Source organism: Martes martes (assembly GCF_963455335.1).
Source record: "Martes martes genome assembly, chromosome: 3".
Taxonomy (NCBI): Eukaryota; Metazoa; Chordata; class Mammalia; order Carnivora; family Mustelidae; genus Martes; species Martes martes.
Window position 1 is genome coordinate 135,053,265 of NC_137890.1, and position 114,959 is coordinate 135,168,223.

General features: G+C 37.0%; 1 protein-coding gene across 2 annotated transcripts; it reads left to right on the forward strand.

Moving 5' to 3' along the window:
• Positions 1–59,104: 59,104 nt before the first annotated feature.
• SLC38A11 (solute carrier family 38 member 11) lies at positions 59,105–109,321 on the forward strand (the record flags this gene model as incomplete). 2 transcript variants are annotated; one of them, XM_080799486.1, is made up of 12 exons in its annotated part: positions 59,105–59,143; positions 59,628–59,745; positions 61,969–62,043; positions 66,976–67,110; positions 68,036–68,101; positions 71,622–71,728; positions 73,688–73,767; positions 93,646–93,716; positions 94,780–94,941; positions 98,035–98,147; positions 100,625–100,756; positions 109,028–109,321. In XM_080799486.1, the coding sequence occupies 12 exons, from the start codon at positions 59,105–59,107 to the stop codon at positions 109,319–109,321; spliced, it is 1,392 nt and encodes a 463-aa protein (XP_080655612.1). The 2 variants fall into 2 exon arrangements, with proteins under 2 accessions (XP_080655612.1, XP_080655613.1); XM_080799487.1 differs by lacking the exons at positions 59,105–59,143; positions 59,628–59,745; positions 68,036–68,101 and having other exon boundaries at positions 61,983–62,043.
• Between the last annotated feature and the right edge of the window lie 5,638 nt (positions 109,322–114,959).

A 114,959-nucleotide genomic window follows, 5' to 3' on the forward strand; every position in this document is an offset into this window, starting at 1 on the left:
GTCGGTGGTTATATCTAAGAGAAATTAGCAGAGTACCTTTCCCATTACACACACACACACACACACACACACTCTCACACATTACAGATATATGTAATATTTTGCAACAGACGTACAGAAAATAAAACAGGAAATGAGACAAAAGGTCTTCAAGAAATCACTTCTGTTACGGCATCATGCTTAAACTCATAGTCTCATTTGCACACAAATGTTCAAAGCATATTCTCAACGGAAATACAGTCAAAAAAAGCCACTTCAGAGAGTCAGAAAAATAAGTTGAGTCTTGTGCCTCAACTAATTGCTTAACTTTGAGCAAGTAATTTCCCCTTTGGGTCACAGGGTCCTCACATGTACAAAAAAGGAAACAGATCAAATAATCTCCCATTTTTCCTCTGGTATAACATTCTATAAATCCTTTTTTTGAGAATGAGGCTGATTATGGGTGAATAGGCATTTTAAGATTACAGAGATAGCTACCACAGAGTGATGATCTTACAATTCATAGTCCTTTCTTTGCATTTATTATGGAAGGAAAAAAGTGCTGAGTGGTGATTTCATTCTCTCTGAGCCACATCGTCCTTCCTAGGGAAAGCCAACTACCACATTTAGAATATGAAGTGATTTAACTATAATATTCTTCAACTGCTTGCAATTTGAGGCAATGTTTGATGACGAATGATTACATAGATAGCCTCATGGTACCACCTAATATGAAAAATCTGCTTTTAGATCAGACTCTAAGCGTCAAACTATTCCCATAAAGAAAAACAATTCAACACCCTTATTGTTAAACAGCAAATAATGACTCTAGTGACAATAACAATTATTTCACCCTTGCAACTTAGAGCAATTTCTTTGTTAAATAATCAGCTCACATTTTACTGAATTTCTTGAAAAGAAGCAACACTTTAAAATAAAACGTACACATAAGACTCAGTTTATTGATTACATGAGGAATGGACTCTTGAATAAATACACAAAACTAAACCCTATTCACCTATTCACTTATAAATATGTAAACAAAAACTAAGATTAGTAATTATGTGATTAGAAATTAAGGTCCTGGCTCAAAGAGCGATAGCACCTGAAGGAGGGAGGTCATTCTTCTAGTGTTGTAGGCATAATGATGGCCTTCTGAAGATGCCCACATCCTAATTCCTGATATCTGTGACTATGTTACCTTACGTGATAAAAGGGACTTTGCAGACTTGATTAAATTTCAAATTTTGAAATGAGGGGTGCTTGGGTGGCTCGATCGGTTAAGCATCTGCCTTAGGCTGAGGTCATGATCCCAGGGTCCTAAGTTTGAGCCTGCATCGGGCTCTTTGCTCAGCAGGGAGCCTGCTTCTCCTTTCCCTCTGGTGCTCCTCTTCCTTGTGCTGATCTCTCTCTGATAAATAAATAAAATCTTTAAAAATGTTTTTTTAAATGAAGAGATTATTCTGGTGGTTTCAACATATTCAAAAGGACCCTTATAAGAGCAAGGCAGAATCAGGGAAGGTGATGGGCTAGTAGAACCAGAGGTCAGAGAGATGTGGGCACATGAGACAATTATTTACCACAAACTGTTTTATCTCCCTTCTTCTGTATCAATTCTACACACAGCTTTTAAAAGAGGTCAAGGAACAAATGCAAAATTATGTGAATATATTTGTATTACTTTTTAAATAGCTCTGATAAGTCTTTTCATGGTCACTTCTAGGTAAACATATTAGTTCCCTCTTGTTGCTATCACAAATTGCCACACACTTAGTGGATTATAAATACTGCTTAAGATTTTTATAGAAGGAGTCATAGTGTTTTTTACCGTGTGCATGTGTGTGCCTAAGTTAACTGTGTAGAAAATACCTGAAGTTCTCACAAGTGTGGTTCAGTCCATCTCAACAAATTCTTTCATCATTCTTACAATGTCCTGAATTAAAGCCTCCTCTAGATGTTGTTAAATAGAGAAAAATGAGCCATTCACATCCACTTATCACCAATAAATAATATGCAATTTTCTTCTGAATAGAAATAATTCACAGCTGTCAATTTCTGATGGGATCCCACATTGTGGTTGGTGCCGTGCACAGCACTAGGAATTCAGAGACAAGGATGAAGGCACTGCTAGTCTCAAGGAACTCAGGTCACCCTACAGGAGGGGGCGATTTCAATTGTTTTGTAATTTTTTATCAAGCTAGTGTATCAGAGTAATATTTCAAGCTATTTCTATCCGACAACAGGTAACAATTTATCTGCCTCAAAATTTCCTATGTGCCATTATAGGTCCACATGGACTATTATATTTAGAGACACACTGTATCTTTGAATAAAAGATTATAGCTCCTAATAAAGATATAATCTTAATAGAGCATTAATTTTTAAAATGCTTTTTTTTAAGATTTTGTTTATTTGACAGAAAGAGACACAGCAAGAGAGGGAACACAAGCAGGGGTAGTGGGAGAGGGAGAAACGGGCTTCCCGCCCAGCAGGGAACCTGACGTGGGGCTCGATTGCAGGACCCTGGGATCATGACCTGAGTCGATGGCAAATGCTCAATGACTGAGCCACCCAGACATCCCTTGAAAATACTTCTTGACAGTGCATGACTTTCTTGCATGACTGGTTATGGAACTCATTGTTAAAGCCTCATTTAGTCTCCAAATGTACAGTGGAAAATATTTATTTCACTTTTTTCACTGAAACCACAAAATTAATGTTAGCTGCCAAGAGATACTATGTACCAGATCACCCAAAGATAGGAGGTCTCTCTCCTTTCCATGGAGCCAAGGGTCTTATGGAATCTAGGAATCTGTAAAAGAGCTTCAAAGAATTCATTAACCCCTGGAAACTGCAAGCAATGGGGGGGGGGGTGTCCCTATGCACACATGTGCACCTGTATTCTTTCAATTATAGGGTCAGTAAATGTCATCAGTGCTTAAAGGGGTCTATAAAGAGAAATACTGCCTCTCCATGGGCTAACTTCGACAGGCAAAAGGTTAGATACTTGCAGTTTCCATTCTTATCCCACTTAACACTACTCCTGTTATACCATGGTCAAATCATTGAATCTTTTATTGCTTCACATTTTTCCTTCCTAAAACAGCCTAAAGCTGATTCCCTTCAGCCCCATATTACTCAGGGCTCCACTGGGATACAGATGGAGGGAATAAATATCTGGGCCTCACTCTCTTCTCACCCTGACCTCATGCCAGACTTCTGAGCAGCTGAACCTAACCGTAAGCCAAAGTGTAAAGTTCCTTGGTGATCCCTCCTCACAGCCTATTCTTGCACAACAAAAAGGGTGGAGATGCATATAGAGAGTAGATCCTGAGGGAGGTGGAAAGAGGGGGAGGCCTGGTAAGTAAAAGCAAGCTATCTAGCACCTGTCCTGGGGTACAAAGTTCTTAAAGCGACATGTCCTAAAATGTGGTCTTTACATCCACTTTTTCACCTCCTTCAGCTTCTTATCATACGCCTTCTCTTTGGTGAGACCTTCTCTCATCGCCCTATTTGAAGTAGCAAATCTGACTGGTATACCCCTGCCTCTGAGCCCCCATTCCCCTGCTTGGAGTCCAATGGGAGCACTATCACCATTACACAGGCTTTGCACCTCGCCTGGCTATTTTTTTTTCTCTATTGTCAGCCTTTCCCCCACTAAACCATAAGCCCCAAGAGAGCAGGAAATACTTTGTCTCTTAGACCAATGGCCCTCTTCCATGCTGGCATCAGCAATGTCCTATACCCAGTAGATATTCAATATATACTTATTAAATAAGTGAAGGAGAATGTGAATCAACTTTGGAAAGCAAATCCTTGTGCTGTGTTTTAAAAATGGAAACAGGCCTATTAATACCAAAACTGTTTTTCTTGTTTCAACATCATTACAAATGCCTACTGCTAGTTGTCTCTATCTGAACTTGATCTCCTAAATCTCTCCCTTTCCACATTTCACTTTCCTTATTTAATCAGCTCAGATACCTTTTCTATGTAGTCTTTCCTGTTTTGTCAAAAGTGATTGCTGTGTCTGATGAGCTTCGGAGGAGAGTACCCGCATCCTTCATAACTCTCTCCACAGTTATTTGCATGCCTATCTTACCAGCAAAACTGCATTGCAAGTTCCTCTAAGGAAGGGCTTGTGATTACGCACCATTCATATTCTACAGCACTGAGCATAATCCACTGCCTGTAATGTGTAGAAGAACATTAGCCCTGGAGTTGGAGGACCTGCATTCGACCCCTGCCTCTGTGCTCCCTGCAACACACTCCCATTTAAGGGTTCGAAGCTATGTCATGGAGTAGCTATGGGGGTTAAATAAGATGATACATTCAAACCATTAGCCAATAAATGCTCAACAAAGCGTACCCATCACTAGCTTAGTATGTGTTCAGTGTCTGATAAACAAACGAATGGTTGCAGTAGGATATGGAAGAATGAAATCCATACAAGAAAAAATCTTCCCATGGCCTTTTTCAGTGATGTATGGTGGGTCCCTTATGTGAACTAGAAAAGAAATTAGTGCCAAGAGTGCAGGCTCTTGAGTCAGATGGCTCAGGATCAATACCATCTTTCCTACCTGTGTGACCTTGACCAGGTATTTAACTTTTCTACCCTTGAGTTTTCTTACCTATGTAACCCATTGAGAACAGAGCCTGGAAGTAGTAAATGATCACTATCATTAATTATAATTATTTTTTTAAGATTCTATTTATTTATGAGAGAGAGAGATAGCGAGAGAGGGAACACAAGAAGGGGGACTGGGAGAGGGAGAAGCAGGCTCCCTACTGAGCAACGAGCCCAATGTGGGGCTCGATCCCAGGACCCCAGGATCACGACCCAAGTGGAAAGCAGACACTTGATGTTTAAAGGCTGAGCCACCCAGGCACCCGATCAATATCATTAATTATTATAGACACTAAAACAGATACCACACTGAAAAAAAAAGTTTTCTTTCAAAATGACAGGCTGTTAGACATTCACAAATTTTATAAATTTAGTTTGCATGCTAATAAATAAAGAGCTATAATTAATCCTTTTGGAGCCTCTCATTGCCATGGTCTTTTCATTTTAAGATGGGATTATATCATAGACATTTAAAGAGAAAATTACTTCAAAACAAGTAATGTTCCAAGGAGGTAAAGTATAACTTCAAAAATCCTTTTATGTATTTGTTAAAAGTAATCCTCAAAGCAGCTGTTATTAAAACTTTCTACATTTTTTCATCCAACAGTGTTATTTCACAATCATTAATAATTAATCATAGGCCTCTGATTCACTCTTGTACACTCTAAAAATAGAATACCACGAATAGGCTTAGAACCTTAGCAACAGAATATTGAGTATGCTATCAGACTACCCTACGTACCTACTCACATTTTGCAAACAGATCTGTCCCAGAATTGCTAAACTATAAGGTATTTCGTGGCAAAATCAGACAACATGTTTTTTCCCATTTGCAGTTATTTCAAACTCGTCTTACTAAAAGCCTCAACCTTTATTCCGCTCTCTCTTTGCCTGGAAGTAGAGAACAGTGAGCTTGTGCTACCACCTTGAGACCCTGAACGTGGAACCCATCAGATATGAAACCTACTAAATCAGTACCAACCTGGCCAGTCACCTGATGGAGATTCTGGTATCTACCACGTGACACATATTTGAATGAGCTCCGATGAATGAGTAAATTAAATGAGAAAATGTCATTAATACTGGTAACATCTAATCTTTACTTAAATTTTAATTTAACTTGTCCAATAAGAAGTATAAAGCATTATTATATATATATTTTACAACTATGAGTTCATTTAACCTTCATAACAGCCCCATAGAAAAACCAATGCAAAAGTTAAATATATCTCCAAGAGTCACACATGTAATAAATGGGAGATCCAGAATTGAAACTCGGGCAGCCTGAGTCCTGAATCCAAGAAACCTAGGCCTTAAGCAGTCCAACAAACCAGTAAACTACAGGTCTGGTTAATAAATTTCTATTTAGCTCTTGGCTTAACAGTGGGACAAGTATGGGGGATGGGTTTGGAGTGTGTTTAATGTGAGTATATATGTGTTCCTTAAGTTCAAAACATTCAACTCACCAAGTGGTAGTCTATGTATGGATTTTATTAATATGAAAGAGTGCAAAGAGTTAAACATAAATGTGGATTTCATAATCTGATACAAAGCAGCAGAGGCAACAACTGAAAAGACTCAAAACTTTACAAGTAGTCTTGAGCTCACCTATGAGTAGAAAAGAGCATTTCCTCTTTTTTTCCTCATGAAGAAGTAGTCACTTGCTCTTTCTCAGAGAGATGGATGGATGGATAGATAAACACATAGATAAATAGATGATAGATAGATAAACAGATAGATAAATAGATAATAGACAGATAATCCTTACTTCCTCATGCCACCCAAATTTCTCTTCTGTTCTTTCTCTCTCCCTCAGATAAGATAACTTCAAGCTTGACCTCATGAATGTCTCTCTGGACACCTGCAGTGTCCAATATAGGAACCATGAAACATAAGTGGCTACATGAAGTGATTAAAATAGGCAAGTAAAAATGGAGTTCCTCAGTCCATTCATCACATGTGGCTGGTAGCCATCACTGGACAGCACAGTTACGTGCCATTCCATAAAGACTCTGCTCTAGAGAAAGATGGGAGCCACTCTCAGTCCCATCCCTGAAAGTGGTAGTGATTTCTCTTTTCTGATTTACCTTATTTTTATGTCCTTACAGAACTACACAACTAAGTTTAAGAAACCATCTACTATAAACACTGAAAATATTTGGCAACATTTACTTTATCAGCTACTTCGTTTAGTCTGCCAACATTCTCTGATCAAAATCATTGGCAAGATTCCATGGATTTTTTAAGTTTTTTTTTTTCCTTACATGACATCCTTCCAAGTAGCTAGAATTAGAAAGCTTAGTATATGTAATTTTTTAATCAAAGAAATACAATGCATGGCTTATTGTTTTCTTTACCTAAAAGTTTCATCTAGCCTCATGCATTATTAGGAAAAAAATTACCTCTACCATGTTGTCTATCTTGATATGTGCTCACCTCACTCTGTCTCTCAGAATTGTACCCAAATGCATGAAACAATTTCTGTATTTAATCTCCATAATATATCACTGGTAGACTGGCAACAATTAAGTCACTGAGTTAGCAAGTAATAAAATTTAAACATGATTATTTTACCATAAATATTATAGTAGTTCCCATCGAATGATGGTGACTGCCTAAATTCAAATCTCTGCTCATCTTCTCTAAAACCTCACAGATCCAAAAAGGAAGCAGATAAAACCATCCATAAACCATTCCTACTATATGACTGGGAGACAGAGATTGTGACAGATTTCAACTTACATGTAAGTAGGGTATAAGCATCCAATCTGCATAGGCCAGATCAAAAACAAGAAGATAGTGGGGTACAGCAACCACAGAACCCACAAAGATATAACATCACTCCCAGGAGAAGAAAGTTCCACGTGGTCTGGAGAAATGTCAGGCACAAAGATAAGACCTGCTAGATCAGAGCACTGGGCCCTGGAGAACTGAAAGGATGGGACAGAAAAGTGCACAGCAATCCTGGAGAAGGTATGACCTCTGGGGGAAAGGGAGGGCTCTGGGTGGGCGCATCCCTCAGGGACCAGGTGGTAAAGGGAGCAGGAAGTGTTGAAATTAAGGAAAACGAAGAAACCAAAGAGAATCAGAACCAAAAGATAACACCACCTTGCTTCTCCACAAAAAGGAAACTGTACTTCTCTATCCGATAGAATAACGCGTTCTCAAACAGAAATCTCAGTGAGCCTCTCAAATACCTCGCCTTTGCATGAGGAATCAAGATGATGGAAAATAACTTTAAACATGTAACAATCCAGAGAACACAGTCCTATTGAGCCTTCCCCGAGGAATCTACTAGAAGGAGAGCTTCAGCCAGCTGGATATGAACTGAAAAACTTCAGCAAAAGAACCTTTGGTGAGCACTGAAGGTACTTAACATTTAAGTACAGATTTAAGACTATAATAAAGGTGGGGCAAAAGAGGAAAGAACTGTTAAATATTCTGTTAAATATTCTGACAGAATTTAAAAATATAGCTAAGTAAAGGGGAGGAAAAACAGGAAAGGAAGGGAAAAAATGAAACATTTTCTGAATACTGTATAGTGATATCATCTTAAGCTGACAAATCAAATAGTAGAAACCTAAATAAGGAATAAAGGGACTGAGTTAATAAAGGTAATCATTAGAAAAAGTACAAACTTTTTTTTTTTTTTTTAAGATTTTATTTATTTATTTGACAGACAGATCACAAGTAGGCAGAGAGGCAGGCAGAGAGAGAAGGGAGGAAGCAGGCTCCCCGCTGAGCAGACAGCCCGATGCGAGGCTCAATCCCAGGACGCTGGGATCATGACCTGAGCCGAAGGCAGCGGCTTTAACCCACTGAGCCACCCAGGCGCCCAAAGTACAAACTTTCTTAAACTAAATTAAATACTCTGCCCATTCCAGACCCCTAAAAAAAAGAGCAAGGAAGCAGACCACATGGCGAAGCATAGTAACTATAATAATATATACAGTAAATATAAAAAAATAACAACAGAGTTGATTACTGATGTGACCAAACATATTAGCCATGAGTCATATCAATATATGTAAATGAGGGTGGGGCACCTGGGTGGTCATGATCAGCTCGGGTCATAAGTCCAGTGTCCTGGGATCAAGCCCCATGTAGGGCTCTCTACTCGGTGAGCCTGCTTCTCCCTCTCCCTCTGCCTGCTGCTCCCCCTGCTTGTGCTTTCTATCTCTGTCAAATAAATGAATAAAATCTTTAAATATATATATGTAAATGAGGTTAATTTACTTACTAAACAGATTTTCAGATTGATTCACAAAGTGAAACCCAACTCTGTGCTACATACTATCAATATCCTTAAGGGGTTTAAGGAACATTAAAAATAAAGAGACAGACAAAGTTTTATCGGGCAAATATAAATAATAAAAATGCAGGGTTCCCTGGAATCCTTGCAACCCTGCCAGCATGTCTCAGGCTGAGTCTGACAAAGCTGCCAACGATGCTGAGACCTCAAGACCGAGCCAGTAGATGATGAGATGCCATTCACCTACAACCACTAAGAGCAAGCAACTGTGGTCCACACAAACACAGAGCAGCCTGGGCTGCTGGATCTCAAAGTCAGACCAAGCAGGATGCTTGGAATCAGCTGGAAGGGGCTTCCAGGGAAGATGCATTGAAAGCTTACATCAACAAGGTAGAAGATCTGAAGAAAAAGTATGGGGGCACCGGGGTGGCTCAGGTCTGATCTCCAGGTCCTGGGACTGAGCCTCACATCAGGCTCCCTGCTCAACTGGGAGTCTGCTCCCTCTCCCCGCTCAACTGGGAGTCTGCTCCCTCTCCCCATGCTCATGCTCCACGCACCCCCCACCCCCACGCATGCGCGCATGCGCTCTCAAATGAATAAATAAAATTTTTAAAAGAATGAAAGAAAGAGGAAGAAAGGAAGGAAGGAAAGCAGGAAGAGGAAAAGAAGGAAAGAAAGGGAGAAAGGAAGGAAGGAAGGGGGGCGCCTGGGTGGCTTAAACCAAATTAAATACTCTGTGTATTTAATTTGGGGTTAAGCCTCTGCCTTCGGCTCAGGTCATGATCTCAGGGTCCTGGGATCGAGCTCCGCATCGGGCTCTCTGCTCAGCAGGGAGCCTGCTTCCTCCTCTCTCTCTGCCTGCCTCTCTGCCTACTTGTGATCTCTCTCTCTCTGTCAAACAACTAAAATAAGATCTTTTTTTAAAAAAGAAAGAAAGGAAGGAAGGAAGGGAGAGTATGGAATATAAGGGACTGGATTTGGCTGCTAGCAGTTCATTTCATATAAACTGCTATAATGCCTTGTTTTCTAATACTGTGGATGACATGAAATAATGAAAATAACCTGTTAACTGAGGTCCTGAAGACCGTAAAGGATAAATCTCTAACAGAGTAGGAACCGAAATGGTTGCTGGCCTTTGCTGAGTAGTTTTTATCTGTAGATCAAAAGTGCATTTGTTGTTTAGTGATCTGTAAGCTGTGATTATTATTGTTTATTTTGATGTGCAAATTGTCTAAGATTGCACCACTGGCCACCCCTTCAAGCTGGTTTCTCTGTCTTTTCCACATGTCTCCATTATTTGAGTATTGCTTTCTGGTATTAAAAAAAATTAAAAAAGAAAAAAATGTGCATTTTGTTACTTTAAATACACACACACATATATATAATACATAAATGCAGAGTTGACATCTTATAAATCATCACAAAAATGAAACAAGGAAAGACATATTGAAATAATAAAGGTCATAATTCATAACAAAGATAATATTCTTAAATAGCCATGAATATAACCACCACATTTATAAAACAGAAAGTCTAGGAAATACCAGGAGAAACAGTCAAAAACAAAATAGTGTTATAAAACTTTAATGTATCATTCCCAGATCAAGAAACTCAAGTGGACAAAAAACAAGGAAGGATTCAAGACACTTCTTACATCACAAATAAAGTTGCTCTTATGAATCTATATTGAATTTTACCACCAATAATAATTTACATACCTTCTTCTCACAGGCATATGGAATATTCACATAAATTGAGCATATATTATGTCATATAGAAATCCTCATTTTCATAATAGAGAAATAATTCAAATAGCATTTTCTGATCAGAACATGATATTAATAGAAATTAACAAGAAAATATCTAAAGTGTCTCCTCCAAGTTTAATGCAAAACTTTCTACTGAACAACTCTTTAGTAAAAGGAAAATGCTAAATTAAATTTCAGAATTTCTTTTAAAAATAATGATAATAAAAACAGATTGTATGGAATATAATTAAAACTGTGATTCAAGAAATTCATAACCTTAGACACTTAATATCAATTAAAATGAAACAGTAAAAATAAATGAATAAAAATCCCAACCTGAAATCCTAGGAAAAAACAAACACCCAACATTGTAAAGCACAAGAAAGAAAATAGTAAAAATAAAGCAGAAATTAATTATTAGAAAGATATTAGAATTAATAAGTTAAAATGCTTGTTCTTGGGGGTAGAAATCACTTGGTAACTTATTTAGGGATGAAAAAGATTAAGGAAAAGCATAAATATACATAATAAGAAATAATCACTAAAAGAAAAGGAATTAAAATACTGAAGAGACTATTTTATACAACTCCATGCAAATAATACAAAGATGAAATCATAATCTCCCGGTAAGCTTAATTGATCAAAACTGAGGCCATTAAATAGAGGTGGCTTGGGGCGCCTGGGTGGCTCAGTGGGTTGGGCCTCTGCCTTCGGCTCAGGTCATGATCCCAGGGTCCTGGGATTGAGCCCCGCATCGGGCTCTCTGCTCAGCAAGGAGCCTGCCTCCCCTCCTTCTCTCTCTGCCTGCCTCTCTGCCTACTTGTGATCTCTGTCTGCCAAATAAATAAATAAAAATATTTTAAAAATAATAAAAAAAATTAGACTTAAGTAGACTAATTTCCATAGGAAAAAGAAAAAAGAAAAATTATCCAAATCCTACCCCCTTAAAAAGGCAACAGGCCCAGATGGCTTCACAAGAGAATTCCACCAAACCTTCAAACACCAGATGATTCTAATTATGCTTAAATTATTCCAGAACACAGAAAAAGAAAGCATACTTCCCAACTTTTTTTTTTATAAAGCAAGTAGAACATTGCTAATTAAACCTAATGAAGATGATACCAGAAAAGCACAGTTAAATCCCTCACGGCCGCGAACACGAGATTGTACTTTCCCAGCCCCAAAGTTCGGGGAAGGAAAGTATGGAGAGCTCTGAGGTCAGCTCTCCACAAGTACCAGGTATCTACACTGCCCTTGCTTGTCCTGCTGGGGGGAGACCTGAGCCAGCTTTCAGTTGCTGCAGGCACAGGACCTGGCATTGCAAATCCCAAAGGAAAAGAAGGGAAATGTTTTTATTTTAGCCTTCTACAACCAGGCTGAGCTGCCTCCTGCCCCAGGCCAGATCTACCACCCAACGTGAGCTCCAAACAGCTCCCTTTCCCCATCCCTCGACTCAGGATTTGCTCACTGTTTCCTCCGTTTTTCTCTCCTTTGTTCTTGGGTAGAGGGTGGGGGGGGTGTGCAGATAGGGGAAACAGGAGGGGAAGAGCCAGTAGTCCTACTAGGTCCCCCTCTTGGGTGGAAACAGAACTTCAGCAGAGAAAGGAGATTTGACTAGTTCGACTAAAACTCAGAGCTCTTGAAAGGAGTGGTGGAATGTAAAGTTAGAAAGTTTTTTTCAAAATGAGAAAGGTGGTGAATGACTTGATTTGGGGTTTAAACTAGATTTGATAGATCCCTGAAGGTTTTCCAGCAAAGGAAGACTTTCATTAATATCGCGTGATAGGAAGATCAATCTAATGATAATCATTTAGATGGATGTCACAGTTCTAGAGTCCCTTCCTTAAGTACAGGCTTTAAGCCAATAGCATCTGCATCTCGGGGAACTTGCTACAATGCAAACTCCCAGACATATGGATCAGAATCTGCATTTTCATAAAATCTTCAGGAAATTTATGTGTACGTTAAAGTATGAGAAGCTGTGTCCTAGACATCATAAAACACCACCTGAGAAAAGTATGAGAAGCTGTGTCCTAGACATCATAAAACACCACCTGAGAAAAGAAAGCGTAGGTGCAAGAGAAATTGAACCTCAGAAAAATGGTTAAGATCAGAGAAGACAATCGGGTTTCAAGATTGGGTCAAGTTGAGTATGTGAATCCTGGCCCCAAGTGCAAATTCATAATGACTTTGACTGTAGCGAATGGCTCACAGCTGCATCCCTGCTTCTTTCCAAAATAACTGAAATTGTTAAATCATAGTAATATTTCAATTTGGAAAAAAATCAATAGAAATCCTGCTATTATTCCTTTAACTCTCGAAGATTTTACATGGCTTGTGTTTTTAATGAAGCCATCCATCTGATTTTCCATTTTCTCTCTTACATTCTGGTAGATTTAGAGTCTTCCCCCAAAGTTCCCTTTGTCACTAACCTGGGCATTTTTCCAAGCCCAAAGATAGTAGTGAAAATTATAGGCTCTTCCTACATACTTTTCTTTTTTAAGCAACTAGAACTGGGTTCCATATTAGCAAGCTTCAATCTTTCCCTATTTGTAGAGTTTTTTTTTAAAACATTGCCTTTTTTTAAGCACCTCCACAGTCCTGATCAAAACACAAAACCTTCAAAAGGAGCTAAGTTCAATAGTGTGCAATTAAGGGTGTTGGTTTGTATGGTTTCTATAATTTCTTACTGAATATGCATGCAGTTTTATAAATATCATAATAGAACTACAGAGATGTGAAAGCATCTTATACATTCAAGAGCTGAAAAAGCTACTCATTAATATAGAATGCTGTCGATTTGGTTTATATGATATAAACAATACAGAAGTAACAATATAGAAATAGAAATAATAATCACGATGAAAGCTGAGTCCCTCTGTGTAACACAAATGTACCCTCAGAATGTTTACCTCCATGCTAAAGTTAAAATGAAGAAAATTAGGTTGACCTCGCAATATCTTGGTTCACTCTCAGAAACAACAGAAAACTTACCTACAGACATGTTTGATAGTTAAATATAAGATTATAAAATGAATAGTAATAGAAAAAAACAGTTTTTAGAAGTATTTCATTATTTTTTTTTTTTTTTTTTGAAGATTTTTTTTTTTATTTATTTATTTGACAGAGAGAGATCACAAGTAGGCAGAGAGGCAGGCTGAGAGAGAGGAGGAAGCAGGCTCCCCGCTGAGCAGAGATCCCGATGTGGGGCTCGATCCCAGGACTCTGGGATCATGACCTGAGCCGAAGGCAGAGGCTTTAACCCACTGAGCCACCCAGGCGCCCCGTATTTCATTATTTTTAATGCCCTTCAGAAGACAGGAAAAATTCTTGCAACCTAATAATCTTTATGTTATAATAATTACATATTCTCTTCCTTTGGAATCTTAATCTTGATCTTAAAATGTCTATCCTTTTTTTAAATTCAGTGTAGAAAGCTATGAAAGGTGATTTCTTCCCTAAAACCAAAACCACAATTAAAAGCTTCTTATGTATTCTTCCAGAATTTTTTTCTATGAGTATACTAGTGTCTACATAAAATGTCTATTTTTTTCTCTGAAACTCACTATCACTTCCACATTCCCCTTAAGCCTCCCATATCTGCACCTCTTTTTTTTCTCATTTTGTGTTCATGACCTAAACAAATAAATTTTCATTTATCTCTCTGATTAAAAACTTAATTGCCAATATTTCCAGTTTCAAAAAAACTCAAAAATAGGTACATAGTGTTCAAAACTTTGTTGGTCTCTGTAATTCTTCTACCTAATTAATTTTGTCACTTGTCTATACAAAGTAGTATATATGAGGATACATGATCATTTCTCCCTGAGAAACTGATGGGCACAAACTCCTTCTTTATCCCTTATTAATGAATTTTTCTCAAAAGCGTACATGTGCACTTTCTGTTGGGATATACTGCTTTAGAGCAATTATGAAGACTCCACATGGACTAGCTCACTTTCCCTTACGCTGATTGCTCAGACTTTACATTGCTTTTGGACTATGTTAATGTCTTCCCTTTACAAAATTCTTTGCTGTAAGATATTAAAGAGATAGACACTATCCATTCAAACATCTGATATTAGAACTGCAATACTCTTACAGAATGATTGTGACTATATAGGAGAGGATTTTGAAATTACAGTTAAACAGTTGTTACCAGAATAGACTTTGCTCCTAAATTATGCAAAATAATTAACTTTGTCATTTAAAAATCTCAGTGGATTCCAGAAGTTTTAATTGGTCAAGGCAAAGAAAAAGATAAGTGAGGCAACATATTCTGGATGGGAGTCCTGGGAATTGCCTGTAGGGTAATTAATTTTCAATTAAACAGAAAGCAAAAGAAATGCTTTTGAAATCCAGTTGGATGAATAGGGGAAAATATTCAAAGTGTACATTTATGCTGATGTATGCTATGATTTTAGAGAATGAGCCAATTATGAGCGGGTCAATTTTTATGGTCAGTGATATAGATATTTCATAAATAAATAACTTCATCAATCTCAATGGAATTGATCTAAATAGGAGTCACTCTCACTCTCTCACTTATCCCAAATGAAGTATTAATCTCTACAACTCTGTGCTTATCATGAAATGTGTGTGGATGTACCCCCATATTCAAACAACCTAAAACTTTCCCTTTAAGTTTAATTTCCTTGGTTCATTTTAAAGATTTCTGTTTCTGTAAAGAAAATTATGGTGGTAATCATATTTATTTGGTTGATTCTTACTCATGATTCGTACAAAATTGCCTTGTGAAAATTACCTGAGGCTTAACGCTTTCTGAGGGAAAATAAACATGCCTCTTTTCAATTATGCCCTATTTGTTTTTTTAGGGCAGAATGAAATTTGAAAAAAAATTTAATTCTAGCAAATGTCATATCTCTTCACATTCTTTTTAGCACATTAACACAATTATATTAAAATAAATTGCATTTCAAAATCTTAAAATCAGATAATCTGCTAATTATTTAAACTATTCCATACAACAGAAAAAGATAGAAAGTTCCTCCAAATTATTTTACGAAGATATGGTAATCCAAATTTTAAAATTCTGATAAAGTAGTTTTCAAATGTGTGGATCAATGTCTCATAAATATGGATGCAAAATTATAAATGAAGCAATAATGAGTCAACTCAGCAGTATGTTAAAAGACTAATATGATGGTAAAGTAGAATTTCTATTAGAAATAAAAGTATTGTTCATAATTGGATTATGTAACAGCACATATACCAATATAAGCAAAAAAGCATATGACCTTCAGATTAGCAATAACTAAAAAATAAAAAATAAAAAATAAATAACCCCAGTGCTGGCAAGGATGAAGGGAAATAGATATTATTTACATCGAAGCTGAGAGTTTAAATTACCACAAACATTTTAGGAAGAAATAATAAATTATCTATTAAAATTAAAACTTCATATACTTTTGAACCAGAAATCCTATTTTTAAAGCAGATGACCCCAAAAAAGCATCACTGTAGTGGCATTTCTATAATGATGTTTATTGTGGTGGTATTTATAGTGATACAAATAAAAACTGAACATTCAACCCTCTAACACCACCCCAGTCAAAACAGACACCAGCCCCCAGCTGTAAACATCTGTTGGAAACTGAGAAATACCAGCACTTCCTAAAGCTTAAATATGTCGGCACATTATATCTTTAAAAGAATTCAAACATTTTTGGTGGCTCAGTCATTAGGCGTTTGCTTTTGGCTCAGATCATGATTCCAGGGTCCTGGGATCAGGTCCCACAGCAAGCTCCCTGCTCAGCGGGGTGCCTGCTTCTCCCTTCCCCACCATCGTGCTTTCTCACTCTCTTTCTCTCTCTCTCAAATAAATAAATAAAATCTAAAAAAAAAAAAAAATTCAAATATTTTACCTGAAAATCTTACACCCCACTAAATCCAATATCCTACTAATGAATCACTTTTTTTTTAATGAATCACTTTTGACACATGATTTGTTGTCACAAAAAGCCTAGCTGCTAACGGATATGGCATCATAATGTTTATTTGACAAAAATAATACTAATAGTGGAATTAAACTGATTTACAAAACAAAGTATTTTTACATACAGAACAAGAAATATATACAACTACTCCACAGATATTTACTAAGTGCCTCCTACTTTTCAGGTAGGTACTCTGCTACCTTCTGAGCATATTGCAAAACAGATGTGATGCTAGCTTTCAAGGAGTTCATGATCGTGAGCAAGACCAACATCAATCAAATAAACAAACAGATGAGTGTGTACACAATTAGAAATTGTGGACTGGATGCTATGAAATAGAATAATGAGGAGGGGTTTCATTCTATAGATTAGGTAGTCAGTAATGGCCTCTCTGGGAATATGGCATTTCATCTATTAGGGTTGAGAAGTCAGCCTCATAAAAGTAGGGAACAAGTCCTCCAGGCAAGTCCAGTAGTCTGTGATTTATTTATGAGGCTGGCTTATTTTTTTAAATGAATCACCATGTCTCATTGGTACTTCATTAGTGCTCAGTATTTACTTACCGAATCCAACCATGGATGCATGCTATTCTGTCTCTCTTGGCAAAGGGCTATGTGTTGAATTATGGTATAATGGGGCACATAAGAAACACTAAAATATTTTGAAAGTGAGTACCATGTATTTGTTTGCCATTTGATTATAAAAGACCTAAGGCATGTGCATAAAAATTGACATAATTACACAAATATACAATTAACCCTTTATATGGCCATGTCTTTGTGGCTCCCATCTCTTCTTTCCCCATGTCCATAATAGTCCACGGTTCAAAACCTCCCCCTCCATATCATCTCTAACTACATGGAATGAGTCCCATCTGGAAGAAGGAGTTGTGAGGGTTCGTAGAGCTCTGAATCGGAAAAAGTGAGGATCCTCTGATGTTTGAAAAGTATTCCCCAGTTTGAGGGAGCATGGCCTTCCTCCCCCTCTCTATTTAAGAATAAATAAGCTGTTTTATGATCACTATCAGGTAACTCAGTTCAATGAGTAGAGCATTCATTGTGTACATCCTACATGCTTAACCCTGTACCTAGCTCTGTGGGGGAATCCCAAAGCATGTTTATTCTCAGCTCACTACAAGCCATGTTCTGTGGCTCTTCGGAACCTGGCCTTCTAGTTGCATAATTCCGCGTCTTACCTTTCCTCTCAGACCTGCTGTTAACTGAGCTCTTTTGAACAGGCCTTCCTCTTAAATCTATTTTCTCCCTTAACCACAGTCCTGGACTCTTTGCTTTTCTGGCTTATCTTCCTCTCCTCACCCTATAAATAGCTTTCCCCGAAGTTTCAAAATTGGTCATTTAATGTGGGCCATCTCAAACCCACTTGGAATTTCTACCATCAAGCTCAGATGGGTCCCAATTCCGTATTTCTGCCCCAGATCTCTCTCCATAGTCCACATTCTGATCTCCTACACCCTCCCGACATGATATGGATGACTTACAGACAGTTCATGATAAAACCAGACTCTCAAATGGCCCCAGAATTGTTGTTCTTCTTCCATTTCCTGTATTCACAATGACTCCTTAAACCATTCAAGAGTCTGGAAGTGATCCTAGTCTCTTCTCTCCTTTTCACCTTCATATCTAATTGATCACTAGATCCTGACAGTTTTGCCCTCTTACTATCCCTCCATTCTTCTCTTTCTTTCCTTGGTGAGGCTCTTAGATCTGGCATGGAGAAATTCAATAGCAATTATTTAACTAGTCTCTGCCTTCCCTTTCACTCTCTCCACAAATCATTCAATGTACTCTCCATAGTTCCATCAAACAGCTGTATTAGAATATCAAAGTACAACATCAAGTTAAGTGTAAGTGTTTAACCTTTACAATAGTAAGAGGTTAAGAAATTCAGGAAATAGAAAAATATATCTATTTTCCTTCCCATGGACTCCCTCTGAAAGCCTTAGGCTTCTAAGAAACAATGTCACCTGAAATATCTCCCTTGAGAACTCTCCAGAAATTTTAGCCAAGGAATTCCCATCATTGGGATTGCCTATTTGTAAGGGCAAACAAAGTAGAGAAGAGGACAGCATATCTAGTGATTTACAGGAAATTATACAAGTATGTTTCAGGACTAGTTTCCCCACTAGTGCCCTAATTTGAGTCCTGATAAAAATGAGACACAAAACAGGAAAATTGGAATAGTGATAAAGAGTGGCAAGAAAAATTTCCATTCTCTAGGAATGGAAATCAGGGTTCTACACACCCAGATACAGGGTTTTCCCCAAAGACACCCTTCAGATAATTTACCAAAAACTCTGTGCTTGTCCTACTGTTATCACCTCCCACTTCATTTCATTCAGGAAATTTCTATTGAACATCTCTTCTATGTCCTATCGTGAGCACTAGAGGGTATGAAAGAGAAATGTAAAACACAGCCCCTGTCCTCAGGGGCTTACATTCTAATTGCAGAGATAACACATGCGAACATCCATGAAAATATAGTAAATGAGAAGCTGCAAAAATAAATGGTAACAGGAAGTAGGCAAGGGCAGTAAGATGGACAGAGAAGAGGCTGGAGTAGGCAGGGTCCACAAGCAAGTCCAGGTGAAGGTGAAATGGGGTCTATTGTGGTCAAAAGATTTTGTGATATACACACATTTGTGTGTGCAGCATGTTAGAAGTGGCCTCACTCCAGAAGGTGATAATATAGGCCAAAACAAAGTGCATAAAAAATGTACTTAAAAGCAAATCTGGGGCACCTGGGTGACTCAATCGGTTAAGTGTCAGTTCTTGATTTTGGCTTAGGTCATGATTTCAGGGTCATGAGATCGAGCCCCATATTGAGCAGAGAGCCTACTTAAGATTCTCTCTTTCCCTCTGCCCCTCTCCTGCTCGCTTGCTCTCTCTCTCTCTCAAAAAAATCAAATCATCGTGAGGGGCTTTGTAAGTAAGACACTTAAATTTTAAGTATTCTGAAAACTTCTCAACCATGAAGACAAACAGCTTGGTCAAATTCTCTGCCTAAGGACTGCTGAGTCACATGGAATCATTTCTTCTGCTCTTTGGAAATCAGTCAGGGAATGGTGGGTTTCACTGCAAATATCTGAAGATTTTCCACACCCACAAAGCCCTCCAGCCACAGCTCAGCATTTTGTATAGCTACACCTCAAATCTTAAAAAAGGTAAAACACTGCCCTCTAGTGTCCAATGTTCAAAACTGAAAATTAAGCACTCCTTCATGTTATTCCAGAGCAGCCACGGCCTAGGCCGAGCACAGTGTCCAGTATTCAGGTTTTAAGTGGGTTTGCAATTAAAAGTACTACAGCAGCTTGATATGATACAAGTAAATCCTTCAAGAAATGAAATTCAGAATCAGACCAGATTACAGTGTTTCAAAATGGGGCCTAATACTCTAATTACCACCATGACTCTGCATATATGCAAATTTTTCCCCTAAGGCATTCAACCTATGACTTAAAATCCAGAAGTCTTAGGGCACCTGGGTGGCTCAGATGGTTAAGTGTCTGTCTGCCTTTGACTTAGGTCATGATCCAGGTCCTGGGATTGAGCCCCATGTCGGGCTCCCAGCTCAGAATCTGCCTCTCCCCTCGCTTGTGCTGTCTCATTCTCCTTCTCTCAAGTGAAAAAATACAAAATTAAAAAAAAAAAATCCAGAAATCTTGATTTCTGGTGCGATCCTTCTCATCTTTAAAAAAGCACGTTTATTGGGGCACCTGGGTGGCTCAGTGGGTTGCAGTCTCTGCCTTCGGCTCGGGTCGTGATCCCAGGGTCCTGGAATCGAGCCCAACATGGGGCTCTCTGCTCTGCGGGGTGCCTGTTTCCTCCTCTCTCTCTCTCTCTCTTTCTGCCTGCCCGCTTCTCTGCCTACTTGTGATCTCTGTCAAATAAATAATAAAATCTTAAAAAAAAAAAAAAAAGGCATGTTCATTTAGACTAACTGTTCAGTAGGAAGTTTATCAGAATCTATCTCTCCTTGACCGCAGCCTTGTGTGTTCTTTTCCTGCTCCAAATTCCAAGAAGACTCGATTCTGCATTTGTTCAGGTCTTGTTTCCTCTTGGTAAGCATTATTTTTAGTCCCTTTGTGGCCTCCGGGATGGGCATGGTATTTAAAGTGTGTTTGATAAATGTTTGAATGCATGCACGAATGAATAAATGGTAAGTGAATAATGAATAGACAGATGGATATGTGATAGGTGGTGAAATAATCACCTGTACTTAAAGCAGAGGGGAAAAAAAATACTATTCACTGCGCAAATACAAATACACCCTCAATGCTCACCACACTGGCTCAGAGACTGCAGCACGCAACTAAAAAAAAAAAAATATATATATATATATATATATATATATATATATAGACACACACACACACACACACACACACACATTTATATATATCAGGAAGGCAAGAATGGGTCCAAGTCAAGCCTGGGAGCACTACTGGACTCTGTTGACATCAGAAATGGACACTTTGGCTCTACTGCTCTTGGTGTAGGCCCTATAAGGATTATACAGATGCTAGAGCATAAAAGCAGGAGAGACGAAAACTTGAGAAAGTTGGAGCAGGTTCGTCACCCGGCTACCCTCAGGAAATGGTCTTCGGTGGACCATGGAACTAAATACACAAGTCGCTGTTCCCTTGGAGCTGGGTAGAAACGTCCTATAGGTACCACAGAGTTAATCAATCCTTGAGTCTGATTCAGTCACTCTTTCTGGTTTAGGTGCTCTGTGAGTGGTGGCTGGGAATGGTCAGTGATGTGGTGGTGGAGATGTAAATATGCAGCGATATTAGATGCCTACCTGGTTCAGACTCTTTGCTCCCCACTTGGAAGTGTGAATGTATGCAGTAGGTATTTATAGTCTCCGAGAGACTTCTCCAGACAAGCTCCCACTTCTCCCCTTCAAGGTGAGCTGCTCGAAGCTCTCTGCTCCTCATTCCCATTCCTCTAAGCGGTACACCTCGACTCTTTTGTTTTCAAGAGCTCTTTTACAGGTGCCTTGACTCAGTCATAACAGGATAGACTTTGGACAAATATTTGTATCTACTTCTGCCTTCCAGGACCACCAGTGTGAATAAGAAACTTACCATGGTGCTCTGTTTGGGCACCCTGACAATTAGATGATAGGCCCATCTTCTGGCCAGGATTCCATTTCCCTAGAGAATAGAAGTGGAAGGGGTAGGAAATAAGAGGCAAAAATAGAAAAAATAGAAAAAAATAGAAATATAAGAGAAAGTGACCTACACAAACAACACCTACACAACCAGCAACACACAAACATGTGTGGGGTTCTAACTGCCCAACTCTCCTCTAAAGATGTTAGAGACTGGCGCCATTTTCTATCCATGTACTAATTCCCTGACCTTTTTATACCATAGTACTCAGGCCTCTTCCTTAAAGTCCTCCAGTGGTCTCCTCAGTGACTACCAGGACCTTTTTTCTCAGTGCTTATTCTCTTTGGCCTTTTTCAACTTAGGACATTTCTGGTATTTTTGATTACCCATTCCTTCTGATTTTCCTCCTAAGATTATCATTATTTAGTGGGAATCCAAGCCACTTCCTTTTTTTTTTTTTTTTTTAAGAATCCAAACATTTTGGTATGTTTTAAGTGTGTACTGTTACTAAATTAAAATTTCAATACCTACTCACAAAACATAGTGATGTGATTTCACTTAGAGAGTATGTCAAAAATCTGAACTTGAAGTTATGTGTGACTGTAGGGGCCCACGGTGGTAGGACAGTGACAGGCTTTTCCTGCCTCTACACCTGGCTTCTACGTCTCTTTCATTAACTGCGCTTCCTCTTCTTGCTGCAAGATTCAGTCTTCAGTGCCGATACCTCTCCACTTACTTACTTTTTTTTTTTTTTAAGATTTTATTTATTTATTTGACAGACAGAGATCACAAGTAGGCAGAGAGGCAGGCAGAGAGAGAGGAAGGGAAGCACGCTCCCTGCTGAGCAGAGAGTCCGATGCGGGAATCGATCCCAGGACCCTGGGATCATGACCTGAGCCGAGCGCAGAGGCTTTAACCCACTGAGCCACCCAGGCGCCCCTCCACTTACTTTCTTTTGGCCTCCTGAACCTGGCATCCTAAGGCCAATTGTCATTTTATACTAATGACTCCCCACCTGATTTCCCAAACCTACTCCAAGTCCACTACCAACACCTCCAGTGTCCTGCAAAACATCTAAATCTTCCCATCTGCAAACTGAACACATCACCCTCTCTCTGGGTAGCAAACTAGCTTTCCTCTTTCTCCTGTCTCAAATCTCCCTTCAGCAGAAGCTGAGGGTTCCACAGAGACTAGCTGTAGAGTAGGTGCTCATCCTAGCTGAGCTTTCCAAGCTGGGCATGATGCTCTGATACTGAGGTTAATCCAAAGGCGTTTGGCAGGTAAACACAGCTAGTTATAATGTGATGGATAATAAGCTGTTGTGCCATTCTAGCACAAGAAAGTAAAGGGCAGACCCTGAGCTTTACAGAGAAACTGGGGTATACATTATGGGTGGAAAGGAAATTTTTAAGGTTGTTCAAAGAGTTTAGACATTTCTTCATGCCATAGATCTAAGTCTTATTCATTAGTTACATGCATATCATGGTAATAAGATGAAAAATATGATTTTTAAGTTACATTTAACTTTTGTTTATTCTTCCATAAATTATTCACTTTGTGGATTTTTATAGGCAATTTTTAGTCCTGGTATTATAATGATCTGTCAGGGATCTCCTTATGTTCTAAGATCATCCACAGCACCATATGCAATCTGTCCTTCTATACATGGAATCAACCAGTATCGATCCATGGTATTGATGGCATTGATCCAACCAGTGGACAGCTTTTCTTAAGCAAGTTATTACAGCCACCTGAATGTTCTCATGAAAGACATGCCATGCATATTACAAGGAAGCAAATTATGTTTATTTGGCAACTCCCCTGTGAAAAGCCCTCCTTAGTTTAGACATTATGATTGCTTGCATTCTGAGGTTTGTATTTAATAGAAAAATGTGCTCCTTAAAGTCTTAGTGAGTACCCCAAAGGAAGTAAGATAATCATGATTAGACAGCACCATTGTACCACAATTTATATCCTAAGAAAAGTAATGAGACCGGTCAGAACTTCCCCATTTTAGAAGAGTCACCCGGTCTTAGAAACCCAGCTGTAGGAAGTAGACGCTCTTTGTAATCTGCCCCAAAAGATAGAGTGTGCTAAACCACCGATGAGATGAGAATCCGGACTGTTTAGATAACTGGTGACTTCTATCTTCACACAGGAGACGGAAGCAGTTCGTAAAATGTCTGAGTAGGACACAGTGTTGCATTTTGGAGGTAAAGGACAACTGAAACCCTTTGTAAAGTCTCTATCAGTGGATAGGAATTTCTTTTCCATTGTAATAAAACAGACCTGAGCCAGAGAAAAGTCATCCCAAATTTGGGCAATTCCTAGGGCACCTGGATGGATGTTCCGTAGCCATGGAGGGCTACGTCATCATCATCAGTTGCTCTATAATTAAAAGCACAACAAACTTTAAGTATGAGCAAGATGCAATTATGAAGGAGAACTTCCTCTAATATATGACAAATTAGTATGTTCTATTTCAACGCTGAAGATAATTTATTTTTAAACTCTCCATGTTTTCATGCTCTGCATAAATCTTCCTATAGTACAGAATTTTAAAAAATAAAGCATTGATTCTATTTACAAAGCAAATATATTACTATATTAAACATATTTAATCTGCAGGAATATGAACTGAATGGAAATAAAATTTCACTCTAATTTTTTAAAAGATTTTATTTATTTATATGAGAGAGATATATCACAAACAGGGGGAAGGGTAGAGGAAGAAGCAGACTCCCCGGTGAGTAGGGAGCCCGATATGGGGATCGAGGATTGATCCCGGGATCCGGAATCATGACCTGAGCCTGATCATGACACTTAACCACTTAACCATCTGAGCTACCCAGGTGCCCCTCAAATTTCACTTTTAGACCACAGATATTTTTCCAAGAGAATTATCAGGATTACAGTGAGGGTTAAGAGTCTGGATTTTTCCAGAAGACAGTGTTCTCTTCTAACAAAATTTCTATCAAGGAATTTTTGTTTTGTTTTTATTCTAACCTTAGCAAATTTGTAACTCAGTTTCCATCACAAATCAGAAGGAAGCTTTGGTGGATTTACCCTGTGAGAAGAAAACTGGTAAAGAGAAAATAGTATTATATAATACATAATTTAACATTTGCCAGGAAAATTCTGTAAATTTATTCTCATCTGTATTATATATTATCAGCTCTAATAAGTTTTTCTTTACTCTTCTATTTTTTCTATTCTTAACAGAACCTATTCCTATAAACATGCCCAAATCTCCACCAGCCAGCTTAAGATATCTTGACACTATTTTAAGTTGCCTTGTTATCCTCATTGATCTTATCACATGCAAACTTTTGCAAGGATTCTGATACTTCACATGTCCTTCCTCAATTTCTACAGTTTCCTTAATCCCTGGACTCCACTCTTACAGCTCATTTGAAATTGGTGCAGAGCTCGACAACTTTTTCTCTTCCTTCATTTCTCGATATTTGACCCTGCTAATGTCCTCCTTTTCCTTGGGCCCACCCCCTCCCTCCCCCCTTTTTTTGGCACTTTTATTCTGGCCTATCTCCTACATCTTTCTGACAGCAACCCAAATGTCCATCAATGGAAGAATGGATAAACAAAATATGGTATATATCTGCAGTGGAAATTACTAAGCCTTAAAAAGTAAGGAAATTCTGGCACATGCTACAACATGGATAAATTCTGAGGACATTACACTAAGTGAAATAAGCCAGTCACAAAAAGACAAGTATTGTATGATTCCACTTATATGAGTTACCTTAGGTAGTTAAACTCATAAAGCCAGAAAACAGTGATGGTTGCTAGAGGCTAGAGGAAAGGAGAACTGGGGAGTTATTTTTTAAAGGATATAGAATCTCAGTTTTGCAAAAGGAAAAGAGTTCTGGCGATGGATGGTGGTGATAGCTGTACAACAATGTGAATGTACTTAACACCACTGACCTGTACACTTAAAAATAGGTAAGATGCTAAATTTTATGTTACGCGTATTTTACCACAATAAAACAAATTGGGGGGAAATTATTCTGGTGCCATACTACTCATCCTAGCACAAGTGTGTACCTTTCCTTCCCAATGCGATGTTTTCTTATAATACTACAAAGTACTCATCTTCTCAAACACCCATTCACGCTGCATAATCCTGGTTATTTCAAATATAATCATTCCAGTGGTGGACATAGATGCAGTTAATTCCATCTGGTACAGACTGAAGGATGGCGTACCAAACCTTCAGATAACAAAAGAAAAGCAGCAGAATCCTAAATAACCTAGCTGGTGATCACTTGCCCACCTGGTGTTTATATTTACTCACCTCACTGACCAGCCATCTGTCTTTTGTCTAATGAACCTCAGCCTTGTTAATCCACCTAGCAGTAAATATGTTCACAGCCGGCTATCACCAAAAGGTGCCCCAGCTTTAACAAGGCAGTTTGCATTTGTATGGAGCAGTAGGAGTCCAGACCTACGCTTTTAAGCCACTCTACTATGTGAATCTTAAAGAGACTTTAAAAAATATAATTTATATTCTCAGCAATATATTAATATTAATTACAATTTTATTACATAGATTTGAGAATCACTAAACCTTTTTATTTTTTTTAATTCTTTTTTTTTAGATTTTTTTTAAAATTTATTATTTGACAGAGAGAGACCCAGTGAGAGAGGGAACACAAGCAGGGGGAGTGGGAGAGGGAGAAGCAGGCTTTCCGCTGAGCAGGGAGACAGATGCCAGGCTTGATCTGAGTACCCTGGGATCATGACCTGAGCTGAAGGCAGACACTTAACCAGTGAGCCACCCAGGCGCCCCTTACTTAAACCCTTTTAAAGAAAAATCTGAATCATTAAGATTGAACTTCATAAGGCTGAAAATATGTATGTCAAATTTAGAAAGCAAACAGCAACAATGAACAGCAAATTTGACTCTTTTAATAGAAAAAGTGTATGGGTGGGCAATTTGCAAAGTCAACTTGAGAGATTCTTTGAGAACTACAAGAATAGAGAATGTGGTTGAAGATAATAAAGAAGTCAAGAGCCCTGCTAGACTGTGGTACATTCATACTTGGGAATACTACTTAGTAATTAAAGGGGATAAGCTGTTAATACCTGCAACAATTCAGATGGATTTCAAGGGCATTATGATAAGTGAGATAAACCAATCTCCAAAAGTCCCATAATATGTGATTCCACTTATATAACAACCTCAAATTACAAAATTATATCAGTTGAGAACTGCTTAGTGTTTTCCAAGGGCTAGGGATTGTAAGGGGTCAGGGGCATGACTATAAAGAGAAGGAGATCTTCGTGTAGGTAGAATTGTTCTGTATCTTGATAGTGGTGGTCTATGCATGTGCCAGAATGGCTCAGAACTATGCATATATCCTGCACCAAATTCCTGGTTTGATACTGTAATACAATTATGTAAGGAATAACATCAGGGACATATGGATGAAGTACACAGGACATTTCTGTACTACTTTAAGATTTTATCTATTTATTTGACAGAGAGAGAGAGAGAGAGAGCAAGCAGGGGAGGTGGCAGGCAGAGAGAGAGGGAGAAGCAGGCTCCCTGCTGCTCAGAGAGCTTGACATAGGGCTGGATCCCAGAACCCTTGGATCATGACCTGAGCCGAAAGCAGAAGCTCAACCAACTGAGACACCCAGGCACCCCATCTCTGTACTATTTTTGCAATACACTGTGTATCTATAATGATTTCAGATAAAAAGTATTAAAAAAAAAAAAAAGACATGTTCACCAAATGGAAAAGATCCAATATGCACACAAGGAAGGAAGAAGAGGAAGAACGTAATAATCAAGAAGGAATAGAAAAAAATATGCTAAGCCAAAGCAATATTTGTTTCTATACTGAAAGGGCCAGTCAGGCAAAAATCAATGTAGTGTATAGTCCACAGCTACAAATATCCTTGAAATTTATGGTCTTCAAGGATAATTAAAAAGTCCTATAGGCAGAAACTACAACCAATATGCAAAAGGAAAAGTAGTTGGGAGTTAAAATTACACTTTCTTTTTATAATACTAAATTTTGGTGGTGACAAGAGTGATTTCTATGCAAATAGTTCTGAAAATGTGAAATTACTTCAAAAGCTTGTTTAAAATGCATATTCCTGGACCTTATCTCCATAGATTCTGAGGCAGATGGCCCAAGAATCACATTATTTGAGTAAGACTGGTCTACTGAATTTTGAAAAGAAAAGATTTATGGTGAAAAAATCTTAACTTAGCCAAACTTTTATTAAAGTGAGAAGGAATCAGAAATTGTAAATCTCCAATGACCTTTTTTGGAGAAGAAGTTACTTATATCTGAAAAAATACTACAACTGATGAAAAGAACACATAAAAATTATAAACCCTCAAGAGGGGATATGGTATTAAAAAATTGGTAATGTGTGATGCACCCCTTAAAATAAGCATTAGATTTTAATCAGTAGTTTTTAACATAGCTACATTATACAGTTAACCTATCAAATATTTTTTGGGGAGTAAAATGTACAATATAAAAAAGGAAATCTTAATATCTAAGAATTTAAATAAGTCTTAATTAATGCATGTTGGGAAGGAGGAGAAAAGGAAAAGTAAGTATTATGAGTCTCATCTGATACAGGAAAATCAGTGGTAATCATATTTTTGTCATTAGTTTAAAACTATATATATGTATATATACATGTAGGAAACTAATTCAACACTGTGTATCAATTGTACTTCAATAAAAATAACATACTTTGTATATCACCCTGTGTATGTATTAAGTTATGCATGTATATAATATATACAGAATGTGTATACAATATATGTATTTACAACTAAGAATATATTAAAGCTAAACACTGTAGAACACAAATGAGACAAATGTACTATACATTCTGCAAATAGAAAAAAATAACTAAAAGGAAAAAATCTTTAATTATATATAATGTATAGCAGAGAACAAAACAATAAGTATAAGCTATAAATTAAAAATTAAATGGCAAAATAAGATCAAACACCACTTTTTATGGTAAATATAAATGACTTAAAAGGAAGATACCATCATATTGGATCATAAAGGAAATTAAAGTCACTGCTTCTTAAGAGAGCATACACATAAACAAATCAACAAAGAAATGTTGGAAATAAAGGGGTTCAGAAAGTTTCTCCAGTCAAAATGGATATAAAAAAGGCAGAGGAGCAGAAAGGCAGAAATTAGAATCAAAGAATCAAGTATGTGGCAAAAAAAAAAAAAAAAAGAAAAAAAGAAAAGAAATGGGATAAAATGATTATTATACATCTATAAAAGTTACAATGTGCAAGGCAAATATAAAATTATGCCATATAGCAAAGAAATATATAGAATATAAACTATTGAGAAAGAAAGGAAAAATTCACTTAAAATTTAACATAACTCTTGGTGCACTTGGGTGGCTCAGTTAAGCATAAGACTCTTGATTTCAGCTCAGGTAATGATCTCAGGGTCCTGGGATCAAATGTTATGTAGGGCTCTGGGCTCAGTGGGGAGTCCGCTTGAGGATTCTCTCCATCTCCCTCTGTCCCTCCCCACTGCTCATGTACTCTCTAAAATAAATAAATAAATCTTTTTTAAAAAATTTAACATACCTCTGTAATAGGTATATGAAGGAGATGAAACAGAATTTCAAAAGAATTATAAAAATTGAAAGAATTATAAAATATCATTCACAGTCAGGATTAAATGTTACATTATATAGAGAATTTCCTACCACATCCACAAAACAAATATTAATATTGACTCTATCAGTTTTAATAAAGTAGCATTTTTACTCAACCACCCCAAAGGGTATATTCTTTCCATATCTAGTATGCAACCCAGGATGTTAAGAAGTAATTAATATTCTCTAATTCTTAAAAATTCTTTGTCCTATAGATAGGCATTATACCTGATTTAGTCACTGTCTGATAAGAGTGTTAGAGACTTAAAAATAAAGCCTACATCAGCCTCTCTACACACTTCACCTCACTACAACTAGGCTGAGTAAAGGCCTCCAAATATGTCCCAATCCTAATTCTCGAACTTATAAAACACCCTATATGGTGAAAGGACTGTGCAATTAGGAAAAAGGATCTTGACAAGAGGAGATTATGCTGGATTTTCCAGGTAGGCCAGAAATGCAATCACAAGTGTTCTTGTAAGAGGAATGCAGAAGGAAATTTCACCATAGAGGAGGAGAAAGCAATGTGACCACAGAGGCAGAGATTGAAGTGGTGCGGCCAGGAGCCAAAGAATGACACATCCCCAGAAGCCAGAACAGACAAAGAGTAAACTCCATGCTAGACCCTCCAGAAGGAGCATGGCCTGGCTGACACCTTGATTTCAGTCCAGTGAATGATTTCAGTCTTTTGGCCTCCAGAATTGTGAGTGAATAAATTTGTGTCACTTTAAGCCATGAGGTGTGTGTTTTAAACTAGGAGACTGACTGTACTCAGTATGCCCACCTAGTTCTCTCTCTGGGACTCTCAGGGTATCAGCAACATTAACATTATTTTCCGCATCAGCCAATCACCATGAATTTCTTCCCTTCTTACAACTATATCTAAAATCCGGGAGAGGAAGGAAACAGAGTCAATTTTTATCTAATCTCCCTTTTGGGGAAATAAATGAAAAAATATCTCTGTAAGAGAAACATAACCATATACCATCTTAAAGTAAAATTACCTCAGTTTATATTCTTGTCCTTTCCTGATCCAACTGCTAGAAATGAAGAAAGTATCTCAGCAACCTGCAGACAATGGAGATAAAAGAAGTGTCAGAAGAACACAATGCCTAAGCCAAGTCTTTGAAAAAGATTTCTGGGGGTGCCTGGATGGTTCAGTTGACTCTTGATCTCAGCTAAGGTCTTGGTCTCAGGGTCTTGAATTCAAGTCCTGAAAAAGACTTCAGTACATCTCTTTGACCAAACTTTAAGTTGCTAATTTATTTTTCACCATAAATTTTATTTTTAATGAATACTCTTGGTGAAAAAGTAATGCATTTGATAAATGTAAAGGCTATTATAAAGTCATTTAACCTAAGAACCATGTAGTTCTTCCTTAAAGAGTTCCCCCACTTTGATTTACACAGACCTTAACTTTCAAGAGATTCAACATGGCTGCTTCAGTAAAAAAGGAGATCCTGTAAGTCCCTCAATGTTTGACCTGAAGGGACGTTAAACGTTTCTTTTGAGGCCAATGTCGACTGTAAGAATTAGATTGGGCCAGTTCAGTTAATGTTTCCATGCTTATGTTTTTCTTCCTCAATTTTTAAAGTCCATTCACTGGTCTTGAACAAATAGGAAGGAAACACTGTGGACTGTCATAGTCTAGCTAGGGAAACAGAAACCATCTCCAGTATTAACAGAAGAATGGAAAGCACAGGTGGTCCACAGAGAACAGAGAGGCTAACAGTTGCACAGGGAACTGTAAACTAACCTTGGACGTTGGCAACAGCAGGAAGTCCTCATCATCCTGTAGCCAGAGGGACCATGGGAAAACATGCAATTCCTGGAACCGAGAGGCCAGAACAGCCCTATAGAAACTAGAAACTACTGTGCATCTGGATATAGTGGAGGCTGGAGCCACAGAGGAGATAAAGCTGCTAGAGAAGCCATCCTAGGCTGAGGGGGGAAGAGAGTGTCTTGATTTCCCCCTTTCCCTCTCCGTGCCTTCCAGAATCCCCAAACTGACTTAATCCTGCTGATATTAAGCCTGGAAAAGTCAATGTGCGGAGGATTATCTGCACCCTCACAGTACAGAGCAGAGCAGGAGAGAAGCCAAGGACAGATCTGAGGTCAATTGGGCCCAGAAGGAGCACACCCTCTGAGAAAACGATTTTGTAGCGTTAGATAATGTGTAATAGCTTTTAATTCAACCTTTCCCTTTTCACAGAGGAGATGAGGTCCAGAGAGATGAAACCATTTACCTTAAATGCACACACAGCAAGCTTTTAGGTCCCAGCACACAGCATGCTCTTATTAGGATCTACTGTTTATTGCAAAACCATTCTCTGTTTAATTTAAGCCACCTTATGAAGTGCATGGTAGCTGGGCCCATTTCATATTCACTTCCAGTACGATTGATTCAGTATTTGGTGCCTAGAAAACACTCAAGAAAATATATATCAAACTGATATGAATTGAAAGAGAAAACAAAGCCCATAACTGAATTTAAAATAGCTTTAAATAATTTCCAGTCAAATATGGGTCACTGGACATGTTAAACAAAGGAGACTGCTAAAATTATGTCTCCTAAGTGTTTCAAAAAAAAGCACACATTCTCATTGGCCTGTGATGGGTTACACTCTCTACCATTCAAACTGAAGCAATGATATGACCCTCTTTCAAATATCAGACTGTTCTTTCATTTGAAATAATTGATAAACAAGGCTTTCGACAATGCAAAGCTGTACGGGTTGTATAGAACGGAGATATACAATATTACACAATATAACAAATATTTTATGTGGTCATGTGTGGGAAGCGTTGCCTAGAGCGTTTCCTCCACAGTCATGACTATGAAGCAGAAAAGGAAACACGGGAAAAAATATACCCAAAGAGGGATATTTAAATAGCATGGTGGGCAGCTGGGGGAGCGATGACTAATCCTGCTGCTAGTAGTGGTTAGGAAACAAAAGACACAACTTGGCTAGAGATCTTCTGTTTTCTTCTGTTACCACTCCTCTGTAAAGCTGATGCTGGAAGGGAGGGAGTCGGGGAAGGAGAAATGAGGGAAAGAAATCAGGGAAGGGTAGGCATTAGAGAGAATGCAAGCCGAAAACCCATGCCTTGCCTTTGCTAAACAGAATATACATGTGTAAAAGCTCATTTAGAAGGCAACCCAATGGGGCTGTCTGGGTGGCTCAGTCGATTAAGCGTCTGGTTTTGGCTCAGGTCATGATCCAGGAATCCCGGGATCGGGCCCCTCATCTGACTCCCTACTTGATGGAGAGCCTGCTTCCCCTTCCGCCCTTCACCCCGCTCCGCTCTCTCTCAAATATATAAATAAAATCTTAAAAAAAAAAAAAAAGAAGGCAATCCAATGTAAGTGGAAATAATGAGACTTCTACATTATTTAAAATTTGAACACTAGCTCACTTCCCCATCTGTAAAAACTTAACATGCGATGAGCTAATATAATAACATCTGATGGAAGTCAAAGAAACTACAATTCAAAATTTAGGGCAAAAGTAACTATCAAGTAATTTGAAGTGAAGAGAACCTGAAAGGTGAAGAGAGAATGGCTAAATAAATAGGGAGAGTTTCCTTAGAAATTTCCAATTATTGGGGAATATTTTTCAGGAAGCTTTCTAGGGATGAGAGAAGCTTTGACACCCAGTCATTGGCCACCCAACAGTGGCTGCTAATTTAGCAGTGAGTGGAAAAGAAAGAAAGAAATGTGTAAGAAAAACACTAAATTTTTAACTGAAGATTATTTTTCTAGGTGTCTAAAATAAAATGAAATTTGCAGTAGTTTACATGTTAATAAGTAAGTCTGTTTTTAATAATTTATGTCAGTGGATTTGTGTCAGAAGAATATATACAATGGGATTAAACAGAAGGAAATTAATATTAGACCTAAAGGTACAGTACAGGAAATGAGCAACTTAGGACAATTTCAGCTACAGAGACTTTACCTTTCTTTTCTTACAAATAAGAATATAACTTTATTACCCTGTACACAGGTACATAAACTTAAAAAAATCAGGAAAGACCATTCAAATTTGCATAAAATAGAATAAATTCAAGTTAAAAAAAAGCATGTTCATATTTTATTTGCGTGCTAAGCAGAAGATAATGGCATTTTTTAGAAGAAATACAATATTAAAATTCAAAATTGTAGAATTTTATATTAGAATGCTACATCATCCTTGTACTTTTCTTGCCCAAGATATTTTGTCTAAATGTAATATTTAAGAAATAATCCAACAAATTCAAACTAAGAATTATCTGTAAAAGGAATAACCCAGACTTTGTTAATATAAAAAAAGTAGAGAAACTAACTCCTGGCCTGCTCCCTTGAATCCATACGTAGGACTGAATTGCCTTGGCTCTCGTGTGGGTGGGGCTAATCCTAGCCAATCCAGTGATGAGAAGTGACAAGCCATTTCTCCAATAGAATATTTCATTGTGGAGAAATCCACCAGTCTTCTGTCTTCCCCACAGTTGATCTGTAATTCTCTAGGTAGTAACTGCCCTATCAAATTATTTCCTAATTAGTTCCAATATATCAGTTCTGAGCAACTAGAAGATACACCATTTATGAATATAGTATCTCAAAAGGAAAAGTAAAGGTTCTGTTTTGTAGAAGGTATTGTCCTTTTGGCAATCAAATGAAGATAAATTATTCATTAGAATTTAATCTTACGGAATCCAAGAACTGGAAGCTAATGGACAACATGTGACTAACAAATAAATTAGTTGAGCTTTATTCCAAGAGTTGCCACCAAGAACTGTATAATTTCAGCCAGGTCATCCAAATGCTTTGAATTTTTTTCATGTGTGGAAAAGATTACTTTGGGACAATGAGGCCTAAAAGAAGGATCAAACCCTGTAGTCTTTTTACCTAAAGTGCAAAATTAACATGTTATTTGGATTATTTATTTATACTCCCACCTTGTTTCAAAAAGGATTTAAAGTAGATTCCATATTATTATTTTATTAACACTTTAAGAATCCCTGAGTAAACCCATGAGAATTATAGAGGTTTCCCCTATTATAATTCTTCAAGTGTTTTAAGCATATTGCAGAATTTTTTCTCTCAAGAATTTTATACAAACTGAAGTGAAAATCTCTTCTTTGGAATCCAATAATACTTAGAAAACATAGCGACAAAGAAAGAGGAAGAGATCATAATTAGAGGAAGTAAGTGTGTGTTTGACTTCCAACATGACAAGTTTTCTGATGCCCTGTTCTAAATATCAAAATAATTGTATTTACTCAAATATAAAATAATCAATCTCTATAAAATAAGGATTATGATTTGATTGTATGTATCTTAGATTATTATAGAGTATATGTGAATTAATGATATCTTTTTTACCTACTAGTAGAAAACATTTAATATCTGTTAATATCTGTTATAGTTTTAGCCTTCCAATATATATGTATATGGTCTAAAATATAAAAATATCACTAACCTAACAGTATAACTAAATATAAAAGGTGATTAACTTTAGTCAAATACATTTTTACACCCTAATTTTAACTCCTCAAAAACTAGATAAATATTTTAAAATTATTCTTTTTGTAAAATATAATTCTATAGGGTATACAATTATACTTAAAGATTTTCAGAGGTCTTCATAAGAAATCATAAATTATTGTGGACTTCCCAATTATTGTTTCATTTCATGAGGTATTTTATAAATTTTGATCAAAAAATTGTATTGGATAGAGCATGGGGTTCAGAATTAGCCAAGCCTGGGCTTACCGGTGATGGGGTTTAGGACATACTACCCCCAAAATGGCATCTTGGCATATTGAATATCTTAAACTGAAGGAGTCTGAGAAAATGGCAGATCCAAGAAGGTACTTGGATCTCCCACCACTTCACCTTTCATAAAACTCCCATGTTGAACGTACCCTCCCTGTACCAGGAAGAAGGAAGACATTCTTATCTCTGGAAATGGATAAAATTGGGGGCTGAGAAATCTGTACAAATGAACCTTGTTAAGCTAATCCTTATCTTCCTAATTACTTCTTTACCATTTGTGAAGACTCCCATGTACATGTAAAAAATCAATAAACCATGTATGGTTTTCTCCAGTTAACCTGTCCTTGGCATTTTAATTTTCAGAGCCAGCCTGGGACCCCAGAGTCCAGGAAAACTTTTCTGTCTCCTACACCAGTTTAACTAAGCACATATTGGATAACCCTGGATAATTTATCTACTTAAATTGAAGAGCAAGTAAAAAGCCTACCAGAAATCAAGTACCTGTTAATTAAGCCTTACTTCCCCTTTCTTGAACCCAAATTTCTAGTAAATGTAAAGAGAAACAGTCACATTGAAGAAAATTTTCTTCAACTAATATAAAACAGAATATTTGAGGATTTACTCATTTATCTTAGTCTGTAGTTTGCCCCACAACTATTTTCTTGCCTAAGGATACCAAAACTAGACATTGTTTTTATCTCTGAATTTCAAGTCAGTTGTTAAGAGTTGTGATTAAACTACTGAAGTCTAGAATCTTGGAGGAGGGGTGCCTGGGTGGCTCCATCATTAAGCATCTGCCTTCAGCTCAGGTTATGATCCCTGGGGGCTCCCTGCTCAGCGGGAGGCCTGTTTCTCCCTCTCCCACTCTCCCTGCTTGTGCTCCCTCTATCGCTGTGTGTCTCTCTCTCAAATAAATAAATACAATCTTAAAAAAAAAAAAAAAAAAAGAATCCTGGAGAAATAATGAACACTGACTACAAATTAAACTGATTATCACATATTCTATCTGGTGATTTGAGAGTCCACTTCTCCTTGTACACTGTAATTCAATGAAAAGATAGAATACAAAGCAAAACAAGCACTTAGGAATAAGAAAAGTACAGACTTCAAACAGGCTGTTAGTGTAATGCGCCATATTAGAGATGAATAATAATTAAAATGTGCCTCAAAGGCTATTTCCTTCCCTCTTTTTTTCTGTTTAAAATACTACAGAGGAGGGTTTTGGGTTTTTGTTTTTGTTTTGGGGTTTGTTTTTGTTTTTTTTTTTTGATGAACAATTCAATCAAAATGGCCAAATCAATGATGTCTAAGGGAGTTTCCTGTTCTTGACATCTAAGCCTTATTATAATGCTCTATTTCCTATATTTCCTTGCTTAAATAGATTCTTGCTCCAGGCAACTTATTTATCTGAACTTCTGTGTGTAGAAACCAGAGACTCTTATTGAATTGTTTATCACTGGCTACTTGATGTTAACAAAGCACTAAAATGGGACTGACGCCCTGGGTTATGCAATGGGGTGTTCCAGCCCATCAGTTTAGCTGCACACCAAACACACACAGCTCATCTGCGTCAGGGCTAAATGCAATTAGGGAACCCAGAGCTAATAAACAGACTACTTCTCTTTTAAGCAATTCACCTCCGAATCAGTTAACCCTTCACTCTTTATAAAATAATAACAAAGTAGGAAACAAAGATACTACCTAATAGGTAGGTCTCCCAAAATAGATACTCGTTTAAAGGTTCATTGTTTTTAGTTAAGTTACCTGCAAATTTCTCATGAAGGGAAATAAATGTTGAAGAATGGTTACTTTTATCACAGAACTACAGTTTGCAATAATAAACAGAAAGAAATAACTGTAACAAAACAATAACTTATTAAAACATAAATTCTACAAAATGATATAGAAAAATCAGTGTTTGAAATTTATCCAGATATAAATGTAAAGAGAATTAAACTGAGCATGAGAACATGGGGTTTCTAATCTTTGTTCTGCCACTAACTACTAATGTCACCTTGAGCAAGTTGCCTGGAGTCATATTTGGTAAACATGAGAATGAACAAGTTCTCTTTCAAATTCTTGAGAATTAGTTTTTAGCTCTCTCCTTTGACAGCTTGCTGAGTAACGTATAAATAAGAAGGAATTATTTAAACTTAAATCCTTGGGGTGGCTGGGTGGCTCAGTGGTTTAAGCCTCTGTCTTTGGCTCAGGTCATGATCTCAGAGTCTTGGGATCGAGCCCCACATTGGGCTCTCTGCTCAACGGAAGCCTGCTTCCTCCTTTCTCTTTGCCTGCCTCCCTGCCTACTTCTTATTTCTCTCTGTCAAATAAATAAATAAAGTCTTAAAAAAAATACTTTAAACTTAAATCCTTTATGAATTATATTCTGTATCTAATTTGTATAAGATTAGCAAATATTTACTGACATTTATTGACAAATCATAAATTCCTATGGATTTCCCAATTGCTCCCTTCATGAGATATTTTATAAATTTTTGCAAAGGTGTATGGACAGTGAATGAACTTCTGAATGAGCCAAATCTGGTTCTACCAGCTTAACTAATACATTTGTATAATCTTGGATAGTTTATGTACTTAAACTGAAATAGTCCTTTTAATTCCTTTTTTAAAAATTCTGCATCTTGGGTGCCTGGGTGGCTCAGTTGGTTAGGCGACTGCCTTCAGCTCAGGTCATGATCCTGGAGTCTAGGGATGGAATCCCACATTAGGCTCCCTGCCCAGCAGGGAGTCTGCTTCTCCCGCTGACCTCTCTCCTCTCATGCGCACTTTCTCTCTCTAATAAGTAAATAAGAAAAACATTTTAAAAAAATAAAATTCTCCATCTTCTGGGGCACTTGGGTGGCTCAGTCATTAAGCATCTGCCTTTAGCTCAGATCATGATCCCAGGGTCTTGGGATAGAGCCCTGTGTCTGGTTCTCTCATCAGCGGGAACCCTGCTTCTCTATCTCCCACTCCCCCTGCTTGTGTTCCCTCTCTTGCTGTCAAAAAAATAAAATCTTAAAATTAATTAATCAATTGATTGATTAATTTTATTCTGGATCTTTTGTGTCATGAGTACTGTAGTTGGGCAAAATATTTTAAAAGGTTCTTCATAGAAGAAGATATATGATGATCAGTATCATAGTCATTAACAAAATATAAATTAAAATCAAAATGAGGTATCACTTTATACCCACTAGATTTTCTAATATTTGGAAAGCTGTCAATATCAAATATTGGAAAGGATGTAGAGACCTGATCACTCATGCATTATTGATGGGAGAGTAAAATGTTACAGCATTTTATAAGGCTAAACATACCTTTACCATATTACCCCAACTTACCAAGTGTTCACTAACAATAAACAACTATCCATACAAAGATTTGTCTATGAATGTTCACAGATATTTATAATAGCTGAAAATGGGAAACAGCCCCAGTAATACAAGCAAATCGATAAACAAATTGTGCCCTATCGATTGAATGGAATACTCTTCAACAATAAAAATGAATGAATGAATGAATAATACACTTATTGATATGGATGTATCTCAAAATCATTATCCTAAGTTCATGAAGCCAGATACAACTAATCACATACTATATGGCTTCATTTGCATGAAATTTTATAACAGGAAAATTTCATCTACAGTGACAGAAAGCAGACTAATGCCTGCTTGGACTTAGGGCTGAAGGGAGACTGACTATAAAGGTGTACAAGGGAATTCATTGGGGTGATAAGAATATTCTATATCCTAATTGGCAAGATGGTTATAGGATATATATCTTTTTCAAAAACTCATAGAGCATACACTTCAAAAGTGGACCACCAGATTGCCTGGAGCTTAGGAGGTAGTAAACAACTTTGAGGTAAAATGACCAGAAGTTGAACTGATGAACTCTTTAAGTCCAGAGAGCAGAAGCTTGCTTGCAATGACACCAGTCATGTATGAGCTTGAAAGAGGCTTTTCCCAGACTCTTAAGTGCAGAGTTGCCAACATCTGGGAGCAGCAAAATAAAGAGGGCAGAGAGGTCAAGGAAAGAGAGGAAAAGCCCACCAGTGCTCCCACTGCCTCCCAGTCCAAAGATGCCCACCACTTTCATGGCAAGCTTTAATGACTAAACCAAGACTCTTAAAGGTCTATTACCTAATTGTTACGGGAGCTGTTGGAAATGTCATTTGGGAACAGGGGAACATTTTCCACTGAATAAATGTTAAGGGGAGAAATAAGAAACAAAAATAAAGTTGTGTCCTTGCTATGCCAATGCAACTTCAAGACAAACAAGGTACCAGCACCAACCATCCCCAGCAACTCAACTTCTTTTTTTTTTTATAAAGATTTTTATTTATTTATTTGACAGACAGAGATCACAAGTAGGCAGAGAGGCAGGCAGAGAGAGAGGAAGGGAAGCAGGATCCCCGCTGAGCAGAGAGCCCGATGCGGGGCTGGATCCCAGGCCCTGGGATCATGACCTGAGCTGAAGGCAGGGGCTTTAACCCACTGAGCCACCCAGGCACCCCTAGAAATGATAGTCTTAAAATGAGGTATCCTTTTTCTTGTTTCACTGTGTTCGGTGAGAGGGACCTAAGTTCTCCTACTGAGAAAGAGTAGACTCAACACAGAATGGAATTCCACTCTCCAGAATGGAATCTCGTCTCTGGCAAAAGAAGAGGAAGGAAAAGATGGATGAAATTCATTGAGAAGATGCTAGAAGAAGAAGAAGAAGAAGGAGGAGGAGGAGGAGGAGGAGGAGGAGGAGGAGGAGAGGAGGAGGAGGAGGAGGAGGAGAGGAGGAGGACGGGGGGAGGAGGAGGAGAAGGAGAAGGGGGAACTAACAGATTTTTATCTGACATAGACCTTATTTGGGCTGGCTGGTGACATGATGAGAAAAGTTTTTAAATATTTGCACCACCCTCTGGTGTAGCCAAAGTGACCGCCTAGAAAGTCTGAGCTCCCCACAGTATTGATCCCAGGACCTGATCTTCCTACTTCTTAAAGGACCAGATCATTGGATCTTGCAAAATGAATTATGAATCATTTAACTACAAAGGACTGCATTTCTCTGACTGTGAATTTTTTTAAAAGATTTTATTTATTTATCTGAGGGAGCGAAAGAGAATGAGGGAGAGAGAACATGCTAGGGGAGAGGTCAGAAGCAGAAGCAGACTCCCGGTGGAGCAGGGAGCCCGATATGGGACTTGCCCTGGGACTCCAGGATCATGACCTGAGCTGAAGGCGGTCGCCTAACCAACTGAGCCACCCAGGTCCTCCTGACTATGAATATTTTTATAATCACTGAAAGGAGTTAAGTTGCAGGCTTCGTATCTTATCAGCTGACATATCACACACAAAATGATTTCAGTAGCACACCAGAAAAGTGACCAAAGAAAACCTGAACCAACAGAGAATCTATCAGGATTGTGGAATAATAATGACTTCAGAGTCCGTTATGGTTTCCATTTCATTTTTTACATGATTTTATAATTTACCTGTCCCCAGTAATATTTGGGGAGTAAATAACAAAATAGACTTATAAAACAAGTATGTATAGTCACATGGTACTTAAAACAGAAAAATTTTCCAAAAATGTACAAATAAAAAAATCGTTGTGCTTTTTTTTTTTCCTTTTGCTAACGGTGGAGTTATAGTGTCCTACTATCCACTGGGTATTTAAGTTAAAAGAAAAAAGTGTACATGAGCTAGTTTCACCCACTCCAACATGGAACATTGAGTTTGGAGTGTGTGTGGGTGGGGGTGGAGGACTTGGGAGGTATGTATTAAGCTTATTAGTTTACTCTTATTTTTTTCCCAGTTACCCAAGGGGAAATTCTACAGGCTTTTACATAGGATATACTTCACACCAGAAAGTTATCAGATTTTTATCATTAAATTTTAAAACACGTGCACATACATACAAACACACACAATGTGTCTTCTTGCGGCTTATTGACTCTAGTTGTTGCTACTATTCTTAAATCCGTGGTTTCCTCCTTTTAGATAATTTACATTTTTAAAGGAAATATGTTTTATATTATTTAATTGCCACTTTTTTTCTGCCTTTTGTAGCAAGGACATTTGAGGTCAGGCCAACGTCATGCAGGCAAACACTCAATAAGGGCTTCACTGCCCTGTGCTTCCCACCACATCTGGGTCAGGTCCCAGCAAAGCTAGGGCGTGAGAATGTGGCTGCTCTCTGCTTTGCTCATTAGTCCTTAGGGAAATGCAGGTCATTTTGGACATGAGGTTGAAGAAGGTAGTAGTATTTAGAACAAATACACATGGATTCTTATCATTCTTGCCCATACTATTTTAAAACTACTTTTTATAATAAAGCTGAGGTCCTCACTGGCTGTGTGGCAAGAGACCACTTTGTTCACACTGACATTTTTCTAGAAAACATTCTACACGTAGAATCTTGAACGAGATAAGTTCAAAAAGCTGTGAGAAGAGAACACAGCTGGGGAAGGGAAAATGAAAGTGAAATGAACTGAAATTAAAAACAAATGTCTTTTTTAAAAGGGGGGGATGAATCAAGTCAAAATCCTTGTTTCACTCTTGTTTTCACTTCATTTTCCCACATAGCTTTCAATATAGAGAACTCAGCCACCAAGAAGGAAACTGCTTATTATAACATATTATTTTTAATCTCATGAAACACTCTCAGTGCTTTATATTTAAAAAATATTTTGCATCTTTGCAAAGTGAGCACCTTTTCTACTCTCTGTCTAGTAATACACTACAGTACCTCCACAGTTAACAGGAGGAAAGTATGTAGTCAAAGACAATATTACAAACCAAAAAGTAATGAGAAATAATAATAAAACTAAGTGGAATCAATCTCATCTATTTCTAAACAACCTTTTCTCTTTCTTATTTTATTTAACTCTATAATACATATTTCTGCTTTATTGCCCCTATTAAAAATTGCCATAACCTCCCCTCATCTTACTTTCAATGATCAAGGACCAACTCAAGTCCTACATAGGGTGATGGAATTAGGGAGTTAGAAATTCCAAAAGAAACTTAAAATTACTCAGTGTTTCTATATACGCTGGTCATGTTTCAGGCCACTGCCCCAGGCCCACCTTTAGCTCAAACCGCTTTCCTCACCCTTATTCCCCAGTGCTTGAGAGGGAAGTCACAGTAGCTGGTCCAATGATCTGGCTATTGACTGGATGAGAGATTGGAACCTAACCCAAGGAGATCACATCCCTCTACTGGCAGCATCCCAAGAGGAGTTATGGATCAAAGAGCTGTGCTCAAGAGCTGAAAGCATTTAGCTGAGCTTGTCAGATTCACTTCCTCTAGAATTTGCCTTGGAGAACTGAGTGCCATGCTGGTAAGTTGCCAGAGAAAAATGGATAAATCCACAGAGAGAAGCCAGAATTCTGTGAGATAAAGATTAAAAAGTGGCCATGACAGAGAGAGCAAATATCCAGGGTTATCTGGAACCCTGCCAAGTTTTCTGGTCCTAGATCCAGTATATAAATTTTTCTAACACTACCCCTCCCCATTTCTAAGGAAGCACAAGTTCAGTTTCTGTTACTTATAAGCAAAGGACACCCAGCCCCTTTCCTATCCCTCATCATCCCTACAACACTCAAAGTATGTTCCTGCCCCTTGGTCATGCCTACATTTAAGTATTTCCAGTAGAAATTACCACACAAGTTATCCCAATATACTTCCAGGTAATGGGATTCTAAAACTATTTCTTTTTTCTTTTCTTTTCTTTTTCTTTTTTAAGATTGTATTTATTTCAGAGGAAGAGAGGGAACACAAGCCAGGAGGAAGGGCAAAGGAAGAGGGAGAAGCAGACTCTCCACTGAGCAGGGAGCCCGAAGCTGGGCTCTATCCCAGGACCCTGGGATCATGACCTGAGCCAAAGGCAGATACTTAACTAACTGGGCCACGCAGGGGCCCCTAAAGCTATTTCTTATATTGAGTAAACCCTTAATCCTCTGAAACATAGATTCTCCAAGTATTTAAGCTTCATGAAACCTTCCATCATTCTGATTTCTCCCTCCTGATAATGTTATCGTTTATCTGGAAATTTTCCAAATTGTGGCTTCTGTAGCTGAAAATAATAGTCAGGTGATATAACCATCATAGATGGTCTGAACTACTACTTTCCTTGTTGCGTGTAGATATTTCAAGTACTGCTGCCCAAGACTGCAATAGACTTTTTTCAAGACACTGTCAAATCATTTTCAATTTGTTGTTAATCACAAGCTAACTTCTTTTGAAATTAGTTTCAGACAACCCACATGTCCCCACCTTACACATATGTAGTTCATTTTTTAGATCTAACATTAGGATTTAGGTTGATATTTTAAGATTTTATTTATTTATTTGACAGAGAGAGATACAGCGAGAGAGGGAACAAAAGCAGGGGGGAGTGGGAGAGGGAGGAGCAGGCTTCCCGCCGAGCAGGGAGCCTGATTCGGGGCTTGATCCCAGAACCCTGGGATCATGACCCGAGCCGAAGGCAGCCGCTTAACGACTGAGTCACCCAGGTGCCCCTAGGTTGATATTTTAAATTTAAATCTTTGCTAGGCTAAACTTTCTCAGTTTCTGGTCTTCCATCAAATGTCCCTTACCAGCAACCCCTTTGTGAACACTCAATCCTCTGAATTGCTTTAGCAAATATATCTGTTTCACTCATTTGGTATATCACTTATACTACCTAATCAAGTTTTTCTTCTTTAAATGAAGGTTGGCTCCAAAGTACAGCGTTAACATACTTTGTTCTCACAACCTATAGTAGGCTGTACACAAAAAATATACTTATAACTAATAATAATCAAATAATGAGAAAAAAAGAGTATATCCAGTGGATCATACACTCTTTGGCTAGTCAGTACTTGTGAGCTTCCGGCTATGTGACCAAAGTGGAACTATGCCGTGCATTCTGGTACGTTCTTTCCCATCCTTATATAGGATGAGTGGACAAGCCTCTTGAAACATGAGTAGATAATATGTACCTTCAACTTTCAGTATTTAGGATATTCTCGGCATCTTTTTAAAATATTTCTAATAAACATTTGTATTTTAAGACTGCATTTATCTGAGAGAGAGAGAAAGAGAGAGAGCATGAGCAGGGGAAGGGTTGAGGGAGAAGGACAATCAGATTCCGCAAAGAGCATGAGGTCCAATACCGGGCTTCATCCCAAGATCCTGAGATCATGACCTGAGCAGAAATCAAGAGTCAGATGCTCAGCTGGCTGAGTCACCCAGGCACCCCTCTAATAAACATTTGTAAGACAGAAAGTACCTGTCCCAAGTTGACAGGGTCATTTGGCTTGAGTCTTCAATGCTTGAAGAATCTCAGATTTAAACCTTAACTCAAATTAAAGTTACACATACAGTTATAGAGATACACTAAAGAGATTAAATCATGTCACTCAAACAATTTCAAACTCATGTCCCATTAAAACACCACCCCAATGTTACATGTTATGGATAAATATATTTTAATATATCCTATAATTACCATATGAACAGCAGAATGGTACTATACTGTATTGGAGGATTAAAATCAAAGCATTAATTTGTTAAATGAAAACATTTAAAACTGTGTGACAACTGTATGTCACTATTTTCTGTAATTTCAACATCGATTCAATATTCACACTGAATATCAATATCAGTATTATTTTTAAATATTCTGATTGCAATCATAAATGGAGATGAGCCAGGCCTTTCTCAGTGTCTCAGAAGCCCTAGCAGCAAATGAGCATCATAATCGCATACTGAAATGTTCTCCTGATGGCCCTTATTTCTAGCCACATTAAACTTATTCTCACTTAACAAGGCTTTTTACTAGCTGATACCTCTTGAGGTGGTTTCTGTTTAGCACATGTTTAATGAGCAGCTGTAATTAATAACATCATCAACAGAAGATATAAATGTGATCCTTCCCCTCAAGTATCTTCCCATTCCTAAGAAAGTCCACAGTTATATATGGCACAAAGTAAAGGAATAGGAATCACACTTTAGGAATAAACAAAATTACCAAAGACTAGAAAGAAAAAGACGGTCAGGTTAGGAGACATGGAAAAATTTGCCAGCCCCTCATGTCTATACTGTGAGCAATCCCGGCTCTAGTCACAAAGGTTTCTTTGGTCCCTATACTCCCATTTCTTGATTTCAGCCCCACTTGCCATTCTTATTTCTGGCATACATCACACACAAGAAGGCAACGTTCCAGCGAGGAGAGGATACACAGTCACAGTTGTCCCTAACGCTTCCCCTGCCAAGGTTCCACCCCACTTGGCTCCAGTTCTTGAGCTGATATGGTTCAGTGCAGTATCTTGCCGAGGCTTGGTTCTTCCTAGCCAGCCTGCCCAAGGAGTCCACAATATCCTTTCTCCCAGTTTATTTCAACTGGGCTTCAACAGGGCAAATGGAACTTTATTATAATCAAAGAAAAAGGAAGATCAAAATAGGTAAATGAGCTCTTACTTATTCTAGGGTAACTACCGCTGATGACCTTGACCAAAAGCACTAGAGTACACATCACTCAATTTCATTTCTTCAACCCCATCACCTTAGGTGAGCTTGAGAATATTTGTTAATGAGTGATAAAAACCAGTGCTACTGGGGCACCTGGGTGGCTCAGTGGGTTAAGCCTCTGCCTTCGGCTCAGGTCATGATCTCAGGGTCCTGGCATGGAGCCCCACATCGGGCTCTCTGCTCAGCAGGGAGCCTGCTTCTCCCCGCTCTCACTACCTGCCTCTCTGCCTACTTGTGATCTCTCTCTCTGTCAAATAAATAAATAAATAATCCTAAAAACAAACAAACAAACAAAAACAGCGCTACTGAGGATATATCATCATAGCTCACTCACCTACTATTTTGGATCACGTTCACAGGACCGTGGGCATGAAGTGACTAAGCTGTACTAGGCACTAACCTCCAGCTTTTGGAGCCTGAGAAATGGTTCTGATCTTACAAAGTAAATATTATAAGCTGCAAACACCAAGGATCAAATTTGAATTTGTATTCCCAGTAGAAATATGTCTTCCATAGAGACATAAAAGTGTGTTCTGTCTCACATATGCGGAGAACACAGACGGTAGGGCAGAAGATACTCAAAGTCACCTCAAGTCAGAGTCAGAGCTGCAGTTTTTCTGGGTCAGTCCTCAGGTTAATAATCAAAGACCAGTAACTCTCTGTGATAAGTGATGTAGATCCCAAAACAAGACATGGGCGGCCAGTGCTGCCCAGACAACTAAGTATATCTAAAATTAAGCCCAACATGGGACACACAGAGAGAACCCACATCATACACATCTGAATTGGATGAATCCCATTTGACCATTAGAGTCACAGTTTTGGTACCCATAGGAGGTGTCTTACTTAATGAGGATTAGATTTCTCCATAAATGACAGAAAACCCCAAATAATAGAAGTTTAAATAAAACTAAAGTTTTTCTTTCTCATACTACCTGAACAATCCAGATCTGACATATCTGCCATGGACCCAGGCCCCTCTGTCTGGTTACTCAACCCTCTTCACTATGTCCAACAGAATGGTTGTTCTAGAATAAAGCTCCAGCTTCAACCATTGCATCTCTGCACTCCATCCAATAGGAAGGCGCAAAAGAGAGGTAAATTAGTACCCTTCTTTTTAAGGACATGCATTCTACCTTTATCCTCCTGGTCAGAACTTAGCCACAACCAACTGCAAATGAAGATGTGAATTTTATTCCTCTTTCTAGGTGGCCCTGATCCAGACAAAAATCAGAAGCTCTATCATGGTAGAAGAAGGGAGAACAGCTATTTAGAGCCAAATGATGGTTTCTACTATAGTAACCCAAACTCCCTTCACATTATACAATTTGACTTAAAAAAACTTTTTGTTTTTAAAAAATATTTATCTATTTATTTTTATTGATAGAGAGAGAGCAAAAGGGAGGGGCAGAGGGAGAAGGAGAGAGAATCTCAAGCTAACTCTGCAATCAGCGTGGAGCCCCATGGGGGCTCAATCTCAAAACCCTGAGATCAAAATCTGAGGTGAAACCAAGAATGAGACGCTTGGCTGATTGTGCCACCAGTCACCCTCTAACAAAGTATTTTAAAATATCATTGTGGATTGAATTGTGTCCCCCTATAAGATATGTTGAATCCTAATTTCACTATGGACTCAGAATGCGACTGGACTCAGTACCTCAGAATATGACTTTATTTGAAAGTAGGATCTCTGCAGGTGTAGTTAAAATGAAATCATTAGTGTGGGCCCTAATCCAATATGACTGATGGCCTTAAAAAATGGGAACTTGGACAAAGACACAGACATGCACAGACGGAAGAGTATGCAAAGGGACACAGAGAGAATGCACGTGAAGATGAAAAATTGGAGTGATGCATTTACAAGCCAAGGCATATTAAAGATTGTTGGCAAACTACCTGGAATTAGGAAGAGGCAAGAAAGGATTCTTCCTATAGTTTTCAAAGGAATCATGGCCGTGTTGATACCTTGATTTCAGACCGCTAGCTTACAGAACTTCAAGAATAAATTTATGTTGTTTTAAGTCACCCAGTTTACCATGCTTTGTTACAGCAGCAGTAGGGAACCAATAAAAATGGCTTATCTCACTTGATCCCCACAACTACTGCTATGAAAGAAGTACTGGTTTTCTTCTTCACTTTGTACTAATAAAGAAATTAAGGCTAAAAAAGTTAAGCAACTCACCAAGATCCTTTGAGTTTTGGTTCAAACCCAGGTTCTTCTGCTTGCAGAGCCTGAACTCCTCATCTGCTAATCTAGCCGAAGAATAAACAAAAATTTGTGGTTTGGGGGGCACCTGGGTGGCTCAGTGGGTTAAGCCTCTGCCTTCGGCTCAGGTCATGATCCCAGGGTCTTGGGATGGAGCCCTGCATTGGGCTCTCTGCTCAGCAGGGAGCTTGCTTCTTTCTCTCTCTGCCTGCCTCTCTGCCTACTTGTGCTCTCTCTCTCTCTCTGTTAAATAAATAAATAAAATCTTTAAAAAAAAAATTGTGTTTTTGGGTTTCCGTCCAACAAACTGAGAAGTGCTATGTAGATATTAGGTGGTTTTATTATTCCCCAGGTGCATTTTAGTATGATGTTGTACCCTGTCTTCCAAACTGGGACATTATTGAGAATGAAAAAGATGCTATTCATAATTACACTGGAAAAAGAAGCCTAAACCAGCACTGTCTTGGGGAAACCAAGGCTTATACTCACACTATTTTTTTTTAAAGATTTTATTTTTATTTATTTGACAGGCAGAGATCACAAGTAGGCAGTGAGGCAGGCAGAGAGAAAGAGGGAAGCAGGCTCCCTGCTGAGCAGAGAGCCCGATGTGGGGCTCGATCCCAGGACCCTGAGATCATGACCTGAGCTGAAGGCAGCGGCTCATCCCACTGAGCCACCCAAGCGCCCCTACTCACACTATTTTTAACTCATTCCTCAGCACCCTCTCCCCCAGACTCCCACCCAGAAATGACAATATGGTGACTTTACCTCATCCTAATAATTACAGTGAGAAAACATCAAAAATACCTAACAGTGAAATAATAATAACATGGCACCACAAGAATATTTCTTGATGATGAGCAACATACAGATCATAAAAGATAGTTATAGGAATGATTTTGTAAGATGATTAACCCATAAAAAGAGAGAATACATCTTAATTACTTAGCTGAAAGTATCTGAGCAGTCCTTCCAGACCTCTAAAGACTGAAGAACCCCATTCCTGGAAGGTTAAGAGAGAAAGAAAGGTCTCTCTTGTTTGAGACTCTGCATATTAAGGCTCTAATTATTACAGTAACCAAGCCAATAATCTAATATTGTGGAGAATGTCAAGCATACATTTTTACAAAAAACAAATTTGCTCCTCTTCCAAACTCCTTTCCAAGGTTAATGAAAAAGGAATTTTCCCAGAGATGTGGACTGAAAGTTGTTATTTTTAGTCTCATCCAAACTTGAGCCTTAACAATGAGAGAAAAGAGGTTAGCCATCAGAACAAACTCATAAATTCAGGCTTCTGCCAAGATAGAGCCCTCTCTGATCATTTCTAGGAGAGCTAGGTGCTCTAGTCTGGACTGTAACCAAAAAATAAAGTAATAATCTTACATGAGCATAGTATACTATTATATAATTATACAATCTGATAAAAAGCTCTAAGTACAGCTCTCTACATTCCTGAAAGTCTGGATCCCATGGCCTTATATCTGAGGCCAAGATGGACTCCGTAAAGTTGTTTATGTGCATGTAAGCATGCATACAACAAATATTGTATAATCTGAGTAAACTGTAGGGTTCTAAAAATATTAACTGTGTTTACCTTTACATGGAGGATTTCCAGTAATTCTGTGTTCTACTCTCTTCCTGTTTTCTCACTGAGAATATAGTACTTTTGAAATTATATTTAAAGAAATAATACTTTTGAAATCAGAAAAAAAGTTCTTTAAGAAAGATCATTAAAATATGTATAAAGAACTTCCAGTTTCTGGCCCAGCATATAAAAAGCTGGAATATGCCACTCCATCTTAAAAACAAGGAAAAGACTGACAAAACTGAAAAATCAACAGCTCTTCTTAGGTCCTTAAGAGAAGTAAGTTCACAGGGCAAAACATAGCCTCCAAAATCAGACCAACAGACAAATACAGAGAATCTCTAACCCCCACAGGAACCCAGTGCCAAGGGAGGGCAACCTGAGCTATAATGGACAAATTGCCGGAGGCTTAGCATTACATGCTTGAGAGGCTAGTCCAGGAGGACACAGTCTTCAGGGTTCCCTACGCTTTTGTGAGCTTTCCCTCCAGAAAACCTCCAGGTTTTTACAATAAATACTAGAGAAAAATCTCCTCTTATTTACTGTAAGAGGAGAAGAAAGGAATCATTTTTAAATACTCCAAAGCATTCTGTTCCTCTTAACAAGGTCTGCCCTCAGGAAAAGCTATCTGACCAGAGGATAGACTGCTATGGTTTTATCCGAGCCTAACTGACCGAGGGAAAGAAAACAAATAACGCCAACCTCCTCTAGCCATCTTATCCCATCTAAGGGGGAAGGGAATACTGAGAAGCACAGGTGGAGTTCACCATCCAGAGGGACAGGCTCACTAAAAGGCAGAAACTTACTCATTGAATCATAGAATGCTTCTGCTCCACCCTCTTCATGATTGCATTACTGAAGACCTATGTATAGCAGTACTTTTTATTCACTAAATCTAGCTATCAAGATAAAATTACAAGACAAGCCAAAAGGCAAAAAAAAAAAAAAAAAAAAACCACAGTCTGAAGAGACAGAGCGAGCTAGCATCACAATCAGACTCTGCTACAGGAGGGAGGTTGGAATTCTCAGACAAGGAATTTAAAACAACTATAATTAAGATGCTAACAGTTCCAGTGGACAAAGTAGAAAGCATGCACAAACCAAAGGGCAATGTAAGCAGAGAAATGAAATCCTAAGAAAGAACCAAAATGAAATGCTAGAGATAAAAGACACTATGACAGAAATGAAGAATTTCTTTTTTTTTTTTTAAGAATTTATTTATTTATTTGAGAGACAGAGATCATGAGTAAGCAGAGAGGCAGACAGAGAGAGAGGAGGAAGCAGGCTCCCGGCGGAGCAGAGAGCCCCATGCGGGGCTCGATTCCAGGACCCTGGGATCCATGACCCGAGCCGAAGGCAGAGGCTCAACCCGCCGAGCCACCCAGGCGCCCCGAAGAATTTCTTTAATGGAGTTATTAGTGGACCAGATGTGGCTCAGAACATAATCTCTGAGCTTAAGGATATCAAAATAGAAATATCCAAAATTGAAAAGCAGACAGGAAAAAAAAAAACAGAAAACAGAAAAAAAAAAAAAAACACAATAAAAACCAGGACGGAATATCCAAGAACTATAGGACAACTATGAAAGGACATATGCATAACATATGCATATTAGCAATAACAGGAGGAGAAGAAAAAGAGGAACAGAGGAAATACTGAAACAAGAATGACTGAGAATTTCCACCCCCAAATTAATATCAGACATCAAACCACAGATCCAGCAAGCTCAGAGAACAGCAAGCAGGATAAAAGAAAAAAAAATTTTTAGGACTATTATTTTCAAACTATAGAAAATCAAAGATAGAGAAAAAGTTCTTAAAAAAAAAAAAAAAGAAAAAGCCAGGGAGAAAAATACCTGGCCTATAGAGGAACAAAGATAAGAACTATATCCAACCTCTCCTCAGAAATTACACAAGCAAGAAGAAAATAGAATGAAATCTTTAAAGTATAGACAGAAAACAACTTACCAACCTAGAATTCTGTACCCTGAATTGAGGGAATTTCTTACCAGTAGACCTGCCTTGCAAGAAATATTAAAATGGGTTATTTAGAGGGAATAAAATGAGATGTCAGAAACTTAGATCTATATAAACAAGAGAAGAACATTGGAGAAGTAAGTGAACGCAAAATAAAAACTTATTTTTCTTATTCTTAACTGATCTAACACATAACAGTTTGTTCAAATAAGAGCAACAATGTATTCAATCAAATATGCTTATATATGTAATATACAAATGTATGCTTATATACAAATGAATGACAAATGATATAAATGATGGGAGAGAGGAACTGGGATTTTTATATTATTATAAGGTATTTGCACTACTTCTAAAGCAGTATAATGTTTTTGAAAGTGGACTTGGATTAGGTATAAAAGTACTTTGTAAACTCTATGGCAAGCACTTAAAAAAGTAAAAAAAAAAATAAGTACAACTGATATGTTAAGAAAGGAGAGAAAATGGAATCATGCAGAACGCGCACATAAAACCATAAAACACAGAAAAAGTGTGGGAAACAAAAATAGGAACAAAGAACAGCGGCAACAAACAGAAAACAGTAAAGAAATGTGATATTCAAAAGCACAATACATTAGCACCCAAGAAATTAAATACTTAGGTATAAATGCTTAGAACTGACACTACCTGACTTCAAGATTCACTATAAAGTTACAGTCATAAATACAGTGGGGAAATGGTGAAAGACTAGATAAACAGATCAGTGGAAGACACAAGAGAACCCAGAAACAAGCCAACATAATAGAATCAACTTATCTTTGACACCAAAGACAATACAATGGAGTCTTTTCAACAAATGGTGCTAGAACAATAGGACATGTACTTGTAAAAAAAAAGAAACCTAACACAAAACTTAACATCCTTAAAAAATTAATTTAAAATGGATCATAAAGCAAATGTAAAATGCAAAACCATAAAAATCTTAGAAGATGGCATCTAAAATCTAGATGATCCTGGGTTTGGCAACAACTTTTAAATACAACACCAAAGGCACAATCCATAAAGGAACACCTGATAAATGGGACTTTATTAAAATTACAAACATCTGCTCGGGGGGGGGGGGGGGAACTGTCGGGAGAATGAAAAGAAAACCCACTGGTTGGGAGAATATATTTGCAAAAGCTATACCTGATAAAGAACTGCTATCCAAAATATACAAAAACTCTTAAAACTCAACAATGAAAATCAACCCAATTACAAAGACCTTAATAGACACCTCACCAAAGAATATACACAGTTGGCCAATAAGTGTATGAAAAGACGCCCCACATTATATGTCATCAGGGAAATGCAAATTAAAACAACAATAAAATGCCAGTACACATCTATTAGAATGGCCAAAATACAGAACTTTAACAACATCAAATTCAGGCAAGGGATATGAAACAACAGGAAATCTCATTCATTCATTTTACCACGCAATGCAAATGGTACAGCCACTTTGGGAGACAGTCTGATGGTTTCTTACAAAAGTAAACATACTCTTACATAGGACCCAGCAATCCCACTCTTTGGTATTTACCCAAAGGAGTTAGAAACCTTTGTCTAAACAAAAACCTACACACAGACGTTTATAGCAGCATTATTCATAACTTCCAGAACTTGGAAGCAACGAAGATGTCCTTCAGCAGGCAAATGGATGAACTGTGGTACATACAGACCGTGAAATATTATTTAACACTAAAAAGAAATGAGCCATTAAGCCATAAAAAGACATGAAGGAAACTTAAAAGCATATTACTAAGTACAAGCAGCTGATCTAAAAAGGCTACATATTGTATGATTCTGCCTATATGACATTTGGAAGGTGACTCTGGTCAACACTATACCACCAAAGCATACACACACACACACACACACACATATATGAAATATATACATCTGAAAATATATGAATAAATGAAAAATGAATAAACAAATAATGAAAAATGAAAAATATATATCTGAAAATAATGGTTTTACTTCTACCTTTCTAATCCATATATATATATGTCCATATATATATATATATCCATATATATCCATATAAATATATATGTGGACATATATATAATATATATAATATATTATATAATATATATAATAAACAAATAATGAAAAATGAATGATGTCCATATATATATGGATTAGAAAGGTAGAAGTAAAACCATTATTTTCAGATATATATTTTTCATTTTTCATTATTTGTTTATTCATTTTTCGTTTATATGGACATATATATATTCTGGAAAAGACATAACTATAAGATATTTATTCATTTATTATCATATATTGTTATATATGATATATATGATAATATATTATCATATATTATTCATATAATATATTTATTCATTTTTCATTTATATGGACATATATATATATATATTCTGGAAAAGACATAACTATAAGATAGTAAAAATATCAGCTGTTCCAGGGATTAGGGTGCAGGGGGACAGGGATAAAACAGCAGAGCACTGAGAATTTTTAGAGCAGCTGAAACAGCTCTGTATGATACGGTAATGGTGGACACATGTCATTATACATTTGTTCAAATCCACAGAATGTGTAACATCAACAGCAACACTAATGTAAACTGTGGAGTACAGGTGATAACGATGTGCCAGTGTAGGTTCATCAATTCTAACAAATGTACTTCTCTGGTGAGGGATGTTAATAATGGGAGAGGCTATGCCTATGTGGGGTCAAGTAGTATAAGGGAAATCTCTGTACCTTCCACTCAATTTTGCTGTAAACCCAAAGCTGTTCAAAATAAAAATAAAACATTCAATTTTTAAAGTATAAAGACAAACAGCAAAAAAAAAAAAAAATGAATAGAAAATCCTCTCAGTTATCTATCACTGTATAACAAATAGCCCCAAAACTAATGGTTTCAAGCAAAAATAAACATTATCTCACATTTTTGTGGGTCAGGAAGGAGCAGTTTGGTTAACTGGCATTGGTTCAGGTTGCAGTGGGAATGCTGGTTGGAGCTGCAGTCATCCGAAGGCTTGACTGGGGCCAAAGGATTCCCTTTCACTATATCTCACTCACACGGCACTGGCAGGAGGCTTCAGTTTCTTGCTATGAGGACCTTGAATGCACTCAGGACATTGCAGCTGGCTTCTACCAGAGTGAATGATCTGAGAAAGAACAAGACAGAAACCACAATGACTTAGAATCAGAGGTTATACATATAACTTCCATCATACAAGAAAGTCACTGAGTCCAGCCCTCATTCAGGGAAGGGGAAAGAAGCTCCACTTCCTAAAGGAAGGGGTGTGAGAGAATCTGTAGATATATTTTAAGCTACCATAGAGACCATATTCACAAAAAGAAAAAAAAATGAACACACATACACAAACACATATAATATATTGAAAAAAGTCTTAAAGATAATTGAAAGTAAAAATACAGTCATTTAAAATTCTTTCTCCTTTTTACTTTATTTTACACTTTTTAAAAACAAACTTTTTTCATAGTCACAAAAGGAGGGCACCTAGGTAGCTCAGTCAGTTAAGCATTTGCCTTCAGCCTGGGTCATGATTCCAGGGTCCTGGGATCAAGTCCTGCACTGGGCTTCCTGATGGGCAGGGAGTCTGCTTCTACCTCTGCCCCTCCCCCTACTCATGCTCTCTCTCTGGATCTTGATCTCAAAAACAAATATAATCTTTAAAAAAAGTAATTAAAAAAGGAAAAGTTTACAAATTTTACAAATTTATAGTCAGGGATATTTGTGGTCAATATAGTGAAACACTCTACTTAATCAGTAAGTCAACATGGACAGAATCGATATCTTTATTTATCCTACTTATCCATGAATTTGCTATTTCTTTCCATTTATTTAGACCTTATTTAATTTCTCTTGATTATTGTAATTTTTTCTAAACAGACTGTGCATATCTTTGGTTGAATTTCTTCCTGAATATTTCATATTCTCTGACAATATTAAAAATTAGTTTATTTTTTGGGACACCTGGGTGGCTCAGTTGGTTAAGCGGCTGCCTTCGGCTCGGGTCATGATCCTGGCGTCCTGGGATCGAGTCCCACATCGGGCTCCTTGCTCGGCAGGGAGCCTGCTTCTCCCTCTGCCTCTGCCTGCCACTCTGTCTGCTTGTGCTCACTCGCTCTCTCTCCCTTTCTCTCTCTCTCAAGTAAATAAATAAAATCTTTAAAAAAAATAAAAGAGATGATAAGAGATTAAAAAAAATTAGTTTATTTTTGTTATAATATCTAGTTGTTTGTTGTTGCTGTAGAAAAATTAATATATTTGCAGGTAACTCTTGTATCTAGGCAACTTCCTAAAGTCTCTTATTACTTCTAATATTTTCCCTTCTAATATTTTATTCTGATCTTTTTACAAAAATAATCTTATTATCTGAAAATGATACCTTTCCAATCCTCATATCTCTAATTTCTTTTTTCTTTTCTTATTACTTAAGGCTACAGACTCCAACATCAAGTTACATAAAAGTCATGATAATGGATATTTTTGTTTCATTTCTTTTTTTTTTAATTTTTTTTTTTTTTTTATTTGACAGACAGAGATCACAAGTAGGCAAAGAGGCAGGTGCGGGGGTGGGGGGAAGCAGACTCCCTGCCGAGCAGAGAGCCCTATGTGGGGCTCGATCCCAGGACCCCGAGATCATGACCCGAGCCAAAGGCAGAGGCCCACCCCACTGAGCCACCCAGGTGCTCCTTGTTTCATTTCTTAATTAAATGAATGTGCTCCTAAAATTTCCTCATTAATGAAAATATCTGCTATAATTTATTAATTTAAGAAGCTGTCTTCTATTTCTAATTTACAAAGAGGAATTTTTCAATTGTGAATTCAACATTATCAAACTTTTTTCTGTTTCTAGTAAAATAATTACATGGTTTTTCTCATAATCTGTTAATGTGGGAAGTTACTCTTATAGATATTTTTTAGTTAAGCCACCCTTTCATACTTGAGTTATACCCAACTTTTCATGATATTATTAACTTTTCACACATTATTGGAATTAATTTGCTAACATTTTATTTGGAATTTTTGAATCTATATTTTTTAGTAAAATAATGCTGGAATTTTCTTTCTCTTAATGCATTTGTATTAGGATTAAGATTACTAATTTTGATTATCAAAAGTATATATTTTGCATAATAAAAAATGCCACAAATAGTTTTAAAAGAAAGAAGCTGGGAGAATATATGTGCAAAATATATAAGACATAAATTGGCACCCCCAATATATAAGTATCTCTCATAAATCAATAAGAAAAAGACTAACAACCAAAATCAAAAGCGCAAAGGACATAAAATGAAATCCACAAAGAAGACAACCTAAATATTTAATTATATTCATGAAATAGTATAAAAAGATTCTCAACTACACTATAGATTGGGACAATACAATTTATACAATAAGTATATACCAATTAAAAACCCACTAGAATAACAAAACTTAAAATAAAAAAAGAAAGTTCTGGTGTTGTAGACAATGTAAAAAAACAGGAATTTCATCACTGCTGGTGAAAGTGTTATTGGTACTACCAATTTGAAGAGCAATTTGGGAATATTTTGTGAAGTTTAAATATGCATGACTTATTTCCTAACAATTCTACTGCTAGAGAATCTGTCACTTAATATGCTCCAGAAGGGTGTAAAATTAGAACCTTAACAACCTTCCTTCAGTAGGAGGATGGCTAACTGAACTGTGAGAGATAAAATGAATAAACCTGCTTATATCTATATAATACATCTTGAAAACTACGTATTGGGTAAACAAACACTAATGCTAGTGGGAAAAATAACATGTACAATATGTACAAAAATAACATGTACATATATTATTTATGGCTACAATTGAATGAGTTAAAATATAAAGCATGGATAGAAAAGATATACACCAACTTCATAAATTAGATGACTTCAGGGATGAAGAGAAAGGAATGGGAATGGACAAAGGGGTTTCCATTGGGACATTAAATGTTTATTTTTTCAGCAGAAGAAAATATGACAAAATGTTAACATTTGTTGGGGTGTCTGGGTGGCTCAGTCTGTTGAGCTATGACTCTTGATTTCAGATCAGGTCATGATATTGGGGTCCTGGGATCCAACCCCGGGGAAGGGTTCTCTGCTCAACATGGAGTCTCTTGGGGATTCTCTCCCTCTCTCTCCCCTTGCTCAGGCTCTCTCTCTCTCTCATAAATAAGTAAGTAAATAAATAAATAAATAAATAAATCTGTTTTAAAATGTTAACATCTGTGGGGCACTTGTGTGACTCAGGTGGGTAATCGACTGCCTTGGGCTCAGGTCATGACCCCATGGTCAAGATGGAGCCTGGAGGGGGCTCTGTGCTCATTGAGAAGTCTGCTTCCACCTGTACCCCCCATGTTCTCTCTCTCTGAAATAAATAAAATCTTTCTTTTAATGTTAACATTTGTTAATTTGATATAAAGCTTATTTTATAATTCTCTTTAGCTTTCTTCTTGTTTTTTAAATGTTTCATAATTTAAAATAAAAGAACTTCTTTAATAAGTATTTGGTAAGTAGGGTATTATATTACCACTCTTTCTGTCTTTGAAACCTTTCTCTATGTATTCTCTTTGTGATTGAATATTCCCTGGGCCAGTTTCCTCATCTGTCATATAAGGGTGTATAGGTGATCACTGAAGAGTCTTTCCACCTCAGATACTCTAAGTGGTTTCCTTTTCCCATCCCCCTTACACTTCCCTCCTACCTGCTTTTAAGATTCACTACCTGGGGGTGCCTGGGTGGCTCAGTGGGCTGAAGCCTCTGCCTTTGGCTCATGATCCCAGAGTCCTGGGATTGAGCCCCGCATGAGGCTCTCTGCTCAGCAGGGAGCCTGCTTCCTCCTCTCTCTGTCTCTCTGCCTACTTGTGATCTCTATCTGTCAAATAAATAAATGAAAATCTTAAAAAAAAAAAAAAAAAGATTCACTACCTGAATCCGTCAGAGATCTATCTCCTTTTCCACTCTTGTCTCCTTTTCCGAAAAGTCATCAGGAAACATTTAACTGAAGCATGCTTAGTAATCAACTTTGCTAAAACTCTAGAAAAGTTTTTGTTTGGTTGGTTGTTTTACATTTAAAATAAAAGTCCTACATGTTCATCTAGCATCTCTGATGCAGAAGAGGTGTAGGGAGTAGGAGGAGGTGGTATTAAGTAAGAAAGGATGCTCCATAGGAGCAGAGGTACTACTGCGTTCTTACCTGGACGTCAGTCTCCAGCCAAAAAGCTGCTAACTGTGGAATGGACTCAAATAAGGCACCTTAACTCTTTTTACAATCTGGGCAAGGCAGCGTGGGGCGGAACACACTGTACTTTTCAACTGGAGGTGGGGTGATAAAGGAGGGTGCAGGGAAAGAGGGCTGCCCACATCAGAAACATCCTGTAGCATCCCCTCGTAGAAGGAAGGTGCATTGGCTGGGCAAGCTCCAGGAAGAAAGAGCCCCGGGCTGCTGCAGCCCAGTGAGCTGTGGGCTGCCGCCCGCGCGCCGCGGGAGCCGAGGAGGTGGGGCCAGGGGCGACGGCGGGACCGCTCGCTCCCCTCTCCCGTCGCGTGCGCGCGTGCGCGCGAACTCCAGCTAAGGGAGGTCGCCGAGGCGCTGGGCAGGCTTGACTAGGCTACCGAGGCCCTCAAGCCTTCCACGTGCTGAGGACTCTGTAGCGGCCATGGGCTACCAGGCACAGGGGCCCGTCATCCCGCCGCAGGTAAAGCCGGGACGTGGGGCAGCTTCTGAAGCCAGGTCCTTTCCAGTTTCATTCAGCCTGCAATAGAGAGCCGCTGACTTCACCTGGGGTCTTGGGTTAGCACCGCGGAAAGTTCTCCAGGAGAAAAAGTTTTGCCTCCATCTGACTTTTTTTTTTTTTTTCCCTTGACAGGCACTTTTCAGTATAACCCCTTTTAATCTCACAAAATCGCATCATTGACTCCCTAACAGATCCTGTATTCTGGGATTCCGTGCGGCAGTCCTTGAACTTGGCGCAGCTGTAATTGGGACATTTTAGAATGGAGTTTGTCTACATTGCTCTGTTGAATTACCTGTTACTCTTAGTCATTATGTTCTTATAGTTACTGACATTACTAATTATTACTACTAATGTCGTGTGGGTGACCTGCATTGCATATTTGTCTGACACTTTTCTAATTTTTGACCTAGTGAATATTTAATTGCCATCTTATATATTAAAATAGAGCAATCTAGATGACAGAGAAACCCTCGTTTCTGAACAGAAGCACAAAGGGAAAACTTATCATCAGTTCACAGCTGTTTTTAATGTTGTCAACTCGATTATAGGATCTGGTATAATAGGTAAGTGTTGTTTTGTTTTGTTTTGAATTTTAAGTGAAAAGACGAAATTTAAAATGCTTGCCATGTTACTAGCATTGATTATTTTTAAGGGAAAAAATCTTAAATAATAAAATTGGTAATTTTTCCCATTAAAAACCTTCCTTTTTTTCCAATGTAACTATGTGAATCATACCAACGTCTTTAATGCTGAGATGGGACTGTGATTCAGAATTTTTCCTCATTTGAGAGCATCCTTCGTATGTGGTAGATTAAGGTGGAACTGCATATGGGATACGCCAAATTTATTTTTATGGGCTATATGGTCAATTGATAATACACCTAATATACTTTTTCCCTTTTTCTGTAATATCTACCATTACTTAAACCACCTTTCTGTGACCTTCTAGAGTGTAAATCTCCAGATTTTTGGAAGTATTGAAGGTACATAACTTTAATGTGAAAACAACAATCTTGTGAAAAATTAAATACATAACAGTATTTCCTTACCTATCGATACAGTTTTAATTTTAAAGTACAAACTTATAATGATATATTAATTTTAAGTATCATTTAATCAATAAGTAGATATTGGTTAAATGAAAATGCATAGATTATTTTTTTTAACAAAGGAGCCAAATACAACGAGCATGAAAGAAATGAGCAGCTCATATTTTCCCAGTTTGAACCAAGAGGAAAATTCTGACTAAATAAAGTGTGTTGCATTATAGTAATTAAGGCAATTATTTTTTCAGTGCTGATTTTTCTTTTTTTTAAGATTTTATTTATTTGAGAGAGAGAGTGTGCACAAGTGGGGGGGGGGGCAGCGGGAATGGGAGAAGCAGGCTCCCCTCTGAGCAGGGAGCCTGATGCAGGGCTCTATCCCAGGACCCCTGGATCATAACCTGAGCTGAAGGCAGACACTTAACCAACTGAGCCACCCAGGCACCCCTTATTATTCTTTCTTTTATTTTATTATTTTATTTCTTTCTTTTTAAGAAAAAGCAAGGACAAAACAAAATCCTGCAATATGCATTAAGAACACTACTTTTTCCTGTAAAGTTTTAACATTTTAATTACAGTCATCACTGAACATTTACCTGAATTGAGTTACTTTTTTCACCTTTTGCAAGCTGATGTGTTTCTTGATGTTACCTGCTTCCATAAACAGACATTTTTTTTAATGGCACATAAAATAGAGGTACGTGAGGCAAAGTAATCAAGTAGGGGCAAAGATTTGTTTGAAATTCTACCCCTATGGACTAGGGAGTTGTAGACAGCTCTACCTGGCAGAATTCCAGAGTTAATTCCTGAAGTTTAAGCTGATTCATGTCAGCAACATTAAAAAGTATCTCTTAATTATGTTCAGCAGATTTTTAAGGGAAAATTTTCCAGAGAATAAAAGTTCTGGGTGGATATATTTTAAATATGTTTTATGTTAAATATTTTATTGCCTATAATCTAAAATTGACCATTTCCAAAAGAAATTCATAAGAAATACTTTCATATACCCCTTCAGATTTATTAAAAACACTTTTGCTGTGCCCAGGTGGCTCAGTCCGTTAAACATCTGCCTTTGGCTCAGGTCCTGATCCCAGGGTCCTGGGATGGAGCTCAGGGTAGGGCACCCTGCTCAGCGGGGAGTCTGCTTCTCCCTCTCCCTCTGATCTTACTCCTGCTCCTGTTCTTGCTCTCTCTCTCTCTCTCAAATGAATAAATAAATCTTTTTTAAAAAATACATAAATAGTAAAAAAAAAAATTAATAAATAATAAAAATTACTTTTGCCTTCTCGTTTTTCTCTCCTGGTTACCCACTTTGATTCTGGAGTCAGTCTTTCCTTACATCCCATAATCCTTTCATGCTCTTATTACCGTCTCTGCTTTCCCAACTAGTGTGTAAGGAAAGCTTTAGTTCATTACTTTCTGTATATTCAAGGTCATATTCCCTCCTGACCCTGAAGTGAACATTATTTGTGTGAACTGGCATCTGTTTGTCATTTGCTCCTTTCTTATTCTTATTCCATCACCTTAAGAACTTGCTCTCTTGACCTGTCCTTAGCTTGCATTTTATTCTGAAATAACATTAATATGCTAACATTTAATTTGAGTAGCTATATGCACTGTTTACAACCATGTCCTATAAAATATCAATTTACTTAGCCTGTTATATACAGGAATTGGGGGGAAGCTTCTATATTCCTATATGTTTTATTAATGTGATGGGTGGGGCATTTTATATTTTTCCAGGATTGCCTTATTCAATGAAGCAAGCTGGCTTTCCTCTGGGAATACTACTTTTATTCGGGGTTTCATATGTTACAGGTAAAATACTACATAATTGCTTTTTCCTGCAACTTAAATTATGCAATGATGATTACACAGACACAGACACAGGCACACACACACACACAATAATTGAATTTCCTGATTAAGAAGTGCATCAAGTAACTCTAAAGAATTCAGACATTTACGTCTGAGAAGATTTACTTTTCCTGCTAATCCTCTGAACAGATTAGAAAAGCATTATATATTACCAAGCCTAAATCCTTTTCATGTGCCTTTTTTACTTTATGCATAGAGTGGTAGAGGGGGGAGCCATTTTAAAGGCTGATTAATGCTGAAAGAGACTGCTTTGAAATTGTAGACAACCAGGCCTTCCTTTCCCACAAAAACCTTAAGCAAGTGTACACGAATGAGCAACATTTTCTAGCTATTTTGGTGCAGGTACAACTGAAAGGCCTGGTGCTTAGCCAGCAGGGTTCACCACCCACTCCCCACCTCTCCTGTGCCTGCCCAGGCTCCCTGCCTGCCACTATCTTTAAGCAATAAGGTGCTTCTGTATCACTTCTGCTTCCCTCTTTTCATGTAACCTGTTCGTTCACACTCATGTTTTGCCATTCCTCCATCTGAGTGCAGGCTTTACAACTCATAGTTACCTCCTCTTTCTGCTGTCCTCATCCCTGCCCTGTCATGCCACCAGTGCACCTCATGACAACCACAGGGTCCTTCCTCTACCTTAGAATAACTGTAGAAAAGGCAGTGATCACAAACAGATACCACCTGCAGTGGTTCTTTTTACGGTAGCCACTATGTGTGGTCACTTAGATGCCCTTTTACCAGGGAACGCAAAACACCCCAGCCTTGTTTTTTCAGTGTTGACCTGGCTCTCAATGGCACCACCTTCCTGTGAAGTTACGATCCCCAACCACCATTTCCCCACAGCCTTCAGCCAATGACTGACTGTTAGGAACACAAAAGCTGTGCACGCGTGCGCACACACATGCACACCTGTGCCCTGAGAGACCAATGCGTGTTGCAGGTGCAGCTACTCTCCACCAGAGACAACCTCCATGCTGAACTGTTTCTCCAGCCCTAACCTGTCACTCCCATTTTCTTGAAGAGCTCTCCTCAAAGTCCCATGTCCCAAGAATCTCTGACTCAGCTCTGCTTCCAGAGACCCTGATGGAGATGCCATGTCCTCATAAAATCTCAGGATTTGAAGGCTAGCCTGTAACTCTGCCATTTTTCCCCCCCTCAGGCTGAGGAAGAGAGAATAAAGCATGCTATAGATACCAAAGTCTGAGTTGCTGAAGCACTGGACTGCCTTCCTCCCTCCTTTCTTCCCACCTCCTGTTCTCCCCAAGCCTAAACTACTTTGAGCTTCTACAGCTCTTACTTTGTCACTTAACATCCATAATGTAGTAACTCGGGACCCCTAACACTGCTTATTCAGGGTTGTTGGTGTTTAAAAACTGCACTCCATTCACGAGAGCATTCACCACACTAAAAAATCCCACTCAAGGATTACCCTTGTCATTTTTAATTTCCTGTTTCTCAGTCAGTCAGCACTGACAAATAATTAATTTCCACCCAGGCATAATAACCATGGCTTAAATACATAGTAAACATTTGCACACACTGTAAACTGTAGGAAAAAAATTTTAAAAATGTGTATCACCTAAGAATTAAATACTTGAGGTGAATTAAGTCACATTATACACAAATAAATCATAATGTGAATAACTTTCTCAACTAATGCTATGCATATACTTGCCGCAATGACTGTGAGCAGCCTTTTGAAAAGTTATATATTGCAAATTTATTAATCAGTAGAAATTACTCTTGTTAGTTCAGTTGTATGATCAAAATCTTTAAATAATTTTGATGAATAAAGGATGACCACACAGAAGCAATAAAATGCACAGAGTATGGTTCCTTTTATTTCTTAATTAGGGTTTTAAGAGGAAAATCTACAAGTAAGGTATAATACTGAATCTTTCTTTAAATTGACACTTTAATTACACAATGGTTTTTCTCTATAATTATTCTTTTGTCTTTTTAAGTCTCTAATGAGATATGTCCAGCTCAGCAGTTAATTTTTCTAAGGCCTATTTTCATGTTTGTGAAATGTTGTAGAATAAGAACAAATTATTTACAACAAATGTTTCTTTTAATTTGTTTTAAGATTTTCATATTTGTTGGTTAGAGTGTAATAATTTTTATTGTCCAAACATACATACTGATATGTGCAAAATGATAGAGCTATTGGCATTTAACCTAGTCTCAGAGAAGCAAGTATGTTTTGGGGACAAGGAGGCACCTCCACTGACTGTTTATTACTGAGCAAAGAAAATGGAAGGGCACTCTGAGGAGATGGAAATGTGGAGATGCGTAAGAACCATGTGAGTGATTCCTTCTGCTTAAGCATAGGGTTGATGTTTGTGAGTGGAGAGGGAGGAAGTTAGAGGTTTGCAGAGGCATTTATGAAGGCTCCCATGTAATGATAATCATTACCACTTCCTGAGGACTAGCTTGATGCTGAGCATAATGCAGCCGCTGTATTTAATCCTTCTGACTTCATGAACTAGGTGTTCATGTTCTACTTTAGTGGAGAAGGAAACTGAGACTTTAGCAGGTTAAAATGACTTGCCCAGGGTCACCAGTTACTAGCAACAGAGTTGAAACTTTGATTAACTGCATGGATTTTGGAGCCAGACTACCAGGATCTGAGTCCCAACTCTTCCTTTCTAGCCCTGTGAAGTTCAACAATTTGCTTAGCCTTCTGTGCCTCACTTTTGCCATCTATTAAAGGGGGGAGTGGGAGGTAATAATTGCACCTACTTAGAGTTGTTGTGAAGCTTAAACAAGTTAATATGTATAAAGCATTTAGAAAAAAGCTTGGCATGCAAAAAGTGTTTGCTAGTATTTTTGTGGTTCTTCTCATCATTATTATTATCAGACTCCAGATACAGTGCTTTCTCCACCACCAGACGCAGCCTATAGAAAATAGCCAAAAGTGGGGTGCCTGGGTGGCTCAGTGGGTTAAGCCACTGCCTTCGGCTCCGGTCATGATCTCAGGGTCCTGGGATCGAGCCCCACATCGGGCTCTCTGCTCAGCAGGGAGCCTGCTTCCCTTCCTCTCTCTCTCTCTGCCTACTTGTGATCTCTGTCAAATAAATAAATAAAATCTTAAAAAAAAAAAAAAAAGAAAAAAGAAAAGAGCCAAAAGTAACACCAGTTCTCATTCATTTAGCCTCCATAACATGCCAGGCATTGTGGTAGACAGATACATCATAATCTACACAGACTTTTCAAGGTTCGGTGTATGGTTTTACTTTACAGAAGAGACTCAAGAAAGTGAAGTTTTTCACCCAAGATCACATAAATTATAATTAATTTTCTCTGCCCCATGAAAATGATTATCTTATCCAAAAGTATTAGATGGTTCTCCTGGAGGATTTTAAGCAGAAGACAAGATCAGATCTATGGTGTGGTCAGATGCAACTGGTAGAAGAGGAATGTCAAGAAAATCTTGGTAGGGTGGGAATGTTAGAAGTGTTTTGAAGGGAGGCCACGTTGGTGGATGAGAGAATAGACGTTTTCACAGTAATCTAGGCTAGAAATGATAAAAACCCTAAAATAGAGTAGAGATTAGAAATGAGGGGATATCATTGAATAATCTATGATGCAATTGTTAATGGATTTGGTGACCAAAAGAAGGTAGCAGGTGATGGGTAATGAGAAGTCTAGGGTGATACTCAAATTTCTTTTGGTACTGTTCACAGTTTGGAGAAATAAGATGGAGAAGCAGGTTCCAGAACAAATATATAAATTAGAATTCGGACATTTGAATTTGAGATATCTATGAGATCTCCAAGATAAATGTTTGTTAGATAGCTAGATATAGAAATTTGAAGTTTGGGAGGAGTCTGGGTTGAAGACGAATTTTAAGAATTAATAACATCTGTGTGAAAATTAAAGCTGCAGGCATGAATAAGATCATAGTAGGACATTTTGAAGGGTGAGAAAAAAGTCCAAGAATCCAGGTTTTAAACAGAGTAAAAGAAACTGATGAAAAACTATATGATTGTTAGAAAATGTAGAAGGAAATCCAAAAGAAAGTGATGTCACAAAGGCCAAGGGAAGGTGATCGAGGAAAAGGAGGATAGTAAACAGAAAAAAAAAGTGCTACTGAGATAGCAAATTAGATTAAGATTTAGGAGGTGTCAATTGGATTTATCAACTTGGAGCTCATTGGTCAATTTGTTGAAAGACAATTCAATGATTTGGGAGGGAATCAAGGTGGAAAACACACTGCAATGATTTCTATTTTCTTCTTTGTATTTTAATGGGTTTCCAAATTATTTAAAGGATAAAAAAAAACAACTGTGATGGAAGCATGAGTAAGAGAAAAGAAAAAGCAAGAATCACACCCTGTGCATAGCTGTGTACCCAGTACAACTTAAGTGTCATTCTCTTAACCATAGCTATAAAAGGGAGCTACTAGTAGTACTTCATTATAAAACAAATGATCTGATTCTCCTCAATCTATTTTTTTCCTGAATGCTTACATCATTTTCATTCTCGGTTTTCACACATTGAACGTTTATGATATATTTGATTACCTACATTCTGCTGCTTGGACAGTTGAGCTGCAGCCTGTTAATAGTCATTACACTAGCTGGGTTGGGAAAGTAAAACCTGATGCTTTGACTCTAGTCTGCATACCCTCTTCTGTCCAGGTCATTGCACAGATATGTTAAGTGTATTTGCAACTCAACTGAAAAATATGTAACTGGAAACACTACTATTTCATGAAAGGTAATGTTTTATGAAAGGAAAGTAAGCCTTGCCAAGCCAACTGACTGTAGCATTAAACTGAACTCTTCAAAGTTTCTTTCTTTAAGTCAAAACACAAAAAACTTTTGTATTAAATGTAGTCTGACGTTTGTTTAATGGCTGTTTTTGCCACAGACTTTTCCCTTGTTTTACTGATAAAAGGAGGGGCCCTCTCTGGAACAGACACTTACCAGTCTTTGGTCAATAAAACCTTCGGCTTTCCAGGATATCTCCTCCTCTCTGTTCTTCAGTTTTTTTATCCTTTTATTGGTAAGTTGAATGTGAAAGTGGAAAGTGTAACTCTTTCACAGACATATAACTATTTCTGAAGAAGGTAGTTTTAATAGGAGATTAAAAGTGAATGGGTAAAATTATAGATTTCTTCTAAAACTGAAATATGTTTTTTTGAAAACCTAAGCGTTTGTGGAAGGCATGTACAAGGCCAACTTGTAATTTAAATATGTGCTGTTATGGTGAACATGTCCCCTAGCACTTCTTACATAAATTGTTAACATTCACCAACGACCAAATCCACATCATTTTTTAAAATCAGTAATACAGAAGCTATTGGTCAAACCATTAGCTCCTTATGTCTCCACGGAAGGCTAAGAATGTATTTCCCCAAAATCTGACTTTTTCAAATGAGTGAATATTTGGGAGCCTTCACAATTTTCTATTATTGTTCCTCACTTAGAGCAATGCATGTATTCCTGAAAACATATGTGAAAAATGAACTTTAATAAGAAAAATCACATTTTAAATGACTACGGAAACTCACTGTTACTTAAAGTTGTTCTGGAAAGAATTCGTGAAGTGAAGATGTTTTTGTAACATAAATTGATATTCTCCCATATATTTGTTGACTAGTTATTTTTGAAATTATACATATTTATAGTCACAATATATATTTGAAAGAGGTAGGATTATGCCAATATTTGGGAATAACTGATTACCTTCAAAATAGTTTAAGGGTATTAAGGAGGGCACTTGTGATGGGCACCAGGTGTTGTATGTAAGTGATGAATCACTAAATTCTACACCTGAAACTAATATTACACTGTATGTTAACTAACTGGAATTTAAATAAAAACTTGGGGAAAAAAATAAAGTGTTAAATGCAAAAAAAAATCAAAATATTCATGATGAAGTATATGCTGGCATCTTGGTGACTGTATTGTTTTAATTACGTTTTTAGCTATGATAAGTTACAACATAATAACTGGAGATACTTTGAGCAAAGTCTTCCAAAGAATTCCAGGAGGTGAGTCCATGTACTTGTTTTATGTGTTATTCATAGTTAATGTGGTTCATAATAATTTACAACCAAAATACTTACAAGTGGAAGAGTTGGATGACTTCAAGTATCTGGCAATATCCATGATCCATTCTGATCCTAAAGCATTAATCTATTTTTTTTTAAGATTTTATTTACTTATGTATTTGTCAGAGAGAAAGAGGGAGAACACAAGCAGGCAGAGCAGGAGGCAGAGGCAGAGAGAGAAGCAGGCTCCCCGCTGAGCAAGGAGCCTGACGTGGGACTTGATCCCAGGACCCTGGGATCATGACCTGAGCCGAAGGCAGCGGCTTAACCAACTGAGCCACCCAGGCGTCCCTCAGCCTTAATCTATTTTTATAGATAGTTTAGTTCTTATTTAGCTGTTTAAAGGATATCATTACAATTCATCTTATGCTACATATCACCAACTCTATGTAGTAACATTTTTCATGTACTGTTTTTACTATGCCACTTCTAAAATAAGCAAGCTTTTTTCTCCATTATTTGTATTAAGATACAATTTAATATAGTAAAATTAGCCCTTTTTAATGTTTAGTTCTGTAACATATAGTTTAATAAATGCTTATAGTCACATATCCACAACTACAAACAAAATACAGAACAACTCCTTTACCCACCCTCCAAAATTTTCCTTATTTCCCTGTGTACAAACCCTCTCTCATATACAGCTCCTGGCAACCACTGATCTGATTCCTCTCCCTAGTTTTGCTTTTCCCAGAATCACAAATAAATGGCATCATATAGCACATAGCCTTTCATGTCTGGCGTCCTTCACTTAGTATATTGCATTTGAGATTAATCCAAGTTCTGCGTTGTATCAGAAATTTGTTCTTTTTTTTTTTTAATTGCTGAGGAGTATTCCATCATATGAATGTACAACAGTTTATCTGTCCCCCAGTGGAGGTACATTTGGTTTGTTTCGTTTGGTATGATTCTGAAAAACCATTTTGAACATTACAAGCAGACCCTTTCAACATGTGGCACAACCCCATTCCTTCTTCAGCCTTTCACCGTATCATGGCAATTTGAATAATTCCGAGATCATGAGTCTTTCTTTTTGTCTTGAAGAGCTTCTCACCACACTACACAATCCTCATTTCATAGTGACCTACTCTGTAGCTGTTATCATAGTTGAAAATGATGTAAAAACACCTTTCCTCTTAGTGCTGAATCACTCCTTCTAGAGACAAACCAAAATAAAACAAAACCTAAAACTAGAAATTGTACTTATTCCTTTCATAGAGTTTAGTGGAAACAGAAATCAGGGAGACTTGAGCATCCAGTCACAGAGCCACTGCTTGCTCGCTGTGTGACCTTAAGAAGGTTAATGCCCTCTCTGAGTTTTAGTTTCTTCATCTCTGAATAATGGAGTGTCACCTGCTTCATAGAATTATTGTGTGAAACAACAGAGGTAATACACGCAGCGCTTGGCATGTAGTAGGCTGTCCCAGTGCTGTTAGCTCTTAGCAGCATCTTCCATTCTAACCACCAACTACAAATCATGCTTTCATAAACTGAGATCATGAGAGTGGATAGAATGCTAAGAAAAAATGCAAAGAATATACTGCCTTATATAAAATTTGACCTAATTATGTAAATTTTCTATTTTCATAAACAACTAAGGAAAAAACAAGAAAAAATATATTCACATGTAAACTGTGATTATCTTTTAATTACAGGATTCATGAGATTTTTGTTTCCTTTGTCGTCTTGGTCTTTCAAAGGAGCATATATTAATTTAGAAAAATCTTGTTATCACTTTATCTTCATTTAAAATGCTTATTATTTTTGTTAGAAGATCAGGATAAATAATAGATCTCACCATTAGATCCTTATTTAAAAATGTCCTTTATGGTAATAGAAATCCTTTGTTACTAGGCTCCTCTCTGCTATTCATAGCATTCTATTTCAGTGTTTTTCTAGGACTTAGAATTTTCCCAGTGAAGGAAATCTATATTTTCTACCAAACATACTGGTAAAGCAAATGATTTGAAAAGGTAAACAGAAACAAATAGGCAAGTAATTTAATTCAAATTATGCTCACCAGAAATATGTAAATAGTTGAGTTCAAGGTTTCTGGAACTTGAACTTCCTGTTTTAGTGTTTTGATTCACAACTTTATGATTGTTTAGTTATATCTGAGTTAAGCATATATTCATGATTATTTTATTACAGCATATATATAAGCATGTCACATTTACACCACTTTGAAATTGTATCTGGAAACGTCCCTGTAAGTGAGGTTATTAATCATATAAGAAAATTAGTCTCACTTACTTTTCCCAGTAATAAGTTTCTTTCTTTTTTATCTTTTATTTTGTAAGATTTATGTATTTATTTATTTATTTATTTGACAAACAGAGATCACAAGTAGGCATAGGCAGGTAGAGAGAGAGGAAGGGAAGCAGGCTCCCCGCTGAGCAGAGAGCCGGATGCTCCATCCCAGGACCCTGGGATCATGACCTGAGCCGAAGGCTTTAACACACTGAGCCACCCTGGCGCCCCTCTTTTTCTTTTTTTTTTTTTTAACCACACACTTGCTTATTCTGTAGACTTTAGACTTTTGCAGAAATAAATGAACCACTGGGGACATTTCCAAAACATAATGATATTCCTTCTTTGAAGGAATTCAATAGGAGCTAAAAAATGTAAGCAGTGGTATCTTCCTTGGAATAGCTATATAGCCATATATACTTAACACTGTGATTAGCACAGCCTTAAAAATATATAAATCCTTGGAAGTTTGTCTTATTTTATGTTTACAACTTTTGCTTGTATTTTATGATAGGTGCATGTGCACATACAAACCGCCTCCCCAACACATACACAATTATGTACTCATTGTGACAGCCAAGACTCTGCAGTGTATACTGGTTTCAGCAGAGCTTCCTGAAGGCTTCCCTATTTTGCTTCCGTCTACTTTTCTTCAGGGAAACCACTTCTTTCTCAATAAAAGTATAGAAATAGAATATTTTTATCTAAGGCTCCAGTCTTGAAGTTTCAAGCTCTACCATTTCAATCTCTCTAGGATACAGAATTTAAATTTAAAAAAAAAAAAAAGAAGAGCCTCAGAACATGCCCTCTTCTCACGTAGCTTACTTCCTAGAAAAGGAATTTGCCATTAGAGGGTTTTAGACAAAGGGTGACATCGTGTTTTTAGATCTCTGTACCTTCTAGGTTAAAAGGGGGCAACGGAGGGGTAGAAGCAGGAAGACTGATTAGGAGGCTCAAAATAATTTGAATGAAAAATATAAGATTATTTGAACTATAGGTTCACCCTTAAGTTATATCGTATTTACATTTGTGTGAGTTATTTCAATTTTTACATGGTTTTGTGGGATTTATTTACTCAAAATCTTTGTCATTTAGATAACATTTAAAGTTATTTAAGTCCTTTTTGCCCTAAAATATTTGACTGTTTCCTTGTATGGCTGGTGTGTTAACTCATACCTATAAAGACTTTATAATATTTATTTTGTTTTAGTTGACCCTGAAAACTTGCTTATTGGTCGCCACTTCATTATTGTGCTTTCCACGGCTGCCTTTGCTCTGCCTTTGTCCTTGTATCGAGATATAGCGAAGCTTGGAAAGGTAACTTATATCTTAAAAAGGCTCAGAAATGCACTTTGTTATCTGCACTGATTTTGTCAAACTACTGTCTATGTGGCCGAGTTCTTAATTATAGTATTTATCTTAGTTTCTTTCTTACCTTTCTTTCTAAGGTAGATACTCTGATGTCAGACACCATACTTGCAATTTAGTAAAAAGAATGATACTTACACTAAGTCTAATTTACTGAAAAAATGTTCTATCATTTTTTATAGATAGTGGTTTAAACAATTTAAAGTTAGACTAAATATAAGAAGTAAGGATGAATCACTTCACTGGCTCAAAATTTTTTTGTAAACTACAGTGTATTTTAAATATCAATATGTCATGGCTCAATTCACGAGAATTTGGTCAGAGTATACGAATCTTATTGCTAAAGAAAAATGATGATGCATTTCTAATGAAACCAACAAAATAATTCTTTAACGACCATAAGGCATCATTAGCCTTTATCTATCCATATTTTTATTTCCTTACTCTAAAGGAGTGTTTGTATTTTATGCAGAATATTATTGGCATTATATCTACATTATGCCAAGCATCCTGATGAGAAGTTTTTTAAAAAGGGCTCTTTATATATTTTTATGTTATATTTGAAAAGTTAAGTGAATTTTACTTTTCACTGTGATGTTTCATGTGTATCCACATGAACAAGATCCTTAGGATCTTGTTATTGATCCTGTTACCCATGGTCCTTCCAGGTAAAGCTGAGAGTGAGAAGATACTCCAAAGTATTCTGACCACTCTACCTTTGTTCCCTAACAGACTTCCAGAAATAAACAAGAGTTCATCAAAAGCAGCTTTTTTGTGAATTATCTGAAATGCTCAACAATTTTCCATTTCCCATGTTGTAGGCATAAATGTTATCTTCTGAGAGCAGAAGGCCAGGCATTCATGAAGAGAAAGCTAATATTCTATCATATTACTAATACCTGAACATCTTTCCCTAAGTGTCCCTTAAAAGTGTCATTTTGAAATACTGAAGTGAATCTCCCAGTGAGTAAACCCAGAGCAGCTAGGAGCCCTGATCTGGAGTCAGGGTGCTTGCATTTGAATTCTTCTGCCACATTCTGTGTGACCTCGGAAATGTTACTTAAAATCCCTTCCTCAGTAGATCAGAGGACTCATTACAGAACATTCTTTCTAGTTAAAAACCAACAACCCAGGAAACAAGGTTAATGATAACCAAATGAAATAAAAGCAAATTTACATTATGTTTTTCTTAATAGAGAAAGAAGTAAAAAATGTGCTCATTTATTTAAAAAAATTAAGGGCAGAAACACAGATATAATAACGAGTGCACAGAACACATATACACAGATCAGTTGATATTTTAACCAGTTGAAATAGTGACAGAATAGAAAGGAAAAAGCAAAGACTTTAGAAACACAGACCAAAGGGCAAAATCAAATAGGAAAACTAGACTAAAAGAACTAGAGAACAGAAGGGAAAAAAGAGAGGCACCCTGAAAGTGTGTGTGAGTGGGTGTGTGTTGGGGGAGGGTGTGTGTCTTGATAGGGGGAGGGTAAGGTAAAGACAAAAGCAGAAGCAGCAAGTATAGATAGGAAAAAGCACAAGTCAACACCAAAATAGGACCGAGGAAGGAAGAAGCAACTTTAATTTGACTTTTATAAACTAAAACCACCAGTTTTGTATTCTATTCAGTAGAATACATTTAAAGTAGAAAACATTTAAAGCCATGTTGCAAGATTAGTCATATATGATACTTGCCTCCCTACTTGGGGAAAAAAAATAATACCATTTCCGATAAAAAGTTACATGCCTGAAATTATCAACAACGGTCTATAAGAAAAAACTACTACAGGATTGTCTAAACAAAAGCTCTATGTGTGTTTACTCAATTAAAAAGAGAAACATCTAATATTTTCAATACAATAATCTCTCTTCGAACTGATAATACCTTTACATTTTCTTTTGCAGATCTCTTTTCTTTCTACAGTTTTAACAACGCTGATTCTTGGAATTGTAATGGCAAGGGTAGTCTCGTTGGGTCCATATATGTAAGTTTTGTTGCTATATTGGTTAGTCTTTAATTTATAGCCTTCACATAGATATTTATAAGACATATGGTAAATGCTGAAGTATAAAGTAATTATGGTACCAGAAGCACCATTTATCTTTAGTATTTGACAAAATGAGGGAAGATCTACATAGACAGGCATTTTTCGTTTGGCCCCTCTATGGCTGATGAAGTTAAACTGAGTTTACTTTGTATGTTAATGACTGGTCCTAAGAATTCGAATAAGGAAGAGATTTCGAATAATGAGACATAGGAATGAAGTAGAGCACTTGGGAGGGAAAATGGTAAATGGCAGAAATTTTTATATCTATCCCAGAGATGGATTTGTTCTTAAGAAAGTTTCACCAATATAGGCTGAAATGAGAAGAATAAAGAATATAGTGGAAGTTTTCTCCATTAGAGGAAACATAATCACTTGGCAAACCACCCTTTGTTCTCTACTAAGGTTATATTCTTTGATTATTTTGTGTTAAAATGCTTTTGTCATTTGTGAACTGATGGCAATAGCTTGTGAATGTTGCCTGTGAGGGGGGAAAGAAAAGGAAACCTGTTGAATAACTACCTGTGATAACGTGGTTCCCAAGGTAATTTCTTTTTCCTATTGATTAACTGTCCTGCAAGATCACCTCATTTTCAACTTCATGTGCTTATGTCTGGTTTCTTAGTCTACCAGGAAAGTTCAAAAAATTGTGCCTCAAATTTATTTGGAAGGAATTATGAAACATATAGTCTAATTGGATTTGCTATAATCTTTACTTTGAAAAAAACACCTGTTTTTTAAAGGATTGAAATAAAAGAGAAAAGCATAAATATCTATCATGTTTATATTAATGTTTTCAAATAACTGAATCCTAGTTCATGGTTGTATTAGCTCAGGCTGCCAGAACAAAATACTATAGGGACCTTAAACAACAGAAATTTATTTTCTCATAGTCCTGGAAGCTGCCAGCACGGTCAGGTTTTGGTGAGAGGTTATCTTCCTAGTTGCAGAAAGCTGCCTTCCTGCTGTATCTTCTTAGAGCAGATGCCTAGAGAGACAGCAAGCTCTCTGGTATCTCTACTTAGAAGGACACTAATCCCATCAAGAATGCCCTGTCCTCAAGACTTCTTCTAAACCTAATTATCTCCCAAAGTCCGCATCTCCAGATACCAGCACAAAGGGGCTGGGGCTTCAATATATGAATTTTTGGAGGGGACACAATTCAGTCCTCTGCAATAGCAGTTTTGAAATGCTCCCAGTTCCCCTCGCTGTGACCATTTATTCTCTCATTTAGCGAATGCATACTGAATGCCCGTTGTGTCTAGCTATTTTCCTGCACGGTGAGAGAAAAAGAGCAGAGACAAAAGTCAGCACCTGTTACAAGTTGTTCATAATCAAGTAGAGGACATTTTAAAAACAAAAAAGAAGAAAAAAGAAACAGCAGTGCAATAGAAGTGCAAAATAGAAGCATTAGAAGCAGGAGCAGTGCCAAAGAAGAGAGTGCTTAATAGTTTGTCTAGATCAGGAAGGGCTTCCTGGAGGAAAAAAAAAATAGGATCTGGGTGTTTTGAAAGATGAATCTGAATTGTTTCAGATAGATAAAAGTGTAAAAGGCATTCCAGGCCCAGGAAAGATAAGCATAAAAGCCTAAAAGCCTATGTTAAATTCTATTGACATTTATTTAGTATCTCCTGTAATGGTACTGTATTCATCTCTGATTTTCAGAAGCTGAATTTATGCAACAAAAAGCCAATAGGTATATTGAACAGAATACAATACAATAATTGTTGGTTAATGTTTTTAATTGTGTAAGACAGAACTTTTTTTTTTAGATTTTATTTATTCATTTGACAGAGAGCAAGAAAGCACAAGCAGGGGAAGCTGCAGAGGGAGAGGGAGAAGCAGGGTCCCCACAGAGCAGAGAGTCCAGTGCAAAGCTGGATCCCAGAACCCCGGGATCATGATGAACTGAAGGCAGACACTTGACTGACTAAGCCACCCAAGCACCCCAAAACAGAACTTTTTTAATTGGAACTTTTATTATGAAAAGTGATTCTAGAGAATGAATTATTAGGTTATAATAAAAGGTTTTACAAATTTGGCAAATATAGTACTGTGAGGCAATATTGAGGAAAAAACCCCAAGTAGATAAAAGTTGGAGATAAATAAATTAACCATTAACTGAGCCCCAAGGGGACAGTTTAAAACAATGATTTTCAGCTCTAACGTCACATTAGAATTACCTAAGTAGCTTTAAAAAATACTGATACCAGGTCCCACCTGCAGAGTTTCTGAGGGACTTGGTCTAGGAACCAATTCATTATTGAGCAGCTGTGAGTTAGTGAGCACGCATCTAGAACCTCTTGGTTTCAAGAGATTAAAATCATGAGTACACATTTAAACTGACATATCATTTCTAAAAGTAGACCATAGATTTGTGTTATTTTAGGTACTGTTGTGTCATTATTTTTCAAGATTCATTCTCCACTTACTGTTTTTATACAACATGTGCTTGAGATACTATTGTGAATACAAAGAAAAAATATCTCTGCTTTTGGGGGCTCACCGTTTAGTGGGGAAGATAAGGCAGCACAAATGACTGTCGTTTAGATCAGCGTATCTTGATACAAAGGAAAGAGGAAGGAGAGGCTACTTCCTGGTGGTACTAAATGAATTGATTTTATGGCCAAAGAGCTATTTATTTCTATTGTAAACAAAATGTGGTCTATATATTCTAACCTTCCTTGAGAAGTAATATCAGACTTCATCTGAGCCTTTGAAATTTTTCTAATAACAGGGATTATTTACTTAACTCTTTCAATATTTAGATGTTAAGGATGTGTGTGTGTGTGTGTGTGTGTGTGTGTGTGTGTGTGTTTAATGTGTGCTGCCTTTTATTTCTGTTTGAATACTACTGCAAACAACTTCTGTTTGTCCAGATTTACAATCAGGCTAATCAAATCCCATGTTCAAGGGTTGGCATAATAGCTAGTCAGGCAGGCTTCTTTCTGAAATATGACAGCCATGAATGCTTATAATCCATAAAACATGAGAAATTCAATACTCCATGTGTGTTTTTCCTCATTTTTGGTTCAGAAGAATGATCAGAAAAGCTGTACTTTTTCATAGGGCTTTTTAAATGGTATTTGGAAAAGATCTTTAAACCCACTATCAGAAAAGAGGAAGGTCTGTAATGGCTACTGGTGTTGACCTTGTTACTATGGAAACATCTTTTTAGTAGTTGTGTTTTAAAAATAAAACACAATTCAATTTCCTTTTCTCTAACTCATAAGGCTATAAATTCTGCTTTTTGATATGATTTCAAATATCTTATAGTCCAATGACTTTCAGTTCTCTTTGGAAATAATGTTCATTTTTATTGTATTTTCTAACCTTTTGCTTTCTTAAAAACTGAGGTGGCAAGGCAATTTAATTGCTTTCTAGAAAGTGTGCTAGTATCAAAATGCAATGACAGTTCTTTCTTTTTTTCAAACTACAATTGGGGGCATTATTACTGTGAAAACCTTCATTCTGTGCCTCATTAGTATTCCATTCTTTACATTCAGAATGGAAATGATAGCATGCAGTCCAAATTTACAATTATTTTCTCTTCATCTAACATCTCTTTTACAGCATTTTAATCCTTAATGTGGTATTCCAAATATAATTCCAAAAAGTGTGTCCGTACTTTCAGCAGGCATAAACTGTGTCATCTCTAAGGATCTCAAGGCATATTAGTTTCTTTACCCCTTATCCATTCTAGCCATGAAATTCTACAGTTTGATGCTCTCATAAAGAGGATCTAGAGGGGATTAAAAAAGGATCAGAAAAAAAATGGGTAAAGATGGGGGAATAGTGCATATTTGAAAAAGGAAATGATTAGTTCTGTCATACACTAGCCATTGATTTTTTATGATTAAATTATTGCCCTTTTTGTTATAAAGGACAGCAACCATAGAACCCTAACTGCTTAAAAAAGAAAATCTATTATCTCTCATAACTTTAAAGTTTATGAATATTCCTGTTACTAGATTTGGTTGCGTTTAAGAGTTTAATCAATGAAATCAGACATGTGGTGTTTTTTTTTTCACTTCTTGGCTTTGATTCCTCTTTTGTCGCCAGTTTCTGAAAGGTTCTCCCCTCATTGTGATGAGATGACAGTGGCACAACCAGCCTTCATCCATCTATTCAAGTCCAAGTCCATAAAAAGACAATGAGCTTTCTCTTTTATATTACCTCCAGCCTTACTTCCAGTATTAGTTCTGATTACCTCCAATGAGAACCCATTATGATCCCAAACCCTAACATCATGGCCTATGCTGACTTGCTTGGGTTTATGTTATATGCCTACCCTTGATGCTAAGGATATGGTCAGCCCCCCACCCCCTAAAGCACATGGACTGAGAGTAGAAGAAAAGGTGGTCCCAAAGTCAAGGCAATGATGCCAGGAGAAGAGGGAGTAGCCACCAGCATAGTACAAGCTATAGATGTCCACTTCAGCTGACAGGAGGTTATTGGTAACCTTTAGGAATAGCAATCAAATGATATGGATGGACATCAGGTTAGAGAGAATTAAGATGCAAGTGAATGATAGGGAAGTGAATTGGGCAAATACCCATTTCCTTTTGTTTTTTAAGAGCATCAAGGAATGAAAATAACATGACAAAATAGTGGCTTGAGACAATGAGGTCTCCAACAAATACTTTTTTTTAACCATGGTAGATATTGAACTTGTTACTTGTTGTAAATCAAGCCAAAAGATGGAGCCCATGTCCACCAGGAGATCTTGAAAAGTTGGAATTTATAATAAGGAGCAATCCTTAAAGAGGAATTGGGATGCTTCTTTTTCCTCTTGAAACGATAAGATCAAGTATAGAGAGTAAAATATGGTTACATTCTGAAGACCAGTGAAGGGCATTTGAATGTACATGGCCAGTAGGCTCTGTTTTATAGAGATGAGGTTTTTATCTCAGAGGATGGTGGACAGAGGTATGTTCCGAACCTGAATATTTTAGTTGGTTATATTTGAAGGTTTCACCACAGGAAGTGAGAAGGGATCTACACAATGGAATAAAATAATCATACTATATGTTAAATTATCTTTATTCATATTTTATGTGTACTTTTGTATATTTTATGTCTTTCAGACAATTGTAAGCTCCATGAGAACAAGGTCACATTTGCTTTTTCTGCATCATATATCCATTATTCAACACAGTGCCTAACACAGAAGTAGAATTGCAGCAAAAAAATTGTCAAATGATCCGTTGAATAAACCAATGGGCCCTTGAGCCTTCTGGTTTTGGTTGATTGAACTTGGAAATTAACTAACCATACTTTTGAAGTAATGAGACAATAAAGATTATCCTAGGATGATAAAAATTTCATGCAAAAGCATTCCCTGTCAAAAAAAAATTTTCCTAACCCTACTTCCACACTAGCAAAATCAGCTAACTCATTTGCTAAAATACCATTTGACTCCAAGCTTCAGCAACACTGCTAGAATTAGTGGTACATTTAACCAGACAGATTGCCTACATGAAGCAACAAATAGAACCATCATTTGGCTTAAGTCTACGGGCAAATAGGAAAAAACAACTGCAAGACGATATATTCTCAGAGAAGATTAGTCCAGTCACTATGCTAGTGGAACTGGAGGAATAGTCTAGGCTACTCCATGTTAAGAACTTATTCCACTCATCATCAATTATTTTTATTAATGGCTGCCATAGTGAGTTTTGCCACCTGTCTGTTATTTCCAGCAAGAAGTCAGACTGGTCTGTGATATATAGATTCATAACCAAAGAGCAAAAATAGAATAGTCTGTTGTTTCAGTCAACAAGCATTTATGAAATATCTAGCTGATGCCAGTCACTTATCTAGGTATTCAGGCTATGAAGATGAAGAAAGCACAGTTCCTGACCTTAGATACCTATAGTTTATGGATGGGGAAAATAGATATTTGGAAGATAATTTCAATATAATAATTCATGGACTTATGGGAAAGTGCCTTGGAAACAGAGAAAGGGCCCTTAGTCCAACCTGGGCAGGCAGGTAATAATATTTCAACATAAGCGAATATGTAATCTGCTGCTTGAAAAAATGTACGAGTGTTAGTTGGATCAAAAAGGAAAGTGGAGAGAGGTTGAAATCTATTGCTGGCAGAAGTGTGAGACCCAGACATGTGATGTGTATATTGGCAGAAGCAGTTCAAGGTTCTAACACTGGGAGGGACTTGGAGAGGAGGGATACTGCCATTGGTTGGGGAACTATCAAATGAAAATAAAGTGCTGCCCTTGAGAATTTTCTCAAAAACTCTATTTTGCTTACATTACTCCTCAAATATATATTTTATCACAGTTTTAACAACAGTCATATCTCCAGGTTGCCTCATTTGAAAAACTACTGAAGATGGTACTTTCCTGATCCACTGACCCCCATTCTCCCATCACCACCACCTCTGTAGCTTCTGTGTTTAAGAACTAACTAGACTTTGGTGATTCTGAGCTGAAAGTTTGGCAAAACTGTGCAAAGAAATGATCATAGACAGGTTGGCAGAGACCAACAGGAAGGAAAACTTCATGTGTAGTGCTAGGAAATTTGAATTTGTTCTTTAGCAGATGGGGCATTGTTTCTTCAGCAGGAGAGCAACTGGAGCAAGTCTCCGTATCAATGGACTCATCTTACAGCAGAGGTGAGGATAGATTGGAAGTGCAAAGACTTGGAAGGAAGCTATCTATAGCAAGCATCCAGCAAAAGAAAACTGAACAGTATAAGCACAAGGCTGGTAGAAATGAAGAAGAAGAAGAAGAGAAAGGTGATGCCCAGGTGTCCAGCTTGAACAACCAGACTGTTAGATGGTCCAAAACTCACCATCAAAGGGAGAAAATGGGAGAGTCTGTTTAGGCAATTAGCATTTGCTTATTGGACAGTCACCTTTTTTAGGATCTGGGGCTATGAAGACCAATATAACACAGTCCCTTTCTGCGGATCTCTTATAACTCACTGGGGGTGAGGTAGGGCAGATAAACACATAAAAGGTAACCTCAGTAAACTGTTTAATAGAAATAAGAGCATGGTGCTATAGAAACATAGAGGAAGGACCTTAGCTTCTTTTAACAACTCCTAATTGCTAACTAGGAGAGGAAGCAGGTCTGGGATGGTAAATATTTAATGTTTTAATATCTTAATTTTGAATAAGTCTTGGAATGGGGAAGAAAACGAAGGAGAAGTCATTCAGTGTTTTGGAAATGCAAGTTGAGTTTAGGGAGAGTCTGGAAGATTGTATAGGAACAATGTGTAAGGTGAAGAATGGTGTAACCCAAGGAGAACCCACTGCAAAATAATTATCTGGAACTCACATCTGAAATTCACATTGTATTTTAATTTAATAACATTTTGTGATAAACATACTAGAGAACCAAAAACAACTCATAATTCTAACAAATTTTCATTCCATTAAAAAGTGAAGTGTGCCCCCTCACATCCATTCTCTGCCTTTTAACCCCAACTCGCAGAAACAGTTAACACCAACTTTTAAATAGTTCACAGTGGAATTAGAGCCAATAGTGGAAAAAAAGGAAAAAGTAGATAAAAGAATAAGAATTAAAAGTGATTAGTATCCCAAATGGAAAACAGGAAGTATTTGTCATGTTTATGGTGCCAAGTTGTGCAAACTTTTTGTAGGATTCAGATAAAAAAACAAAATTACATTTTGCCCAAAAAAATCAGCATAATGTTTTATGTAAATTTTAATTCAAGATTAGCTTTACATAAAATTTGTTTTTTAAAAAAAGAATCAGTTTTAACATTTTGAGTGATTCCCAAGAAGAACTTTCTTGAACAGCTTTATATGTTCACATAAACCACGATTGTTTATAGAAGAGAATCAGTAGAAACCGAGCTGGGAACAAAGAGGTGGCAGAGAGCTGTCAGCTGATGCCCCAGCTGGGGAAATGGACAGACCTACATATGTCATTAATAGCTTGTGTGTGATTCCTGGTGTGACAGGAAATGGGGAGCCTTTGTGTACCAGCCAGACCACTTAACTCCTGGATGTGTCTGGTTGAAGAGGTTAATATGTAAGTCTCTCTTAGCAAAAATGTAGGCTCTGCTGAGATTATATGATCCAGGAGGTGCCTATGTGTAGCCCAAAAGAGTTTGGGCAGGTACTACAGAGAAGTGGATGTTTGATCCTCCTCATCAGAGGTCTGACGTTCTAGGGATCAGAAGCAATCCCCTTGAAGCTTGTTTTCATAAGTATGTGAAGACTGGAGATATATTTGATGGGACATGCTTTCTGCTGTTTTGCCTTATTACTACTCAGCTGTTGTGGAGATAAGGTGGAGTTTGCCTTTCAATATAGGATGAAATGTGAATCCAAGAATCCAAACTAAAATAATTTTGCAAAGTAAATTTATCTCCCCTAAATCTCCCCACTCCCACCCACCTCCACACCCACAAAAGGTTTCTGAGAAGAATATAACTAAGCATCTGACTGGATTTTTTAGAGTAAGGGAAACAGTCATTCTTTTGAAAGTAATTTACCATACGAGGATGCAAAGCACTATAAGCCAATCTCTATTTTTGTTAATAGTAAAATACATTAAAACACTTGAAGCATTGCGCCTTAAATGATTTAAACCTTATAGTAAACCTCCGTTATGTGGCTGTGATCTATTTGAAATTTTGTAAGACATTTTATAGGATCCTACTTCTTCCCAGTATTGCTTTATTTGAATTTATTTTTTCCCAAAAGAATACATTCACATATTTTTATAAAATCAAATATTATAAATGACTTTTAATGAAATAGAGACTCCTCATACCAAATCCTTTTCTATTTCAAGTGTGTCTTTTGACATTTACATCTTCACTTCTATATAATCTGCTTGTTAACTGTTACTTCTGGATTCTCATGCTTTTCTTATATAGTAAATGAAGATTTCTCTCTCCTCAATTATCTTGCTTTTTAAAAATGAAACAAGACGAAACCAGAGAGGGAGACAAACCATAAGAGACTCTTAATCTTAGGAAACAAACTGATTGCTAGAGGGGAGGTGGGTGAGGGGATGGGGTAACTGAGTGATGGACATTGGGGATGGTGTATGTTGTAGTGAGCAGTGGGTATTATATAAGAATGATGAATCACAGACATACCCAGGACGCAAGTAATACATTATATGTTAATTAACTGAATTTAAATTAAAAAAAACTAAAATAACCAACTAACTAAATAAATAATATGGAACATTTGAAAAAAGAAATATATCCAAAGAAAAGATGAGTACAGAATGACAGAATGTCCACAGCTGTGATCAACTAATCTTAATTCCTTTTTGTGTACAAAAAAAAAAAAGATAAAAAAATTTATCTTTCCTTTTGACCATACCCTAATATGTGGAGATAAACACCATGTTCAAAAGTAGTTGTATTTCTCTTTTGGAACTTTTTTTTTCCTCCTAGAATGAATAATTGCTTTTGATTGTAGTGTTTTGGTTTTTTTTTTTTTAAAGATTTTTATTTATTTATTTGACAGACAGAGATCACAAGTAGGCAGAGAAGCAGGCAAAGAGAGAGAAGGAAGCAAGTTCCCTGCTGAGCAGAGAGCCAGATGTGGGGCTGGATCCCAGGACCCTGGGATCATGACCTGAGCCAAAGGCAGAGGCTTTAACCCACTGAGCCACCCAGACGCCCCTGTTTTGTTTTGTTTTTTAAGATTTTATCTTTTTATTTGAGAGAGAAGGAGAGAGGAGAGAGCACAAGCAGGGGGAGCAGCAGAGGGAGAAGGAGAAGCAAGACCTTGGGATCATGACCTGAGCCGAAGGCAGATACTTAACCAACTGAGCCACCCAGGTGCCCCTTTGATTCTGTTTTTAACTATGTTTACCTGGATGTCCAGTTTAGCTTTTTCTTTTCTTTTCTTTTTTTCAAAGACTTTGAGTTTTTTTGAAGCAGTTTTAGGTTCACAGCAAATTTAAGAGGAAGGCACAGAGATTTTCTATATACTCACTATCCATACACATGCATAGCCTCCCCCTTATCCAGATCCCCCCCACCAGAGTGGTACATTGGTTGCAATTGATGGACCCAGATTAGTATATCATAATCATCAAGGTCTATAGTTTATAACAGAGTTCACTTTTGTGTTGTACGTTCTGTGGGTTTGTACTAATGTATAATGTCATGTATCCATCATTATATTATCAAGCAGAGTATTTTCTTCACTGCCCTAAAAATCCTCTGTGCTCTATCCACACCCTTCTCCCAGCCTCCAACCCTAAGCAACTACTGATCTATTTTCTGTCCCCATGGTTTTGCATTTCCAGAATGAAATATAGTTGGAATCATACAGTGTGCGTGTAGCCTTTTCAGATTTCAGAGTGGCTTCTTTCAATTAGCAATATGCATTTAAGATTTATTCATGTCTTTTCATGGCTTAAAAGTATTTTTTTTTAGCACCAAATAATATTCCTTTGATTGGATGTACCACAGTCTCTCTACTCACCTACTGAAGGACATCTTGGTTACTTCCAAGATGGGGCCACTGTGAATAAAGCTGCTATAAACATCGTTTGCAGGTTTTTGCCTGAACAGAAGTTTTCAAATCCTTTGGTAAATAACAAGTAATGCAAGTGCTGGATTGTGTGGTTAGAGGGTGTTAGTTTTTTAAGAAGCCACCAAACTGTCTTCCAAAGTGCTGTATGATTTTGCATTCACTCCAGTAATGAATGAGTCTCTTTCACTCCCCATTGTGATCAGCATTTGGTGTTGTTAGTATTTTGGATTTTGGCCATTCTGATAAGTACGTAGTGGTATTTCATTATTGTCTTAATTTGCATTTCCTTGATGACGATTGATATGGTACATCTTTTCATACACTTATTTACCTCCTGTATATATTCTTTGGTGAGGTGTCTCTTAAGGTCTGTGGCCCATTTTTATGTGGATTGTTTATGTTCTTATTGTTGAGTTTTAAGTGAGCCTTGTACATTTTAGATAAGAGTATTTCATGAGATGTGTCTTTTGCAAATATTTTCTCCTAGTTTAGCTTTTGATTTTGATCATTTTTGTTACTCCTTCCCCAAATGCTCAAACATGTAAGGTAATCTACAGATTTTATTATTTCTCCTGGAGACCTCCCTCCCAGAGCCTTCCACCTCCTTGTTCCTTTCTGAATGGATTAATTTCTGTGTCTTGCCCCAGTGTCATTCTTTTACCTCTTTTTCGTGTTAGATGCCTTATCCCTGGATCTCATGTCTTTAATTTTTCTTTATTTTCTCCATTTTCCCCAGCATCTGACATAGCTTTTTGTTGTCTGTGAGTCTTGCACACACGAGAGTTTCAGCTCTTTTTCATCATGAGCTCCCTCTATGTGCGTGTTACTTCTTCCATTCTCTGCAGTTACCATGTAAGCATCTGCTTTCCTGTTCCCAAAGGTCTTTTCCACTGATGTCTCTTTTCCATTATCCCCTCCCCCATGGATATATCTCCATTTTAAATTCCTTTAATATCATTTTAATAAGGTCTGAGGAGGGAAAGATGGTAAATGTATGTGGCCCATGCACCATGTTCTTTAGATGTCCAAGTTTAACTTTTGACAGATTAATTTGCCTGAGGATTTAAGTACAAATTCAGACATTTTTTTGAAAATATGTTCTTCTCCTTAGAGAAGTTTATTATTATTATTTATTATTATTATTATTATTTATTTGTGTGTGTGTTTGGAGCTTGCAGCTATGACATGATGGAAGTAGACCTACTATACATGTACCCAGGTGGAGGACGATTAGAAAATTCTGTCTCAAAATTTATCCAATTACTGGATTATGCAATCCCCTTCTCTAGTTCTTAGTTTACAGCTGCTATTATGCTATTACTGGATTGAGAGATTAGGAAAGAAAAGAAAAAAACAACTACCATCTGTATTGGCACTTGATTTAAAACTTCGTGAAGAGATAGCTATGAAAAACAATGACTAACCTAAGACTTTATCTTTTTTTGCTGGGTATTTCTTTATTCAGCACCCAAAATGGGGAATTGATTATTTCTGCCTGTCCTTTATGCATTCAGCAAAAGTTACTGTGTCTTCTATATGGCAAAAATCATGAGAAAATATTTCCTATTGCTTCCAAAGACTATTAAATACACACACGCACACACACATGCATGCCTCAAGGTTTTATATGTGTTTGGCTATTTCACCTTATTAAAACAAAATGCAGAACTTCCAAGTAATTGACGAAAGTGAAACTCTTGAGTTTTCTGATGAGGTTGGTAGCCTCTGGCTATCTCTAAGAAGGTAGTGCTAAGTGTTTAAGAAATGAAATTAAATGTCACTGTACTTATATTTTATCAATGCCAATGATAAAATATATTCTTTCATAATTTTCTCTGTGGTAAAATACAAAAAGAACTTTTATCTTAGCAATATTGACAGAATAAAACCTTTTCTATAATTAAAAATTGATATAAAAAATAATAAGAACCATTGATTTGTGTATGTGATCCTGCTTGCGTGTATATATAGATAGAAGCTTTAAAATGTAAAATTTTACGTAAAATTTTATGTAAAAATGTAATTTTAAACTTTTTTTCTTTTAAGTGATTAGTTTAAGATATTATCTGGTGATTAAATAATCTGGCAAGATGTCAAATATCTTCAGGTTTAATGAGTGCCCTCTTTTACTGAAACATTTAATTATCTTCCCTTGGCGGTAGTCTCCACACCACCTAGCAGAACTTACCAACACAGAGCTACAGTTCTGGGGAGACTGAGGGCTGAGCTAAGGTATAAGCCCTGGAATGAGGTGAGAAGCTCCCCATACCCTGAGGTTGTTGAAAAGGGCTTTATGAGGCTGGAGTTTGCACCAATTCGACAGACCCATTTGTGCAGAAAATTGGTCTGTTGGACAGAATACTGAATATTTATTGTGAATATCCAAAGAATAAATGAATCATTTCATCTTTTTCATTATTATCAACCAAATGATTGCCCATTTGGTAGCGTATCTATTTTCAAGATTAATCATTCATTTATTTTAAGTAAAACAGCTCATCTTCCTCAAGGTCCCTTCATTCTCCAAGGGAATATAAATAGCATGAGGACGTTTGCATTTTGTGTACTTGCAGGTACTTACAGCTAGACTAAGACATGTATTGTTACTTTAATGATAACATAAGGAAAGGGATAAAGAGTAGAAGGAAGTCTCCTCCAACATTGATTGTACACTATATAATACACTCTTTCATTCATTTTCTCATTTAACCTTATGTCAGATATGTAAATAGAATTAATAATATTGTCTCTATTTAACAGAGAAAACTGAGACCAGTGTCATTAAGTAAGCTGCCCCAAGGTACTCTGCTAGTATAGCATAATGCTAAGATTTAAATCCAAGTCTGTCTGACCTCAAAGCCTGTTTTTTTCGTATGTTTGTTTTTGTTTTTGTTTTTTCCATTACAGCTTTCTGTTTCCCATTCGGTTTTTCTTAGTTGTGAGAAAGGTTGTCCTTCACAGAGGAAATTAAGTTCATTATTGTTTTCGTTGTCCTTTACCGATATTAACCACAGTTTGTCTGTGGTCAGCAAATAATCACAGTAAATAAAAGAAGCAGGTAGAAACCACGTAGAGGTAAAAAGCTAGTCCATTCATCAGCAGGTAACATTAACACTTGCTGAAGAGAGGCTATTGACCTCAGTGGACTAATTTCAGAACTATTGGCTTCCATTGCAAACTCTGGACACACACCAGTGAATGCAGTTGGTTTCAGTTCCTCAGGGAAATAAACTTCAACAGTAGCAACAGAAGAATCTAAAACAAAGATGAGTTGGAGAGTAGTTCTTATTTGGGGATTTTTTCAGAAGAAAACTTGTCTCACTTTGTACAAAATAAGTACTCCAGAAGAGTTGTATGTTAATTAGTATGTTTGAATTTGAATGATCATTTGAAAGCCATTCCCTGTTTATGGATAATTTAATGTGAATTATACTTTAAATTTTAAAAAAGCACTCATCCTATAACCTGATTATTTAATACAAATTAAATTTCATTTATTTGATTCATATTTTATAGTATTTTGGTTGACTATTATGAACTATGTCTTTTCTGCCAGGTCTCTATTCATAATAACAATTTCAGTTTGTTTCTCCCAGTTTGTTGGGGTTTTTGTTGTTGTTATTGTTGTTTTGCTTTTATTTTTAATTTTGAAGATGCTCTGATAGCCATGGTTCTTTATAAGTTAACAAAGTATTTTTTCTGTTTATTGTTATACTCAACTCCTCCATTCTTCTACTTGCCTTCAGAAAATTCAAGTGGTAAACAATACTGAAATATATAGCATAAGCTACACTATAGGAAAAAAGGTTTTTTAAGCTTTTATTAATTTATTTGTCAGAGAGAGAGAGCACAGCAGTGGCGGGGGAGGGACAGAGGGAGAGGGAAAAACAGGCCCCCCACTGAACAGGAAACCCACCAAATGGGGCTTGATCCCAGGACCCCAGGATCATTACCTGAGCCAACTGAACCACCCATGTACCTCTACACAATAGGAAAAAATTAAACCTCTTTAGGTGATTTCTTTAATTCTTTCAGACCATTAGAAAATAATTATGTTTCCCAGGGTGACTGGGAGGCTCAGTCAGTTAAGCATCTGCCTTCGGCTCAGGTCATGATCTCAGAGTCCTGGAATCCAGCCCCACATCCAGCTTCCTTCTCAGCAGAAAGTCAGCTTCCCCCTCTCTCTCTTTTTCTCTTCCCCTTCCTTTGCCCCTCCCCACTGCTTGTTCTCTCTCTCTCTCTCGCAAATAAATAAGCAAAATCTTAAAAAAAAATAATTCCTCAGTTACACTAGCCATCATTTCAAAGGCAAGGCTCAAGAACCACATGTGGTTGGTAGTAACCATATGGGATGGCAAAGCACTATCACAGAAAGCACTATTATACAGTGCTATTCTAGATTATGATATAGAATATACTCCAAGATAGTTGATTTCTTTCTTTTGTCTTTTTTTCTGCAGTAGCCTCAGTGATTTATAACAGTGATTGCTACATTGGTAGTGGTCAACAAATATTTGTTGAATATTGAATGAATTGAACAAGAGATTGGAAAGCAGGAAGAATGTAGTATCAGTTCTAGAGTATTTATGGAAATTTAAGGCTAAAAATTAGGTTCAGATTCAGAAAGATTTTATGTAGAAAATATTGTATAATCATATAAAGTTCAGGAAGTAGAAATTGGGCTAGATCTTTTTGAAATAATTTTCTATATTTACTTCAATATTTATCAACAATAGATTATCATATTTAAAAGTCAATCCATTTCTCTTTCCCTAGAGGTAATTATTATTCTTAAATTGGTTTAAATTATTTCTGTTTATGCTCTTATACTTGTACTATGCATTTATGTATTGACAACAATATCTAGTATTGATCAGTATGTTTGTGAAATATACACAAATAACCACTCTGGCAAAAAAAATGCACATTCTCTTCTATAACTCATCATTTTTCCTTTAGTATTGTATGCCATATATTTCCATTTTGATACAGTTAGCACTGAGTGACTTTTTAACTGCACATAAGACACAATTTTATGATTATGTCATGTTTTACTTATGGATTGATTTATCAGTTCTATTGCTTAAAGTTGAGGTAGTTTCCAAAGTTTGGCTAATATAAACAATGCACTAGTGAACATGCTTATCCATATCTTTGTGTGCACATGTGTGCTTTCCTAGCCTAGAATATATATGTAGAGTTGTAATTGTTTGCTTGCAAGCTTTGAGTACCTTCAGCTTTACTAGATACTATCAAACTCTTCTCCTAAGTGTTTTACAATTTATAGTTCCCTCCATAATAATTGCAAGTTGTCCTTTCCCAGCAATTTATCAACTTTGCTATTGTTGAATTAACTGTGAAATGTCTTTATGGATTTCATTTGAGTTTCCCTGATTATAAAGGAAAGTGAGCAACTTATAGCATAATTATTGACCATTCTCATTTCCTTTTCTGTGAATTGTCTCTTGTTCATTGCTTATTGGAGTATCTTCTATGCATGACAAATTTCATTTCCAAGTCTTTAGCTTATCTTTATATTTTAACTTTGTATATGGATTATTTTACTATACAAACATTATCAGGTTTATCAATCCTTACTTTTATGTTGCTTTTATGGGTTTTTAAAAAACATATATTTTCTCTTTGAATATCATATTTTATTCTTTGAATTTAAATTTAATTTGGTGGAGAATGGACATCTACATGATATTGAGTCCTCCTATTCATAAATATGGATACGGTATCTCTTTTCATTTATACGTGTCTTTCTATACAATTATATCATGCCATTACGATTATGCATATCTTTTAAAATATGTATTGCCACTGCCATTTAAAAAACATTTTAATTGGTTATTATTTATGTACCTCAACCATATTGATTTTCATGTATCAAGTATATATATTTCATATATCCAGTAACCTTGCTAAATACTCTTATTAATTCCAGTAGCTTGTCAGTAAATTCCCCTGAATTTTCTGTGTACACAATTCTGTTGTGTTCAAATTATTTATCCATTTCCATTGATTAAGTATCTTATCACTTCTTATTTTATTGCATTAACTAGCAATTCCTGTGATATAGTCTGGAAGCAGTGATAGTAAACATCCTTATCTCGTTTCCACCTTTAATTGTAATATTTCTAAATTTTCACTTTTTTATTTTACTTTTTTTTATTCATTTTTAAAAATTTTTTATAAATGTATAATGTATTATTAGCCCCAGGGGTACTGGTCTGTGAATCACCAGGTTTACACACTTCACAGCACTCACCATAGCACATTAAATTTTCACTTTTTTTTTTTAAAAGATTTTATTTATTTATTTATTTGACAGACAGAGATCACAGGTAGGCAGAGAGGCAGGTGGAGAGAGAGAAGAGGAAGCAGGCTCCATGCCGAGCAGAGAGCCAGATGCGGGGCTCAATCCCAGGACTCTGGGATCATGACCTGAGCCGAGACAGAGGCTTTAACCCACTGAGCCACCCAGGCACCCCTAAATTTTCACTTTTAATATATCATTTGCTATGGATTTTGGAGATATTCCTATCAGATTAAAGAAGTTCTATTTTATTAATAGCTTGCTTAACATGTTTTTCAAAGTAAATACTAGATTGTAGGCTCTTCTACATATTTTGAAAGCACATAAGCATTTTTTCTCAGTTAATCTGTTGATGAGATGAATTACATTAGTAGATTTTTCTGTTATTGAACAACCTTTGCATTTACTTGAAAAATTCTCCTAGTTATGACTTTCTCTTACACGCTGCTTGTTGCATTTGATATTTCATTTTGTGTTTCAGCATCTGTAGTCTAAAATCAGAGCAGTATGTAACTTCATTTTCTCAATCATTGTGGGTATCAAGTTTCCAGAAATCTCTAAATATGTCAAGAAACTTATACACACACTCACACTCTCTTCTCTCTCTCTCTTTCACACGCGTGCATGTGTATGTATGTGTGTATGTAGCTAGTTGATTCTGCAACTAATTCTAATTTCAGGCTATTTTATAAAATATCAGAAAGCCATACTCAATGTCCCTTTCCCTAGATTTGGATGCACATCCTTTCCTATCTGCAGCATCTTTTTTTATTATTTTCTATCAGCATCATCGGGGTACCTGGGTGGCTCTGTTGGTTAAAAATATGACTTGACTTCAGCTCAGGTCAAGATCTCAGGAGTGGTGAGATCTAGAGCTCAGTCAAGCTCTGTGCTGGGCATTGAACCTGCTTAAGATTTTCTCTCCCTCTCCTTCTGTCCCTTGCCCCCGCCCCACATCACTTGCTCTCTCTCTCTCTCTCTCAAAAATAAAATAAATGAATAAACAAATAAATCATAAAATCAGCATCATTAAGGTGAACACAAAAAATTCAAAATTATCTCTATGCACAAGTCCATACTCCATCTTGGAATATATTCAATGCAACATATGGACAGGAAAGAGTTTAAAAACTTGAATAGAGGAAGAAAAATGAAAATCAAACTCCTACATTTTCATTACTAATAAATGAGTTAAAAAGTAGGACACCACTATAATCTGTACTTAAGGGAAAAATGAGTATTAATCATGTGCAAATACCCTAACAGAGAAAGTAGATATTTTAAAACATATTAAAAAGCTTACAATCTTCCAAGTTTCTGTAGTTTTTAGTGCTGCTTGCTTTTCTGAGTCTTTTTTTTTTTTTAAAGATCGCGGACAAAGTCTGTGGTTTTCCATAATAACCTTGGAATTTGACAGGTGTGCTCTTATTGGTTAATGTTCACTGCAGTAAGAATAGTGGAGGCAGCAGGTGGCAGCAGCTCCCACTCAAAAAACCGGGAACCACAAGTCTTAGAGCAGCCTGAGGCCTCCCTCGCAGGCGAGATAGTTCTTTTGTGCCTGTAACTGCACATTTCGCATTTCGAATACGGCTATGGCTGGGGGAAAGGGAGGGAATGAGACAATGCATAAATCCCACTATCTTTGACAAAGCAAATGAGACTTTTTTGTGTGACTGTTTCACTTGGAGAATGACTAACAAACTTATGAAATAGGTGGGTTTACACCTATTGCCTTTATGCTTTCTGTGACCCTTCTTCCCCTTTTCCCCTCTTCTATCTTAATATATTCTTTTGGGTTTCACTCAAGCCTTTCCTTTTCATGGAAGCTGGACATATTTTAGCCATTTTGTCTACTTTTATTAAATGACAATGAATAATAATAATAATGGGCTAATAATATTAGTGTCCAGTTATTAAACACTGACTATAATATGTAAGTCTCTCTTTCAGAAATCTTACATATTTTATCTCATTTAATTCACACAATAACTCAATGGATTAGGTACTACTATTATTACTCTCGTTTTATAGATATCAAAACTGAAGCACAGAAAGTTTCATAATTTGCCTAAGATCACACAGCTAATAGGTGGAAGGGGCCGGAAGACTAACACAGGCTGTCTAATCTCAGAACCCAGACTCTTCACCATTATTCAGGGATACGTTAACCAGGGAGACCAATCTCTGCCTGTAGACAGGTTGGCAAGTATTTTAATTCCACTAAGAAATAGAATGTTCACATAATTTAAAGTTCATATATTTCCAAAATGTCTTTGAGGACTATTTCCACAGGTGGGAATTTGAGGTCACTGACAGTTCACTGTGAAAGAGATACTGAGACGGACTGCAAATCTCAGCTTCACTTATTATCTGTGGAAGCTTGACAAGTTTTATCACCACCCAGAGCTTAACTTTCCTAATGTATTAAATAGTGACAATAATACTTGAGTGTTACTGTGAAGATTGAGAAATCATAGGATAATTCCCAGAATATAGTTAAGTATATCCTCAGTTAATATTAGTTCATGTCCACCCTCTTCAGTAAACTGTAGTGCCAACTATGAATTTCCCTGAGGTAGGATGAGCCTGGAGAACGAGTTAAAAGGGAATGTAGCATGTATTGATTAGCTGAGGAGAAACATTGCATTATTAATTTTTGTATCTCCCTCAATCAGTATCTTCAATGATGAGTGCATAACAAATGTTTGTTGTTAAATCGGTGAGTAAAAAAGTCATAAAATTAAGTAGTCAGTGGATATTTTAAATATGTAAGAATAAAGTCTTCCCAAGTATTTGTCATGCATTTTAGAGGACAGGAGGAAACCATAACATGCATGTTCCTGGGAAATTATTTATAATTAAAGAAAATTAATGGGGCCCCTTATTAATTGCAACTTAAAGATACTCAGTTTTTATTGTAACACCATTTCTTGTTCTCTGACATGCTTAGGCTGGCATTTGTTTGCTCATTCATTAAATTACCTGATTTATCTTCTAGACCAAAAACAGAAGATGCTTGGGTATTTGCAAAGCCCAGTGCCATTCAGGCTCTTGGCGTGATGTCATTCGGTGAGTATATGATTTCACAGGCCCTTTCTCAATATGGAATCTTCTGTATAATGAAAAAGTTTCATATTTGTGTCTGGAGAGCAGATGTCCAAAGTTTTATACTTCCTATTAGCAGCATATGATCTAGTTTGTGCCAACATAAAATTAGGCTCAGACTTTTCTCACTCATCACTAAAATTTGATTTAATTTGGACAAGTCTCTTTCTCATGCAGAAAACTCATTATGGTCATCTTATTTTTTAACTTGAAAATCTAGCAAGTGTTATGTGCTTATTCAAAACCTTGCACACAAGGTATTACAAATTGGCCAGATGTCTAAAGCTACTCTGTTATATCCCAGATTGGAAAGGAAGCCATGGACGCAAAATATAGTGTTGTTTAGATTTCCCTTAAGATTGGAAGGCTACCAGGAAATGGAAAATGGGAGAGAAAGTTGGATAGGACTGGTTTGTATCAAGAGTGACAGGAAGAGACCACATAAGTCTAACATGAGTGAAATTTCTCATTCCTACAATTGTTAAAAAAGTTATTTTCTGGCAGAGCTAGTAAATTTATATATTTGAACTTCAGTTCAGTAGCATTCCAAAGTCCCATACATCTCTGAATTTTTGGAGTAAAAAGAGAATCTTAGTGCTTGTGATGAATGACAGTTGGAAGGCAGGCAGACAGGGACAGGGGGCCCCTGCTCTAAGAGGAAACCACCCTTAAAAGGATTTTACACCACCCTGGAAGGAGCCCTCCACCCTTTCCCATGTGATAGGTAGATGACAAAAATGTGCTTGCAGGGAGGGTTAATCAGATTAAAACAGCCCTCCAACAAGCCCATAAAAACCCCTATAGCTTTAGAAACTCTAATGGCAATCCTCTTGGGTCCTGCTGTCCTCAGGAGCTTTGTATTCTCACATTGCAGTTGCTCAATAAACCTTGCTTTGCTGCTGCCCACCACTCTGATCTACCTCTTCTTTCTTTGAAGTCCTGTGACACCGTGGGCCCCGAAGGAGAAGGAAATCCAGTTAACACTTGCTTTAATGGTGCTCTTTTTTTCTTCCTTTTTTTATTGCAGCATTCATTTGCCACCATAACTGCTTCTTAGTTTATGGTTCTTTGGAAGACCCCACAGTAGCTAAGTGGTCCCGCATCATCCACATGTCCACCTTGGCTTCTGTACTCATCAGTACTCTCTTTGCTACATGTGGATACTTGACCTTTACTGGCTTCACCCAAGGTAAAATGAGAGATTCAGTTGTCATCATATTTTGTTACTCACATGGAGTGGTTCTGTTGCTTCTCGTTTAGGGCACAATTATACCCAGTGTTCTACTAAAACGTATCACTAATCTCTTCTATCCATTCTCTCCTCTACTTCCCACCTGTGCTGTTTCTGTTTTCCTGGTTTTCTCCCTTTTCAACTGCTAAACTTGGTTCTGTAGTTCCTTTCCTCTCTTCTTCTATTCTTTCACTTAAAAGCACTTGAAATCTGGCCTCCCTCTCCACTGCTCTACTGCAGCTTCACTTTCAGAAACGCCAGCATCCTCCCACTCTTCAAAGTGAATAATCATCTTGGTTCTGATTCTCATGCATCTCTGTGAATCACATGACAGTTCTGAATGTCCTGTCTTTCCTCCTATAGGAGAAGGAGCACTACCATATCATCATTCACTCTGTTAATATTTTCTTTCTCCTACCTTCTCTCCTCCTCTTCCCCCACCTTCCATTAACTGGCTCAGACATAAAGTTGCCTTCTTTTCTCTCAACAAATTCTCTGGAGATTGTCATTGTTTTAAACTCTAGTCCAGACCTTTCTTTTCATCTCCAGCCTCTTGCCTGCAGGACATTCCTACTGAGTTACCCCATTCTTGCTTTAAACACAAAACATCGTCTTTCCCACAAAACGAGCCCCACCCCTCCCCCTCTCCTCCACTACACCACCCCACACTGAATTTATTTCTCTTTCCCCTGTTCACCCAGGCCCAACAGCGGAGTGGCTATCTCTTCTGCTTCCTTTGACCTGTGCACTCACTCCTCTGTGTAGTATAATACCCAGGGTAATCTGACAGCCCACTAAATGCTGTGATTCAGACATGTCACAGCTTGTGCCGGTCTATTATCTCATTTGACCTTGAAACAACCCTATGAAGGTAAGTGGAATAACTAGTTTTACCCCCTGCTTAAAACACAAAGAATTGAAGAAACTTGCCCAGGCTGGCTGGTGACAAAGTAGAAAACAAGTCTCCTGACTTTCAGTTCAATTTTTTGTTCCACTCTCTCTTGCTGTCTGACCCACTTTGGTCAAGTGCAACCCATTAAAAGCTGTCTCTTCTCCTCCAGCTCCTCTTCACTTAATTTTCACATGATACGGGTACTCTTGCGTGTATTGTTTCAAATAGTTACAGATGACTATGATTATAGGCAGAGATTTCTCAAGAAATAAAAAAGTAAAAACGGCTTCAAAACAAAGTGTTTAACATAATTCTAATGCCATCAAAAATATAATCCGTATATGTGCCATTTGAGTGCAGCAATGAAGTGACTGTGAAAGTCTTGGTAAAAATTTTGTTTCAAAATATTGCCATGTATCACTATTGCTACATCATTTGCCAAGGTGAATGGCCTGTAGGGGCCAGTCTGTACAAAACCTTGGTTTTTAAATGCCTTCCCTGTAAGACATACACCCTCTTTCTTACTCACACCTCCCTGGTGGTGTTATCGGTGGTAATTGCATAGATACAATTAAATCTTTATATAACAAAGCTGACAGGTTGGTTTTGGTTTGGGCTTTTTGTTTTATTTTACTTTATTTTGTTTTTTGAGTTTTTTTTAACTTAGCTATAATTCCCAAAGATATACTTAGACGCAAGCTGGAATAAACTGACATTGTTTCTTCAGGCCATTTCATTTTAGGCAAATCTGGTCTTACCTGTGCAAACTGCATGCATGCTTCTTTTCTTTTCCCTTTCAGTAGATAAATTTCAGCTTGTTAGGCAGTAAAGTCGAGGGTGTTCTTGACATTCTCAGTCCCTTTGGAAAAGGTGTAGGATCCTTTTTTTTAGTGAAGGTTGGTGATCAGAGACCTTCTGTCCTCTTCTCTGAGTGGTAGAATCTTTTCAGTCAACCTTGAACTAGGTCTCTGTCAGGACTGCTTTGTGGTTTAATCCCTTTCTGCCCAAAAGGGACCCTAGAAAGTAATGTACATTGGTTCCAATTTATAGGGGGAGGGGAGAAGGGTCATTAAAGTAAGTCTTGGCAGAGGGCGCCATTTAGCTTTTTAATGGAAAAAAACAAACAAAAAAAAGGAACAGAGGTATAGTTTTGTTTTCTTCTTAAACATTGAAGTACTATGTGACTTTGATCTGACTTTTTTCTTCAGTCTAACTGGAAAATATATCCCAAATTTTAAAATGTAAGTGTGTTATATTTAGGAAATAAATAAGCCCAAATAGTGTTTGTTTCAGTATTGGGAAAATTTGCTGACATGACATGACACGACATGATCATCAGATCCTTCCATTTCTTCATAGATATCTGAGAAAATATAGTCTCTAAAAAAAGAATTGATTCAAGGTGTACATGGTCCATTGTTTAGTTTGGAACTAATTAAATATAATGCTTTTCCTCAGAAATAAACATATTTTTACAGTTTTGTATCAGTGCACTTGCACTCGGGTACATGTCAGATACCATGAAAGGTGAATCCTTGCTGTGGCCCTGGGTCTGGGATTAAACCCGATAGCATGATTACAGGAAATTCAGCTCCCCAGATGTACTGGTCTACTCTTCCTTTCAGGATTGCCCTTGATCTAAGAATAACATTTCAAAAGGAAATTTGTTTATTTTAACAGACTTTTTTTTTTTTTAATAATGAAGTCACTTATTTGCCAGAAACAAAGACCAGAAGCAAGTTTATAAAGCTAGTGCACAAGAATTTAGGGAGTTGATTCAGGTGTCAGAAGACAATGGATGAAAGTATTTTCCAGAAGTTGATACAAATTTAAGGCAGATCTACTAAAAACAAACCGAGAGTAAGAGAAAAACTGTCACCGATTAATTCATCTTCATGTGGAACATGTACTAGTTTTAATATCAGGATATAATTGTCAGTATGTATAGTTATTGAAGGTATTGAGAAGTTATTGAAAGTGTTATCAGTATGTATAGTTGTTGAAAACAAAAAAACGTGTATTTAGACTTGGCAGTCTATTCTATTAATTAAATGGAGTTCGTGGAGCTCTACTTATATAATAAATATCCAATATCTGATTTGTTAGATATTTATTTCAAATATTCTGTTGAAACTCATCTATTCTATATTATTCTCTAGGAGACTTATTTGAAAACTATTGCAGAAATGATGATTTGGTAACATTCGGAAGGTTCTGTTATGCAGTCACTGTCATTTTAACATACCCTATTGAATGCTTTGTGACTAGAGAGGTAAGCACAATTCCTTTCTAACATTTTAACTAGTCAATCCTTCTTACTACATTTAATTTAGGAAGATTTTTAAATAATTTAATTCTGCATATTCACAAGTGCATGACAAGTTATATAAGTTAAACATTTCTTTTTCAACCAGTTTAAAGATAAATTTATATCCACATGTTTACAAGTTACTTTTTTCAAATGTTAGATTTGAAGATGATGTTTGGTGGTTTAGTTTATATTAGCATAAGTATAAATATTTATACAATTGCATTCCGAAATGAGTGCCAGCCTTTAATAGAGCCAAACTAAGTTGTTCTTTCTTAAAAACATTCTTACAAAGAAATTAAGTACTAAGATTAAAAACATGTTTTACAAAATCATCCTTTGAACAGATTTTGATCAGTTTTGTATTTCTGAAAAAACTAAAATGCCTTATTGTCTATGGAAAACCAAAATTCAACTTAAACCACTAGTTTTACAGATATATTTATTTATATATTTATACAGATATATTTATATTTTTATACCATGTAAAATAATAGACATAGTATATTTTACATATGTATTTGTGATGTGTTTATACTATATGTATGGATTTTTGAAGGAAGATTAAGTGAAAAAGAACTCATTCTTTTTGTGTAAAGCTGGAGAACATGGCTTGTCGGGAATCCCTTATACAGTCAGCGAAAAATCCACTGTACCAGTCAGCAGAAAAAGCATGATCCTGCTTCACAGTGGTTCTTTCAGCAATCACACTGAAAAGGGCTTAGTTTTAGGATCTATTCCTAGAGGCTATTTACACAGTGCACCATGTGAATGGGTCTAATGTGTGAAGTGAAACACCTACAGAGCTTTAAATACGCTAACTAACCATAGGGCTTCTAGAGGAAGACCAGTGCTTACCTTATGCCAGTTCTGGGGGTAAGGAAATGCTCAGGGAAGTAGAATAAGGAAATGTTCAGCACTATGTATATCCTTTTACAAATAGCACTTGTCCTCACTTACAAATGTCTAACTCACAGGCCAGTTCTCCACCTTGAGTATAAGGGAGAAGTAGACTAAACTTTATGAAGACTTTTCAAATCTAAGAAACTTGAAATTTTTTTACTCTTGTTGGATGCAGGAAATGGTTTTATTTTAGCTTCTGCCCGGTACTTTGGGTTCAGATCTGATCTGTAGATCAGCGGTTAACAGAGGGTACATTCTCATGTGGTTTCTTGTGACCATCTGAGTCACTCCACCTGCACAGCTTATGTCTTTAGTCCTTGGAACTTGTTTCCTCTCCAGCTGCCGTGATGGGAAGATAGAACTAAAACAAGATCTCTTCCATGGTAGCAAATACTAGGTGGAGGAACCTCAAATATACTTTACTCATTCACTTCCTTTTTCTCTCTTTTCTATCCCCCCCCACACACATACACACACACTTAGCATAAACAAAGTCAAAGCCATTTCTACTTGTAGGGAAAGTAGCCAGCCACATACAAGGGCGCCAAAAAGCCTGTCCATACCGCTAATGAGCATCTCTCACTAGTCTCCCACACTCAGTGATTTTCTACTATTATAATCATATATTAGAGGCTTCTATAAGAATGAATTTTAAATATCTGAAAAATATCACACATTGCAAAACCATAAATGAGTAAAATTTATTACTATTCGTGGTAATTGTTAGCAGGGTAATGGCAGTGTGCGGTCTGTGAGGAATGTTAGGTAAGTAACAGCTTGCAGAGTTGGCTTCATTAAGGTCCCCAGCATCTGACCTTCTACCATTCCCAACTCTTGTCTCAGGGTTCTCTTGCACAGAGTCAATCCTATTCAGATTGTCTCCTTTTTGTCTTTCATAGGTATCTTTCCTGTTCTTCTTTCCTCTTTTGCTCTTTTTACACTGTTACCTCAGTCTCTAATTCTGCTCTAAATCCTACCCATGTTTCAAACCTTACCTCAAGCCAAGGTAGGACAAGGACATTTCAGGATTGCTATAAAACTGATTAAAGAAAGTTGGATCTAGGTAACTAAAGCTCCTTCTAGTTCTAAATTCTATTTGATCTTTTTTTATCCAGGCACAAATTGATCACTATTTCTTTTCTTAGATTGGTTGACTCTCTTCAGTCTCCTCTCACTCAAATAATCTAAATAGCATCAATGTTTCTTGTTGGGTTCAAATACCTTATAAGGTAACTTCCCAAGATCTTTCTTACACTTGAGAAATATGTTTTTTCACACATTATATACCATGTTTTGGGTCTATAATATAATCTATTGCCCATCTAATAATTCAACAAAGAATACTTGTTATTGAAGTGTGTGTTTGTCTATGTGTGAGTACTTTGGAAAAGATAGGACATTCATATGGCTTATGATTTGACTGACTGTCTTACTGGTAGTTTTTTATACAGTCCTAAGTGCTATAATATGATATACTTTCTTGAGAAGTCCTGCATGCCTCTGAGACTCCCTCTCTAAATAATGTGTTTATTTGGCAGGTAATTACCAATGTGTTTTTTGGTGGGAATCTTTCGTTGGTCTTCCACATTATTGTAACAGTGGTTATCATTACTGTAGCCATGCTTACATCATTGCTGATTGATTGTCTTGGAAAAGTTTTAGAACTCAATGTGAGTACATTTAAAAATTTACACCTTCCATTCTATAAATCTCTTTAAAAATAATGTTTACATTTAACAAAGGATTTTCCCTAACAAAGGTATCAGTTTCTGAAATGAGATGAAAATGTGTTTGTTATGTGATAATAAATATTACAATGATGATGTTGTGTACTTTCTAAAACTATATACTTTTAGAGCAGTGATTCTCCAATGGGGAGATTTTGCTCCTCCTTACCAGGGAACATTTTCAGTTGTCACAGGTGGATAGGTGGGTGCTTCTGCATCTATTGGGAAAGCCAGGGATGCTGCTAAAGTCCCCAAAAGGCACAGGACAGCCCCCATTATAAAGAATTATCCAGTCTAAAACATCAGTAGTACTAAGGTTGAGACACCCTGGTTTGGAGCACTTTTTCATATTTTATTTTCTATAATAAACATAAATATTAGATCTGGAAGTTGCTGCATAAAAATAGGTCTAGAGGGATTCATTAAAAAAGTGTGAATGAAGAGACTTATATCTATACCCCACATTCACTTATCACAGCCCAAGTTCTTTTTCTTTAAAATATTTTGTTTCCTTTTCTAGACCTTTCCCTCATAATCTCTACTTCTCTCTCCCAAGTCTAAGTCCTCATCATATCACATCTGAATTAAAACTAGCTTTGCGCTTCAACTAGCACGTATTTAAGTTCTGCTTCCAGTTTATCTTGACAATGCTTAAAAATCCCCACTTTCCTACTAGAGCAAGCATAAACTCTGTTGCCTCTGTAATCTGACCCTGTGCCTTCTATAGAAGGTTATTTACCATTTACTTTCCCAAATCCACCTTTAGCTCTAGTCAATCTTATTTTGGGCCTATGAGTAAGCCATATTAATTCTTTCTTTTATCCTTTGGCTTATGTTTATTCTTTTTTAATTATTCTTTTCCTTTCATTTTTTCATCCAAATATTACAAAGATTTAAGGTCTAGTGCAACTTCTAACTCACTTATTTGTTGACCAAATATATATTATTTCTATATAATTGAGATACAATGATGGGAGGAAATCAGAAAAGATCTGTGCTTTCATGGAGCTTACAATCTCACCAATAAACATGAAAAGTTCAGCTGCTATATAAATCAAGAATAAAAGAAAGGAAAGAGATGGATTCCCAAAAGACACATAGAAGAAAAGATTAACAGGATTTGGTGACACAGGGGGCTAGAGGGACACATCAAGAATGACTCCTCGGTTCTACTTTGCGGAGCTGGGACAATGATGCCATCTGGTGAGAAATGAATAGAATGGATCTACCACTTTAGAATCATTAATTTTCCTCTTCTACAATCCTTATGGAATTTCTACTCAGAATCCCACCACTCAGCATTTATTAATTGTGCACCAAAGGGAGGGCAGACTTTTACAGGTGAGATCCCACATCATTATTTACTCATTCCATTGAGAATTGAGGGATAGGTGAAGGTATTATTGTCTGTGCCCAAGACACTATTCCCTCAAGATGACATCTGAATTTGAAGTTACAGACAAAAGCAGATTCAGTCAGTAATACACTCTTGAGGATGTTCTCGTAGCAGGGTATACGAAGAGTAGGGAGTAGGCAGCTTCCCAAAACCACAGGACCCTGGAGAATCACCTATTCCACCAGCGATAGAAAGCAATCTCATAGAAAGATGCATGAATATCAAAGGTAACTTTCACCTACATCTCAGTTTTGCATAGGCCAAAGGCTAAAAAGTTCATACAAAATCATTTCACATTCCAACCTTGATCTGTGTAAGTGGATGACTGTGACCTTAATGCACTAACTTGATTTATATATTGTTATCATGTACTGTTTGGACTGTCCATAAGCTTGCCTTCCCTACCAGAGAGTAAGTTCTTTGAAGACAAGAATGATATTTAGCTGCCTCTTCCATCCTCCACAATATATGGCATAGTGCTAAGAACACAGTGCTCAAATTACTGCATGGGCAGTTGCCCCTTGGGACCACAGATCGGGAACTATTTCTACAAATGTTCCTGGACATAAAAGACATCTTTTAGTGTAGCACTGGGATATTAAGTGTTACCAAAAATTGATAGCATTGACAATGATAGTAATCTTTCATCCGTGCTGGGGTGAGATCAACATAATGATTCCCAGATCTGTTATTTCTTACTTTGTTAAATGTCTCATTTGAGTTCATCTTTGGTTGTGTGTTCTTTTAATACTATAGGATTCTGTTATAAAAAAATACGTTTATCAACTACCTGATAGCTCACCACATCTTGATAGCCTAACAATTTTTTATTCCCTTTAAGTTAAGCAACCTCATACATATTGCTTATTTTTTAGTAATGATATATTTTTGTAAATATTACCATAACTTTCTGTTAATTGCTTATCTCTCTGACAACAAAATTGTAAGCATTTAATTACATTAAATATTCCCTATTGTACTTACATTGAAATTTTTTTGTGTTTAAGACAGAATTCTGGTATTACAGAATAATAAGGGCAGAATATTGGATGAATGTCTATTATAAAATCAAGATCTGAGCTGGTTATGGAAGACTATTTTTAAAAATTTAAAACATGATTCAAGACTCTCAGATTTTTTTAAAAACCTGGCTATATAGATACTCATAAGAAGACAAATAAGAGTTTTAAGTTGTCTATTATGATCTAATAACCCAAGACAATTACACTAGGTTTAAAGACATAAGCCCATAACTATATGGTCAATTAATCGTTGGCAAAGCAGGAAAGAATATTCAACGGGAAAAGACAGTCTCTTCAACAAATGGTGTTGGGAAAACTGGACAGCAACATGCAAAAGAATAAAACTGGGCCACTTCCTTACACCAAACACAAAAATAAATTCAAAATGGATTACAGACCTAAATGTGAGACTTGAAACTGTAAAAATCCTATAGGAGAACACAGGCAGTAGTAACCCATTTGACATCAGCCATAGCAACTTATTGCTACATATGTCTCCTGAGGCAAGGGAAACAAAAGTAAAAATAACCCATTGGGACTACCTCAAAATAAAAAGCTGCACAGAAGGAAACAATCAACAACACTAAAAGGCAACCTATGGAATGGGAGAAGATATTTGCCAATGACACCTGTAAATGGTCGGTATCCAAAATATATAAAAACCTTATAAAACTCGACAATCCCAAAATGAATAATCCAATTTAAAAATGGGAAGAAGACATACAGATGACCAACAGGCACATGAAAAGATACTGAACATCACTCATCATCAGGAAATACAAATCAAAATTACAATGAGATGTCACCTCACAACTGTCAGAATGGCTAAAATTAACAACACAAGAAACAATAGATGTTGGTAGGAATGTGGAGAAAGGGGAACTCTCTTGCACTGTTGGTGAGAAGGCAAACTGGTGCTGCAGTCATTCTGGAGAACAGTAGGGAGGTTTCTCAAAAAGTTAAAAATAGAACTACCTTACAACCCAGCAATTGCACTACTAGGTGTTTACCGAAAGAATACAAAAACCCTAATTCAAAGGGATACATGCACCCTAATGTTTATAGCAGAATTATCTATAATAACTAAATTATGGAAAGAGCCCAAATGTCCATCAAGTGATGAATGGATAAGATGTGGCATACATACACAATGGACTATTACTCAGTTGTAAAAAAGAATGAAATCTTGCCATTTGCAACAACATGGTTGGAGCCAGAGAGTATTATGCTAAGTGAAATGAGTCAGAGAAAGACAAATACCGTATGATTTCACTCATTTGTGGAATTTAGGAAATAAGCAAAGGAGAAAAAAAGAGAGAGGGAGGCAAACCAAGAAACAGACTCTTTTTTTTTTTTTTTAAGATTTTATTTATGTATTTGACACACAGAAAGAGAAATCACAAGTAGGCAGAGAGGCAGGCAGAGAGAGAGGGGTAAGCAGGCTCTCCGATGAGCAGAGAGCCCGATGCGGGACTTGATCACAGGACCCTGAGATCATGACCTGAGCTGAAGGCAAAGGCTTAACCCACTGAGCCACCCAGGTGCCCTAAGAAACAGACTCTTAATTAAGAGAACAAACTAAAAAAAAAAAAAAAAAAAAAAAGAACAAACTGATGATTACCAGAGGGGATGTAGATGGGGGATGAGTTATACAGGTGGTGGGGATTAAGGAGTGCACTTGTGATAAGCACCAGGTGTTGCATGGAAATGCTGAATCACTGAGGGCATTTTGTGAGGATGTAGTATAGGATCTCCATTCTTTTACAGATCACCTGAGCTTGTGTTTTTCCAATCAACAAAAGTCTTTTGGCATGCACAACAACATATTCAGGTCTTTACTCAACTCCCTTCATGTAGACATTTGTCACATTTAATAGAGCCAGGTGAGGCATCATTTCTCTCAGTAACGAACGAACGTAGGCCAGATCTAAAGCATGCTGTGATGCTGTGTTCCACTTCAGAATGACAGTGTGAGCTAACATGTATTGATGACTCTGTGCCAAGTGTTTTGCATGTGTTACCTTCCTTAATCTGTATTAGTTTTACAGATGAAGAAATTGAGGCACAGAGTGATTAAACAGAGTGACTAAATAGTTCACACTAGCTGTAAGTGGCAGAATCAAGATTTGAACACAGGCTTTCAGCCCCTATAGACCACATTTTTAATTATTATGCTAGCCTAAGGTTTCCTAAATAGAAGGCTTTAAATTGTGCAAAATAAGTAGCTTCATTTTTCTATCCAATTTTTAAGTTAAAAACCTATGCATTAAACTTACCTATAAGTGAGGTTAAGAGTAATCTATAATATATATGGTTAGACTTTAACAATGAGTTAAAATCAATACCAGGAGATGAAATAACATGGAACTGAAAGTTTTTCATCTAAATTAGTTTTTAGCTAAGAGTTTTATCTTAGTTAACAATTGTACTCTAAGAATTCTTTTCTACTGTGGTGTCTGAATCATCACTAAGTAGAATAATGATCTTCACTAGTGAGATGTGTAATAGAATCAGACTCTCAATTTGCAAAGTTGGGGAAATGCTGTTACTTACTATGAGTAGAATAATATAGGATAAATATTTGGAGTTACATCAGTTACTTAATAAAAAGCAAAACCCCATTTAGAGCGTAGCTTCCTTATTATTTCATTGTTTTCATAGCAGTAGACAACAATGACATATTTTCGAAAGGAAATGCACCCTCAATTTTAAAGGATTCATTTTAGAAGCAAATAAAATAAACAGAAGTCCCATTCTTGGTATGAAGAATCCAGTATCTGGGCACTGATGTTGCTATTAGAGAAAAAAGGCATCTACAGTAATTGGGCCCTGTGGGTTTTTTACTCGCAGTACAGAGAAAAGATGAAGCAGCTGGGGCCTGTGGCCAGAGTAACCAGCCCAATGAGCACTGTGTGCAGCTTAAAGTAGGAGGAAGCAAGCAAGCCGATCACATAGAGAGATACAGTCATCAGGGTAAGCAAGGCGTAGTCCAAGCTGCCAAAGACCTCCTGAGTGAGCCCGAGTTTCTCTTCAAGTATAAGAACCCAAACTGATTACCATGTAGAAACCTAGAAGAGGTATAAGCAATCTTTTGTTTAGTTTTCAGCTGCCTTGTACCCTTTGAGAGGTTTCTATTCTGGTAGGAGAATTCAGGTAAGTTCCCAATTTGTACTGCCAGTAAAAATCTCAACACCTACTGTTATTTGCTTACAGCAAATTGCAGAATGCCCTGGCATCAGTAGTGTTATTATCAAAAGACAGTGCTGGCTTACCTTTAAAATAAGGCTATATCTTATTGTCCCTTTAATGAAAGTTAGGATATTTACATCCTATCTAGCAATTCCAAAAAATTATTCCGAAGCCAGTGGTGTAGTCTCACACAGGCTATGTTGAATAGATCAAATAAGCAGGACGAATTTACAGGAAAAAGAGCAGATGGAACTGCTGTGTCATTCTACTGATGATCGTGGGTCCCAGCAACAACCTCTAGCAGGACTGGGCTTTCAAATATTAAGAAAGTAACCACTATCTAGACAAGATACTCAACTGGACTTCTTCCAGTACAAACATCAGCTATATAGTTTTCCCACTAATTACTACTTTCTCAACTCTTAAGAATTACAGCATAAACAGAACACCCATTGCTTTGGACTGCCCAGCAAGTTAGGTTTGGAAGTGTCCCAAAATGCTGACTGATGACAGCTTCTTAACAGCAGCTGGTGGCGGTTTTCATCCTGATAGCATTTTCAGCACTCTGAAGTTCAGATGCATTAGTCTCACATGTTTGTTCCTGTGAAGAGAAGAGACTCTATACATATACACACCCCCACACCCACATACGTATATTTATATCTTAACCATTTTTTCATTGTTTTCAAATTTTTTCAAAGAAATCAAAAGATAATAGTTAGTATAAACACAGATGGAGTTCTACAGTATTTTTCCTAAAAGAACATTGTCAGTTTCGAGTATTTCAAGACAGCTTAAGGAGTCCATAATTCATTCAGTTCTTGCCATATGAAAACTAATGCTTTATTCTGTGTACCTTTGTAGGTATTTATTTGTATGCAGGTATTAGAAATAGCAAAATTACATTTTCCATGTATTTTAAATTAGAATACAGTTAAGCACCTCTTTTCCCATTCTTATCTCTAGCTGTAGGCATATTTTCCATGAAGTGTGGTCCCTCTTATTCTTCCCCAGGTTTTTAGATAGCGCCTCAATAGTCACTTCATAATGTATTCCAATCAGCTGCGATTTCTCTGGACTTCTGCTATTTCTGTAAAAGCTACAAAAGTTGTATTTTTGGAATCATAGTTGTAATATTTCTGGTATGAGGATGGTACTGAGTATAACGCAGTAATTTTAGTAAATGATGCTATTGAGAAGATATTTATTTTAAAATATTTCAAGTTATAATCTGTTTTTTACATCCTCCAGCTTCAAAATCAGTTTTCTGTGATTTTTCCTTGGGGAAATCTACCAACTAATGTGTCAGGAAGCTTTTAAACCTTAGGTGATAGGTATATAGGGTTTCATTATACTATTCTTTATACTTTTCTGTATATTTACATATTTCCATAATTTTTTCAAATATAGCAAAACATGTATTTTATGGAAGGCTTGCTTTTAATTTTAAACCGATTTGCTATATTGTCTGTTTTTAAAAACTTGTGTTTTATGGCCTAAGAGAATATCATTTGTTATACAATTATATTTAATATATTTAATAGTATGTTATATTTTGCTTAATATATAATTAACATTTAATATAATTTTAAAACTATATCACCTAAAATGCATTAAATTTTAACATTACTTCATTTGCCAAGTGTGTAACTCAAATTTAGCCTCTTCAAAGGGAAAGTATCTTTTCTTGAAGTCAATAACTCTCAGTATTTTTTTTAAAAATATGTATTTATTTATTTGCAAGAGAGAGAGAGAGGGAAAGGGAGAATCTCAAGCGCTCTTCCCTCTAGGTACAGAGACTGACATGGGGCTCCATTTTATGACCGTGAGATCACAACCTGTGCCTAAATCAAGAGTGGAGGCTTAACTGACTGAGCCACCAGGCATGCCTCCTGGGATTTTTATAATAGACAACACTACTCCCCATAATTTTCAATCTGACATGCCCCCTCAGGTTGGACTTATCCATAAGCTAATGTAGGGGAGGGTGAATGAGTCAGTCATTTAGTTCTGCTGTCAATTTTCTAGGGTAATTAACATGTTTAGTTTTACTTGAAAGAGGATTTAGAAAAACTATTTCATGTTAAGTGCCCCAGGGGTGATAGTTTTCTCTTCTCATACAGAGGGGAACCTACTTTTACACCAACTCAAGAAAGAGGAAAGATGATAACCTCTACACACCTCCCAGTAGTCAGTCTCCTCTTGTACATAAATGACAAATAGACCACTCATATTTGAACAGCATAGTAGTTACTTAGCAATTTGAAATAAGAGTATAGGAAAATGTGATGTGCTGAAAGCATGGGAAATTTCAAGAGTTTGCCAGAAGTTGGTCTTACCTTCTGCTTTATTTTCTAAATTATTATTTTCTGATCATTTTTTCCTTAGGTCTGACATACTATTATTTTATTCTCATTTGTAAATATATCATCAGAAAGGGGAAAGCCTATTCCTAAGTCTTGGGTTTTTCTTCTTTCCCTTGGTTGATTCAACCTATTAAACTTTTAACATGTACAAAGATAAATACATTTTATAAATGTATTTCAAAAACTGTCCAAAGAATGCTCATCTGGTAACATATTGTTATTTCTTGTTTTCAATATGCAGGGTGTGCTCTGTGCCGCTCCACTAATTTTTATCATTCCATCAGCGTGCTATCTGAAACTGTCTGAAGAACCGAGGACACACTCAGATAAGATTATGTCCTGTGTCATGCTTCCTGTTGGTGTCATAGTGATGGTTACTGGACTCCTCATGGCCATCACAAATCCTCAAGACTGCACCCATGGGCAGGAAATGTTCTACTGCTTTCCTGACAATCTCTCCCTCACAAACATCTCAGTTTCTCATCTTCAACTGACGACACAACTTTCAGTTTTAAACAGCAGTATCTTTCAATGAGTTGACTGCTTTCAAAAGTATATATGTTTTCAAAGACTTCTAAACCTCATCACATTCACACATTTTAGTCTGTATACTATAAAATTATTATTTTGGCATTTATCAAGACTTGGTTTTCTTTACTCTTTAGTCCAATATAAAAGATAAAGAGGATTGGGGTGCCTGGGTGCCTCAGTGGGTTACAGCCTTTGCCTTCAGCTCAGGTGATGATCCCAGGGTCCTGGGATCTAGCCCAGCATTAGGCTCTCTGCTCAGCAGGGAGCCTGCTTCCTTCTCTCTCTCCACCTGCCTCTCCGCCTACTTGTCATCTCTGTCTGTCAAATAAAATAAATAAAATCTTTAAAAATATATATGTTTAAAAGATAAAGAGGGAAAGAAAATGGAAGATTTTTTTTGTTTTATTGCTTTATTTTAAACAAAGTTAATGTTTTAATGACTATGCTGCCTTAATCTCAATTGCAGGAGGAAAAGTGAAGCCCTTGGCCCTTGCTGCCATCCTCTCAAAGCATTACTCTTTTATTCAATAGGTGAGCCAACATACTGCACTCCAAAATAAGTAGGTGATTGTGGGTTGGAATTTTATGTATGTATCCTTTTTGAGAAAAAAAAAATTGTTTCTTTTAAAGTTTATGGAAAGGGAGAGAAGGGAAACTGAAAACTATTAAAGGGAACAGGTATCCCAAGAGCAAAGGGAAAGTCTCCATTACAGTTTTAGGAGATCCCTTGTTTAGAGGGGAGTGAATCCCTGGAGAAGTGAGTAAAGTTCTTCCCATGCTAAGAAGCATGAATAATAGACTGCACAGAGCAAGATATGTGAGAAATCAAAATTACCTCTCGAGTTTTGATCCTGTGGGAATACAATGGCAGTGCCATTAAATAAATTATAAAGCAGAGGGAAAAACCACAAGTTCTCAGGCACAAGCCCCAGAGATCGGTTATGTGTCTGCTTTGGACCTGCTGAATTTCAAGTACTGATGGGAGTATACAACCAGAAGCTGAACTTTAAGACTAGAAGCTTGCAAGAAGAGGCAGGACCCCAGAAGAGGAATTCTCAGTCCTCCGGGATCCTCAGAGAGATTTTCGAGTGCTTGTTGGCTGGATTCTCCAGAAGCAGACACTGAGATGGAGTTTGGCATGCAGAGTGCTTATTAAGGATCATCACTAATGGGAGAGAGGCAGAAACCAGGACTGGGAGGGCGAGATGGAGCTGCAAGGCAGGCCAACAAAGCACCAGGCAGGTCCGTGGGAAACTGGAACATATGTAGCCCATCAGAGTTGTCCCTGTTCAGGTGAAATAGCCAAGTTTTAATACCACTGCCTCCATCTGTCCTTGAATGTGGGTACCTGTGGAGGACAAACCCTGGCAGCTCTTTGCAGCTGAACAAACCCTAAAGGAACTGAGAACTGTACGCATCTTCTAGTGGCTGGGGTACCACGTGCTTCCTTATAGAGCAACTGGCAGGCACAGCTGCATCCACCACAGCGGCACTCCGTTTTTAGTGAGGATTTTTAAAATACCTTTTCGTGAGGATTTCACATCTGACACTCTTCCAAAAATAAGAAGAACATTTGGGACCATGTGGACAGCTACCCTATACCAAATCACCCCAAATTTCTCACCTTTTCATTTGTAGTTCAAGTTGACAACCGATAGAACTGTATTAATTGTTGCCAAACAGAAAATGTCACAAGCAGAGTTAATACACACGTGATGTGTTTGTACAAATCACAGCAAAAGAAAAGAAAACCCACAGGAAGTGTATAAAGGGTAGTTTCACAGTGGTTTGAGTAAAGAAGTGGTAAGAGGTGAGTCATCATGGGAGTCTTAGTAAGAAAGACCTGTAGAAAGCACAGAAAGCTGCACGTTAGGCAGAACCATGCTCAGGCTCAGAGTGTGATTTTTTTGCTTCAATAAAACATCCATGTGACTCAATTAGTTTAAATTCTATGGGCTGTATAACTTTTCTGTATTTACTTTGTAGATTTGTTTTTTGTAGGTTAAGAATCGTAAGGTTAAGTACTTTGTGCCTATTTTTAGATTGGCACATGTTTTGGTAAAATAATAATAAAAATACTTTCATTGCATACTGAGGGAATGTAAGAAATTTTTGCAGCAGTCTGTCCCTACATTACTCAAGACTGAGAAACATTGACCTACATAGTTATTAGATAAAATCACAAGAGATGAGAGTTCCAAGAATGTACAAAGAGAAGCACATCAAGGATAATGTCATTTAGCACTTAGCCATCTATTATCTTGTAGTTTGGGTATTGCTTCAGATACCAAAAGTTAAATTAACCTTGACTCTTCAAGTAGGTTAAAAAACAAAACAAAAACAACTCCTGGTAGGAACTGAGTATTGTATTATTGCCTAATAAATATTTGTGGTTTTTTTTTTAATCCTAATCCACTTTAGAACAAAACTGCCTTACATGAATTACCAACATCTTTCAAATTACGATAGAATAAATCTTAGAAACTTACGTCTTTTTTGCAAGAATATTTGTCTGTCTCTTTATTTTGCCACCATGCAAAACTTCAAGAACCACCCCATATCTATTTTCTGCCTCAATTTAATAAGAGATTTCTATGAAACTCATTCCCTCCCTGACACTTCTTGCCCTTAACAAAGCAACTTGAGGATTTAAAACCTATTTCTGAGGTTGCCACTACATTTGGATTTATAAAGTGCTTCTTAATTTAAAAAAGAAAGGAGGGGAACAATATCTTTACACACGAATGTAAACATCTAGCAATACATTTCCATTAAAGGTACAGATGGGATGACACCTGTGTAACTTGTGAATTGGATCCTTGTCCGTGTAACAATTTACGATAGGATCTTTTATTTCAACCCTAACTTGAACTGTATTCAAATATCAGAGCCCGTAGACCTTCTTGCCTCTGCCTGTTTCCAATGGTGTTAAGCAGTAATGGTTGCCTCTTGTCTTTCCTATAAGAACTCTGAAGTCCAGGTTATCCAACTAAGAAAATCCCTACTAGTCCTCTGCGGAAGGCACATGGCACACATCAATTTAATTAAAGATAAACATTGGATAGGAGTAGGCCTCTTTCTGGCCTATCTTCTGCCATCTTCTCAGGAAAGCAGTATTAGTCTGTTTGTTTTGTTGTTGTTGTTTGGGAGACCTGGCCATTGACAGGGTCTGGTGGTGCAAGGTATTCCAAAAGTGGCTCAAGCATGGGCCAGCCAGTGACCATGAGGTAGGGCAGTCATAACTGCGGTGGGGGTAATAATAAGCTGCACCAGTCAGATAAGGTCCTTTAAGAATGTATAATAATTCTGAAAATTATATAAAGAATTTACCCTAATAACAGAGCAAACACGCAGAATGGATGAGATACCATGAGCTAGACTGGGAGAGAGAGGAAAGAACACATTCTCTGGAGCAGAGGTTCTCAAACTTAAACGTCAGCATGTGTCAGAATCCCTGGAAGGACAGATTGCTGGGCAGTCCTCTCCAGAGTTTCTGGTTCAGTACTCTGGAGTGAGGCCTGAGAACCTGCATTTCTGAAAAGTTCCCCGGCGGCATGGCTGCCATTGGTTCCAAGATCACATATGAATAAGGCTGGAAGTTGGGCAGAAGAGAGTTGCTAGATGGTGCCATCGGTTTAGAGGCTGGGCAAAATACAAGGAAGATGTAGAAACGCCATGCTGGAGCTCAGGAAGAAGATGGAGATTAGGGACAGAGGAGGGAGAGCTATTGGCACAAATCCTTATCCTTTGTCTCTTTTGAAAAACCACTGGAGAAGCTTACAGAGGGAAGAGGTGAAACCAAGATCATAAGATTAGTGAAAAGTAATGACACGGGAGGGGGAGGGGAGGAGAGTTAACAACAAAGAAAAAAACAGAGATTACAGTCTAAAGTCAACACAGCTGTCGTGGTTAAATCGAAAGCCTGGTTTGGAGCCTACAGGCATTCAGGGAAGATTGCCTGAGCTTCATAGGAAGAAAAGAAGAAAGGAAATGTTCCAGTTCTTCAAAAGTACACCAAGTTTTCCTAGGACTAAAGTCTCAATGGAAAGTCTTACTTGGAAAATTACATAGGGAACATGAGAATCACTGGACTGGATTCATAATAATATCATGCAGATAAGGAATTCCTGTAGCAGTCTTATATAGGACACTTTAACAAGTATTCTACTAATATTTGCTTAACCACAATGAAGATTATCAATAAATTTAGCTTTGGAGTTTTTATTATATTATTCATTTATATTAATATGCTAAGTGCTCTTTTAAAACACACACACATGCAGGGGCACCTGGGTGGCTCAGTGGGTTAAGCCTCTGCCTTCAGCTCAGGTCATGATCCCAGAGTCCTGTGATTGAGCCCTGCATCGGGCTCTCTGCTCAGCAGCAGGACTGCTTCTCTTCCTCTCTCTCTCTCTGCCTGCCTCTCTGCCTACTTGTGATCTCTTTCAAAGAAATAAATAAAATATTTAAAAAAATAAAACACACACATGCAGATTTAGTCTGTCCAGTTCTAACTTCCACCTGTTTCTGGCCCTTACCAACTCACTCCTAGACTAATGTCACAACCTCTTACCTAAGTACTCTGCCTCTGGTCTCTTCTTTCTTCAAGGGGTTTGTTTGTGCATCATTCTGAGAATCACCTTATTAAACTGACATTATTAACCTGATGTTTGATAACACCACATGCTTGTTCAAAAGCTTCCCATGAAACTCTTGTGCTTATAAAATTAAGTACAAACTCCAAACTCTAGCCTGTATTCGAAACTTTCATAATATGGCCTCAACATGGCATTCTGGCCTTATCTCCCGTGACTCCAGGAATGGACTCTCGAGCCTAACATAATGAAAGCATTCCTTTACACTGACCCCGCTCTGTGCTGCTTTTGACTTTGCCCCTAAATTCTTGGCATTCTCTTGTTTGAATATCCAGCCGCTCCCTCCCATCAAAATTCTATCAGTTCTTTGATCTTCTGCTTGTCCCAAACCTGACAACTCAAACTCCATGCAAGTCAGTTTTTCCCCCTTTGGAATTCTGTTAATTCTTGTAGTTATGTTACATGAAGAAATCCTGTCTAACGAGACTGAAAGTTCCTTGAGGACCAACAGTGTGCTGCTTTTTATTCAAATCTCATGGCAAGCAGCCTTGTAGTAAACACTTAAGTATTTGAAGGGAGACTGATGGTGTAAAAGGGAAAATGGTTAATAGAACCAGTACCATACACATTATTTTATTGGATTTTTTTAGCTATAATGATTGTCATTATAAAGTATAATAGCATTTTAATGTGATGTAGTCAATCATCCAACAAGCTGGTTTAGATAATTAAGTTGGGTTTCTTATTTTGCTTTATTATGCATTGAACCTTCAGAGAAATTATTTGGGGGTATTCGTAAAAGGACTCTTGGAGTAAATACCAATCACCAGGTATCTTTTCACTTGTTTTGACTGCTATATAAAGATTTGCTTGTATCTTTCTTAATTATAAGCTCCTTGAAACCTAAGACCATGTCATGTTTAGCTTTCTTTTTTGCCAGTGTATGCTCATATCTTATTCATAATGCTTGGTAAACATTGAATGACTTGACTTTATCTAATTTATATATATTTAACTCAAATTTATAACCCACCAAGAAAACTCACA